Source organism: Lytechinus variegatus, chromosome 1, assembly GCF_018143015.1.
Source record: "Lytechinus variegatus isolate NC3 chromosome 1, Lvar_3.0, whole genome shotgun sequence".
Classification (NCBI taxonomy): domain Eukaryota; kingdom Metazoa; phylum Echinodermata; class Echinoidea; order Temnopleuroida; family Toxopneustidae; genus Lytechinus; species Lytechinus variegatus.
In genome coordinates this window covers 47,657,394-47,801,572 of record NC_054740.1, presented here as the reverse complement: position 1 = coordinate 47,801,572, position 144,179 = coordinate 47,657,394, and the positions used below count along the sequence as shown (strand labels likewise).

At 37.9% G+C, this 144,179-nt stretch overlaps 1 protein-coding gene and 1 long non-coding RNA gene across 2 annotated transcripts; both read right to left on the bottom strand.

Moving 5' to 3' along the window:
• Positions 1–49,736: 49,736 nt before the first annotated feature.
• Positions 49,737–124,445, bottom strand: LOC121415389 (solute carrier organic anion transporter family member 4A1-like). The gene is made up of 12 exons (XM_041608590.1): positions 124,107–124,445; positions 109,722–109,992; positions 80,818–81,307; positions 80,071–80,167; positions 64,085–64,206; positions 63,743–63,898; positions 62,606–62,710; positions 59,976–60,174; positions 58,275–58,431; positions 53,994–54,175; positions 53,490–53,554; positions 49,737–52,979 (listed from the first exon to the last, which is right to left on the bottom strand). Coding segments are annotated over exons 1-12 (2,253 nt in total). The 5' UTR covers positions 124,109–124,445; the 3' UTR covers positions 49,737–52,572.
• A 12,455-nt stretch (positions 124,446–136,900) lies between these two features.
• LOC121406458 lies at positions 136,901–137,934 on the bottom strand. The gene is made up of 3 exons (XR_005968813.1): positions 137,914–137,934; positions 137,411–137,530; positions 136,901–136,934 (listed from the first exon to the last, which is right to left on the bottom strand). It is a non-coding gene; the product is annotated as an uncharacterized LOC121406458 (long non-coding RNA).
• Between the last annotated feature and the right edge of the window lie 6,245 nt (positions 137,935–144,179).

Below are 144,179 nucleotides of genomic sequence, written 5' to 3'. Positions count from 1 at the left end.
GTCGCCAGTCATAGTAGTAGAAGGGGTTCGCCAGTCATAATGGTAGATGAGGGTTGCTAGTCATAATAGTAGATGGGGTTCGCCAGTCATAATGGTAGATGAGGGTTGCTAGTCATAATAGTAGATGAGGTTTGCCAGTCATAATAGTGGATAAGGGTCGCCAGTAATAATAATAGAAGGGGTTTGCCAGTCATAATAGTAGATGGGGTTTGCCAGTCACATTAGTAGATGGGGTTTGCCAGTCATAATAATGGATGAGGGTCGCCAGTCATAATAGTAAAAGGTGTTCGCCAGTCATGATAGTAGTTGAAAGTCGCTAGTCATAATCGTAGAAGTGTTCGCAAGTCATAATAGAAGAAGGGGTTCGCCAGTCATAATAGTGGATGAGGGTCGCCAGTCATAATAGTTGATGAGGTTCGCAAGTCATAATAATAGATGAGGGTCGTTAGTCATAGCAGATGGGGTTCGCCAGTCATAATAGTGGATGAGGGTCGCTATTCATAATAGTAGAAAGGGTTCGCCAGTCATAATGATGGATGAGGTTCGCCAGTCATAATAGTAGAAGGGGTTCGCCAGTCATAATGGTAGATGAGGGTCGCTAGTCATAATAGCAGATGGGGTTCGCCATTCATAATATTACAAAGGGTTTGCCAGTCATAATAGTGGATTAGGGTCGGTAGTCATAATAACAGATGGGGTCCGCCAATAGTGGAAGGGGTTTGCCAGTCATAGTAGTGGATGAGGGTCGCCAATCATAACAGATAGGGTTCGCCAGTCATAATAGTAGATGGGGCTCGCCAGTCATAATAGTGGATAAGGGTCGCCAGTAATAATAATAGAAGGGGTTTGCCAGTAATAATAGTAGATGGGTTTGCCAGTCACATTAGTAGATGGGGTTCACCAGTTATAATAATGGATGAGGGTCGCCGGTCATAATAGTAAAAGGTGTTCGCCAGTCATGATAGTAGTTGAGAGTCGTTAGTTATAATCGTAGAAGTGTTCGCAACTCATAATAGTAGAAGGGGTTCGCCATTCATAATAATGGATGAGGGTCGCCAGTCATAATAGTAGAAGGGGTTCGCCAGTCATAATGGTAGATGAGGGTCGCTAGTCATAATAGCAGATGGGGTTCGCCAGTCATAATAGTGGATGAGGGTCGCTATTCATAATAGTAGAAAGGGTTCGCCAGTCATAATAATGAATGAGAGTCGCCAGTCATAATAGTAGAAAGTGTTCGCCAGTCATAATGATGGATGAGGGTCGCCAGTCATAATGGTAGACGAGGGTCGCTAGTCATAACAGTAGAAAGGGTTCGCTAGTGATAATAATAGAAGGGGTTTGCCAGTAATAATAGTAGATGGGTTTGCCAGTCACATTAGTAGATGGGGTTCACCAGTCATAATAATGGATGAGGGTCGCCGGTCATAATAGTAAAAGGTGTTCGCCAGTCATGATAGTAGTTGAGAGTCGTTAGTCATAATCGTAGAAGTGTTCGCAAGTCATAATAGTAGAAGGGGTTCGCCATTCATAATAATGGATGAGGGTCGCCAGTCATAATAGTAGATGGGGTTCGCCAGTCATAGTAGTATATGACGGTTGCTTGTCATAATAGTAGAAGGGGTTCGCCAGTCATAATAGTGGATGAGGGTCGCTATTCATAATAGTAGAAAGGGTTCGCCAGTCATAATGATGGATGAGGTTCGCCAGTCATAATAGTAGAAGGGGTTCGCCAGTCATAATGGTAGATGAGGGTCGCTAGTCATAATAGCAGATGGGGTTAGCCATTCATAATATTACAAAGGGTTTGCCAGTCATAATAGTGGATTAGGGTCGCTAGTCATAATAACAGATGGGGTTCGCCAATAGTGGAAGGGGTTTGCCAGTCATAGTAGTGGATGAGGGTCGCCAATCATAATAACAGATAGGGTTCGCCAGTCATAATAGTAGATGGGGCTCGCCAGTCATAATAGTGGATAAGGGTCGCCAGTAATAATAATAGAAGGGGTTTGCCAGTAATAATAGTAGATGGGTTTGCCAGTCACATTAGTAGATGGGGTTCACCAGTCATAATAATGGATGAGGGTCGCCGGTCATAATAGTAAAAGGTGTTCGCCAGTCATGATAGTAGTTGAGAGTCGTTAGTCATAATCGTAGAAGTGTTCGCAAGTCATAATAGTAGAAGGGGTTCGCCATTCATAATAATGGATGAGGGTCGCCAGTCATAATAGTAGAAGGGGTTCGCCAGTCATAATGGTAGATGAGGGTCGCTAGTCATAGCAGATGGGGTTCGCCAGTCATAATAGTGGATGAGGGTCGCTATTCATAATAGTAGAAAGGGTTCGCCAGTCATAATAATGAATGAGAGTCGCCAGTCATAATAGTAGAAAGGGTTCGCCAGTCATAATGATGGATGAGGGTCGCCAGTCATAATAGTAGAAGGGGTTCGCCAGTCATAATGGTAGATGAGGGTTGCTAGTCATAATAGTAGATGAGGTTCGCCATTCATAATATTACAAAGGGTTCGCCAGTCATAATAACAGATGAGGGTCGCTAGTCATAATAGTAGATGGGGTTCGCCAGTCATAATAGTAGAAAGGGTTTGCCAGTCATAATAGTGGATGAGGGTCGCCAATCATAATGACAGATAGGATTCGCAAGTCATAATAGTAGAAGGGGTTCGCCAGTCATAATAGTGGATGAGGGTCGCCAGTTATAATAGTTGATGAGGTTCGCCAGTCATAATAATAGATGAGGGTCGCTAGTCATAATAGCAGATTGGGTTCGCCAGTCATAATAGTTGATAAGGGTCGCTATTCATAATAGTAGAAAGGGTTCGCCAGTCATAATAATGGATGAGGGTCGCCAGTCATAATAGTAGAAAGGGTTCGCCAGTCATAATGATGGATGAGGGTCGCCAGTCATATAGTAGAAGGGGTTCGCCAGTCATAATGGTAGATGAGGGTCGCTAGTCATAATAGTAGATGGGGTTCGCCATTCATAATATTACAAAGGGTTCGCCAGTATTAATAGTGGATAAGGGTCGCTAGTCATAATAACAGATGGGGTTCGCCAATAGTGGAAGGGGTTTGCCAGTCATAATAGTGGATGAGGGTCGCCAATCATAATAACAGATAGGGTTCGCCAGTCATAATAGTAGATGGGGCTCGCCAGTCATAAAAGTGGATAAGGGTTGCCAGTAATAATAATAGAAGGGGTTCGACAGACATAGTAGTATATTAGGGTCGCTAGTCCTAATAGTAGAAGGGTTCGCAAGTCATGATAGTTGATGAGGGTCGCCAGTCATAATAACAGATGAGGGTTTGCCAGTTATAATAGTAGATTGGGTTTGCCAGTCATAATAGTGGATGAGGGTCGGTAGTCATAATAACAGATGGGGTCCGCCAATAGTGGAAGGGGTTTGCCAGTCATAGTAGTGGATGAGGGTCGCCAATCATAACAGATAGGGTTCGCCAGTCATAATAGTAGATGGGGCTCGCCAGTCATAATAGTGGATAAGGGTCGCCAGTAATAATAATAGAAGGGGTTTGCCAGTAATAATAGTAGATGGGTTTGCCAGTCACATTAGTAGATGGGGTTCACCAGTTATAATAATGGATGAGGGTCGCCGGTCATAATAGTAAAAGGTGTTCGCCAGTCATGATAGTAGTTGAGAGTCGTTAGTTATAATCGTAGAAGTGTTCGCAACTCATAATAGTAGAAGGGGTTCGCCATTCATAATAATGGATGAGGGTCGCCAGTCATAATAGTAGAAGGGGTTCGCCAGTCATAATGGTAGATGAGGGTCGCTAGTCATAATAGCAGATGGGGTTCGCCAGTCATAATAGTGGATGAGGGTCGCTATTCATAATAGTAGAAAGGGTTCGCCAGTCATAATAATGAATGAGAGTCGCCAGTCATAATAGTAGAAAGTGTTCGCCAGTCATAATGATGGATGAGGGTCGCCAGTCATAATGGTAGACGAGGGTCGCTAGTCATAACAGTAGAAAGGGTTCGCTAGTGATAATAATAGAAGGGGTTTGCCAGTAATAATAGTAGATGGGTTTGCCAGTCACATTAGTAGATGGGGTTCACCAGTCATAATAATGGATGAGGGTCGCCGGTCATAATAGTAAAAGGTGTTCGCCAGTCATGATAGTAGTTGAGAGTCGTTAGTCATAATCGTAGAAGTGTTCGCAAGTCATAATAGTAGAAGGGGTTCGCCATTCATAATAATGGATGAGGGTCGCCAGTCATAATAGTAGATGGGGTTCGCCAGTCATAGTAGTATATGACGGTTGCTTGTCATAATAGTAGAAGGGGTTCGCCAGTCATAATAGTGGATGAGGGTCGCTATTCATAATAGTAGAAAGGATTCGCCAGTCATAATGATGGATGAGGTTCGCCAGTCATAATAGTAGAAGGGGTTCGCCAGTCATAATGGTAGATGAGGGTCGCTAGTCATAATAGCAGATGGGGTTAGCCATTCATAATATTACAAAGGGTTTGCCAGTCATAATAGTGGATTAGGGTCGCTAGTCATAATAACAGATGGGGTTCGCCAATAGTGGAAGGGGTTTGCCAGTCATAGTAGTGGATGAGGGTCGCCAATCATAATAACAGATAGGGTTCGCCAGTCATAATAGTAGATGGGGCTCGCCAGTCATAATAGTGGATAAGGGTCGCCAGTAATAATAATAGAAGGGGTTTGCCAGTAATAATAGTAGATGGGTTTGCCAGTCACATTAGTAGATGGGGTTCACCAGTCATAATAATGGATGAGGGTCGCCGGTCATAATAGTAAAAGGTGTTCGCCAGTCATGATAGTAGTTGAGAGTCGTTAGTCATAATCGTAGAAGTGTTCGCAAGTCATAATAGTAGAAGGGGTTCGCCATTCATAATAATGGATGAGGGTCGCCAGTCATAATAGTAGAAGGGGTTCGCCAGTCATAATGGTAGATGAGGGTCGCTAGTCATAGCAGATGGGGTTCGCCAGTCATAATAGTGGATGAGGGTCGCTATTCATAATAGTAGAAAGGGTTCGCCAGTCATAATAATGAATGAGAGTCGCCAGTCATAATAGTAGAAAGGGTTCGCCAGTCATAATGATGGATGAGGGTCGCCAGTCATAATAGTAGAAGGGGTTCGCCAGTCATAATGGTAGATGAGGGTTGCTAGTCATAATAGTAGATGAGGTTCGCCATTCATAATATTACAAAGGGTTCGCCAGTCATAATAACAGATGAGGGTCGCTAGTCATAATAGTAGATGGGGTTCGCCAGTCATAATAGTAGAAAGGGTTTGCCAGTCATAATAGTGGATGAGGGTCGCCAATCATAATGACAGATAGGATTCGCAAGTCATAATAGTAGAAGGGGTTCGCCAGTCATAATAGTGGATGAGGGTCGCCAGTTATAATAGTTGATGAGGTTCGCCAGTCATAATAATAGATGAGGGTCGCTAGTCATAATAGCAGATTGGGTTCGCCAGTCATAATAGTTGATAAGGGTCGCTATTCATAATAGTAGAAAGGGTTCGCCAGTCATAATAATGGATGAGGGTCGCCAGTCATAATAGTAGAAAGGGTTCGCCAGTCATAATGATGGATGAGGGTCGCCAGTCATATAGTAGAAGGGGTTCGCCAGTCATAATGGTAGATGAGGGTCGCTAGTCATAATAGTAGATGGGGTTCGCCATTCATAATATTACAAAGGGTTCGCCAGTATTAATAGTGGATAAGGGTCGCTAGTCATAATAACAGATGGGGTTCGCCAATAGTGGAAGGGGTTTGCCAGTCATAATAGTGGATGAGGGTCGCCAATCATAATAACAGATAGGGTTCGCCAGTCATAATAGTAGATGGGGCTCGCCAGTCATAAAAGTGGATAAGGGTTGCCAGTAATAATAATAGAAGGGGTTCGACAGACATAGTAGTATATTAGGGTCGCTAGTCCTAATAGTAGAAGGGTTCGCAAGTCATGATAGTTGATGAGGGTCGCCAGTCATAATAACAGATGAGGGTTTGCCAGTTATAATAGTAGATTGGGTTCGCCAGTCATAATAGTGGATGAGGGTCACCACTCATAACGGTAGAATGCCTTCGCTAGTCATAATAGTAGAAAGGGTTCGCCAGTTATAATAGTAGATAGGGTATGCCAGTCATATTAGTAGATGGGGTTCGCCAGTCATAATTATGGATGAGGGTCGCAAGTCATAATGGTAGAATGCCTTCACTAGTCATAATAGTAGAATGGGTTCGCTAGTCATAATCGTAGAAGTGTTCGCAAGTCATAATAGTAGAAGGGGTTCGCCAGTCATAATAGTGGATGAGGGTCGCCAGTCATAATAGTTGATGAGGTTCGCAAGTCATAATAATAGATGAGGTTCGCCAGTCATAATAGTAGAAGGGGTTCGCCAGTCATAATGGTAGATGAGGGTCGCTAGTCATAATAGCAGATGGGGTTCGCCATTCATAATATTACAAAGGGTTTGCCAGTCATAATAGTGGATTAGGGTCGCTAGTCATAATAACAGATGGGGTTCGCCAATAGTGGAAGGGGTTTGCCAGTCATAGTAGTGGATGAGGGTCGCCAATCATAATAACAGATAGGGTTCGCCAGTCATTATAGTAGATGGGGGTCGCCAGTCATAATAGTGGATAAGGGTTGCAGTAATAATAATACAAGGGGTTTGCCAGTAATAATAGTAGATGGGTTTGCCAGTCACATTAGTAGATGGGGTTCGCCAGTCATAATAATGGATGAGGGTCGCCGGTCATAATAGTAAAAGGTGTTCGCCAGTCATGATAGTAGTTGAGAGTCGTTAGTCATAATAGTAGAAGGGGTTCGCCATTCATAATAATGGATGAGGGTCGCCAGTCATAATAGTAGAAGGGGTTCGCCAGTCATAATGGTAGATGAGGGTCGCTAGTCATAATAGCAGATGGGGTTCGCCAGTCATAATAGTGGATGAGGGTCGCTATTCATAATAGTAGAAAGGGTTCGCCAGTCATAATAATGAATGAGAGTCGCCAGTCATAATAGTAGAAAGGGTTCGCCAGTCATAATGATGGATGAGGGTCGCCAGTCATAATAGTAGAAGGGGTTCGCCAGTCATAATGGTAGATGAGGGTTGCTAGTCATAATAGTAGATGAGGTTCGCCATTCATAATATTACAAAGGGTTCGCCAGTCATAATAATAGATGAGGGTCGCTAGTCATAATAGTAGATGGGGTTCGCCAGTCATAATAGTAGAAAGGGTTTGCCAGTCATAATAGTTGATGAGGGTCGCTAGTCATAATAGCAGATGGGGTTCGCCAGTCATAATAGTTGATAAGGGTCGCTATTCATAATATTACAAAGGGTTTGCCAGTCATAATAGTGGATTAGGGTCGCTAGTCATAATAACAGATGGGGTTCGCCAATAGTGGAAGGGGTTTGCCAGTCATAGTAGTGGATGAGGGTCGCCAATCATAATAACAGATAGGGTTCGCCAGTCATAATAGTAGATGGGGGTCGCCAGTCATAATAGTGGATAAGGGTTGCAGTAATAATAATACAAGGGGTTTGCCAGTAATAATAGTAGATGGGTTTGCCAGTCACATTAGTAGATGGGGTTCGCCAGTCATAATAATGGATGAGAGTCGCCGGTCATAATAGTAAAAGGTGTTCGCCAGTCATGATAGTAGTTGAGAGTCGTTAGTCATAATAGTAGAAGGGGTTCGCCATTCATAATAATGGATGAGGGTCGCCAATCATAATGACAGATAGGATTCGCAAGTCATAATAGTAGAAGGGGTTCGCCAGTCATAATAGTGGATGAGGGTCGCCAGTTATAATAGTTGATGAGGGTCGCTAGTCATAATAGCAGATGGGGTTCGCCAGTCATAATAGTTGATAAGGGTCGCTATTCATAATAGTAGAAAGGGTTCGCCAGTCATAATAATGGATGAGGGTCGCCAGTCATAATAGTAGAAAGGGTTCGCCAGTCATAATGATGGATGAGGGTCGCCAGTCATAATAGTAGAAGGGGTTCGCCAGTCATAATGGTAGATGAGGGTCACTAGTCATAATAGTAGATGGGGTTCGCCATTCATAATATTACAAAGGGTTCGCCAGTATTAATAGTGGATAAGGGTCGCTAGTCATAATAACAGATGGGGTTCGCCAATAGTGGAAGGGGTTTGCCAGTCATAATAGTGGATGAGGGTCGCCAATCATAATAACAGATAGGGTTCGCCAGTCATAATAGTAGATGGGGCTCGCCAGTCATAAAAGTGGATAAGGGTCGCCAGTAATAATAATAGAAGGGGTTCGACAGACATAGTAGTATATTAGGGTCGCTAGTCCTAATAGTAGAAGGGTTCGCAAGTCATGATAGTTGATGAGGGTCGCCAGTCATGATAACAGATGAGGGATTGCCAGTTATAATAGTAGATTGGGTTCGCCAGTCATAATAGTGGATGAGGGTCACCACTCATAACGGTAGAATGCCTTCGCTAGTCATAATAGTAGAAAGGGTTCGCCAGTCATAATAGTAGATAGGGTATGCCAGTCATATTAGTAGATGGGGTTCGCCAGTCATAATTATGGATGAGGGTCGCAAGTCATAATGGTAGAATGCCTTCACTAGTCATAATAGTAGAATGGGTTCGCCAGTCATAATAGTAGATGGGGTTTGCCAGTCACATTAGTAGATGGGGTTCGCCAGTCATAATAATGGATGAGGGTCGCCAGTCATAATAGTAAATTGTTTTCGCCAGTCATGATAGTAGTTGCGAGTCGCTAGTCAAAATCGTAGAAGTGTTCGCAAGTCGTAATAGTAGAAGGAGTTCGCCAGTCATAATGGATGAGGGTCGCCAGTCATAATAGTTGATGAGGGTCCCCAGTCATAATAATAGATGAGGGTCGCTAATCATAATTGTAGATGGGGTTTTCCCGTCATTATAGTAGAAGGGGTTCGCCAGTCATAATAGTAGATGAGGGTCGCCAGTCATAATAGAAGAAAGGGTTTGTCAGTCATAATAGTAGATGGGGGTCGATAGTCATAATGGTAGATGAGGTAAATGGTCGATTTTGCATATTGACCTTCAACCCACTACATTCAGCAAATGAATCTAAAATGTTTAGTACATTACAGAAACTGACAGCTGTACCATCGAGAAATAAACCTTTGTCATCCGCATATTAAAGAACTTTGAATTCTTTTACGCCAACATAAATTCCTTTGACAGAGTGTGAATTTCAAATTGAAAACCCAAGAATTTTAGTGCATTACAAAAACCAAATCTTGACTATAACACTCAAAAATGCATTTTGATATAGTATTTTTATTCATTTCATGAAAGATTTGCCAAATTTAAAAAAAGGAAAGAGTTTTAAACAAAAAATCATGAGAAACACCTTCAAAGATTTTTCAAAATCGATTAATAAAATCCTATTCAGGAATGTGTTTCTTTTCCGTATACACAATTAAATCATACAAAATTTTAATATTTTCACCAATAAATCGTCCAGACAAGAATCCTTATTGATTAACATGAATAATATATGGTAATACTTTTTAAAGTCTGTTAGAAATACAACTTGACAAAAGTTTATAAACAACATTCAACAATGAAATTGGTCTCCAATTTTTGTCTCACCTGCGAAGCAGAGTGATACTATAGGCGCCGCTTTTCCGACCGCGGCGGCGGCGTCAACATCAAATCTTAACCTGAGGTTAAGTTTTTGAAATGATGTCATAACTTAGAAAGTATATGGACCTAGTTAATAAAACTTGGCCATAAGGTCAATCAAGTATTACTGAACATCCTATTGGAGTTTCATGTCACATGACCAAGGTCAAAGGTCATTTAGGGTCAATGAACTTGACCGTGTTGGAGGAATCAACATCGAAATCGTTACCTGAGGTTAAGTTCTTGAAATGTCATCATAACTTAGAAAATATATGGACCTAGTTCATGAAACTTGGACATAAGGTTAATCAAGTATCACTGAACATCCTGCATGAGTTTCACGTCACATGACCAAGGTCAAAGGTCATTTAGGGTCAATGAACTTTGGACGAATTGGGGATATCTGTTGAATTCCCATCATAACTTTGAAAGTTTATGGATCTGATTCATGAAACTTGGACATAATAGTAACCAAGCATCACTGAACATTTTGTGCAAGTTTCAGGTCTCATGATTAAGGTCAAAGGTCATTTAGGGTCAATGAACTTTGGCCGAATTGTGGGTATCTGTTGAATTACCATCATAACTTTGAAAGTTTATTGATCTAGTTCATTAAACTTGGACATTAAAGTAATCAAGTATCACTGAACATCCTGTGCGTGTTTCAGGTCACATGACCAAGGTCAAAGGTCAATGAACTTTGGCCGAATTGGGTTATCTGTTGAATTACCATCATAACTTTGAAAGTTTATTGATCTAGTTCATTAAACTTGGACATTAAAGTAATCAAGTATCACTGAACATCCTGTGCGCGTTTCAGGTCACATGACCAAGGTCAAAGGTCAATGAACTTTGGCCGAATTGGGTTATCTGTTGAATTACCATCATAACTTTGAAAGTTTATGGATCTGATTCATGAAACTTCTACATAAGAGTAATCAAGTATCACTGAACATCCTGTGCGAGTTTCAGGTCACATGATCAAGGTCAAAGGTCATGTAAGGTCAATCAACTTTGGCCATGTTGGGTTTTTTTGTTGAATAACCATCATATCTCTGTTAGTTTATTGGTCTAGTTCATAAAAAGTGGACATAAGAGTAACCATGTATCACTAAACATCTTGTGCGAGTTAGAGTAGTTTTCAAAGTCAGCACTGCTGCTATATTGAACTGCGTGATGCAAGTTAGACGGCCAGAGGCATTCCACTTGTTTCTTTTCTCTTCTCTCTTATTACATACAATATAGTCGCTGCTCTCATCTCCATCAACAGCAGGGGCGGATCCAGCGTTGCCAATAGGGGGGGCGGAATTTTTTCAGACATATTTTCCTCGCTCGGCCACTCAAAGATGATTTTTGGTTTCTTTGAAGGGGTAGTCCTAATACATGTAGTTACTTCTTAGCTTTATTCCTATGAACTAGCAGCAATTACCCGTGGCGGCACAGGGGGTAGGAGTCATTTTTCTTTATCAAAGTGTGTGTGGGGGGAGGGAGAGGGGTGACATTCATGTATGTACAGCTAGACTGCCTATTCACACTGAAAGCCGAGCAGTTTATTGATAAAATATATTTAGACAACTGATTCATAGCAGACTTCTCTTTCAATATAGATAGGAGGTTCAATTAAGTTAAGCATCTTGGGTTGATTGGAGGAAGAACTTCAATAATCATTACAGAGTTAAATCCAAATCTAACTATAAAATGGAAAATGTATTAGAACACGGTGTATTCAGTAAGCAGTCAAGAGGCAATTATTGTGATATAGAAATGTTATGATTACATGTATTAGGTCAGAAATAAATATGTAAGTACATTGCACATGTACCTTACAATGTACATTAGACTGCGGTTGTTTGTACTTTTTAAATTAAAGGTTGCTCAGTCATTTATAAGTATGGCAGGATGTCGAAAAGAAGTGAGAGAAAGGGGGGGGGGGGTGATAAAATGAGTGAGACAGAAACAGTGGTTGGAAAAATGAGTCAGAGAGACAGGAAAATGAGAGACAGAGAATGGGAAAAATGAGAGAGAGAGGGGAAAATGAATGACAGAGGGGAAAATGAAAGAGACCCACACGGGGAAAATGAATGAAAGAAAGAGATAGACAGTGTGAAAAATGAATGAGAGAGACAGAGAGTGGGGAAAATGAGAGAGACAGTTGGGAAAATGAATGTGAGAGACAGTGGGAAAATCAGAGAAAGAGATGAAGAGAGAGATAGAGAAATAAAGAATACGAAAGAGCGAGATAGAGAGAGAGACAGAAAAGGTTTTAGATGTTAATTGTGATAAAAAGATAAGATTTGTATGGCTTACATGGGCTTTTTAAATTTTTTTTTTGAGGTTTTAGATATCTTTTTTTTTACTGGTGGATCAAATAGTTATGCATTGAAATAATTGATAAAAATCTTAGAAAGTACACTGTAAATGTATATCTTATGGAATTATTATGTCTTTTAAAAGTTATATGGGCATCTTCACTGATTATAATACAATATCTAATTTCATTCAAATAAATAACAATATTGATACGTGTATGTTAGATAATGTCTTTTTTCATAAAAATATAACACACAATGTATAAAATATAATCATGTTAATTAAAGGCAAGATATGCTACAACAGTATACAGATGAAAAGATCATAATATTTGAGATGGCATGTTATAATGCATAAAAAAGGTCCCGTATGTCTGTTATAGATACACGGTATTATTGGCTGTTGAAGCGATAAACCATTTTTACACTGTTATATACATATCTACATTTTTAATAAACATCTACATATGTACAACAGAGTTTTGTAGAATACATGTCAAACAAAATATGTGTAGCAAAAAAAGAAAAAATGCCAGTGTTGCCAATTTGCAGAAGAAAATCTGATCAAATTTGCATTTAAATAAAAGGGTTAATAGCAAATCTATTTAAGACAATTTTAATTTGGGGTTTTGGAACTTAGCACTGAGTTGATTATCTGACTCAACCAAACAACTTCATCATATGTTGGAATTTAGATTTACTGCGGCATCAATCATTCAATATAAATATTACATTTTACGTCAAAATACTAACCATGCACTGGTGTACAACAGAGCACTGGCACAGTTTGATTTTGGAGCGTTGAGTAGCAGGTAGCCCAATCTGTTAAAATATAGGATTAAATACAAAGGATGTATTAATGAAACTAGGCAAAAACATTAGATGTAGACCCTCACCCCCCAGCAAACCCCCAGTCAATACTTGTTTTCAAAAAGCCAAGTCAAAATAGGGTTAACCTCTTCAGAGATGCCAAGTTCGTGAGATTTTCTGTGAATATGAGTGAGATCACAGACGTTGTGTACAATGTATATGGGGATAGGCTGTGAAAGTTGCGTGAGACGGAGATTTGAGGGGATGAACAAGAGTCCAAAATGCTTGAGTCTCACGCATAATGCATGAGACTTGGTAGCTCTGCCTCTTTGTGACAACTGCCCACATTTTGTACGGTAACCACTGAGGACATCGGCCGATTACCCAATGTTGTTTACGTTTCAGCAGCACGCACACAAGCATATATGCATGCAGCCAGCGCATGAGCAAGTACGTACTTTATACCGTGCTTTGTATTTCGCTGACCCAACAGAGGTAAAAGGGACTGGGAATACTTCGAAGCTATACTCAGGGCTGCGAAAAGGAACGCCAAAAAGTTACGAATTGTAAAAAAACTTTAAATAATGCGACCAAAATACCACAAACAACCCCCCTCATGACAATCTGTGAACAATTTAACCATGTTTAGAAAAAATTCCAGCTCGATTGAGTGGAAAACCACGTAGAAAAGCTGCTTCAAACAAACGGAAGGACACACAAGATTAGCCAAGTTATAGTAAGGATATTAATACATAATATCGTAATATCATTATTAATATAATGTGAGCGTGAAGCACAAGCTATTTTTTCTTGGGAATCTTTTGGAAGTTTGTTTATCTTTTGTAAATGTTGAACATTCTGGGCAATGTTTCTTATTCTGAAAGAGATGTGTATGCAAATGAATTACTACGAACGTGAAGCGCGAGCAGAAATGAACTGATGGGAAAAGTACATGTTAAAGACAGCTTGCAGTTAGCCATGAAGACGTTACATCTTTCAAAAATCAAATAATACAAGCGCGAAGCGCGAGGTGAAATATTTTTTACATATTTTTATAAGGAATGGAAATTCTAAGCACTTTTAGTAGCCCAAACAGAATAGGTATATAACTAAACAATTGATGTGAGCGCGATATTTCGAGATTTAGACTTACTAAACGAGACACTCTATTCAAGTTTTGTAAATCATGAAAAGGATGAGTAAGTGAGGATCTTCCTTACATTAATAATGAAATCGCAGAGCGCGAGTAGAACTTTTTTATATATTGAACTCATTATCGAAAAGGTACTTAGTCATGAAGACGTTGCATATTTCAACAATCAAATAATGCGAGTGCGAACCACAAGCAGAGAAATTGTTAAATTTTAATCAATGTTGTAATTGTGAACAGGATAGGTATATAACTAAACAATATATTGATGCGAACACAAAGCAGAAGCGGAAAAAATCGAGATTTAGACCTAAAAATGGGACACTATATTCATGTTTTGAAATCATGAAAAGAATGAGTAATTTGAAATCTTACTACATTAATATTGCGAGCGCAAAGCGCGAGCAGAAATTTTTAATATACGTTTTGATCTAATAAAAAATGATCTGTTAATGGCTGCTTGCAGTAAGCCTAAAAACGTTATATATTTTAATAAGAATAATATATATCATAAGAAGAATGGAGGGGTCCACTGAAAAGTAAAGCTTGTAGAATGTGGACCCCTCAAAAAATTAGATACAAGGAATATTGAAATATACGTAAAGGAATACATGAAGATAACGAAATTTATATATATATATATATATATTGTAGCCGAACCGACTTTCTCTCCTGACGAGCTGGTTCGTTTCGGCTGCAATATACAACCAGTTGGCGTAAAGTCCGTCTTTTTCACTTCTGTCTCTTTGCTCCTTTTCAGTAACTTATATTAAATTATATCTCATGTATTTCCACATCTCCGTTTTCTCAGTTAGTCCAGTATTCGGTATCTCAGTAATTTCAGTATTTTCAGTATCCTCACTCATCTCAGTATTTTCAGAATCTCCGTAAAGTCAGTATTTTCCGTAATCTCAGTATTTTCTGTATCCTCAGTAAAGTCAGTATTTTTCCGTATTTCGGTAAAGCCGGTAATTTCCGTACTCTCTTCTGGTCAGTACTTCCAACACTTTCGTACTTCTGCTCTTCCGACCATGTATACTGTAGCTCCGTACATCAGAATAACGACAAGTAAGCAAGGCATTCAGTTTGTGTAACTTTACTGAGAAATCATGCTCATCCTGTCATAGCAGGTTCCAATGGAAATCTAACAGAGTTTCGGTCAGAAACCTATTACTGCCAAGCATAGCGCATGGCTCATAATTGAGCATGGGGCTCGATTATGCTCAACGATTCAGGAGGGAGATTGTCAGGCCGTAAAATTTAATCATCTTTTAAAAACAGTTAAAGTCATTACATAAATCTTTTCAACAATAGCTATGGTGATTGTGACTATTATTTATACCCGAACAGTGAAGAACAATTTAAGATAAACATTTGGCATAATCATACAGTTGTAAACATTTTTATTTCTCAGTAAATAGTGCTTAGATACATTTTAAAGAAAATACCGACTATAGATTACAAACGATTATTATTTGTACTGCGCTTTTCCCATTAGGCCCAAAGCGCTTACAATGAATAAGATGTAATATTTTAACTTTCGTCAGGCCTACAAAAAACAGAATGAGATAGAACGAACATAACATAATTTGGTACAATTATCATTTATGTATATATATATATATATAACTTGGGTATAGTGTTACATTTGTTTATAAATCGACGTACCCGTACTGGGCCCGTACCCGACCACAGCATATACCAGCGTGATAGCGAGCGGGCCGTGGGCCGATGCTCGGCCGGAGAGTCAGGCGCAGCATCACCCTACGAACCAGTGGGGCGACTGAGGGTGCAACACTTGCACTCTTGCACAAGAAGCCGCAAAAACACAGTTGTTTGAAAATAGAACATCAATTACCTATCGGATATGCAGTGTCTGAAAACAGGACACACTAAATGTAATGGAAAAGCTAGTAACAAGCAGTAATCTGCAGTTTACCAGCCCTGCTGAATCAACGAAACCGTGTGTTGATGCGGCTTCATTCATTTTTGCTAAGCTTGGATGACGTCATCATGCATGAACAAGCGCTCGTTCGAGCACTATGACAGCGAACGTCAAAATCTCCAAATACGAGTCACAGATTTGGGCAGTGAACGAGAAGGCTCGTCACAGAATACTTCGCGCATGCGCAGTGCTCCCAAAATCCCTTAATCTCGTACGTCCACATGGCTCGTATCAGAAAACGAAAGGTCTCAATTATTGAGGCAAAACCATAGGAGGTATTTTGCTGAGTTTGGAGAACTGCATTTAAGGAGATTTCAAGTCTTTGCAAGATGTGCAGATTTGCATAGACATTCAACAACCATGACATACATGCAGAATAGGTATTGACTAAGTCATTGTGTGAAATTATAAATTTATTCTGTTGTTATGGTTTGCACTACAGAATGGAGATGCTTCATTTAGTATCAGGATTATTAGATAGAACATACAGTCAGATAGCTGCCCTAAACAGATTTCAATGTTGGGGTCAAAATTTTACTTGCCCACATTAATTTTTTTTATACCTTTTTGGGTAAGCAACTTAGCACTTTGATATTTTCACTTGCCTTGGTCAAGTGAGCATGTGGTAGAGTCAAGCCTAAGTGCTCTCAAAGATTGCCAACAGTAATGTTCTAATATTGTTCAGGATAATCAGAGCTTTAACCTAAATTGGCCAAAAAATGAATATAAAAATAAATAAATAAAAACTTCGAAAAAGGAGAATGATAATCAATACTTACTAATTGGAGATTGATGAAAGATTCAAGACTTTGAAGTACGGCACATTCTCTCCCCTTGCGTTTGCCGATTTACTACACTGCGCTATACTTACCTATACCATCTCATCAAATTGCTATTCGTTACCCTGACTCGAATAGCCACCGGTAAAAAACTCCTCGAAAGAGGCTAACTGCAATCAGATAGCCTGGGAAACCCGTCACGGGACGAGACCCATAAAACCCCCTCGCCACATATAAGCTTCCTCTTTCGTTACCGCGACGTCGTTGAGTACACTCGAAACGTTTAGCCACCGCGCAATTTTTTTTATGAATCACGATGTCTGAAGAAATAACTGAAATAAACATTATTTTCCAACCCTAAAGATCTCAATAAAAAGGGGAGATCAACTCGGTCAAGATAAAGCCGAGGGCCATTATCTCGGTCAAGACAAAGCCGAGAAATAGTAACAGCACGATGATAAGGCGGCCAAGTAGATAAAGCCGAAGAATAAGAAGTCTAACACTTATAACCCGGCCAAGACAACGCCGGCTTATGACACTACACAATCAGACACCCAGCCCCTTAGGCGGGAGGTAGACCAGGGTACAGATAAATCGGAAGAGGCTGTTTACACTCCTTCCGATCGGGGTAACTCCTCATCAAAGAGTATAGGGCGGGCAAGAAGAAGCCTCGCGATGACCACTCGTGTTCTATTGACAATCAGGCTCGAGTTAACGACCCACTACAACCCCTATATTTTATAAGAAGCTTCGACTGGCCCGGGATTGTGACCGGTCAGTCCATTCATTGCCAGACCCCGCCGAGACGGGTCATCATCGGTTATCTATAGTACAGTCCACCAGGTTGGTGTATCATCGTACTTGTAGAATTGTGCAGGAGTTCATACAGTGCTGTGGAATTAAGATCTATTCTACGTACATGCGGTCTAAAATAATAATAATTAAGAGAAATTATTAACAATTGTAGTAGTTGGATCTTGGAAGCCTTGCAGGCGATCCTCCCCCATCGGGTGCTGCAATCGACCCATCCCGACCCCTAGCCGCCCGAGACAATGAGCTAATGAAAACTCGACTCATTCTAGACCATAATTCAATGCTCTAGACGTAGAGAGAGGCCTAGATCGCCTCATACAGATCGCGGAGTTGGGGCTAATGATAACTCGCCTCGTACTAGCCGTAGATAATAGGAGTTTTCCATCGTGGGAGAATCTGATTCGGAATTCGATTACCACCGACCCAATTCATTAGAAGAGATTGGGGGCGATTTCCCCCCATCAAATTCTTATACACTGTAAAAAAAAGAAAAGAAAAAAGAAAACGTGATTTTACAGAAAATAAACAGAAGATTATGCAGAAAGCAATAACAGAATCATTCTGTAAATTCATTAAACAGGAACTTTTCTGCAATTCAACAGAACAGACTCTGCTGCAGGAACTTCTTTTATTTTAAGGATAAATTTTCTAACAGTGTAGCAGCTCCTTGCATTCCCTGAAAGCTGCCCAGCAAATGGGATTCGATCGAAGAGATTCACCATTAGGGGTACGAGAGAGTTCTGGCTTACTCAAACGCGATACTCCGACTAGTGGGAACATGCCTTTTAAATACTGCCCTCATCTTCGGGCCGAAAACAGTATACCAGTAGCGTATACGTAGCGAATAATGAGCGAGAGAGAAGTCAATCTTCCGCCTGAACTCGTCCGTCTGCGATCAAGATGGACGTTCCGTATATAGATCCTGCTTTCGGGACGTCCGCTCCCAGATAAGCACGACTCTCGGCTTATACCCATCAGTAAAGAAGTCTCGAACTTTATCGGTTTGCCGCCCAAGACTTTGAGGATTTTTTGTGCATCCCTTCGGCCCCGGACGTTCCTTTCCGACTAGATCGGGCCGTAACCCTCGCCGCGGCACTGGTTACCACTCAGCCGACTATCAGCTTACAGTTGCAGCGCTGGACGTGGCCGCCCGGAGCGGTATGGTTTTCGCGATGTACTAGGGGTATCTGATATCCGCTCGTAGTGAAGCTGAGCGGCTTGGACTGAGTCTCTACCAATGACAAGAACTTATTGCTAGAGTCACAAAATCGCTGATTTCCAGTATGAGCAAGCAGCAATCAACACTGCTATGCACAAGGGCAAGGAGGGCTAAAGACTAGATGCTCTCAAGATGATTGAGAAAGGGGCAGCTACTGAGCTGGACTTCTCATTCTCAATAAGCTTCCTTGCGAAGGTAAGGACTTGTTTATGGACACTTTCAAGAAGTATTGCACAAGTCTTTTTCAGCCAACACCACAGCTGACAAGACATTTTATTAGCTCTCCTCGAGTAGACCTAGTCCGCCAGGCCCTAGTCCAGGGCCAGGCCCAGACCAGAGACCTCCATACGCTAGCTCTAGCTCCATACCCTAGACCTATAATGAACTTAAAGGGTCATCCCCCTCTTCCCTCGCTCTGGTAGCGACGCCAGGAATGAAAGGGGCCGCTGGGAAAGTCATAGGAATCCTCATGGTGGGGGACGGGGCCGCCAGGCGTTCTTTCAATGCACCAAATTCAGGGCCCCCACTCATAACCAGGACTTATGACAATCTAACACTAACCCTTCCCCACAAGCAGTAGGGAGAAGACTATTTCTTTGCCTTTACTTTTCATTATTTGAAATCTGTTCCAAGTCCACAGCAATATGTAATATTGAGGTGTTCTTGTGCAAAAAAAAAAAAAAACTACCCTTTCATATCAGAAGAACATAGAAAGGAGGAAATAGTGGTGATGGATGAGGTTGTCAAAATCATACCAGGCAAATCATACAGGCATAAAGGTAAAACTTGCCAAACTTGGGTTACTTACAAAGTTGCGTTCACTTGTATAGAATGTAGACCTAGTAATATTCTTGATAATTTTGTGGCATCTGAGGTATATATCTACACTATTTTTGGCTTATAAAGCAATGACAGAAGTAACTTGTAGATGTGGTTTATGGAGTGGTCTTTGGATGCTCAGACAGTCTTGAGATCTCAAACCAAGGTCTGAGGGTGGTGAACCCTTAAGAATTGCTGCTATTGTCCATCAGTTTCTACCACACTTGCCACAATGATATCAGCTTCTCCTTGGAAATATTTATGACATAAATCTAATGTGTGTTCCAATGATAAAGATTCCCATACAATCCCAGAATTCTCAATCAGGGATTGTGATTAAGATAATATTTTAATGTTCGTAATAGAAATCTGAGTTTAGAAATATTCCATAATTCTTTTTACCCAATTTATTGTGAGCCCGGCAGCCACTATGCAGCTCCAGACCGATGAGGCTCTATACTCTAAATGTTGAACGCCGAACAGGGTGGTAGCAAATACCCCCCCCCCCACACCTGTTTGTGAGAAGTACTTTCTACCAACTGATCCAACTAACTGGTTCTGAAAGTGTACAAGGGGTGGTCAATTTTTTGCCTACATCAAATTGAAGGCCAATATGGTATCTCATATATTTTGCCTGCAACTTTCATCAGGAATTGGCTAATGATAATAAATCAGTTCTTGTTTAGCACATATCACATTATGTCCTAAGACCTGGATGTTATTACCCTGGGGTTTCGAGGAATAAAGTCCTGCCAGGTACCCATTCATCTCTCTTGGATTGAGTGCTGCGCAATGTGGATAAAAAAAAAAAAAAAAAAATTGCTGAAGGTAATTATGCCTTGACTGGGATATGAGCCCACGACCCTCAGTTACTAAGTTGGAAGACTAATCCACAGGGCCACAACGCTCCACATCATCTGTACGATATTCATTATTATGCAAATGTCATTGGTTTGATCATGAAGCCCTTGTATGATATCAAATAGTCCCTATGGACCTTGCAGCAATCCAACAACTATCAAAAGGGTTGAGCAAGTGCTGTGTAAAGAGGTCTCCATCCAAAATAACTATTTGAAAAGGATAGAAAAGACAATTCTAGATTTGTTAGGGATTCCACCAGAAAGGTTATATCTTATGATATGACAGGTTTGTTCTCAAACCAGGGCCCTGTCTTACAAAGAGTTACGATTGATCCAATCAATCGTCCAATTCATCGTAACCATATTGAAATCCATCAGTGTCATAAAATTTTTTCTACAGGAAATTTGCATAATGTCATTTGTAAACAAGAGAAGCTCATTGAAATTTTAAGAAAACAATGAATGCATGAATATACATCATAATTAGAACACTCATGATTCTAGACTCCAGAGATACTTCAGATGGTGTGGCAGTTTACAAATTGATCCAATTTCTGCCTCTTTAAGTCAGATACTTCAAGTCTAAGACGTAGTTTGCTTCATACACCACGGTGAGACCGGGTCATATTCGTTGGGAGAAGGACAGTGTCCGCTTGATCCCTAGACCTGATTTCCTAGCTAAGAAATAGAAACCCCTAAATCCTGTGATGTTCTTCCAACCATTAGGGGGATATCATGGCTGAATGGATAACCCACTTGACTAGCATCCTTGGAGTCCCAGGTTCAAGTCCTGGGGTGAACAATGTGATTTTACAGTCTCTCGTCAGTTTCCTAAGATAGGCTATGTTGTCCCGTACGTGCCTTAAAGTGGTACATTGATTAAAGTACATTCGCACTTCCCACCAACTGTTCATTAGTTCAATAGAACCTCACAGCCCTGTTAATCCAATTACAATTTCTCGAAGGTTAGTGCAGGGGATCAGGTCAGATGGAGAAAATCGCCATTTTATCAGGATCCTTTAGAGCCCACGATTCATGGGGCATAGCAGCATCTTGGGCACTTTTCAGGATACCTCTTTGGAGGAGATCCTCCAGGCATCCTATTGGACCTATTCAATATCTTGTATCTTATTACTTATTTGATGTAATAGCCAAGACACAGGTTTTGCCTTGGCGGTTCTTGTCTTGTCCTAATTTTTCCTAGGCTATTTCCAGTTGATATATTTCATTAACGTGGTTGATGATTCTTTTCCCTTTATTACAAGAGTAGCTTCTCCAGTTGGGAGACTACTCCATTTTATAGTAAATCAGTTTCTTTATCATTGTTTTGCCTACTTGTCTGGAAAGGGTCTCGTTTCTGCCCCTCCTCCAGTTTTTCCGTGCTATTCTAGCAATTTGATGAGATGGTATAGGTAAGTATAGCGCAGTGTAGTAAATCAGAATGCTCAGTAGTGAGCATATTATTTACTAACAAGCTATACTTACCTATAACTCCCCTCCCGTCCTCCCCAGCAGACCTCGCCCCTCCTTGGCAACGAAAGAGGAGGCTTATATGTGGCGAGGGGGTTTTATGGGTCTCGTCCCGTGACGGGTTTCCCAGGCTATCTGATTGCAGTTAGCCTCTTTCGGGGAGTTTTTTACCGGTGGCTATTCGAGTCAGGGTAACGAATAGCAATTTGATGAGATGGTATAGGTAAGTATAGCTTGTTAGTAAATAATATGCTCACTACTGAGCATTCTGATCAAAATCACAGGAAGTACACTGAAAGCTAAATTTTCTTCAATGTTGACCTGTGCCAATGAAAATTGGGTTTGAGCAAAGAAGTGACCGGTGAAGGAAGGGAAAACAAAATAAGAATGGGAGCAAGGAAAATAGGAAAGAAAGATGAAGGTGAGGAGGAAATTTCAGCATTTTCAAACTAAATGTGGAAGGTAATAAAGGGATTCACCAAGGTAATTTTTGCCAAAGTGTGAATCACCCATTAATATACAACAAAATCATTTTATATTCAAAATGCTTGTTGACCCCTGCTTGTGACCTTAAGCTTGGAATTGGAGGTGACCTTCAAATCTCTGAAGAACATCATCCCTCTTACTTTGACCCATGCTCATCATCACCTTTCACCTTGAGCGAGGTGACCCTCATGTTTGGTAAATGTTAAATAAATTTGCATATAACCATGCTTCCCAAGTTTGATTAAAATCCTTGAGTACAAAGATATTCCAAGTTTTGTCAGTGTTCCCATTTGAAATTCCTGCAATGCATTACTGCTACACAATAATGGTGAACAAGGCTGTGTACAGTATTCACCTGGTAGGTATGTTGAGAGTCAATTATCTCTCTTTAATGGCTTGTGCAACATAATAGTAAAAATACAAGGGGTCTGTGTTCTACATCAGTAATCATTACTCTGAATTGGTGTATGTTACTGTAGAATATCATTTGCTTGTTTTGATGAGGTCCATCAACAATTGCAATTATGTTGGACAGAATTTGGTGTACGTAAGAACACTGATTTCACTATAAATTGGAAGCATTGTTATTTTTACACCTGAAGAGGAAATATTCTCTTTCGCAGTTTTAATGCTAATTGATGCAGCTTTGTAAAAGTCTTCGCACTGCTACTGTAAGCTTGAATTGAGTATAAGACTAAAACTTACCCTGCGACATTTTCTGGTCCACTCCGGCCCCTAGGATCTTTCTATATCCTGGATTAATCTTCACAACTTTGGCCACATTGTGAAAAGGGCTCCAGGAGCTGCATCTTCAATCGTTAAATCAAAGTCTTCATCAATCTGAAAATGAAATAAGTATTAAAAAACTGTATCACACATAATACAATTGCCAGCATACAATGTTTTCATACATCACATTGTCATTAAAGTCATGCTAAATATTGCTCATTAAATTTTTAAAAAAATTAAAACTCATCAGTCTTTGTAACAAAAACCCTAGGTCACATGCACACAGTGCACAAATCAAGTAAAGTCTAGTGAGCTTTGACATTGACCTTTCTATTTCTAACCATTTATCACATCCCTTTAAATATTGATCACTATTGGACTAATTAACCACTGGAGAAACAATACTTAGTATTCGCAAAACTGTCCATGTATGCATTGAACTACAGGCATACATGTACATTGCAAATTTGCAGACAATGCCTGACTGAGATCAGCTACAGTATGCTTTCCAAACTGTAACTTCATGGCTGCGCAATCGATGGGGATTCTTCACCTTGTCACGAACCACGTAACAGCTAATAAAAGTGAATCCCAACTTATACTCAATAGCAAGTTCTGATTGGCCAATACACTTTGCCAAATGTTGCAGATTACAAAAAAGAGAATGAAAAAAAAAACCCTAAATCGGGGGGGGGGGGATAGGTGGGGAAATTAATATCCCCCCAAGGCCCAAGATTGACATTAATGGAAAGAAGACACATCCCAACTTAATCTTTCAAAATCGGATTTCAGAACAACTTTTCCACTAATCATAGAATTATGACAACTAAGATGCAATTGAATTTTTAACGCCATCGTCACCGGGGCAGAACAAGCGATCCTATAATCTTGCACTGTATTCTCAAGCAAGAAAGAATAATTTTTCGAAATTCATAACCGTCCAAAAAATGCTTTGTAAATAGGCCTACATTTAAATTTAAAATGAGTTTTTTTTCATAATGCGAATCCACTGCACTATTGTAGTAATCAAGTTATTTTACCATTCCCAAAAGTTGTAGATATTTGTCAAGAATTTCTGCTGTGCTTGGTCGCAGGTTTCCTCTAGTCCACTCATATCTCGGTACCAAGATTCGTCACATTAACAATAATGTTGTCAGTTGATGAGTTATGTTGCATCCAGGAGGTGTCTTCTTCGTGCTCATCTTCTGCAACATTAAACGGTGATAAACATGAATTAAAGAGCAAGAATAGCAACATTCATTATTACACAAGTTATCTGACTATTCTATAGAGAACTGATGGAATAAGTGGATAAATTGTACAAATTCTCAATAAAAAAATTCCCTTGTGCAGTGTGGCATTTACATGAAGTCAACCTAATACCTGTATCTCAGATTCAAAATTAGTTTCTGATCATTCACAAACTGTACCGTACATAAATCTGCAATAACTCATAGCAAGAATCCCCCCCCCCTTCCTGGAGCTACAATGTAACGTTTAGATCTACTATTTGCATGTAGGCCTGTCCTTGCTAAGCCTAGGCTAAGGACTAGGCTGGCCTATACTAAAGGACTATTGGGCTAGCTAGGGCCTAGGCCAGGATTTAGATCTAGCCTAGGTTTGGACCTAAAGGCCTGGTTACACCGGCCAAGCGTTGTTGGAGCGGTCGTGGAGCGGTAGGGAGAGGGGGTCAAATTTCGCTCACAAAATTGGGGTAAAAATAAAAAACAAAAATTGAAAACAAAATAAAACAATCAAAATCGAAAATGGTGAACGGGAGCAAGCGGCGATTTTTTTTCTCTCTCGCTTTATGTCATGTGCCGATCTCTTCATTGTAGTTGTAGAACTCTTGAACAACCCTTTTGTCTACGGACCTTATACAGGTCCATTCGCCGTGTTTTATATAAATAATTATCAAAGCTTAAACATGTGCTGTTCAAAAAATTATACAGGACCTCTTATACAGCGATATTTTGTACAGCGTTTTTACTGTGTAGCGACCTTCTTCTACAATTATGACTGGCGAACCCCTTCTTCTGTTGTGATTGGCGACCCTCATTTATTATTATGGCTGGCGAACCCCATCTGTTATTATGACAGTCGAACACTTTCTACTATTATAGCGACCCTCATCTACCATTATGACTGGCGAACCCCTTCTATTATGACAGCGACCGTCATCTACCTTTATGACTGGGGAAACACCTATTCTGATTAGCGAACCCCTTCTACTGTTATGACTAGCGACCCTCGTCTACAATTATGACTGGCGAACCCCTTCTTCTATTGTGATCGGCGACCCTCATTTATTATTATGGCTGGCGAACCCCATCTGTTATTATGACAGTCAAACACTTTCTACTATTATAGCAACCCTCATCTACCATTATGACTGGCGAACCCCTTCTACTATTATGACAGTGACCCTCGTCTACCTTTATGACTGGCAAAACACCTTCTACTATTCTGATTAGCAAACCCCTTCTACCATTATGACTAGCGACCCTCATCTGCCCTTATGACTGGCGAACCCTTTCTACTATTATGACAGGCGACTTTTGTCCATTATTATGACTGGCGAACCCTTTCTACTATTATGACTAGCGACACTCATCCACTCTTATGACTGGCAAACCCTTTCTACTATTATGACTGGCGACCCTCATCCACTATTATGACTGGCAAACCCCATCTACTATTATGGCTAGCGACCCTCATCTGCCATTATCACTAGTGAACACTTTCTACTATTATAGCGACCCTCATCTACCATTATGACTGGCGAACCCCTTCTACTATTATGACAGCGACCCTCATCTACCTTTATGACTGGCGAAACACCTTCTACTATTCTGATTAGTGAACCCCTTCTACCGGTATGACTAGCGACCCTCATCTACTATTATGACGGGCAAACCCCTTCTTCTATTATGACTGGCGACCCCCTAATTCTTCTATGATGACTGGCGACCCCCATCTACATGACTGGCGAACCCCTACTACCATTATGACTGGCGAACCCCATCTACCATTATGACTGGTGAACCCCTTCTACTGTTATGACTGGCGACCCTCATCCACTATTATAACTGGCGACCCTCATCCACTATTATGACTGGCGAACCCCTTCTACTATTATGACTAGCGACCCTCATCTACCATTATGACTGGCGAACCCTTTCTACTATTATGACAGGTGACCCTCATCCATTGTTATGACTGGCAAACCCTTTCTACTATTTTGACTAGCGACACTCATCCACTATTATGACTGGCCAACCCTTTCTACTTGTATGAATAGTGACTCTCATCCACTATTATGACTGGTGAACCCCTTCTACTATTATGACAGCGACCCTCATCTACCTTTATGGCTGGCGAAACACCTACTATTCTTATTAGCGAACCCCTTCTACTGTTATGACTAGCGACCCTCGTCTACAATTATGACTGGCGAACCCCTTCTACTATTATGACAGCGACCCTCATCTACCTTTATGACTGGCGAAACACCTGCTATTCTGATTAGCGAACCCCTTCTACCATTATGACTGGCGAACCCTTTCTACTATTATGACCTGCGACCCACATATCTACCATTATGACTTGCGAACCCTTTCTACTATTATGACTGGCGAACCTCATCCATTATTATGAATGGCGAACCCCTTCTACTATTATGACTGGTGACCCTCATCCATTATTATGACTGGCGAACCCTTTCTTCTATTATGACTGGCGACCCTCATCCATTATTATGACTGGCAAACTCTTTTTACTATTATGAATAGCTACCCTCATCCACAATTATGACTGGCGAACCCCTACTACTATTATGACTATCAACCCTTATCTACCATTCTGACAGTCGAACACTTTCTACTATTATAGCGACCCTCATCTACCATTATGACTGGCGAACCCCTTCTACTATTGTGACAGCGACCCTCATCTACCATTATGACTGGCGAACCCCTTCTACTATTATGACTGGCGACCTCATCCACTTTTATGACTGGCGAACCCCATCTACTATTATGACTAGAGACCCTCATCTCCCATTATCACTAGCGAACCCTTTCTACTGTTATGACTAGCGACCCTCTTCTACCATTATGACTGGTGAACCCCTTCTACGATTATGACTGGCGGCCCTCATCCACTATTACGACTGGCGAACCCTTTCTACTATTATTACTGGCAAACCCTTTCTACTATTATGAATAGCGACCCTCATCCATATTATGACTGGCGAACCCCATCTACTATTATGACTTGTGACCCTCATCTACCATTATGACTGGCGAACCCCTTCTACTATTATGATTAGCAACCCTCATCCATTATTATGACTGGCAAACCCTTTCTACTAGTATGACTAGCGACACTCATCCACTATTATGACTGGCGAACCCTTTCTACTTTTATGAATAGCTACCCTCATCCACTATTATGACTGGCGAACCCCTTCTACTATTATGAATGGCGTCCCTCATCTGCCATTATGACTGGCGAACCCCTTCTACTATTATGACTGGCGACCTCATTCACTTTTATTACTGGCGAACCCCATCTACTATTATGACTAGCGACCCTCATCTGCCATTATCACTAGCAAACCCTTTCTACCGTTATGACTAGCGACCTTCTACAATTATGACTGGCGAACCCCTTCTTCTATTGTGATTGGCAACCCTCATTTATTATTATGGCTGGCGAACCCCATTTGTTATGACAGTCGAACACTTTCTACTATAATAGCAACCCTCATCTACCATTATGACTGGCGAACCCCTTCTACTGTTATGACAGCGACCCTCATCTACCTTTATGACTGGCGAAACACCTTCTATTCTGATTAGCGAACTCCTTCTACTATTATGACTAGCAACCCTCGTCTACAATTATGACTGGCGAACCCCTTCTTCTATTGTGATTGGCGACCCTCATTTATTATTATGGCTGGCGAACCCCATCTGCTATTATGACAGTCAGACACTTTCTACTATTATAGCAACCCTCATCTACCATTATGACTGGCGAACCCTTTCTACAATTATGACAGTGACCCTCATCTACCTTTATGACTGGCAAAACACCTTCTACTATTCTGATTAGCAAGCCCCTTCTACCATTATGACTAGCGACCCTCATCTACCCTTATGACTGGCAAACCCTTTCTACTATAATGACGGGCGATCTGCGTCCATTATTTTGACTGGCGAACCCTTTCTACTATTATGACTAGCAACACTCATCCACTCTTATGACTTGCGGACCCTTTCTACTACTATGACTGGCGACCCTCATCCACTATTATGACTGGCGAACCCCATCTACTATTATGGCTAGCGACCCTCATCTGCCATTATCACTAGCTAACACTTTCTACTATTATAGCGACCCTCATCTACCATTATGACTGGCGAACCCCTTCTACTATTATGACAGCGACCCTCATCTACCTTTATGACTGGCGAAACACCTTCTACTATTCTGATTAGCGAACCCCTTCTACCGTTATGACTAGCGACCCTCATCTACTATTATGACGGGCAAACCCCTTCTTCTATTTTGACTGGCGACCCCCTAATTCTTCTATTATGACTGGCGAACCCCTACTACCATTACGACTAGCGAACCCCATCTACCATTATGACTGGTGAACCCCTTCTACTGTTATGACTGGCAACCCTCATCCACTATTATGACTGGCGACCCTCATCCACTATTATGACTGGCCAACCCTTTCTACTTTAATGAATAGCGACTCTCATCCACTATTATGACTGGCGAACCCCTTCTTCTATTATGACTGGCGACCCTCATCCACTATTATGACTGGCCAACCCCTTCTATTATCATGACAGGCGACCCTCATCCATTATTATGACTGGCGAACCCTTTCTATTATGACTGGCCACCTTATCCACTATCATGACTGGCGAACTCCTACTATTCTGACTAGCGACCCTCATCTGCCATTATGACTGGCGAACCCTTTCTACTATTATGACAGGTGACCCTCATCCATTATTATGACTGGCAAACCCTTTCTACTATTATGACTGGCGACCTCATCCACTATTATGACTGGCGAACCCCTTGTACTATTATGACTGGCGACCTCATCCACTATTATGACTGGCGAACCCCTTTTACTATTATGACTGGCGAACCTCATCCACTATTGAGACTGGCGAACCCTTTCTACTATTACGAATAGCGACCCTCATCCACTATTATGACTGGCAAACCCCTTCTACTATTATGACTGGCGACCCTCATCCATTATTATGACTGGCGAACCCTTTCTACTATTATGACTGGAGACCCTCATCCACTATTTTGACTGGCTAACCCCTTCTATTATGACTGGCCACCCTCATCCCCTATTATGACTGGCGACCCTCATGATTAATGTTGCTTCCTCCTTTTTATGACTAGCGACCCTTATTTAGTATTAGGAATACCAACCCTCATTGTTGATTATGACTACTGATCCTCATGATCAATTACCCTTATGGTCCATAATGAATAGCGACCCTCATCTTGCATTATGATAATCGGACCTTATCACTCATGGTCCTTATGACTTGTGACCCCTTTTCCCTATTATGACTAGCGAACTTTCGGGTATAGGGTTTTACACGTTATGACTAGCGGTCTTTATGACCAGTTAGTATTATGACTTATGGTCCTTATCACTGGCGGGAATATCCCGATGGACTTCGGGCACCTGCATGTGATGTTACAGTCTTAGGTCACATGGTAAGGTCAAAGGTCATTTTCAGGTCAACGTTAAAGTTAACGTGCAAGACTCTCTTATGACACCTGCATGTAACTCCGCAACTGTAAGTTGCTTTTCAACCAAACTTGGATGATAGATGGACTTGGGGTACCTGCATGTTTTGCTGCAGTCAGAGGTCACATGATAAAGTCAAAGGTCATTTTCAGGTCAATGTTAAAGCTTACATGCAAGACTCTCTTATGAAACCTAACTCCGCAACTGTAAGTCACTTTTCAACAAAACTTGGATGGTAGACTTAGGCCCCCTGCATGTTATCCTGCAGTCAGAGGTCACATGGTAAGGTCAAAGGTCATTTTCAGGTCAACATAAAAGTTTAACGGCAAGGCTCTAGTATGACAAGTGTTATTCCATCCCAGTCATTTCACAATATAGTTTCGTTACAATTCTGTTGCGTTCCCTCGCAAATCACGTTATTTCTGGTTATTTTCATAAGTGGGCGAAACACAAAAATCGCTTTCGCCTTGTTTTTTTATTTTGACTTGCCTCATTTACAACACCAAATGATGATACTCTATGCCAATGTAAACCTACAAACTTTTTTTTATTTTTCAACCCTTGATAAGTATTTCCCCTTATAAACTATAGATGGAGTTATGTCATGTTTTGCCATTAGCAACATGTTTATTATGTATTATTGATTACTCAGTGGACTATGCTTGCTAAGATTTAGTGATTAATCAATTTAAGATGTTGAAAGTAAGTTCCAGGTATACAGTGTAATACAAAAATGGTGATAATAATAATGATGACAATTATACTGATTATCTACTACATGTACTACTAGGACTGCTACTAATGATAAATGATTCCTTTAGAACTCAGAATAGTAATGCTAGTATTGCTAGTTTTATTCAAAGTTATTTACCACTTTAGAAAGTTGTTTAAAAGTGCCTTACCATTTTTTTTTTAATTGAAATATGTATTGAGGCAGAATACAGTGTATTATGTAGAATAAGAAATAAAGCTTGCATTTCATAAAACTAAGTCTTATTTCTATTCTGAAAATTTCAAGTTAGTCTCAAGTATTTGCTGTTTACATGCTATATATCTTCTACTGTATTCTCATAAATGTTTATGATGAAATTGTTGCTTTAACTTTAATGTTTTCAGTGAAATGTATGAATATACTTAAAATATTAAAATTGATATTTCACCATATTTAGTATTATATGAAATTAAAAAATATATATATCAAATATAAATAGCATGAATACAAGCTCCAGCAATAAATTCTATATATATCAGTGAAGTACATGTGTGATTGCCTTTTTTTCTTAATGTATTGCTATTCTTCAACAGATTTATTTTATTTAATGCAATATTTTTCATAATTTGATTTATGAAAATAGAGGTGGATAAAAATGGGCTATTAGTGCAGTAGAACATCCATCCATAATGCAGAATACACTTCTAACTATCAATTCTCATATTAATAATACATCTACAGGTCTTTCATATTGTAGGGGAAGGCGGGGTAAGTTGAGCATAGGGGCAAGTTGAGCCACCACCCCCAGGCCAATAATGAATGAGTCAGACATATCTCCTCTCTACCCCTTCCTTTAACATGAACAATTTGTAAAGGTCTTTCTAACAATAACTAGGTGATGTACACTAACACAAAACAATGATGAATCAGAACATAAAGAGGCATAGAGTCTCTATACATTGACCAGTCTACATACATTCCTATAGGCTTACATATACAGACCTACTAACTTTACCTGATATGGCCTTGCTAGCCATTAAATCCATTTTTTGCACCACTTGATGACTAAACATATTGATATCAGTGAGACATTGTTTGCTATTGGAGAGTTTGGCCAGGTATTCCATCCACTACTAGGGATGGCCCATGTTATAAGTAATATGGGAAATCCCAAGTAGTGGATGGAATTCCTGGCCAAACTCTCCAATAGCAAACAATATCTCACTGATATCAATATGTTTAGTCATCAAGTGGTGCAAAAAATTGATTTAATGGCTAGCAAGGCCATATCAGCTAAAGTTAGGTCTGTGTCTATGTAAGCCTATATGTAGCCTGGTCAATGTATAGAGCGTCTATGCCTCTTTATGTTCTGATTCATCATTGGTTTGTGTTAGTGTACATCACATACTTAATGTTAGAAAGACCTTTACAAATTGCTCATGTAAAACGAAGGGGATAGAGAGGAGCTTTGAGAACTTTACTGAAGAGAAATAGAGTTGTACCTTCAAGAAGGTATTTAGAAAAAAAGCACAGAGTAAGGTAAGGTATCTAATTGTGCATAACTAAGGAGGGATGGGGGGGGGGTGGCTGTGCACATGTGCTCCAATCTTAGTCTACCCCCCCCCCCCCCTTATAAGCCATGCCATCTATGAAATTTTCTTTCTCTCTTTCTATTTTTTTTCTCTCTTTCTATCTATTTTTTATGTATCTCTTCCTTCTTACATCTGAGAGGCAATAGCACTAGGAAGATTTTGATATAATAGGTCAAATGCAAAATATGTACTAAAGTAGTATGTTCTTATTCTTTTATTGTTTCCTCATTCAATCTCATGTATATCTGGTAATTTTGTTTGAGGCAGTTCTGGTATCCTGATATCTACACAAAATTACATACACCTTTATATTACAATTAATAAGGACCTATTGTCATTACATTCACTGCTGGGCTGTATGCAGGTAGGATATGTATGCATCCATATAGTGAATATGAGTAACACATTAAAATGGGTCATTGCATAGAAACTAGGCATTTTCAGTGCATTTCTTTGTGCTAGTGTGAGTGTACAGAGATAAAAGAATAGCAAAGTAGCTATTCAAAAAAAATAAATTTCATTGGTCATATAATATAAGTAATATGGGACATCCCTAGTAGTGGATGGACTACATTTATAACCGCTACCCGTGATTGATTCTCTGGACTTTTTGGACCATGTTATTCACATGTACCATGATGGATGAACTATTGACTAAGCCTTTACCTCGGATTTGGTTGCTTCTGTTTTTGCAAATACTGGACAGCTTAATTGGTTTTTCATAAATTTTGATGTCATCATGGACACTTGTTTTTTTTTTATTGAAATTTGATCTCATTGATATTATTGTATACTTGATGGCCTTATGTATTTTTGTAAATGTTTTATACTTTTGTTTGTATGGACTACTTGTTTTGGGCTTAGAATGACCCTGCTAATTAAACATTGTTATATGAATATGGTTTTCTTATTCATGTATTGTTGTTTATTTAGTATTTTGTGTAGTGATGTACTACTGCTTGTAGTTATGAGACATGTGTATGATCTTGTATGTAGTGTGATTTTTAACAGATGCTTGCTATGCGTGGGCATGGGTGTGTTTTTATAAATGCTTGTTTTCCCTTAGTTTTTGCTGAAATAAATTTGGGAGTATAAGATTGTTTCATTTATTTGAACTTTATATAGCATGAAAATGACATTGTTGTATGATACATGTATTTTGCATTGATAAGCCTTTATTGTTGTACCCCCCCCCCCCAGTTAATGCCCTTAATTTTGTTTGGTATGGTTAGGATTGCTATGTTTTGCAGCTATATGATGCTAGCTATTTATGCATTGTTTATTGTGAATTGCTTGGACTGTAGTTTAAAATATTTTCCTTTTGGCTGATGGTTTATTGAGAGTGGTCAATTTGTATATTACCCTATCAGTTAATACCTATTTTTATGTCATTTATCAGCTGTCCAATTTAGACTTTTGTCTTATTTCTTATCTGTGTATTTGTTTTTTAACGTTGCAGGTAGGAAATTATTTACAAATGTGTGTATTGCCCTGTTGACACTTGCACGCATTGTGGTTCCCGCATAGTTTGCGCATGGGCACGCACTCATGCGGGCCAATGCGCGAGCTATGCGTGCCAGCTTGCGGATAGGTGCGTGGCAGTGAGTGAAATGCGTGCCAAAATTTTCAACATGTTGAAAATTGTGGCATGCATTACAAATTCGTGAACTGTTCGTGAACTATGCGCAACCTATGCGCAACCTAGTCGTGCCACTGCGTAGCACTTCGTGGCATCGAAATGGAAATTTCGTGGCGCAAAGAATAGTAGGCACACCCCCGGGGTAGTGGCACGCAGTTCACGACAGGGTCGCGCATACTTTGCGCATAGGTCAAGCATACTTCACGCATAATGATATGCGCAAAATTGTGAGTGCAGACCACGTGATCAGTATGAGTCGTCCTGATCAACGAACGTAGAGGGTGTTAACACAAGAACGTTGAATATTTAAATTTGCGCTAGATACGTCACAGAATAGGGTGTCGAGAATATTTGATTAAAGCACATCGGGACAGTGCGTGAACTATGCGCGAACACTGGGTGAACTATGCACAAACAATGTCCAAACATGTCGTGAACTTGTCGGGACATTGCGTGAACTGATATATCCAAGTCGTGCCATAAAGTGTCCCGCATTGGCACGCATCGATGCGGGGCAATGCGGGCACCACAATGCGTGCAAGTGTCAACCGGGCATATGTTTTGGTGATTTCTCCTTATTTATCTGTTTATCATTTTTATATACATATCAAAAGGTGCAGTACATTCATGATTTTATAGTGATTTTATTTTACTTCTATATATGTTACGGCATTTGGTAAATTTTGGACTTATTACTGTAATTATGTTTAGAGATTGATAGGAAGCAGTTTGCATGCCCCTTGTACAGTTTTTATTTCAAGAGTGTGTATAAAGGAAGTGCTTATTCTTTTGATTTTAGTTCATGGTATCGAGACTCTTATATTTTGCCTTGTGCGTTTTACCAACAACATATGCCCGGTTGACACTTGCACGCATTGTGGTGCCGCATTGCCCCGCATTGATGCGTGCCAATGCGGGACACTTTATGGCACGACTAGGCTATATCAGTTCACGCAATGTCCCGACAAGTTCACGACATGTTTGGACATTGTTTGCGCATAGTTCGCGCATAGTTCACCCAGTGTTCGCGCATAGTTCACGCAGTGTTCACGCACTGTCCCGACGTGCTTTCATCAAATATTCTCGACACCCTATTAGTCGATTTGACAGTCTCATAGGCTCAATACACCAACCTAGAAATGTTCTTTCCGATGAAGTTTTTTTCTTGATTCGTGTTCCCAAGGGGTCCTAGAACAAATTCAGCTTGGTTGCCAAAAGTTGCCGTTTGGGCAATTTTGCTAATTTGCATAAATCCAAAATGGCCACCAGATGCCATCTTGAAAACCTAACTTTTGAACCCCTGTCCACAAAATGATGAGTAATGACTCGTTTTAGGGGTTTAGAGATGTGTAGAACTGATTTCTGTAATCATTTTTGCAATATAAAGTCATCTTCAGGTCAAATCCAAGATGGCCGCCATATGCAATCTTGAAAAATTTACTTTTGTTCCCCTTGCCCAAGAATTACGAGTAATACCTCTACTTAGGGGTTTTGGGGTGTGCAGAATCCATTTCTGCTTTCTACTTTGCAATATAATGTCATCTTCAGGTCAAATCAAAGATGGCCGCCATATGACACCATCTTGAAATATCAATTTTTGAACCCTTTGCCCCAGAATCATGCATAATAACTCTATTCATGAGTCATTAGGTATGTTGATTCAATTCATGTAGTTATTTTGCATAAAGGATAATCTTCAGATAAAATCCAAGATGGCCGCCAACCGCCATCTTGAAAAATTACTGTCTGAGGCTTATACGTGTTAGAACTAATTTAAAGGGATTTCAGTAAGATACTCATTTCTTTTATTAATTCTCAAGTTTTTGTCCCAGAATCATGAATAATATCCCTCTTTTCGTGAGTTATTTGGTATGTTTATTCAATTTCTGTTCATAATTTTGCAATGTAGGATCATCTCAAGGTCAAAATAATCCAACATGATCACTAAACGCCATATTAAGAAAAAAAAACTACTTCCGAGACTATTGAACCTTGAAGAAGTGCTGTCCCTAATAAGGTTGTTGTTATGTATTGGAGCTCATGTAAGGGGATTTCAGTGAGAATGATTCATTTCTTTTAATCACTCCATTTTTAGTTCGAGGTCAAGTCATATCTAAGATGGTCAGATGGTTGACAGATTTCGTCATTAACCGCTTACTTTATAATTAAATCATTCAAGGTTTGGGCTATGATTTCAGGAGTTTTGATCCCTTTTTTATTTCTGTGCAACCATACTTTTCCAGTGAAATGACTTTAAAGTATTATTTGAATTAAAAAGTAATTTCTCCGTATTTTTTTAAACAAAAAATGATTTAATAACTTCCTTTATAATTATTATTGGACTTTTCCTCCTGACAAGAGCCAATGACTTGGTCAGCAGGAGTGCACTCTTTAGCCTCCTGCAGAAGATAGGCTCCCCAAGACTGTTCCACCATGTCCACGGTCAGGATTGTTCTCATTCGTGAAATGTTTTACGGAAACGATGTCGCCCCTGCCTCTCAAGAAGTGGGAGTACAAGACCTAGTCATACATAACAGCTGCCTGTCTTGTGCATGTAAGGGGTTTGGACCATCCATCAGACTTTGAGACGGTCAGAAATCCTGATAGACTCAAGACACCGACTGTCCTCCAGATATGTATATCAACGGCACACACTCGTCTGGTTATGGTGGACTTCTCACCTACCTTGGACCGACTATATGTCTCTTGTCCCCTTTCACAGGACAAGCATATAAGCATCAGGATTGTAAAATCTGTCACAGTCATGGCCAAGCTCCTGCACGGAAGTAAGTCCTGGAAAACGTACGCCGACCAAGAAAAGTGGCTAAACACCTTCCATGTCAGCTGCCTCGGACGTATCATGCACGTTAAATGGCAGGACAAAGTGAAAAATACAGAGGCCCTTCAGCGTACGTGCTGGCATCAAAAGCTTATTCTCGCTCCTTAGTCAAAGGCACCTCAGGTGGTTGGGGCATGTTTGCCCCATGAAACCTTGGCGAATCCCTTCTTGGATTCGCCAAGGTAAGGTAAGCTGTGTGATTGGTCTCACCCCATCGATAGATCACACCTCCGTTTTAAAGACACATGCAAATATGACATAAAACTTGCCGGCATAGACACTTACACTTATGAAGGTGTAGATGATAGTCGCCATCCATTCTATGGAGAGCTACTAAGTACAGGGGTCAAGACGTCAGAAAATAATCGGAATGCTAAATTGGCAGACCAAAGGCCTAGGAGGAAGGCTAGGGCAGCATCTCTATATAAACGTGTCTCAGCGCCATCCTCCATCTGTAAAAATTTGCTCTAGAGACTGCCACTCTAGAGTGGAGCTCTATAGACACTCTCGAAAATGTAAGGCCTAGCGCTACACCATCGTCTTTTAAGGCGAACTGATGCCTACCAATCATTGGACACATTGATTTAGAAAAATAATATTGATAAAACACTTTCAAATTGAAATAAGACCCTAAAAGCCTCTTCAGTACAAAGGTATGAATGGACCTTAAAAAAATACACTCGAAATGGATAGCCCAAACCTAAAGAGGATTCATTCTAAGTTGAGTAATTAATGTTGAAATGAACTTGAGAATTAATAAAAGAAATGAGTATTCTTACTGAAATCCCTTTACATTAGTTCTACCACGTATAAGCCTCAGACAGTAATTTTTCAAGATGGCGGTTGGCGGCCATCTTGGATTTTATCTGAAGATTATCCTTTGTGCAAAATAACTACATGAATTGAATCAACATACCTAATGACTCATGAATAGAGTTATTATGCATGATTCTGGGGCAAAGGGTTCAACAATTGATATTTCAAGATGGCGTCATATGGCGGCCATCTTGGATTTGACCTGAAAATGACATTATCTTGCAAAGTAGAAAGCAGAAATGGATTCTGCACACCCCAAAACCCCTAAATAGAGGTATTACTCGTCATTCTGGGGCAAGGGGAACACAAGTCAATTTTTCAAGATTCCATATGGCGGCCATCTTGGATTTGACTTAAAGATGACCTTATATTGCAAAAATGATTACAGAAATCAGTTCTACACATCTCTAAACCCCTAAAACGAGTCATTACTCATCATTTTGTGGACAGGGGTTCAAAAGTTAGGTTTTCAAGATGGCATCTGGCGGCCATTTTGGATTTATGCAAATTAGCAAAATTGCCCAAACGTCAACTTTTGGCAACCAAGCTGAATTTGTTCTAGGACCCCATAGGAACACGAATCAAGAAAAAAACTTCATCGGAAAGAACATTTCTAGGTTCGGAAAATGTCAAATCGACTATATTCTGTGACATCTAGCGCAAATTTAAATATTCAACGTTCTTGTGTTAACACCCTCTACGTTCGTTGATCAGGACGACTCATACTGATCACGTGGTCTGCACTCACAATTTTGCGCATATCATTCGTGAACTATGCGTGAAGTATGCTTGACCTATGCGCAAAGTATGCGCGACCCTGTCGTGAACAAGTGAACTGCGTGCCACTACCCCGGGGGTGTGCCTACCATTCTTTGCGCCACGAAATTTCTATTTCGATGCCACGAAGTGGTACGCAGTGGCACGACTAGGTTGCGCATAGTTCACGAACAGTTCACGAATTTGTAATGCGTGCCACAATTTTCAACATGTTGAAAATTTTGGCACGCATTTCACGCACTGCCACGCACCTATCCGCAAGCTGGCACGCATAGCTCGCGCATTGGCCCGCATGAGTGCGTGCCCATGCGCAAACTATGCGGGAACCATAATGCGTGCAAGTGTCAACAGGGCATTAGGCTGATTTATATGGGTAATGCTTTGCATTGGTGGAAATTGATTTTATTATCAGTTGCTGTATTTATATAGCTTGTTCATTGTTTAAAGAAGTAGGCTTTTATTTGGTTCCCTATTATGTTAAAGGGGAAGTTCACCCTGACTAAAAGTTTATTGTAAAAATAGCAGAAAAAATAATAAGAAATATTGCCGAAGGTTTGAGAAAAATTCATCAAATAATAAAAAAGTTATTAGAATTTCAATTATTTGATTTGTGACGTCATATGCGAGCAGCATTCCTACATAGCGAATGGTAAAAAATCAATAAAAAGTCATTTTCTCAGAAAATTGAAATTGGTTTTCACTGTACCTTTTGTATATCAATATACAAATCACTTCACACCCGATCATGAATAGAAAACAAAATTAAGTCATCAGGAACCACTCAAAATTTGAAATTCATGCATTCTATATTACATAACACACGGGGCAGCTGCTCGTTTATGACGTCACAAATCCAAAACTTTGAACTCTCATAACTTTCTTACTCTTTAACGGATTTTCCTCAAACCTTCACCAATATATTTTACTATTTTTTCTGCTATTTTTACAACAAAGTTTTCTTCAGGGTGAACTTCCCCTTTAAAAAGAAAGAAAAAAGGTTGCAATGGTAAGCTGTTATTTGTTTATGACATGTTGTGTATTTTGATGGGATAATAGGGGATAATAGGTGGAGAAAGTAATTATGGTGCTATTTCAATTTAGTTGTATGTAGTTTATGTTGGTGAACTGGTATGTACTCTGTAGTTGATGATAGTTACAGGTAATTTGTATTAGTGATAAGACAATGATTATTTATAGTGTTCCATGTACTTTGAATTATCAATAAGACTATTATTATTCATGTAGGTGAACTGGTATGTACACTATAGTTGGTATTAGTGTTACAGGCACTTTGAGTAATTGATAAGACAATGATTATTAGCAGAGTCAAAATGTTTACTGTTGAGCATTTTTCCATTTGAATTTAGTGGATTTTATGTGAAGGCCAGTTTTCATCACTGTTACTATTATTGTTTAAATACTTGTATTGTTTTATATTTTAAAAGTTGAGTTGTGTTTTTCATAGCTTAGATGTGATGATATGGTTTAAATTTGATTTTACACTTAACAAGCTATTTGGATGTCAGATGGGTAATTGTAGTAATTTAGAAAGTTAATAGAAGAGAAAGTTAAAGAAGTTAGTAGAGGGAAAGAAAAAGTGGCCACGCCATTGTGGATTGCTGCCCTCTGCCGGGCAGTGTTGTATATGTTACACATGCGAATCGTTATCATCGGCCCTTATCCGGCCAGCTCTGTGTAGAGGTACATTGTCATTAAAATGTGAACCATACAGATTATTGTGATTGACGCCTTTATCATTTAATGGTGATGGGGAATGTATTACGCGCGTGACACCCACAGCGTTCAACGTACGAGTTATGTGTACATCCGGGTACTTTTGCAAATCTAGACTTATCGAGCAATGGCCGACCACGCTCCGCACAATCACAGTCGTTAAGTACGCGCGCCTATGGCGACCCCGCACTCTAGCCTAATTAGTATACATCTCTATGGATCACGCTAGGTTCGCGACCGTTCTATTTAGAGCAAGGGTGACACGGAGGTGGGCATGGTGGGAGGGACACGTACGGCGATTTATTGTTTATTTTCAGCAGGCATTGTTTCTCATGTCATTTTCTTTTCAAGGAATGTGAGATGCAATTCATTAGCTGTCTAATCGCTCTCTGCCTACGTGATTATTTACTGAAGAGTACAAATGTCACCTCTCTTCATCTTTTTCTCATTCAATCTCATCGATACCCGGTGTCGGGTTTCTCTTCCCCTCCCTCGTGGAGAAATGAAATGCGCAAATGTAGCAACGTTCCCCAAATCAGACGGAGGCTCCAATTTGTTTAATCTTTTGACGCGGGTTTTTTTCATCCAATGAGAATCATTTATATATTAAAATGTTCAGAATGAACTGAATGACTTGAATCTATTTCCGGTGGTAAAAAATAGCCCACTCCCGGCAAGAAACCGCCAGATCTAGCGTTCAGTCAAAAAGTTCAATACCACAGAAATTTTGACCAAATTGATGGAAAATGAACAATAAATGACGGTGCGATGGCACAACAAAAAATCGTGATTTTACATCACCATAACGAAGAAGAGTTAAATTTTCTAATGCTTTTTCCGGTGGTGAACTAGGCCAATCGGATCAAAATATGTGGTTGAAAAGAGGGGGGAAATGGCACATTTTTGCGGCTTTTCATGGCGGCGCGCGGTGTGTTTGAAGAGGTTGACGCTTTAGTGTTTGGGTAAAATCCATATGATGCAAAATGCAAAAAGTGTCACAACTTACCCCACCTTCCCCTACTATAAAAAAGACAATACTGTCTACCAAACCTTTAACCTTTTAATTTTCCCACTATATTCTGGCAACAACCAATTTTATTTTCTTAAAACTAGGGTTACACCAAACCTGAATTCTTCCAAATGAATTTGGACCGATTCTGCCCGAATACGGCCTGATTTGGATGGTTTTGAACGTTCCAGAATCCCTCCCTAATTTTCTCGCATTCATGGAGGGAGAACAGAATACTCCCGAAACCACACACATACACATATTCGTATGAATTTGCAGCTGATTCGGTTCCCATGTAACCCTAACTTAAGCAGCAACTTTTGATCCAGAATGGTGAAAGAGTATTAACATATCCTTTGCTTAAAATAAATGTACATGTCTTGATTTCCATCAACACCAAATCCAATCTCATTGTTTTTGCGGAGACCAGGCAAATATCTTTGTCACGTTAGTGTTTTTACAGGCAGAGGTGGATTCCGTATTTAAGGTGGGGGCAGCAAATCTGAAATAATTTTGTGTGGCAGAAAAAAAAAACGTGAAGAAATAAGGTTGATGCCACTGATTAGAATCACATTATTTCTGGATCAGCCTCCCCCTGGATACACCCGTGGTTACCAGACAGGTAACAATGATCAAACAAATAGTACTCAAAATAAGGAATGCAAGACACAAAACTTCTAGAAACACAATGAAATCTACCAATTTTTATTTGTTATACTCTAAATGTGATATATCAATACATTTATTCTCTGTTATTCATACCTGAGAGATACAGACAAACACTGAAAATATAGACTCTTGTTTGACTTTGATACAGAACATTCTCTTTTCATATAAATATAGTATCTAATGTTAATACCAGCAGTATTTGATTTGTTCTTTTTTATTCAAATTTTTCCTTATTTCAATTGTTAAAACAAATTTCTAAGGCAAATTTGTGATTGCGACAGACATTTTTTTTCCCCAACAATTTCTACAGGCACAGGAACCAATGCAAACGCAGCAAATGATGTGCCTCATTTATGAGTGTGATACAAAATGATAACGGTAAAATAATTTTCAAAAATGTTATCAATGAATACTATATTTCTTTTCAAACCATACAAGGTCAACATGTACAGGTAACTCTGCCTTTGTTGACTTTCCAAATATTCCCCTACGAGTCGAAACAATTTTTTTAAACCTGACTATTCAAAACATGTGTTATATAGCTCATCTATTAAGTCAAATTTCTCCTTTTAAAATGGACTAGATTTCTTTGGCCCCAAAAGATTGGACCTACAGTATGTAGAGTTCCCTGTACAATACTGTTATCCCAAAAATCCATTAAGAAAAAAAAAACATATATTTGTGACCTACCACCCCCAAACACAATAACTTGATCAAAATGAATTTTGAGATTTTCAAAGATCTTATAAAATCACATCCTTGGCTATAAAATGATAGACAGTGCATTTCACAAATTCCAAACTGAATATCATCAGTTACTTCTCAGGTGTAAAAAAAAAAAATCCAGTGAGAGCTGGAAAGATTGAGAACGGTTTAGAGATAGTTTGAGGTTCATTCAAGCATAATACATGTATGTACCTAACATACATATTGTGCCATATCGATGCAGCATCAAAGCATGCTAAAAAGTAGTGTTAACTATCCTGCCTTTTTTTTCAAATTCGACAGCACGTTCGAAGAGGAATTATCCTTTAGTCCAGGATAGAAGAGGCATAACGTTGTTTTTTATATATACAATATTTTTTGATGGTTTCTTGTCAATTCGAGGGTGCTGATTACGAATCTGAATGATGCCGCTCGTGTAACCTTGAGCATTTTCTGCAAATTGGCAAAATCCAATATGGCCGCCAAAATATGCAAATTACCCATGAAAATCATAAAATTGTCCGCACATTGGCTGTGAAATGCATGAAATTGTGTGGCAGGAGTGAAATACAATTTAAAAAAATAATTTTTAATAAAATATTTATTTTCCTGATATTCAAAATGGCCGCCATAGGCCATTGTATACACTATCATGTACAATATGAATAGGGAAAACTAATTTTCACAAAAATGAGCACTAAACTGCAAAAAATCGCGATGTATGAACGAAGTAATACATGTAAATCACCATTACTAACGAGATACATAATTTGTAATGTCATATATGGGAAAATTGCAGTATTTTGATATCTAAAATAGCCGCCACTGGCCCAAACAGTATTGCGTACAATTGCAATGGGAGCCAAAAAATTAACAAGAGTGATCACTAAAATGCTTATCATGAAGATTAAACAATTGGAATACTGACTATCAACATAATTATTAACGAAATATATTATCAATATGCTATGTATGTGGTAAATGTTGTATTGTGATATTCAAAATGGCTGCCAAATGCCCTAAAAGTATTATACACAATGAGAAATGGGAGAAAAGAAATCACAAGATTGAGCGCTAAAATGCATATATATGTGATAAATTAACTGGATACTGTCTAAAACGTATTTTCTAACGAAATATATCATTCAGGTTTCAAGTTTGTGTTAAATAATGTATTTCGACTCTCAAAATGGCCGCTCTCGACATTAACCGTATTATGTACAATGCAAAGTGGGAAACCAATATTGACAGAAGTGAGCACCATAAATGCACGTAATAGTGATCTATGAGTAAAATTTTGTCTGAAAGCATCATTTCTATTAAGATATATCATTTATTCTGCCAGTTAGGTGATAAATATGGTTATTTTAAAGTCAAAATGGCCGCTACAGTCCCTTACGGTACTTATACACAATATGAATGGGAACAAATCATTTGAACAGAATTTGGCTTTGCTTGGTCAAATGGTGATGTATGAGTGGAATATTGTCTGAAGACATGATTTATAACAAAATATATAATATCTTATGTAATTTAGGTGATAAATACTGTATTTCAACATTCAAAATGGCTGTCATATGCCCTTTTTGTGAACATCATTTGTCTCCACCCAAATTGTATAATATACGGTAAGTGCTTTTGGTGGCCATTTTCAATTGAAAAATGCAGCATTTTATCACCTTAATTACACAACATTATGATATATCTAGTTAGAAACCATGGTTTTAGACGATAATTCACCTTTACATCACAATTCACAATTATATGCAATATTTAGAGTCAAGTGAAGCCAAATTCTGTCAAAATTATACGTCCCATGTTACAATGTACACAATACTTTTAGGACCTACGGTAGCCATTTTGGATTTCAAAGTACAGCATTTATGGTTACACTTCGTAATTCCGAAGCTTCGTAATTCCGAAGGTTCTTTATTCCGAAGGTTCGTAATTCCGAAACACGTAAATTGCCTATACCTCGATGTTCGTTAATCCGAAAACGAAAAAGGGTTCGTTAATCCGAACATTTGTGGCGTAATTCCGACGATTCGTTATTCCGAAGGTTCGATAATCCGAAAACGAAATAAGGTTTGTTGTTCCGAAGGTTCGTTAATCCGAAAACGAAATAAGGTTCGTTGTTCCGAAGGTTCGTTAATCCGAAAACGAAAAAAGGTTCGTTATTCCGAAGGTTCGTTGATCCGAAAACGAAATAAGGTTCGTTTTTCCGAAGGTTCGTTAATCCGAAAACGAAATAAGGTTCGTTAATCTGAAAACAAAATAAGGTTCGTTTTTCCGAAGGTTCGTTAATCCGAAAACGAAATAAGGTTCGTTAATCCGAAAACAAAATAAGGTTCGTTAATCCGAAAAATGAAAACCTGGAAAGCAGAGGCAGAGGCAAGGGGAGGGGGCGGGGGACACTGTTGCCGTTCAGTTATCATATGAGGATGGGAAGGCAAGGGCGGCCGAACGAATTTTTGTTGGGGGTAAAGCCAAAAAATGAAACTCATACGTCAAAATTGGGACTGTGGTGATATTTTCACCTGAAGATTATCATCTGCTAGAAGTCATTGTCTGTTTGATAGTGATTAAGTAGAGAATAACTTTTTTGAAGTGACTTCTTATTATGGCAAAATGTATATTTAGGCTTTATTTTTCGGGAGAGAATATAATGAGCGAGCGGCTTGGTAAAACAAATTCAAAGGTGAAGTTGTATAACGTTTTTTGTGGTCAGTTATTCTTAAAATGGCATTATTGCGAGGTGTTGCGAGCATGAATCACAAGCTAAACTTTAGGTTATTTCAATAAAGATGAAAATTAGTTTTTAAAAATCCGAGCAGATTTCTGCTGTCATTAAAAAGATGTGCATCTAAATAAAGAATTAACACGAGCGCAAAACGCGAGCTTGAACATACTGACCAGAAAAGGAACCTGTTAAAGAAAGCATTTAGTGACCTCTTTAGGATGCATATTGCACAAATCGAATGAGAGTGCAAAGCGCAAGCTGAAATTTTTCAATATTCCAGCCTGAAAACTTAACTTGTATACTTTAAAAAGAGTATTTTATTTCGAAAAAACATGAAAAACGGCATATTTATTTTGAAAAAGGAACTTTCCCATTTTGGAAAATATTAAAAAATTTCATGCAACGGGCCCCAGGTCAGTATATAAACAAATTACAGCTCGCCCTCGCATTAATTCTTTAGAAAGATACACATCTTTCTCACGATTACCCCGGGGGGCCACTTCCATTCACAAGTGGATACCATGCGCGACCATGGGGTCTCGAAAAGCACCGTAAACACGTAATTTCCATATTCTGAAAATGCACCCCTTAACAAGTATTGGCGTGTGAAACCCTACCCTTAACAAGTATTGGAAACAAAACGATATACTCTTGGCAAATATTCCCTGAAATGAACCCCTAAACAAGTACAGGAATGTTTTATTGTTACGGGTCCTTTGGTCGTCGGCTTTAACTTATTTGGTTTAGTACGACCCCATCTTCTACACCTCGCGCAAATCGGACTCTAAACACGAAGTGTTGGGGCAAAAAGGACATCCTTTATAAAACATTTGAATTTTGTTTTATCATCCCCGCAAATTCGACCCTAAACACGTAATTTTCCTAGCGAAATAGATACCCTTTTTTCATTATTTTTGTGTTTTTGACACCCTTATCACGTTACGTACGTAACGTGCCCTATCGTGAAAAAGACATCCTTTTTACGTGTTTTTTTGGTCGCGCATGGTATCCACTCGTCAATGTAAGTGGCCCCTCCGGGACGATTAAAAAAAATGCTCCGAATGCTCACTTCACGTCTTGTTACATGAAATGTCTACTAGTTTCAGCTTGCGATTCGCGCTTTCAACATCTCACAAGGACCATTATTAGTATTATTTTTATTTTTATTACCAGCAGAAGTCGTTATTAAAAATGACATCCCCTCCAATACAAATCCTATTATCTAGAGGTTGCTCGCACGCTTCCAACACACTTGATCCCCTGCATCTTTAATTAAACCATTTGCTTATAGGCAGCAATTGCTCAGATAAAATCGAAATTGGCCTATGCTTGATCAGGGCGCCATTCTTAATGAAATACATGCTTTGGCCCAAACACACATCATCGATCGTTATTACTATATCATTGCATAATATCGTGTAATCTTGTAATGACAACATCGTTTTTGTTACCAAAATGAATTATTTTCATTTTCGGAAATACGAACCTTATTTAATTTTCGGATTAACGAACCTTATTTCGTTTTCGGATTAACGAACCTTCGGAATTACGAACCTTATTTTGTTTTCGGATTAACGAACCTTCGGAATTACGAACCTTATTTCGTTTTCGGATTAACGAACCTTATTTCGTTTTCGGATTAACGAACCTTCGGAATTACGAACCTTATTTCGTTTTCGGATTAACGAACCTTCGGAAATACGAACCTTCGGAATAACCGAACCTTCGGAATTACGAAGCTTCGGAATTACGAATGTATGCGGCATTTATTACCTCCACCATGTCCACGACCCATTGTGATGTTTTCAGTTAGAAATAATGTTCTAGACAATATCTTTACCCGTACATCACAGTTATATGCATTTTATGATTCTCACTCTTGTGAATATTAGTTTCCCTGTTCGCATGTTACATAATTTATTTAGGCCTTGTAGAGGTTATTTTGAATGTCTAAAAACAGTATTTAATTACCTGTATGGAAGATGAAATGCGATGATTAAAAAAAATGTTTTCAAATAACATTTTACTCATACAACAGGATTATACGGATGTCATAGTCAAGCCAATCCAAATTCTTACAAAATTATACGTCCCAATTTACATTGTAGATAATACTGTTAGGGCCTGTAGGGGCCATTTTGAACTTCATAATACAGTATTTATCTCATGCCTGACAAAAGAAATGATATGTCTTGCTATAAAACATGTTGTCAGACAATATTCTATTCATAGATCACAATTACATGCATTTTATGTTTCTTACTCGTGTGAAAATTAGTTTCCCTTTTCGCATTGTACATGATCAATATAGGGGCTATGGCGGCCATTTTGAATGTCAAAATACAGTATTTACCACATAAATGGCATATTACAATTATGTTTTTAGTCAGTATTCCATTCGTTCATCTTAATAATCTGCATTTTAATGCTCAATCATGTCATTTTTGGCCCCGGCCATTGTCATTGTACATAATACTCTTTGGGCCAGTGACGGCTATTTTAGATACCAAAATATAGCAATGTTCCAATATTTGACATAATAAATAATATATCTCATTAGTAATGATGATTTTCATATATTACTTCGTTCATACATCGCGATTTTTGCAGTTTAGTGCTCATTTTTGTGAAAACTAGTTTTCCCTTTTCATATTGTACATGATAGTGTATACAATGGCCTATGGCAGCCATTTTGAATATCGGGAAAATAAATATTTTGTCAAAAATTATGTTTTAAGATTGTATTTCACTCCTGCCACACAATTTCATGCATTTCACAGTCATTATGAGGACAATTTTATGAGTTTCATGGGTAATTTGCATATTATTGGCGGCCACATTGGATTTTGCCAATTTGCGGAAAATGCTCAGGGTTACACGAGTGGCATCATCCAGATTCGTAATCAGCACCCTCGAATTGACAAGAAACCATCAAAAAATATTGTATATATAAAAAAACAAGGTTTGGTCAATTTTCTATGGGGCCTATCCTGGACTACTTCCACATAAGCAATTTAGCTATTTTTTACTTTATGAAGACAAAATTACTGTTTGTTTTTGTTTTTTAAGAGAAACTTCCCTCTCAACATGACTTGCATATTGGTTTTGGGTTGGCTACATACCTTTACATCTAAAATCATCTTGGGCTAATCTTGATCATAAACTACATACAGAACCTTGCACAATCATGCATGAAATAATGCCTCCAGAGTCAAGTATTAAACACAATGTATGATCACTGTACATACCAATACACTACCTAGTACAGCACAAGGGATGTATAGTATAGGCAACAGAAATACAGGTACCTAGAAAGACTCATCAAAAGTGTATTTGAAATAACAATCACTTTTATTCAGAACCTATTCCATCAAAATGAATTACCTTGAAGCTCCGAAGATATGTCATCTACAAACCTAGGTAAGAGAAAAATAGGCATCTTGGATATCGCTCTAGTAGTGGCAATACTTATGTAATATGTTAAAATATATATTTCATATATTCCATCAGAATCAGATATGAACTGCTTCACAGATATACCATCTACAAATAAATAGGTACAGTTAAACATTCATTAAGGCCACCCAGGGGAAACAGAAAAAGTTTGGGGGCTCCATTTTCAATTTTTTGTAAAATTTCAGGGGCTCCATTTCTATCTTTCAGGGGCTACTTTTTGCATTTCGGGGGCTCTTTTCAAATGCTAAGTTTTTGTACTTTGAGGAATACCTGTTCACTTATTAATGAATTTTAATATTGTATGATTTTTAAAGTGACTGTGAGTTGAACTTGAATATAAACAAATTCAATATCTAATTTCTACTCCATTTATTCCAGTACAATAACCTGTACTCGGCCATGTAATAAAGGCCCACATACCCTAACTTTTCCTGAAAGAGTTCTTTGAAAACAAAGATCTCCACGAAAATTGAATTGCTCTATGGGGAAGTCTAAATTTGGCGAGAATGAACTCATTAAAAACTTGAATATACATGAAAATGAAGAAATCATCAAACTTTATTGGCAGTTTTGAATAATATACCCGAAATGTAAACTCTGTCTGAAACAGAAAATCACCATCAGGGGCCTTTACTGAGTGAATTGTCCCCCAGAGCTCTAGCAGAGAGACAGAGCTCAGACTGGCTAGCTAGTACAAGCGCCAATGCGTACGTATGTGAGCCTCCCGTCGGCCTTGTAAAATAGATGGAGCTTTGTTTGATGATTTATTGTCTAATATTTACCTCACCCCTTAGAAAAAAAAAAGATTGTAAGTTATAATTAGCAAATAAGTTATTTTGGATATTACTAGGCCGTTTTGAAAAGCAAAGCCGAATGACAACTCACCGATGCAAGGTTACTAGACTCTGGGATATATTTCCTGTGTACCCGGTAATTCGAAATATGTTATCACAGAATTGTGATCTGTAGGGGGAAATGTGCACATGGTGGTAGTAATGATGGACCCCTATACATGCAACCATTTCCCGACCGTTTCGGCGTTGGTTTTTTTCTTTTTTCATACCATGTGCATGGAAAAACGTGGTACAGAAAAAAGACGCAACTTCGGAATTTGCATTTCCAAGGCTTGTTCATGATATTGCTTTGAGTGCCGATTTTTTTATTATTTTTAAATGGTAAGCGGAGCTCGAGCATATGGCGCTCGTAGGCCGCTGAATTGTAATCGCTCTGCAATAATTTCGGGGGCGACATTAAGATTTTATGTCGCCCCCCCCCCCCCCCCCGAGCATGATTTTGGGTAATTTCGAGGGCGAGGCATTTCCGGGGCAAATTCGCCCGCCGCCCCCGTGTATTTTTTTTCGCTGCACATGAGACATGTGGCCTTTATAGACAGGTTTATTAAAACATATTATTCCTTTCAATTGGGAGACAGTACTTAAAAGCCACTAAAGACACAGTTCAATAGACAGGTTGGCTGCTAAGACAAATTTGACTGCACATGCAAAAGCTTTAAGGCCTTCATTCATGAATTCTGAAATGTTTTGATTTGGTCATATGATATAAGATGCTGAATCATCTTGGCTATTCTGAAAGAGAAACTTTATTTAATGATGAGCAACCATATCACTTGTGGGTTTATCAAAATTGCATAATGGAGATTTACTATAATCACAGAGTAGCTGCTTTATTTCTTTGTCAAAAGTCAAAGTTACAAAAGATTTTGTGTAATTTCTATTGTGCCGATAATTATGGAACACTTTACCCTAATTCTCCGTAAGAAAGTATAATGTAATCAAGATTGTTAAAGAGAAGCAAAATCACATTAAATGATGCCTTCAGGGCAGAGGTATGCTACATTACTATGGCGATTTGAAAAACATACAAAGTTTACTTGCAGTATTAGCAATCATAGGCCTGGTATCTTGATCGGTAGTTTTCACTCATTAACAAATACACAAGCAGCAATTATGCATGTACATTTAAGGTACAATGATTTTTTTTTTTTTTTTTTTTGGGGGGGGTACAATGGTATGTCTCATTGAGGCCTGTTTGATCATATATAAACACAGAAATCTAAGAAGAATTAGGTTTCGTACACTAAGTGTAGGACACAGTGAAGTCTGCACAGAAAAACACAAATCAAGTAAAAGATATAAATTTGATTACAGATAAAATATGGAGTGAGGGTGAAAAAAGATCGCTCTTGTATTCAATCAAATTATCTTCCCACATTATGTGCTAAGGGTATAGGACTGTGTTAGGGTCACTTCAAAGATCGTTCTTGTATTCAATCAAATTATCATCCCACATTATGTGCTAAAGGAAGGACTGTGTAAGGGTCACTTTCTTACATTTTTGTAATAGGAGTAAAAAACTACATATTACAAAAAATATAAAATCTAAAAATAGGATGTGAGAGCCTGTGCAAACGCAAGATATGAAACATTAATAAAAGGTATTAAAACAAGTACAAGTATAGTATGTACAGTTTTCTGTTTATGATTTAAAATTTGATTTCATAGATGCTTAACAGGATTCGGTGTGACATCCAATCCCCTCCATGGGTGAGTTCACAATGAAATGTTAAAAAGTGACCAATGAATCTAGACCTACAATACAAGTACATTTAAATCACCTAGCTCAAAGAATACAATCAAATTTCCATCTTTCATAATCACACTTTGAATAATAATAACCAATCAAGCCAGTCGACTTCTACTCGAAACAAAAACACACACTCACCCTATTACCAACACACATGTATATAGCAAAATAGAGGATAATCTGATAAAAATGTAAAATCTGTATTCTGAAATTTAGAGATAAAATGGGCAGCTATATTCTTATTCCTGCGATGATGCTGCATTTCCTCATTTGCTGAAAGAAAGACTCAGCAACGCCTCATTGAATAGAGTATCTTTCTTTCACCCTAACACGAAATCTTGCACATCGCACTCCTGCCTATTCGATATTTGTATACCATCTGATTACTGGGGCCCGGCCCCCTACTCAGTGTTATTTAGGGTACGCCTATGCTTGTTCCCTCCCTTTGAAAGCACCCACCTATCGAAGGTCTGCCAAAATTTCGGCTAGGATTTGTCAATATTACAGAAATGCTGCTATTTCCATTTCACAGGGGTAAAAGAAGGGAGCAATTGTCATGTAGATTGGAACAGGGAACAGGGCTTTATATCAGTTAATTAAAAAAAAACTAAAGAAATTGGCCTTTGTTACATTTTACTGTAGCAGCTCCTGGGAAAAATAGTAATTCCCACACAGTTAAAAACAAGAGATAGGCAGTAAGAGTGCGTTTTCAAGGGATGATGAAATAATTGACATATTGCAAATATTAATAATGGCAAAATATTTCAGCAGTAAAAAATGTGGAGCAGCATTAAAAGCTGGTTAATGCAGTCTGTAGTGTTGCTAGCTAGTTCAACGCTTTTGTTCATTATCATGAATTAAAAAAAGAGACACAAGCTGCCAGATTTGATGTGGACAATGAGAGATAAATCTCTGACAAAACACAGATATTCTAATATTGAAATGGTTTACAGGAAAGCACCAGTTTGGGACAAAATTCTACAAGGAATATGTATATATACATATATATATATGATAATAATTTGTTTCAGAAAAGTAGAAATGATTATTTGCTTTGGCTGGTAGCCCTTCAAAGTGAAGGTCACTCATGAGATGGTCCAATTGTCAGTCAAAATCAGGAATACACAATATGCATGGGAATGAGAATCTCATCTCTGGCATACTGGTATTCTAATCAGGGTCCCGTATAAACACAAAGGTTTATAGCGATTAATCATATGCTTGATTTTCACGATTAATACACTGTAGTCAATGCAATTAATCATTGAAAAATTTCTACCATGATTGCTAAGCTTCCTGTTACGGGCCCCAGAGCAGGAAAGATCCTAGATGCCACCCAATGGATCCATCAATGCTCACCAATTACAAATGGGTCAGGAATATGTGCTTGTGGAGAATATGTGAATTAACTACTACCTGGAATCTTCCTCTCTGGCCAAACCGCATTTGTACAACTGTATTCCATCGAGCGGAACGATTTCATCCTGCTGAACGGCCAGGTCTGGTGAAGCTTGACCCATGCCAGCTTCAGGAACCCGTATTGTGCTTTCCAGCGCCGTTGCAACCGCTTCATTGGCCTCGTCCATGGCGCCACCGTTACCGGGTGTAGCGGGACGGTAGAAAAAAAGGGCAAGGCTAAAGAGGGCCACAGCCGTTACTTTCATGATGAGACCAAGACCGAACATCCGCCAAGACAGATTCTCGTCGTTGTATATCCAACAAGCACCCTCTGTGCTTCCTTCACTGCTACAGGTCTGCTGCCATTGCAGGCAAGCTCCATCCATCATGACTCCAACTAGAATGGGGCCTGGGGTAGCACCTGTAGAGACATGGGAGGTGCATGGGAAGTTATTCTTATATTACTACTTACGCACTGCATTTGACATCATTTAGACTCATTACTTTACCATGCAAAGGCAATCTTAATCAAAATTGTTCACAATATAAAAACAAGAAAGATATGAAATAAATATAGTACCATAAATCAAGTTCAAGTTCATTTTTATTCAATTATACATGTAGAAACCACAAAATATACATATAAATCAACATGAAACAATCATATTTCAAGACACAGTGTAATGATAGTCCCCCACATAGAAAAACGTGACAAGAACACACGGTTGCATATGTAGCAGATAATACATTACATGGAAATACAGTTGTATAATTTTTACATAAGTTGCAACATTAAACCATTTCCACTTTTGGTGGTATATTTCAGGTCAACCTTGAAAGATGTAAAACCTGACATTGAGTCACTTTTTTTAATCAAATTTTAGAATTAAATTCCATATTAATGAAAGTGAGAAATTAAAGGAGAACTTACCTAATAGTTTGTTCAAAATAGAGTTGACTCCTAGAGCCATTGGCCTCTGAGAATCTGGAACACATCTGAAAAAATGGTCACATACAAATCATCATAATTTTAAAACCTGTCTAAGGCTCAGGCAATGGGTAGGTAATATGAACCATAAGCATGTAAGATCAAACATTTCAATATTACAAAAACGTTATAGACATTCCATGCATTTGTACCCATTAAAATTTTTCCAGCCATTATGATTTGAAATTCAATCTAGTGCGCTCTCTTAAAAATGCTTATATTTTTATAAATAGTTGGGCACTTATTTTACATATTTAGTGATTGTATATCAGAAAGTTCATGACAAATATTGCATCCTGAAATTTTCACCCTACTGAGAAGGTTGTGATAATACAAAAAAGCAAATATTTGATGGCACCCGATCAAATGGTATTTCAATGAAAATCAGTTAATTAATCTAGTAAAACTTTTATTACATTTGTGCTGTGACTATCACCATCATTTCACCTGAGTAGAGTATTGACCAGTGCTACTCCTGGTAGAAAATGGAAGAACAATAAGAATGCAGCACCAGCAACAAAGATGGGCAGGAGGAAGCAGTCCGATTCACACGGGCCGTGTTGGACCTGGGTTGATGCAGTCAGGTTAGCCGAGATGAAATTCCTCAAGCATTCGCAATCGCCATACGTCTGATACCGGAAGGAAAAAAAAAACAGAGAAAAAAATACCCTCCTATAGTTGAAACATTGTGGGGTTACTATCATTATGAATAATTATCACTAGCTTACCTACGGGGGGGGGGCAGTCTGCCCCCCCCTGACGAGTCACAACCCATGCAAAGGACGTATCTCGGCCCCCCCCTGACGAGCTTAAAAACCTTTTTTGCCCCCCCCCCTGACGAGCTTGAATACCTATTTTGTCCCCCCCCCCCTGACAAGCTTGAATACCTATTTTGCCCCCCCCCCTGACACACTTGATGACCTCCTTTTTTTCTTTCTTTTTTTGCTTGTCAAATTTTTTCTGGTACGGTTGAAGACTTTTTTTTTTTTTTGCTCGTCACATTTTTGGGCAGATGAATTTCGAATTTGACCCCCCTGTGAAAAATCGGTTACAGCCCGATAGACCGCGGGTCCGATAGTCCGCGGTGTGTGAAAAATTATGATCAGGACAATATAGTGAAATCCATGTCATCGAGAGGTCAAAAGGTCATCGATACGAGTCCATGGGGTTCTATAACGATGACCCACAGGACAATCGCCCCCTGACATCTACTTCAAGGAAAATATCTCTATATTTTTATCGTCGGGGACTGTTACCCCCCCCCCCCCGGAAATATGCCCTCTAGACGCCATACGGAGCCTCTAAAATGCCATCGACTTGACGACATGGCGAGATACTTTATCTTGCCATGTCGACTAAATAAGCTATTATGTCCGCATGGCGAGATACGTTATCCTGCCAAGTCAGTCCACTTATAAAAAGTTATATGTCAACATGGCGAGATATTGTATCTTGCCAATTAAGGCTGCGTTTATGCGACCTCGACCCAGAATCATGATTTGAATCTGTTCTCCCTTTTTCTTTGTCTTTCCTTTCCCCCTCTTACTCTCTTTTCTATTATCTTCTTTTCCCATCTTCCTCTCTCTTTTTATTCTCTCCTTTTCCCCTCTCCCAATCTTTTTTGAGCGGGGGGGGGGTGGATGAGGCAGTTCCCCCTCGCCCCCCCCCCACGGATCCGCACCTGATAGAACCCCATGGTCTCGTATCATTTGACCTTTGGACCTCTCGATGACATTTGATATATCTGATCATAATTTTACAAGCACTGCGGACTATCGGACCCGCGGTCTATCGGACCCGCGGTCTAACGGACCCGTGGTCTATCGGACCCGCGGTCTATCGGGATGTCCCCGAAAAATCCTAGGTACGCCACTGATTATTATCATTATTGCTACTATCATTATTATTGACAAATTCTTAAATATTGAGAAGTTTGCTCAAAACCTTCCATTTTCTTCTGAACTTTCTATGTGCCTCAAGCACTCTGCAGAGTAGGTGAGGTACTTTGTAACTTACATTATCATTATTATCATTATTATTATTATCATTCTTATTATTATTATTATCATTACATTACTATTATTATAATAATTATCATTAATATTATTCCTCTAAACAGGATCAAAGTCCATATTTTTTCTTGAATAACTTTGCTCTAACAAAAAGCACCAAGTAATTTCAAGTGCAACTAGGAACTTTACACTACTAATGTCCGAGATTCTTTCTTATCAATCTGGATGTCCCCAAGGTAAGGAGAGATCTTGGTTATGCAGGCTTCCATTCCCTTCTTCACCATTCCTGAGTGACCAATGATGACTGGTGTGACCTCTGCCTTCACGTTCCACATCCTCTCGATCTCAATCCTTAGGTCTTGATACTTGAGTCGTTTGTCTCTTTCCTTTACAGCAATGTTGATATCATGGGGAACAGAGACCTCAATGATATTTACGTTTTTGTCTCTGACGATGATGTCTGGCTTGTTGCAGTTGATGGTTCTATCCGTTAGTATGCCACAGTTCCAATATATGGTGTTGTTATTGATCGTGGTGATTGTTTGTGGCTGATTTTCCCAAACGTGATCGCAAGTCATTTTACCGCGATTCTTCAGTAGTTGCCAATGGATAAGTTTGGCAATATTGTCATGTCTTGTGATGTACTCAGTTCCAGCAAGAGTCGAACATGCTGATACCAAATGCATGATTGTTTTGGTCTCTTTTCCACACATCCTGCAAGTGTTGTCTGTGTCTGTTCTGAGGATACATTTTTTGTAGGCACGGGTCCTCACCACCTGGTCCTGAATAGCATAGATGAACCCTTCAGTTTCACCTTTTAGTCCCGCCGACTTAAAGCCATTGATGGGTATCTTTCTGGTCTACGAACTCCCGATGCGTCTGTTTTTCATGGTGGCCATGAAGTCGCTTGGATTTAAGCTGCTCTTGAAGTTTCTTGTGAAAGGAGCATTTCAGTCTTGCCTTCTCTTTTTCACCGTGGGGTAGTGTCAGTCGATGTTGTGCCAATAAGATAGATGCTTGCTTGTTAATGGAGTATAATGCTTGACTTTTATCATAATTGAGGGATATACTTGTCAGTATATCAGGTGGATTGGATAGGTAGTTCACGAGGTTCGTTGCTTCCATATTCCAGACCAACTCAATTTGTTGTAGACCTCTTCCTCCAAGATCCCGAGGTAGGTACAACCTTTCGATTGCGGCCTTTGGGTGATGTAATCTGTGCATCATTAATTGCTTTCTGGTCATAACATCTAGGCCACATATATCAGCTAGTCTCCAGTTAACAATACCAAACCTGTATCTAAGCACAGGAATGGCTAGAGTGTTGATCACTTCAATCTTATTTTTGGCATTCAGTTCGGATTTGAGAATCAGCCTGAGTCTTCTTTTGTATTCCGATTTTGCCTTCTCCTTCATTGTGTTGTGACTAATGACATCATGCTCAGCTATGCCAAGATATTTATATGTCGGATCATTAGTCAGTTCCTTGATTGATGTTTCCTCATTTTGCACAAACATGTCGCCTGTATTTACCCTCCTTCCTCGTATAAGTGTAACTTTTGCACACTTGTCTATACCGAAAGACATATCGATGTCATCGCTGAAGTGTTTAACTACTGCTATCATCTTGTGAAGTTCATCATCATTTTTGCAAAGAGTTTGATGTCATCCATATATATCAGATGATTTATTGTCGTAGATACATCTTGCCCTTTGTATCTGTAGCCATAACTCGTAGCGTGTAAAAGAGAGCATACTGGATTGAGAGCTAAGCAAAATAAAAGAGGAGATATGGAATCTCCTTGAAATATTCCTCTCTTGATTTGGACCCCCTCCACTGTCATCGAACGGGTGCCTATCATAAGCGAAAGAGTAGTGCTCCATTGTTTCATACCTGCTGAAATGCACTTGACTATGTGTGGATTGATGTGATACATCTCTAGAACCTCCATTATGTCATGATCATCAATGTGTCTTTCGATGTGCATGGCAAGCGTTGATGTCTGCAGCTTATACATAGTATTGAGGCAAGTGATTGGACGATAGTTCTTAGGTTGTTTTGGGTCTTTGCCCTTGTACAGTAGATAGGTCCTTCCAATTGGCAGCCATTTTTCAATAGTCCTGTTCCCTCTGATAATGTCATTGATGATTTTTAGTAGATTTTAATGGGTGCTACCAAACCTATTATTATTATTACCATTATTATTATTCTTTTTATTATTATCAATATTAGTATTGTTATTATTATTATTATTATTATCATTATTATTATCATTATTATCATTATTCTTATCATTATCATTATTATTATTATCCTTTTTATTATTATTATCATTATCTTCGAAAAACACCTGAACGATATTCAACCTCTTCACATTTGGAACATGAAAATGAATATCAAAAAGTAGACATATGGAATATATAATGTAAACTAAGTTTTTAGATATTTGGCTTGCAATAATTACAACAGAGTTTACTAGCTTTTTGTGGCATATTTCACTCATTTATCTAATATCCACTAGAGCTAATCATCTAGAAAAAAATTCACTTTTTGGTATTTTTCTCAGTTTTATGATCATACTTTCTGCAAATAATCCGAAACATGGTGTCCTCCTTCCTTTATCAACTACTTTTCCACAATGATATTCCATACAATTTTATACCATTATTGTATCTTTCCATAAGATAAAAGAAGGCAAATGCTAATATCACTTACCCCATTCCCATAATCCACTTTACATCCAGCATAGCAAGGGTCAAAATACTCGGCAATGCCACCTTCAACGCATACTGGATTGTACTGCTCGGTATTACAAGTACACCCCAAGTTGCATTCATCATCAAGACGTTTATCTTGATGATACTCCATCAGACTATCAAAAAATAGTGGAAGAGAAGATTGAAATCAAAGTTTGTTATTATCTTCAAGTAATGGCTCATATCAAAACATCTTAGAACAGACACACATGTGGATAAGTTCTGATTATAATGAATAAAATCAACTAAAACCAAACTAATGTGACCTCATGTTACTATTAATCATCAGCAAGATGGAAAAAAATTACATATTTTGTTCATCATCAACACTGTCATTTTGAACAGATATTATCCACTTTCCAATATGATCTAACTCTTGCCGTCTACAAACCACCAAACAATTGCTCATAAGGCAACACCATATACCATCCCAATCAAGAAATGCATTATTCTAATAGGCAAAATAACAATGGTGATGGTATCTTCATCAACAAATTTTACATTCAAATTATTCTTGTTACTTTTTCATGAAAATAAAAAGGAAAAAAAATCCCAACAATCTTCATTTTACTATCTCAAGTTCACATTTCAAGTTCATGTTGCACACACACAAATATTTTCCAATGATACCATGACTATCTTTTACAAGTTTTAACCCTAAAGAGACTGGGCTATTTTGACGCCTAAGAAGATCTCGGCCGGCGATCGCGACGAAAATTGGCACACACGTTGCCCATGGCATTATCTACAAAACTATATCATCAAATTCTGCAAAAATCTCATGTCTCATTAATTATGCTAATTTATGCGTAAAATCATAAGTTTGCTCTAATTAATAAAACAATGCCCCTGAAATGCTAATTTTTGTTTCACATACTCTAGATAGGCATCTGATCAAATCTATTTGAAAAAAATTTCAGCATCACATTTATTTTCTTATGTATTCTATTGTTTTCTAAATTTCTTATGTATTTCTTTATTTTTCGACTTTTTGTTTTTATTGTTTTGTCAATGGAAATTATCGGGGACTTTATTTTGACCATAAAAAAGATTAAATTAATTGATTTTAAGCAGTCCAAGGAAAAATAATGGTACATTTATGAATTTTGGCTAAAAACACTATTTGCATTGGATTTGTACACAAATTCACGTTTTTGGGTAATTTTGGGTCTGCATGCACTTACAAAATGTTGCGTAATTTCGGAACCGCGTACCCGGTGGTCACAATTTTGGTCTCACGAGACTTGAAAGTAAAAAGTCAGCGAGCGACGCTGTCAAAAAATTTTGCGCGGCGGATTTATCGCAAAAAATGTTGAGGGGGGGGGGGCTGAATCAGCCCCCCCCCCCCCCCGTCTTTTTAGGGTTAAATGCTTTTGACTAGCATATTTTTTTTCATGACTTAGATTTTGAAATACATCTTTACCTTAATATTTTTGCCTTCATTTTCATACATGGCAATATTAATCCACGGACTCTACTTTTACCTCACATTCAGGAGAAAATCTAAATATTTCATATAATAAAATACAAAGGAAATAGTGAGTGGGTGATGTCATTGGCTCCCTCATTTGCATTTGACCAGGATGTGTCCTTGATTGATAACACCTTAATGACAGGAGTATCATAAAGACTGATGATTTGATGGAAATGTGACACTTACTTGTGTCCATCGTAGGAGGCCGTTACACCTATTACCGGCAGCTGGGGGCAACGCAGGAGCACGGTCCCTAGTAGCACAATGGTCACCAAGCCAGAAACGATAGCAAACGTCAGCATACCACGAACCTTCAAATTGAATTTCTTGGTCAGAATACCACCAAGGAGAACGCCCCCAGATAAACCCGGAAGCATTGCGATACCTGTCCAAATGAAGGATTGTATATTATTATATTTAAGGATTTTATTGAATTGTATCTATTTTTGTCAAATAAAAACAATTACAATGATATATATTTACAATTACAAAGAAAATATCAGTTACAAGACATGTTAGCCCTACTCATCATTGATAACCTAACATTGTTTTACAGAGGGATTCCTTGTTGTAAATATATCAAGCAAGTAATGAAGCAGGAAATGAAAACTACCAATACAATATAATTGCAATAAAGATATTAATTAAAAAAAGCAATTAAGGAAAAAAATTACAATATATACACAACAAGATTAGAGAGTAAATAAGAGATTTGAACTTAAAAATACAGAAATTATGGGATGATGTTTTTAAGGCCTTCTCTAATGTGTCAATATTTTCCAATAGTCTGTTTTGGGTTTGTGTAAAACAAAGTTACAAGAATCATGGAGTAAAACATTATGAATAGATGGTTGAAACATTTAGGACAGTCTAGGGGAAAACATATCACTTATTGATTTATAAACATATATATTTCAAGATATTTCAAGAGAAGCAAGCCAATATAAGGGCAAAGTGGGTTTATTTCAATCTCAGAGGCAAATGGTAGTCTTTAAAATTTACAAATGATCCCAGCTAAATTACTATTTGGTTTTATACAAATTGTGTTTGGAATATATAAGAAATATGATATAAAACTTCAATAAAAGTGCAAGAAATCTTAGAATTTTCATTGAGCCCTGGAGTAATAATCCTAAGGGTAGCTTTGCCAAGCTAAACAATTTGTGTATCCTCGGGGATATGAAATGGAAATATAATGGCTTTGAATCAAACTTGTTATCATTGTCGTACACATCGTACCACAAATATAACAACATTGTTACTTAATACTGGGATAACTGAATTTCCATTTTGATTGTGGGAATGGGTGGTAATAAGAGAGCTGGGGCTCTTTTCAAGCAGACAGTTTTGTTGATGGTAAGTAAGTTGCATGTTCACAAAGAAGCTGCAGCTTTTGCTATTATGCCAAATAGTGAATACTGAACATGCAGAAACCAAAGAAAAGAAGCAGGAAATTTAAAATTGAAATTGAAGCAGAAAAAGCTAAATATTGTTTTATTGAAAATTTGTTCATAAATTCCCCCACACTGTTAGAAAAAATAAAAGAAGTTCCTGCAGCAGAGTCTCGAGAACACCTGTAATCTTACCGAATTGCGTAATCTTACAGGAAATTGGTATTTGATGTATGGAATCTTACAAATTTCCTTGAATAAAACACCCTTTTCCCCTTTTTAAACAGACCTGTTCTGTTAAATTGCAGAAAAATTCTTGTTTTATGAATTTACAGAATGATTATTACGCAATTCGGTAAGATTACAGGTGTTCTCGAGACTCTGCTGCAGGAACTTCTTTTATTTTTTCTAACAGTGCAAAGTGTGCATGAAATCCCTGAATTTCACTTAGGAAAATGCAAAAAAAAAAAACCTTAGGACAAGCTCTGTCGCATCACCCCCTTGATCAGAATTTCTTCAATTTTTTTTAACCCTAAATAGACTGGGCTATTTCGACGCCTAAAAAGACTGGGGGGGCTGATTCAGCCCCCCCCCCCTTATGATCTCGGCCATTGATCGCGCGATCGCGACGAAAATTGGCACACGCGTTACCCATGGCATTATCTACAAAACTATAACATCAAATTCGGCAAAAAATCTCATGTCTTATTAATTATGTTAATTTATGCGTAAAATCATAAGTTTGCTTTAATTAATAAAATAAAGCCCCTGAAATGCTAATTTTTGTTTCACATACTCTAGATAGGCATCTGATCAAATTGATTTTAAAAAATTTCAAAATCAGATTTATTTTCTTATGTATTCTATTGTTTTCTAAATTTCTTATGTATTTCTCTGTTTTTTGACTTTTTGTTTTTTATTGTTTTTTCAATGGAAATTGTCGGGGACTTTATTTTGACATAAACAAGATAAAATTAATTGATTTTAAGCAGTAAAAGGAAAAATAATGAAACATTTATGAATTTTGGCTAAGAACACTATTTGCATTGGATTTGTACACAAATTCACGTTTTTTGAGTAATTTTGGGTCTGCATGCACTTACGAAATGTTGCGTAATTTTGTAACCGCGTACCCGGGGGACAATTTTGGTCTCAAAAGTTGCGCGAGATTTGAAAGTAAAAAGTCAGCGAGCGACGCGGTCAAAAAATTTCGCGCAGCGGATTTATCGCGAAAAATGTGGAGGGGGGGGGCTGAATCAGCCCCCCCAGTCTTTTTAAGGTTAAAGGTGTTTTGCCCCCCCCCCCACCCCATGACAAAAATGTATGTGTATGGCCATGAGGAGATGCATGAAGCATCTTTGCAGTCCGCTCTCTTACTAGTATTGGTTTGGTTGAAATAGAGTGATTGTTTAGTTGTCAACTTACCAATTAGAAAATTTGCTGCACTTGCTGTCTGACGAAACTGATTCTGTGTAAACTTGGGCATGAAGGCTGCACAACCTGAAACAAGCATGGTATCTGCACAGATGCCTGTATTCAAGGCAAGATAATATGATTTGAGCATTTATCACCTGTCTCAACCAATGTACCAAAAGTCTGAGAACCCACCAAATTATGTTGGCAGCAGTGGGATTATTTGGTATGATGAGACTACTGTCCTATGTGATCTGGGCCAGGTCTTACAAAGAGTTGTATTTGATCTTTTCAAGTACAACTATGAAAATCCTTTTGTCATAATTCTTCAAACAGAAAATTTACACAACGTTGTTCTGGAAACAACAAGTACCTCTTGAATTTGTCTAGACAATGATTTATGTATGAGTGAAAATCATAGACATCAATTTGAATAGGTCTACACATTCAAAACATTGCTGGCTTTCCATAGTTATGATTGATCAGATTGAATGCAACTCTTTGCATGAAGCCCAGAATAATTCTTGAATTCTCAATGATCTTACCTATTTACTGTCGAGTTGACAGCAAGGCATTTGAGTGAGCTGATAAAATCATTAGGTCGTGAACCAAACCCTGGTTGTTGAGTCTCATACAAATCCTGGATCTGCCCCTGGCCCCCCACCAACTTATTGAGTCAGCGGTGGGATGGTGGTATGTTGAGAATACTGCCCTATGTGACCAGAATTATTCTTAGAACTCTCTCTGGAGTCTTAACTAATATAGTACACATTACTGTCAGGCTGACAGCAAGGCATTTGAGTGAGATGATGAAATCAGTTGGCCTTGAAAAACAAACCCGAGTTTCACAAATAAATCTTTTATGAAATCTAGATCTACCATAGCCCCCATCAACAAACAAATCATTTTTGAATCCTCAATTGTCTTACCTACGATAATATACATTACTGTTGAGTCGACAGCAAGATATTTAAGTGAGCTGATCGAATCATTTGGTCGTGAACCAAACCCTGGTCGTGAAGTCTCATATATACATGTATATCCCATATGATATCCTGGATCTGCCCCAGGCCCCAGCCAAATTATGGTGGCAGCAGTGGGATACTGCCCTTTGTGACCAAATCATTCTTGAACTCTCAATTGTCTTACCTAAGATAGTACACATTACTGTCGGGTTGACAGCAAGGTATTTGAGTGAGATGATGAAATCAGTTGGTCTTGAACCAAAGCCTGGTCGTTCTGTCTCATGAGCCCCTCCTCGTGCATGAACTTGACTTTCTTTACCCGCTCTTATTCTTGCAGTATCTAAAGCACAGAGTTTGTAGAAATGTATTAATATCTAATCACTTCTGCTCAAGCAATATCCTGGATACTGTTTGTCAAACATCAGCATGCATTAGCTTTATTCTCATTGTTTTGTTTTTTCTTGGTGACTATTAACTTTTCATGATCTCTATAATCATTGCTTTGCTTTTCTGGGTGATGGCCTACCTGGTAATTCTCTCGGGAACAAGCTAAGCGGAATCCCGAAAAGGAAAGCTGGAACTGCAGCTATGACGAAGCCTATCCACCAAGCACCCACCCAGCCGGGATCCGATGTGCTGATATCAGTACTACACAGTGGAACAAGAAAAATTAAAACAAACATATCACAAAGACATCCATCCCTTCACTTTCATCAAAGTATTCAGGAATGCCATTAACTTCCATCTCCATCTCGGAAGATGACGTCTATAAGAAACTAGTGAGTTTGTCAAAATATAAGAGTGCAGGACCAGATGGCATCCACCCATGTGTTTTGAAGGCAACTGCTGTTTCTATTGCAAAGCCCCTTGCCTTGATCTACAATGCATCACTAGAAGAGGGTAAACTACCAAGTGTCTGGAAGGTCAGTCATGTAGTACCTGTGCACAAAAAAGGCAGCAAGGTGGATGTTCGAAATTACAGACCAATCAGTTTGACATCTGTGCCTTGCAAAATCCTAGAATCACTAATTCGGGATGAAATAGTTGGCCACCTTATAGAAAATGATCTTCTGTGTGATGAACAGCATGGCTTTGTTCCTGGACGCTCATGTGTGACACAGCTCTTGACGGTTATGGAGGAATGGACAGTGATGCTGGATGTAGGAAGTCCTATCGATGTAATCTACCTGGATTTCCAAAAAGCTTTCGATAGTGTCCCTCATCTGCGCCTCCTCTCCAAACTTGAGGCTTATGGTATAGGTGGCGAAATCAAAGCCTGGATAACAGACTTTCTCCGAGGAAGACAGCAGAGAGTTAAAGTCAATAATGAATTATCAGACTGGACAAGGGTAAGGAGCGGAGTGCCGCAAGGCAGTATCCTCGGCCCAGCAATGTTTGTACTCTGCATCAATGATCTACCAGACGGCCTTCAGGGGAAAGTCAAGATATATGCCGATGACACGAAACTATATGGCAAAGCCTCCACTAATCAAGACCTCTGTGCTATTCAGGCTGACCTTGATGCACTAGTTGACTGGAGTAATAGATGGCAATTGCACTTTAACTCCCAAAAGTGTAAAGTACTACACATAGGCCCTGGAAATGTCAAACACTCCTACTCACTCGGAGAAGACGTTCTTGAGCATACCGCAGTGGAGAGAGACCTTGGCATACTGGTTGACGAAGATCTCAAATTTCATAACCATGTTGCATATGTTGTCAAAAAAGCCAATGGGATACTTTCATGCATTCGCCGCAGTTTTGAATGTAGAGACAAATCTACAATCCCAAAACTGTACAAAGGACTTGTCAGGCCGATCATTGACTTTGGCAACTCTATATGGTATCCTAGATTTAAGAGTGACAGTAAAGCCATTGAGAAGATACAGAAGAGAGCAACAAAAATGATCTATTCCATCAGACACTGCACATACACAGAGAGATTAAAAGCACTCAATCTTCCTTCTCTTGAGTACCGCAGAAGACGAGGAGATATGATACAGGTGTTCAAAATAATCCATGGATTTGAACGCATTCCAGGTGATACTTTCTTTGAGTATGCAACAGGCAACACAAGAGGGCATAGTCTGAAGCTCTCAAAACCCAGATGCTTGACGAAGATCAGACAAGATGTTTTCAGCCAGCGTATCATAAAAGACTGGAATTCGCTGCCCGAAGAGGTAGTCACTGCTCAGACGGTGAACAGTTTCAAAATAAGGCTAGACAAGGTGTGGGCAGACCAGCGGTACTGCTCACCCTATGATGCATAAATCATACTAATGTTGAGGACGGTGCAGATTTCCATGCTATGACTGCTGAGAAGATACCTACTTACGAGAAGGATGAAGGACTTGAACTGGAAGCACGACTGCTGGGATCATCAGCATTCTTCCAGAATCTCGGATAAAGGTAAAGGTAAAAACATGAATAGAAAGCAGGGCTTGGTAAGAGAAATGGTATTATTTCAATAATAGCTTAATATTCATGTTAGTATTTGGTAAAAGTTTTATTGACAGATAGTACTACACAGTGGTATCAAAAAATGAATTCACAAAATTCACAAAACATGTCTTGAAGGCAGAGCTGGGCAAGAGAAAGTTTTTTTCTTTGCATTACCTTACCATTCAGGTTTTAGAACATGTAATTGATGACAGCTTGATTGTTGGATGAACGTCGTACCTATAAGACATCATGTCCTTGTCTGGATTTAAAAATGGTGCAGCTATATGTATGAAGATTCAAAAGAACTTCTTTCAAACATTTGTAAACAGAATCATTAGCCCTACAATCGTCTATTATCCTGTATGACTTCAGGTATCATTACGCAAAGAAAAACAAGAAGTGATAACACAACTGACTGTAACAGGAATACAAGCTAAAGTGAAGTTAAATCTAAGACATAAAGCAGTTGGAAATCAATTAAATCAATACTTTTCTTTCTGTCACATCTGACATATTTCACATATATATAATACATAGGGTTCGATCATGATGGATGTCTCCTAGGTGACTTCAATGTTGATATGTCACCAAATGTTCATTCTTCAAATCAGATTCACTTGTCATCAATGCTGAATGAGCTTGATCTGATTCAGATGGTATCCTCTCCAACTAGATTGTTGAATGGATCTTCTATTGAGGGATCAATCATCATGATCATCGATCTTGTCTTCACCAACCATCTATACGCTCTCCTGGATGTTAATACGGGGCTTTAGTTTTCTGTGACGTGCCATGTGGACGTACGAGATTAAGGAATTTTGGGAGCACTGTGCATGCGCGAAGTAATCTGTGACGAGCCTTCTCGTTCACTGACCAAATCTGTGACTCGTATTTGAGGGTTTTGACGTTCGGTGTCATAGTGCTCGATCGAGCGCTAGTTCGTACATGATGACGTCATCCCAGCTTGGCAAAATGAATGAAGCCGCATCAACACTCGAGTTTCGTTGATTCCGCAGGGCTGGTAAACTGCAAATTACTGCTTGTTACCAGCTTTTCCATTACATTTAGTGTGTCCTGTTTTCAGACACTACATATCCGATAGGTAATTGATGTTTTATTTCCAAACAACCGTGTTTTTTCGGCTTTTTGCGCAAGAGTGCAAATGTTGCACCCACAGTCGCCCCACTGGTTCGTAGCGTGATGCTACGCCTGATTCTCTGGCCAAGCATCGGCCCACGGCCCGCTCGCTATCACGCTGGTATATGCTGTGGCGTGGTACGGGTACGTCGACTTAAATCGAAACTGTTTTCATCAATGTACGAACGTGATACTGAACGAGCGGTGTCACCACTTCCGGTGAACTAGGAATACGTTGCAGTCGCAGACGTTCACGGGGCTTTAGTTTTCTGTGACGTGCCATGTGGACGTACGGGATTAAGGAATTTTGGGAGCACTGCGCATGCGCGAAGTAATCTGTGACGAGCCTTCTCGTTCACTGACCAAATCTGTGACTCGTATTTGAGGGTTTTGACGTTCGGTGTCATAGTGCTCGAACGAGCGCTAGTTCGTACATGATGACGTCATCCCAGCTTGGCAAAAATGAATGAAGCCGCATCAACACTCGAGTTTCGTTGATTCTGCAGGGCTGGTAAACTGCAAATTACTGCTTGTTACCAGCTTTTCCATTACATTTAGTGTGTCCTGTTTTCAGACACTACATATCCGATAGGTAATTGATGTTTTATTTCCAAACAACCGTGTTTTTTTCGGCTTTTTGCGCAAGAGTGCAAATGTTGCACCCACAGTCGGCCCACTGGTTCGTAGCGTGATGCTACGCCTGATTCTCCGCCAAGCATCGGCCCACGGCCCGCTCGCTATCACGCTGGTATATGCTGTGGCGTGGTACGGGTACGTCGACTTAAATCGAAACTGTTTTCATCAATGTACGAACGTGATACTGAACGAGCGGTGTCACCACTTCCGGTGAACTAGGAATAATTTCGATGACTGCAACGTATTCCTAGTTCACCGGAAGTGGTGACACCGCTCGTTCAGTATCACGTTCGTACATTGATGAAAACAGTTTCGACTTAATCGACGTGTCCGTACTGGGACCGTACCAGACCACAGCATATACCAGCGTGATAGCGAGCGGGCCGTGGGTCGATGCTCGGCCGGAGAGTCAGGCGCAGCATCACCCTACGAACCAGTGGGGCGACTGAGGGTGCAATACTTGCACTCTTGCGCAAAAGCCGCAAAAACACAGTTGTTTGGAAATAGAACATCAATTACCTATCGGATATGTAGTGTCTGAAAACAGGACACAATAAATGTAATGGAAAAGCTGGTAACAAGCAGTAATTTGCAGTTTACTAGCCCTGCGGAATCAACGAAACTCAAGTGTTGATGCGGCTTCATTCATTTTTGCTAAGCTTGGATGACGTCATCATGCACGAACAAGCGCTCGTTCGAGCACTATGACAGCGAACGTCAAAACCTTCAAATACGAGTCACAGATTTGGGCAGTGAACGAGAAGGCTCATCACAGAATACTTCGCGCATGCGCAGTGCTCCCAAAATCCCTTAATCTCGTACGTCCACATGGCTCGTCTCAGAAAACGAAATTCTCAAATACTGCAACGTACTCCTAGTTCACCGGAGTCTGACCACCTGGCAGTAAGTGTTCGCCTACGATCACCGAAGCCAGCTACATGTACGACGCCTTCAGTTCTCCAGTCGTTTCTTCATTTGAAACAGGCAGACTTTGGTCATCTTCAGCATACTCTACACCTATTACAATGGAATTCTCTCTTGGATCCGGCTAACATTGAGGAAAGCTACAAACTATTTCTTGACTTGTTTCATGCTGCCGTCAATGATGTTATACCACGTACCTTAAAAGAAGTCTAAATGTCCACCTTGGATATCAACAGAACTAAAGAAATTTAACGTCCTCTCTCTATTTTGTTTAATGCTTCTCTCCACAGTGGAACTGATCCATTTTCTTGGAAACGGGCCCATGTTGCCCCTGTTTTTAAGACAGGTGAAACATCCGACATTACTAATTACCGACCAGTTGCACTAACATCTGTGTTGTGCCGAGTGCTTGAGAAGATGATCGTGAAGGCTATTGATGATCATGTCGAATCGTTTGGTCTCCTTAATAGATACCAGCATAGTTTTACCAGAGGGAAGAGTTGTGTTATTCAGCTGGTGAATGTGCTCCATAGATGGGCGACTGTAATGGATAAGAGATCCCCACCACGAATCGACACAGTTTTTCTAGACATGTCGAAAGCTTTCGACAAAATGCCTTACAATGCTCTTCTTGCCAAATTATCCCCTCAATTCAACATTCGGGGTAACCTGTGGAGATGGATTTGTTCTTTCCTTTCTAACCGTTATCAGTCTGTTTCCTTCAGGGTTCAACCTCTCCTTGGATTCATGTCACTTCCTGAATTCTGCAAGGGAGTATTTTGGGGCCAAAGGTATTCAATCAATTCATTAATGACATCTCCATTTCTCTTTCTTCTGAAGCAGTTATCTTTGCAGATGGCCTTCTTTTATTTCGTGTTATTTCTTCTGATGTTGACAAAATCATAATGCAAAATGACGTAGATACTTTGATACAGTAGACTGCCAGCAATGGTATGTCTAACTCCTCATTACTTTTCAGGAAACGCATGCATATCTTCATTCTTGTACTTGGGTATTACGATTAGTTCACACTTATCATGGAACACACACATTGAATCAATTGTCTCTAGGTCGAACCGTCTGCTTGGTTTTATCCAAGTTGTTGCATGTGGTGCTTCTACCGATGCCATATTCACATTGTATAAAGCTCTCATCTTGCCAATCATTGAATGTGTCATTCCTGCCTGGCACCTGACGACCTCCTTACGTCAAACCCCCTTTTGGAGAAAGACCGCAGTTCAGATTGCAAACTGCGGTTCTATACCCCATTTTGCGTTTGTAAATCCCAAAAATCATTTCCAAGCCCAGGGGGCCATTTCATAAAGCTGTTTGTAAGTGTTCGTAATTTAACGCAAGACAGGATCATCAGTCGCTCTTAACTTACGAACAGCATTATGAAACACTCGCCTGATCAACCCCGCTTGGCCAGGTAATCCTCGCTGTCTCAATTTCACCTCCACAGGCCAGATTATCCTAAGTACACATTCTGGAGAAATTTTAGCAAGATTTTGTTACTTGTGACTTGGAAATATTTTGCTTGATCTCAGGATCATTTCATCTCAAATTGTGAGTATTGCTACTGTGGTCCCAGACATATATTTTGGAGTCTGCCTGAGTGACAAACCTGAATACTTTGTTTGTTGGTCAACACTTACGACATAAGCATAGATAATATTCCACTCAAAAGGAAAAAAGAAACAAAGTTTTTAGGTGTCACAATAGACGAAAATTTAAATTGGAATGAACATAATTATACGTTGTATAACTACTAACATCTCCAGAAACGTAGGTGTACTTTACAAAATGAAAAACATAATTCCTCATACTACACTCGTTTTACTATACAATTCATTGATATTGCCGTAGATCGTACTGCAATATAGTTTGGGCAACGTGTGCAAAAACTAAAATTAATACAATATACTTATTACAGAAAAATGCAATTCGAATTTGTACTAATTCGCAATATTTATCACACACAAATCCATTTTTCCATAAACCAAAGACTCTATTTTTGACATAAATTCATTTCAAAGCTTACTGCTTATGTTCAAATACGTAAATAACGTGCTCCCACCTTCATTTCACAATTTTTATACTATGAACACATCTATCCATTCATACCCTACGCGGAACTCTTCTAATTTCCATTTAATCAACCCCAAATTGCTTATTGCGCAGAGATCCATAAGACACCATGGTCCTGAATTGTGGAACTCTCTACCAGAATCTATAAAAAAGATCCACGTCTCTTTACTCATTTAAGGCAAACGTTAAATCTATGTTGATATCAGAATATTTCCAGTAAAATTTCTGTGTCGATGTGTCATCATTAAAGCATCATCACCATCATCATCCTCTCCATCGCCTTTATCTTCACCATTTCACCGTCATCTTCATTCTTATCATCTCCATCTTCATTGCTCAAATTACATTACTGCTGTTTTTGTCTCACCTGCGAAGCAAAGTGAGACTATAGGCGCCGCTTTTCCGACGGCGGCGGCGGCGTCAACATCAAATCTTAACCTGAGGTTAAGTTTTTGAAATGACGTCATAACTTAGAAACTATATAGACCTAGTTAATAAAACTTGGCCATAATGTTAATCAAGTATTACTAAACATCCTATTAGAGTTTCATGTCACATGACCAAGGTCAAAGGTCATTTAGGGTCAATGAACTTAGATCATGTTGGAGGAATCAACATCGAAGTCTTAACCTGAGGTTAAGTTTTTGAAATGTCATCATAACTTAGAAAATATATGGACCTAGTTCATGAAACTTGGACATTAGGTTAATTAAGTATCACTGAACATCCTACATGAGTTTCACGTAACTTGGACACAATAGTAATCAAGCATCACTGAAAATTTTGTGCAAGTTTCAGGTCTCATGATTAAGGTCAAAGGTCATTTAGGGTCAATGAACTTTTGCCGAATCGGGGGTATCTGTTGAATTACCATCATAACTTTGAAAGTTTATTGGTCTAGTTCATTAAACTTGGACATTAGAGTAATCAAGTATCACTGAACATCCTGTGCGCGTTTCAGGTCACATGACCAAGGTCAAAGGTCAATGAACTTTGGCCGAATTGGGTGTATCTGTTGAATTACCATCATAACTTTGAAAGTTTATGGATCTGATTCATAAAACTTGTACATAAGAGTAATCAAGTATCACTGAACATCCTGTTCGAGTTTCAGATCACATGATCAAGGTCAAAGGTCATGTAAGGTCAATGAACTTTGGCCATGTTGGGTTTTTTGTTGAATAACCACCATATCTCTGTAAGTTTATTGGTCTAGTTCATAAAAAGTGGACATAAGAGTAACCATGTATCACTGAACATCTTGTGCGAGTTAGAGTAGTATTCAAAGTCAGCACTGCTGCTATATCGAAACGCGTGATGCAGGTGAGACGACCAGAGGCATTCCACTTGTTCATAAAATGTACTGTATATCGATTCTGCTGTATTAATGTATTATATTAATCAATGAGTTTTAACCTGGGGGTTGTCATTTTTTTCAAGCAATCTGCTTATGATGACAATTCTTCTCCTGCAAATTTGTAAATGTTAACTAATTTGGTATGAGATCAGTTTTGTTTGTAATGATAATTTTAGTACATTTAGTTATGATTCATGCCAAAAAAAAAGTTCTCAATATACTATGTTTGTTATGTTATGGAAAATGTGTTACATACGAATGATGTAATTGAAGAAGTAAACAATTAAAATCAAACACTTAACTGCCTCAACTGAGCTATACACATAATGGAATTCATCCTAAACACATTTTGGATGAATTTAGCAGGATTTGTTTGCTTGTGTGTTTGATTTTTTTGCTAGTCTTCTAACCTTAGTCCTATTGCTACTGAGGTTCTACTTCCAGACATAGGTTTTAAAAGGAATAAAGACTACCTGAGTGACAGACCACGAACATTTGTTTGTTGGCCAACACTGAACAGCTTTAATTAGCTGCTTAACTGCTGTAATTAGCTACATACAGAGTTAGTTGTAATCTTTCAAATATGAGATCTCAGAGTCAGAAAAAAGCACCGGAACAACAGACCAAAACACCATCCCAAGTATGTTCTGATCTTAAGTGTAATACATGTAAAACTCTCGTGTCTGCCCTTGTTGGATGTGATTTATGTGACACATGCGTTTGCTGGAAATGCTCACACTTGTCAAAGGCTATGTTTGGTGAAATAGGAAAATTTGAAAATGTTCACTGGTATTGTACCAATTGCTTAACTAAGTTGAAACCTTACTCCTGAATGCTGAGAGAGGACATGACAAGGTAAAGAATCAACAAGAGCAGATAATGAAAATTGAAACTGCAATACTATCTCTTGAGTCTAAGATACACAATGTGCAAACAAGTTGTGAGAAGTTACTGGATAATCAGAGAAATGCGGAAGCTAAGCATGTCACATAAATTGATGCTCAAGCGATTAAATCGCCAAGTAATAAGAGACCTTTGCTATATTCTGAAGTGCTCAAAGAAAGTAACAAGGCTGATCATATGGCACTCCTTGATGCTGACCTTGTGCATGCAGTCATCAAGGATGAGCTATTGATTCAAGATATAGAGGTGAAAAAGGTAGTGAGACTTGGTGGTAGAAATAAAACCCAGGCTGTACAACCAAGGCTACTTCTAGTTGAGGTTGAAGGACCTAGAGATAGAGTATTGACTATGACAATAAATCTACGGCACTCAGAAAGATGGAATAATGTCTACATAGATCCAGATCGAACCCCACAGCAAAGGGTACAGCATAAAGAGCTACGATCTGAACTAAAGAGGAGAAGAGAGGCAGGTGAAAGAAACATAGTGATAAGATTGGACAAGATAATACAATCCCAAAGTAAACCCATGGGAAAAGGTAGACAACAGCATGTTGTACAAGAAACTATAGGACAGGAGAACATCAACATCCAGCCAGATTCCTCTACTGTTGGGAGTGATGGTGCTTGTGGCTTTTGACTATTAAACTCAAAGCGTTAACAACAGTGTAGGAACTTAATGGATAGATATGGAGGAAGAACATATTGGTGAGTATGATTATGAAACTGAAATTGCAAAGGCATCAACCTTTGATACAATCAAAGATACAGAAAACAATTCTTTTTCTGAGGACACAGAATCAGTGAGTAAAACAGAGTCTGAAAATGCAGAAATCGATTTTGATACAGAATCATCTGATGTAGAGACAGATAGTGAGACATTCTCAAAGGATACAGACAATAAGAGCGAAAGAAACTTGGATAATACCAAAATAGACAATGAAGAAGACTCGCATGATACAGAGACAGACAGTGAAAGAGGCTGATATTGATACTGACACAACTCCAAGGTTGAAGCAGCTGAATATACTGTACACCAATAGTGATAATCTTCTCAATAAAATGGATGAACTGTTATTATTAGTTGAAGAACATAAACCGGATATCATATCTGTTTTTGAAAGCCTTCCAAAAAATTGTGCGTTTCAACCAACACCGCAAAACTTTCAGTTAAACAACTTTGTTATCTTTACAAACATTGGAGAAGAACGTGTGCGTGGAATTGTCACATATGTTCATGAAAGCTTTGCAGATGAGGTTAGAGAAGTCAGTTATGCTACAAATTTCACTGAATGTGTTTAGGTCAAGGTGCGACTGAGAGGAAAAGACTCTTTGATATCGCAACCCAACTTCTAGTAGAGATGATGCCAGCTCAGAAAAATTGAACGAACTACTACGAGAAGTCACAAATGGAAATCCCTCTCATCTTCTCGTCATGGGTAACTTCAACTATCCCAATATTAATTGGGGAAATTGGACATCTCATAGTTCTAATGAACAGTTGTTTATAGATTGTCTCAGTGACTGTTTCTTGTATCAACACCTCAATGAGCATACTCGTTATCGCACAGGACAGCAACCAAGTATCCAAGACCTTCTAATTACCAATGATGAAGGAACTATAGATGAAGTATCATACCTACCTGGCCTTGGACATAGTGATCACATGTGCATCCTATTCAATATGAATCTTTACATTGAACCAACAGCTGGTAAAGGAGAACGTATCGTTACCATAAAGGAGACCATCAGGCAATAAACAATGCAATAATGGTTGTGGATTGGGATGAAGAAATGAATCAAATGAATGTAGATAAAGCATGGAATTTCTTCTCATATAGTCTTCAAACTGCCATTCACCAATGTATTCCAAAATCTAAGGGAATTAGATTGAAGAAGAAGAAATTATGGATGACGAGGAAAGCTCTGAAGCAACAGCGTAAGAAATACAAGTCCTGGAAAAGATTTAGAGATGGTGGACAAGCAAATATGATTGACTCCAGAAAATCCAGATGTGAGGCTATCAAACTGCGTAAGATGACAAGAAATCTCAGAAGTTTGAAAATGTCAAGGCAAACCCAAAGGCCTTTTGGAGAAGTATCTGAACAGTTCCCTGAAGTATCGTTCAAAATGTGGAGTGATGCAGAACAATCAAGCAATTACTGCTGAGAGTGATGAAGAAAAGGTAGAATTGTTCAACGCCTTCTTCAGCAGTGTCTTTACAGAAGATGATTTAGAGCAAGTCCCATTGCTAGATCACAGAGGGAACATGTTGTCTGACGTAGAAGTAAGGACAAGCATGGTAAAGAACAAACTCGAAATCCTGAAGACCTGTAAGGCAGCAGGACCTGATAGGTTTCACCCAAAAGTTCTGAAACAGCAGAAACGCTATATGTACCCCTTACACTCATCTTCAGGAAGTCACTGAAAGAGGGTGTCCTCCCACAGGCATGGAAAGATGCCAACATAACACCCATTCACAAAAAAGGTAGCCGCAGTGCTGTAGAGAACTACGGACCAATTACTCTAACTTCAGTCATTTGCAAGATTTGAAATCAATCATACGAGATGCTGTTGTTAAGCACTTTGTTGAGAATGATGTCCTGCATGACTCCCAGCATTGATTTCTACCAAGTAGATCATGTGTCACACAGCTGTTAGAAGTCATGGATCTCTGGACGTCAACTCTTGATGAAGGATACAAAGTGGATGGAATCTATCTCGACTTCAGTAAAGCTTTTGACTCCGTGCCTCACCAGCAGCTCATGAATAAACTTGAGTCATATGGTATTACAGGTTGTATCAAGAATTGGCTACGTAGTTTCCTTTTAAGACGCAGACAGAGAGTTGCCCTTAATGGAAAAGTTTCTCGGTGGCTGCCTCTCCAAAGTGGAATTCCGCAGGGAAGTGTTCTCGGCCCCACCTTCTTTGTGATCTTCATCAATGACCTGCCTGAAGTTGTCGACAGCATTGTCAAGATTTATGCAGATGACACAAAACTATTTCGTGACATCAAGCAAAGGAGTGACTGTGACCGACTTCAGGATGACCTAGATAAGCTGGTGGAGTGGTCAGAGAAATGGTAACTAAATTTCAATGCATCTAAGTGTAAGAATCTACACATAGGAAAGCAGAGCGTACACTTTCAGTACCAGATTGATGACACTGTGCTTGAAAAAGTCACCGAAGAGAGAGACCTAGGAGTCATCATTGACTCTGACTTGAAGTTCCACTCCCATGTTGCAAGTGCCGTACTGAAAGCCAACCGTGTACTTGGTCTGATCAGGCATACTTTCATTTATAGAGATAAAGATACCATTGTTAAATTGTACAAAGCATTGGTGAGACCTATTCTTGAGTATGGAAATGCTATTTGGCACCCAAGTTATGTCTGTGACCTTAAAGCCATTGAAAAAGTTCAGCGACGTGCGACCAAGTTGGTGCCATCATTGAAAGATCGAGACTACAGTAGAAGGCTTCGTTCCTTAACCCTAAAAATACTGGGGGGGGGGCTGATTCAGCCCCCCCCCTCAACATTTTTCGCGATAAATCCGCCGCGCGAAATTTTTTGACCGCGTCGCTCGCTGACTTTTTACTTTCAAGTCTTGCGCAACTTTTGAGACCAAAATTTTGACCCCCGGGTACGCGGTTCCAAAATTACGCAACATTTCGTAAGTGCATGCAGACCCAACATTACTAAAAAACGTGAATTTGTGTACAAATCCAATGCAAATAGTGTTCTTAGCCAATATTCACAAATGCATCATTATTTTTCCTTTTACTGCTTAAAATCAATTAATTTCATCTTTTTTATGGTCAAAATAAAGTCCCCAACAATTTCCATTGAAAAAACAATAAAAAACAAAAAGTCGAAAAACAAAGAAATACATAAGAAATTTAGAAAACAATAGAATACATAAGAAAATAAATGTGATTTTGAAATATTTTTATAATCAATTTGATCAGATGCCTATCTAGAGTATGTGAAACAAAAATTAGCATTTCAGGGGCATTATTTTATTAATTAGAGCAAACTTATGATTTTACGCATAAATTAGCATAATTAATGAGACATGAGATTTTTTGCAGAATTTGATGTTATAGTTTTGTAGATAATGCCATGGGTAACGCGTGTGCCAATTTTCGTCACGATCGCGCGATCGACGGCCGAGATCATAAGGGGGGGGGCTGAATCAGCCCCCCCCCCCCCGTCGAAATAGCCCAGTCTATTTAGGGTTAAAGTTACCTTCCATTCAGTACAGAATGCGAAGAGGGGATATGATACAGACGTACAAGATCATCAATGGCATTAATGATTTGAACAAGGACATGTTCTTTACATCTGCATCAACTCAGACGACATCTATGCAAATTGTATGTGAAGAGAAGCAGACTGGATGCTAGAAAAAATACTTTCAGTGCCAGAGTTGTAAATGACTGGAACTCCTTGCCGGCAGAGATAGTTACTGCATCAACGTTGAACAGATTCAAGTCACAGTTAGACAAGTTTTGGTCTGCAGTGCAATATACTCACCCTTGGGAATAGTAACTCTGGCACAGCACACAGGCACACATGGAGATAGCAACAGTGATAGACCTGGAAACACGACTGCATAAGTAATTGCATTTTTCCAGTAGATCCGGTAATAAAGGTAATAAAGGTAATTATAAGCGTTGAGCCTAGGACGAAATGATAAACAACAGCTGTGCTATTACGTAAGACTTCTCTGCCTGTAGTAGGACCTTCGGAATGAAATTATTGTATTTGATATTTAATCATGTTTTCCAAGGTATATACTAAGAAATTTTAATGTTAGTCCATTTTCAATTTCGAACGAAGAAAATCGACCTCAAAATAAGGAAATTAAGTGAATAAAAATGCAGGGACCGCGCTCGGGCTGTTTTGTTATCTTCGGACCGAGGTCAAGAAACAGGTGTTTTGATACTTAAATTGCTTGCTTGGGGCAGCTAGGGTTTGTCGTACTTGGAGAAGAGAATTGATTGAGGGAAACTGGGGTATAGTGTTCTCAAATGGAGGTTTTCGTCATGCTTATCTTAATCTTGAAAAATTGAAAAGATTCAGCATACAGCAACCCGCTTAGCTTTCAAGCAGAGGCGAAATGCAGTATGATGAAAGACTTCTGGCACTTAAAGGTATGGTCCAGGCTGAAAGTATTTATAGCTTCATAAATAGGGTAGAATTCACTGAGCAAAATTTCATCAAAATTGGATAACAAATAACAAAGTTATTGAATTTTAAAGTTTAGCAATATTTTGTGAAAACAGTCGTCATGAATATTCATTAGGTGGGCTGATGATGTCACATCCCCACTTGTTCTTTTGTATTTTATCATATGAAATTAGGTTTACTCAAATTTTTTCCTCCAAGAACTAGAAAAATTGGATTGACAACTGATTTAGTGCATTGGATATTTATTGCTGCAACTTATTTCACAAGTATGAAATAATGAAAAAATATGATTTTATGTACTAACCTAAGAAAATGGAAAGTGGGATGTGACATCATCAGCCCACCTAATGAATATTCATGACGACTGTTTTCACAAAATATTTGCTGAACTTAAAACTTCAATAACTTTATTATTTGTTATCCGATTTTGATGAATTTTCAGCATTTTGCTCAGTGAATTCTACTCTATGTATCAAGATATAAATATTGTCAGCCTGGACCATTCCTTTAACTGGTCATCACTCACATCTCAAAGGAACTACTTGTTATGCTCATTTGCATGCAAGTGCCTATCAGGTTTATGTGACTGAATCTCTTCTTGAAAACATACTCCACGTCATATGGATGTTCTTTCCTTTCGACATCTTTCCTCTAGGACACAATCCCTCTTCTGCACCCCCTCCGCAAGACTATACCTCTACTGTGGGACACACTACCTAACGACATCAAGGATGCTGCTGTTCTTTCTCCTACTTTCCTTAGGTCTGTAAAGCAAGCAATTCTATTTCCTGATTAGGACTATTATGCTTTTTTACTTTTCCTGCTTAATACAATGATTTTGGTTCTGCCTTGGAGACATTTCTTTTTCATTGTCTCTGCCTCTCTTTCTTTCTCTCTTCTCCTTTTTACTTTGTATAAATCTCTTTCTCTCCTATCAAAATTATGCCATGATACATTGTGCACTTAATGCATGCTTTTCTCTAGATTTTATCTTGTAAATTACCTTAACTATTTTAAGGCTAGCACAGTGATACTCTTATCCTTTCTCTTTATATCCTCGATTCGTTATTCCTATGCTTTTTTATCCCAATTTCCTATCCTGATTAGTTTTATCATGTTATCATGCTTTTTCACTGTACATGTACCGTTATGTTAAGTGGTTATATCCTGAAAATGTTTTCGATATATTAATTTCATTCTACTTTCGACCTCCAACTACCCCCCCCCCCCCCTCCTTCTTTCTTTTTTCCCCCGAACTACCGGTTACACAAGATCTGTTTAATCAAATATATTTGAATTTCCAATTTCTATTGCAAGTTTATTTTGAATGCTCCTTTCATATTACTGTTCAGCACCGTTTGCTTTTTTTTACTATGTTATATTTCTACATTTTTGCAGTGGTATTTAATTTTTTAATCATTTTTTGGCACCCTTTTTAGTATTCCCTTTTTCAACATGCAATATTTTGTGTGGGAGTATTTACATATTTGATTTATGTCTTGGGAGCGGCATGTGTGGGGTTCATCCCTTTGGGCACGAGTGATGAATTTCGCTTTTGTGCCCTCTGACCCACATGCCGTTCCCGCATTTCTTTACACGTTCAGGTACTCTAATTGTTTTTTTCTGATGTAATGTGTATGTACTTTTTTATCAGTAGAATAAATAAAAATAATAATCAAACAATCTCTGTGCCATGAACTAACAAACAACTCACATAAATTGAAATCTGTAATAACTAGAAATCTTTGCCATCACAGTTATGCATATTAATCAGTCTTCGTTGTAGCTTACAATACATCACAGAAAATAAATAAGTGTTTGATTTTTAGTGTTACCTGAACGGATTTGAAAAATTGGTAAATATATTTAGAAAGACACCCATCAACATGTAGCCAGCTGCTGGTCCCAAAGATGCCACAGCCAAAAATATACCTGTGAAAGACACACACAAAAAAAGAAGATACCATACACTAATCCATTATTACCTCATGACTACAACAATGAATTTAACAGGAAAAATGTATTTCTGTCATAATACATAAATATGTTGCAAAATGCAAACCAATTTCTTGTCTTGTAATCATTATTTCTTTAATGACTTGTTATCATTATTTCTATGGTGTCATCATATCACGATTACTAGTCATCTTGATTACCACCATAAATATTACTCTTTTTCTTGTGGTTCTATTTTTAACTATTGTTGTTAAAAAGAGTGTGATTATAAGTTTAGACCAATGGTATATTGATGAAACAAGAAGATGTTGTTGCTGTTCCTATTTCAATCCAATTTCAATTGAAAATATTGCAAAGACATTTGGTCAAAAAAAAAAGATTCGGAAAAAAGAAGAATGATGCACAGGGTTCCTTACAATACAAACAAGTGAAACAACCTTCAAAAGAATTGGTGCACCAATGCCCAAAAGAATTTATCTAATTGTTTCATGAAGAATTTTGTTGGTGATTATCTCTGACTGATTAGCTCTCAGCTAATCAGATATAACCTTATATAAATAAACTGATGTTGGTGAAAATCACTCACAGAATTTCTCAAGAAATGCTCCTCTATAACACTTACTTACCCATGTACAATCCTGTCTGTTCCAAGCACACACTTTCATCCAGCATAGAAACTCCCAAGGTATTCAGTGGAAGCGATCCAATGGCCATTAACGTTTGTCCAGCCATGAAAACGTACATATACTGCGCTAAACTCGACGGCCTCTCATCCATGACATCATCACACGACATCGTGACGTCGCCACCGCCAGCAGCTGGGGCTTCGGCATCCACTCCGCAAGTTGGCGACACCCTCGATGTCGTGTAACGGTAGTTGCCCGTGGTGACGTGCGGGAGGGCGTAGATGAGCGCACCGGCGCCGATGATGATAGATCCAGTCCCAAGCCAGCGCGGCTTGTTGCCACGACCACCCACAAAGGTGACGAAGAGGACGAGGATGATGCTAGTGACGTCGAAACTACTGATTATGATTCCCAGATCTCGACTACGTAGCTGGAAGCGACGTTCGATGGAGGTCAGGGAACTTGTAACGAAGCCAGTAACCAGCATCGCCTGACAAGGAAAAGCCAAATAAAACATTTATAAATTGTAACCATTACATTGGCGCAATGAGCAAAATATTTTGAGGGGCCAGATATGGCGGATGAAGGAACTGTTTAAACCGGGGGGGGGGGCGGCAGTTCCATTGACGAGTGGATACATGCGCGACCATGGGGTCTCGAAAAGCACCCTAAACACGAGACCAAAAGCTTCGGTTCTCTTTTATGTTGGTTGTTCCGCTGAACTATCTTAAAAAAGACATACTCTTTACTTTTTTTAGGGGGGGGGGGTCGCGCATGGTATCCACTCGTCAGAGTAAGTATACCCCCTGTTACACCCACAAATGTAATAATCGCCCACAAATGTAATAACACTTTACCGGCACAAATGTAATAACACTTTACCCACAAATGTAATAAGGCACTTTACCCACAAATGTAATAATTACTTTACCCACAAATGTAATAAATTTGAAGGGATCATTTTGGCGCATCTGTACCAAACTGAAATCCTATATAATACGTTCATACAGCACCCGGTTAATTCAAAAATTATAATATAAGTCCAAAGTCTTTTTTCCAGACCCGGTTGTTTTAAAAAATTATTATAGAAGTCCAAAGTCTTTTTTCAGACCCGGTTGTTTAAAAAATTATAATATAAGTCCAAAGTCTTTTTCCAGACCCGGTTATTTCAAAAATTATAATATAAGTCCAAACTTAGATACGATCATAATGATATTCCAGTGGAATAAAAATGAGAATCGAGCTTAGTCTTTTCTCCAGACACAGTTAATTAAAATTGGTGGAATTAATGCGTTTGTTGTTGTTTTAACTTACACGGCGCGTTTTGTGAATAAATACGCTAAGAGTAAATTGAGAACCCGGGGGGGGGGGGGCACTTCCATTCACGAGTGGATACCATGCGCGACCATGGGGTCTCGAAAAGCACCCTAAACACGTAATTTCCATATTCTGAAAATGCACCCCTTAACAAGTATTGGCGTGGGAAACCCTACCCTTAACAGGTATTGGAAACAAAACGATACTCTTGGCAAATATTCCCTGAAATGAACCCCTAAACAAGTACAGGAATGTTTTATTGTTACGGGTCCTTTGATGTACACTTAAAGATAAATTCCAGTATTGGTAACGATCTCAAAATGACTTTTAACAGAATCGAATATGATGACCACGCAAGTGTCTGTTTGTATGAATTAAAAATATGTGCCAAAGGATTCTGGAAGAAATTGTGTAATTGCCGAGAAATAAGCAAAATAGGCGCGAATTCGGTCACTTCCGTCGGGTCTTTATTCCAGCAATAATGATACACTGTCCCACGTGTGCCTATCTGTGTTGGTGATGTTCAGTGTGAACATTTTTCAGCGTAGATTTCAAGATTTCACAAAGTTCAGTTTATGTCACTGTACCAGATCTAGATCCTCGATGATATACTGACAATTAAGCTTTGTTTTACAGTCTTTCTCATGAAATCAGTGTTTACTGCAACTACTGGAGTTTCTCTTTAACCCTATCTAGGCCGGGGGGGGGCTCGGAGGCACCCCCCCCCCTCAACGAGTCGGGCGATATTGTCGCCGCGCAAATTTGTTTTTTTACCGCGCTGCTCGCTGACTTTTTACTTTCAAGTCTTGCGCAACTTTTGAGACGAAATTTTGCATCACCCAGGTATGCGGTTCTGAAGTTATGCAACGTTATGTAAGTGCATGTCAGACCAAAAATTGCTCAAAAACTTGATTTCGTGTACAAAGTCAATGTAAATTATGTTTTCAAACAAAAAATCATAAATGTATGATTATTTTTAGTTTTGCTGGCCTAAATGTATGTATTTTGTGCTGTTTATGATCTTAGAAGAGTCCCCAATAAATTTCATTGAAAAAAAAAAATGAAAAACGAAAGGTCCAAAAAAACAAATAAATACATAAGAAATTGCAAAAAACAATATAATACATAAGAAATTGATCTGATTTCACATTTTTTTCATGTACACTTGCTAGGAACATAACAAAAATTTTATATGCCAAAAATTAGAACATTTGGAGCTTTATTTATTGAGTTAAAGGAAAAAGTATGACTTCGCATACTAATCACGCATAAATTAGCATAATTACGTTATAACGATTCGCATGAAATAAATTATTATACACTTTTGTAGATTATATCCCAGGCAACCTGCGTGCCAATTTTCGGCGCAATCGCGCGGTCGACGGCCGAGATCTCAAGGGGGGAGCCAGGGAGGCCCCTCTGTTACACCCACAAATGTAATAATCGCCCACAAATGTAATAACGCCCACAAATGTAATTACACTTTACCCACAAATATAATTTCACCCACAAATGTAATAATGCACTTTACCCACAAATGTAATAATTTTTGATCACCCACAAATGTAATAATGACTTTACCCACAAATGTAATAAATTTGAAGGGATTTTTGGCGAATCCGTTCTAAACTAATATCCTATAGTAGTACGTTCATATAGCACAAAAGTGCAAAGACTTAATTTCCAGACCCGGATAATAAGAAAATTATAATATAAGTCCAAAGTCTTTTTTCCAGACACGGTTGTTTCAAAAATTATATTATAATTTAAAAGTCTTTTTTCCAGATCCGGTTGTTTCAAAAATCATATTTAAGTTCAAAGTCTTTTTTCCAGACCCGGTTATTTCAAAAATTATAATATAAGTCCAAACTAAGATACGAGAATGAGTCCAAACTAAGATACGAGAATGATATTCCAGTGGAATAAAAATGAGAATCGAGCTTAGTCTTTTTTCCAGACCCAGTTAATGAAGACTGGTGGAATTAATGTCTGTAGTTGTTTCAACTTATTTGGTGTATTATTGTGAATATATGCGCTAAGAGTAAATTGAGAATCAAGCGTAATCTTTTTTCCAGACCCGGTTAATTCAAAAATTGAAATATAAGTCCAAAGTCTTTTTCTCCAGACCCAGTTGTTAAACAAATGATACGATATGTCCAAAGTCTTTTTCAGCCCCGGGTATTTCAAAATTTATAATATAAGTCCAAACTAAGATACGATAATGATATTCCAGAGGAATAAAAATGAGAATCGAGCTTAGTCTTTTCCCAGACCCAGTTAATGAAGACTGTTGGAATTAATGTCTGTAGTTGTTTCAACTTATTTGGTGTATTATTGTGAATATATGCGCTAAGAGTAAATTGAGAATCAAGCGTAATCTTGACTTGGTTACTTAAAACTAAACCCTACAGTAAGCGTTCATGTAGCACAAAAATGCAAAGTCTCTTCTCTCGACCCGGTTACTTAAAACTAAAAACTAAACCCTATATTAATGCATTCATATAGCGCAAAGACATTTCTCTGGGTCATTTAAAACATTCATCAAATCTTTTAAAAAGACCACACAATCTATTGATGTTGAATAACATGAAAATAAAGTGTACACATTCATCCAGACCAGATTATTTCAAAATAAGAAATGATTGAAAAAAAAAGATCCTCCACTCTTGGTAATGTTGAATTCCATGAAAATATAGCAGTCTTTCCTCCAAACCCAGTTATTCAAAATTATGAATTACATGTACATTTTCAAAACAGAATAAAGACCCCATAATCTTATTAATGCTGGATAACATGGACATAATTGTAGCGTAGTCTTTCAGCCCGACCCAGATTTATTTTTCAAAATTACGCTAATAGTAATAAAAAAAAAGAAAATCAAAATCTAAGACCAAACAATCCTTCAACCTAAGAAATGTTTTAAAACGAAGTTTAGAGCGTTGTCTTTAGTCCAGACTTAATCATTAAAACAAATACGCAAAAAAAATCGAACTTAAGACCCTATCATATTCTTATTCTTGTGGAATAACGCGAGTTTTAAAACGTACTTTCCCAGAACCGGCTATTTAAAAAATGAATTTACAAAACTTCAAATCTAAGACCAATCTTCCAAAGTAACACCCAGTAAAGAAATATGTCTTTACCCCCACACCCAGTTTTTTTAATAATACTAAGACCCCAACAAAACATTGCAATAATGCATGGGTAGGGTAAAGCAAACATCCTTCCTCCAGACTTGGTTATTATTTGAAAAAAAAATGAAATAGTTTTTACAAATATTCTAAAACGATCTGATTACTGTGGAATAACACGAAGACCAATTGTCGAAGATCGAATTTCCTCCAGACACAATTATTTCAAGAATAAAAAATCAATAAAACCCAACCCCCAACAACGAATCTAAGAGCCAACAATCCTCCAAATTAAGACCATGCATGTAGAAAAGCACATGTTTAGAGCGTTGTCTTTATTCCAGACCCAGTCATTTAAAAATTATTCAAACAATCTTAAAAACATAAGACTTTGTCATATTCTTATTCTTGTGGGAATAAGACGAGTATTATGCTTAGACTTTCTTCAAGACCCGGTTATTTAAAAGATAAACAAATATTGGGGAAAAAAATCACAGCTGAGACAATCTTCAAAAATTAAACCCAGTATAAATGCTTGGGCTGAAAGTAATATCTTTACCCCTCACCCAGTTCTCTTAAAAATACAAATTAAGCGAAACATTAATCTTAAAACTTAGACCCCAAAATCTTCGAAACTATAAAACCCTCGTGATATCGCATACTTAATTTGACCAGACCAGCTTATTAAAAAAACAGAACAACAAAACAAACATTTAAAATTAAAGCCCTCTTCCAGCCTAAGATCCTGTAATATATAATGTATTTAAACATTCACTTTTTCTTCCAGGCAAAGAAATTTATAATTCATAAAATCCATCAAAACTTAGAGCCCGGGGAGCATTTCATGAAAGGAGTTGTCTGACATTTAATCCGACAAGTCCCATTTTATCCGACACTAGCCATGGAAGCACTGCATCTTAGCCAATCAACATCAAGGTCGGACATAAATGTTGATGAAATACTCCCACAATCATCTTATTCATGTTGAACAGGCACGAGAATAAGATTGAGTCTTATGAAGATTTCATTTATCTTATATTTGAAAATGACAAGGTCTGGAATAAAGAAAACTCTCAAAACTTTTATTTTTTTAAGGTTATTAGTTTGAAGGATAGTTGGGTTTTAGATTCTGTTGTTCTTTTTTTTTAAATAATTTTTGTTATTTCGAAATAATTGGGTCTGGAGAAAGACTACACCATATTTTCATGCTATTCAATGTTGATAAGATTACAGGGTCTTTAATTGTTTTGTTGTTGGTTGTTGTTGTGTTTTTTATGATTTTTATAACTGGGTCTGAAGCAGGCGCGCCGGAACACTTTCATTTTTTTTTTTTTTTTTTGGGGGGGGCAAAATCCATAAGGGGGCACAATATTTTTGACAGTGTGAGATACCGAAGCGATTGAGCGGGAAAGGCTGTGGGACCCCCCCCCCCCCCGTAAGGACTTTGTGTAAAAATGGAGTATGAAAGTAGCGTTTCTAAGAGCATTCAAACATAAATTTCTTGAGAATTTAACAGTCTTGGAGTTCTTTTTGCTCCTTCTGTTTCCTCCCTTCTGACCCAGACTGGTGTTTCTTCATGATCAGGGTCGCAGTTCCAGCAAATTACGAGCCTTATTGCAAACGAAATTGTTTCAAACCAATGTAATATAGGCCTTTCAAAGACTTTCAGATGACAAACATGACCGTACGCAGCCGGGGGACGCCGATCGAGAGGGCAAAATTCACAAAATTCACCAAAAGTGTACACGAAATCCTTCAATTTTATTCTAGAAGATTTTTAAGCTCCCCCATCACAAACCCCCTCGCTCTTAAGTTTCTTCGAAAATTTTGGTCTTGCAGCCCCACCCACTCCGATTGTTTTTTTTTCTATTTTTGCAAAAGCCAAATGTCCATGAATAACAAAAGCTGGGATGAACCAGAGAACATAGCTGCCATCTCGATCTGATTAGTAACAGGTAATGGGAAGAAGCTTTGGAATCTAAATACATAAGTGCTATATCATATGAGCTGAAATAGTATCAGACAAAACGCCTTACAGTCATGTCAATGAAAAGGAATAGAGGAAAATACGGGGCTGTGAAAATATCTTAAGATTTGTTTTTTATAGTAGAGCAGTACTGTAATGCTTATTTTTTTTCTTTTATATTCTTTATTTACATTTTTATTCATATCTCGGATAATATAAGTCCGGTCAAGAAGACACTTTCAAAGATGATTTTATGACATGTCTAAACATTATCTCAAGTTGCTTTCGAGTGGGATTCACCATTTTCACAAATTATAAATTTTAATCCTCTACACATGATTATTATGCGTGAAATTTTCTGATAACATGTCTATATTGAGTTGAAATGACCTTGGTATTTTCTTTAGGGCACTGACTTGTTAGCACTGTATTAACTCAATTTATATTTAGTTGAAAATGAAATAACTGAAACAAGTTTCTCGAGATGTTATGGTTTCTGGGCTTGACAGCTATGACATAGATTCCATATGTTGCTTGAGTAACTAGTGTTCACACGCGTTAGTGATATCGGGTTCGGTCTGAGCGTTTCTGGGCGACCGCGTGTTTGTTAGACGACACAGCCAGCATCACATAAACCTAATCATTGGTGGCCCACTATCAATTTGCCATTCGCTTTTAGTCTGAAATGTATTCATTAAAGGGTTAAACGTTATCACACTGTAATAAGATGGAAAAGGGGCTTATCAAAGGTATGTTTCACAGAGGAACTATTCGTCAAAAGACGCCAGGCTTAGTATGATAATGTATTTGCCCCGTCAGGGGCAAATTTTTTTTATTTTTGACAATGGGAATGACAATTTTTAGGCAGAAAAGTGCCTTCGTTTGCTTTTGTCCTTAAATAATTTATCATTTTTCTACTTTCAGGGGGGCACATCGGGGGGGGGGGGGGTGGCAAAATCTCGTTTTGCCCCCCCCCCAAAAAAAAAAAAAAAAAAAAAAAATTTCGGGGGTGGCCCTGCCCCCCGCTTCCGGCGCCCTTGGTCTGGAGGAAAGACCACGCTATATTTCCATGTTACTCAACATAAATAGGATCATGGGTCTTTGTTTGCTTTTCTTTTTTTTTATTATTACTAATTTACTATTATTATTCATCATGTGTTATTTAAAAGATCTGGGTCTGGATGAAAGACTATGCTATATTTCCATGTTATTAAACATTAATAACTGATTCCACAGTTTTAAATTACTGGGTCTGGAGAAAAGACTATGGTTGATTCTCATTTTTATTCCACTAGAATATCATTATCGTATGTTAATTTGGACCTATATTATAATTTTTGAAATAAACAGGTCTGGAAAAAAGACTTTGGACTTATATAATATTTTTTTAATCAACTGGGTCTGGAAAAAAGACTTTGGACTTATATAATATTTTTTGAAACAACTGGGTCTGGAAAAAAGATTTTGGACTGATATTGTAATTTTTAATTAACCGGGTCTGGAAAAAAGACTTTGGACTTATATAATAATTTTTGAAACAACCAGGTATGGAAAAAAGACTTTGGACTGATATTATAATTTTTCAATTAACCGGGTCTGGAAAAAAGACTTTGGACTAATATAATAATTTTCTAAGTAACTGGGTCTGGAAAAAAAGACTTTGGACTTATATAATAATTTTTTAATTAACTGGGTCTGGAAAAAAAGACTATGCTTGATTTTCATTTTTATTCCACTGGAATATCATTATTGTATCTTAGTTTGGACATATATTATAATTTTTAAAATAACCGGGTCTGGAAAAAGACTTTGGAATTATATCACAATTTTTTTAAACAACCAGGTCTGGAAAAAAGACTTTGGACTTATACAATAATTTTTTAAGCAACTGGGTCTGGAAAAAAGACTTTGAACTGATATTATAATTTTTGAATTAACTGGGTCTGGAAAAAAGACTTTGGACTGATATTATAATTTTTTAATTAACTGGGTCTGGAAAAAAGACTTTAGACTGATATTATAATTTTTCAATTAACCGGGTCTGGAAAAAAGACTTTGGACTCATATAACAATTAAAAAAAACTGGGTCTGGAAAAAAGTCTTTGGACTTATATACTAGTTTTTGAAACGACCGGGTCTGGAAAAAAGACTTTGGCCTTATCCCCAAGAAAGACTTTGCACTTTTGTGCTATAAGAATGCATTCCTATAGGATTTTGGTTTAGAACGGATTCGTCAAAAATCCCTTCAAATTTATTACATTTGTGGGTAAAGTCATTATAACATTTGTGGGCGATCACAAATTATTACATTTGTGGGTAAAGTGCATTACATTTGTGAGCGAAATTATTACATTCGTGGGTAAAGTGTTATTACATTTGTGGGTAAAGTGTTATTACATTTGTGGGCGTTATTACATTTGTGGGTGTAACAGAGGCCACTTACATTGACGAGTGGATACCATGCGCGACCAAAAAAACACGTTAAAAGGATGTCTTTTTCACGATGGGGCACGTTACGTACGTAACGTGATAAGGGTATCAAAAACACAAAAAATAAGGAAAAAAGGGTATCTATTTTGCTAGGAAAATTACGTGTTTAGGGTCGAATTTCCGGGGATGATAAAACAAAATTAAAATGTTTTATAAAGGATGTCCTTTTTGCCCAAGCACTTCGTGTTTAAAGTCCGATTTGCGCGAGGTGTAGAAGTCGGGTCGTACTAAACAAAATAAGACAAAGCCGACGACTGAAGGACCCGTAACAATAAAACATTCCTGTACTTGTTTAGGGGTTCATTTCAGGGAACATTTGCCAAGAGTATCGTTTTGTTACCAATACTTGTTAAGGGTAAGGTTTCACTCGCCAATACTTGTTAAGGGGTGCATTTTCAGAATATGGAAATTACGTGTTTAGGGTGCTTTTCGAGACCCCATGGTCGCGCATGGTATCCACTCGTGAATGGGAGTGGCCCCCGGGTTACAGTCGCATATTAATGTAAAAAATTTTATAAAAATCGTAACTTCAACCAGTAACAGCTTAACTTATGTTCGTGCATGCCAACAGATCAATATTATATATTCCCTGTGGAAAATCTGGGGAAATATTGTTTGCATTAGTCTGAACAAGGAGCTTGGTCTGAATCAGTAACAAGGCATATCTTGCTTTATGTTCCAAAAACACTAATTTTACATGGATAATAATTTCTACACATCAATTATATCATGACAATGTTATCGAGTAATTGACGCAAATACAAGCGCGTGTTCTTCTTGCAGTATATTATTTATTATTGTGCATTAAAAAGCCCTGACAAAAAAATGTAGAAAGAAAAGGCAGGGATAAGGTACACCGGGGGGGGGGGTTACAGGAATATATTGACCTAAAATTCACATTTGGGGGGCATCCCCCTAATCAAAGGATTATGTACACGACGGGTACATAAAACCTGTTCATAATATCCATTTTAGGGATGACATAAAAGGCCTATCGCAATTTTCTTTTTTGATGTCTTGTGTAATGAATTTGTTGTGATATAAACAACTTGATTAGACTGGATAATTACAGTGCGTATCAATATGCGAGTGAGCGAAGCAAGTGAGACAATTTTCAAGAGTTAGAAGACAACATGATGTCCAAAAACATCTTTGAAGTACGGGAGAAAGTGAAAGCCTGCGACGAGTGAGCGTAGTGAACGAGCCTTGAAAAATAGTCGCTTCAGTCATTTGAAATAAGAGGAAAATGAGATGAATTAATAGCGAAAAGAAACTTTAGAAGAATGGTAATAAGAAACAAATAAATTGTCACATAAAAACGAGGAATGACTCGAGATTTATTCAATGAAAACTATTTTACCCACTGGTTTGAGGTGAGATGAGATTAGAAAAATATTATAAGCCCAGACACAAAAAAAACCGTTGCAATATCACATTAACTCGCAAATGCAAAGGAAACAAAATTTCACTGAAAGGACAGATTTTGAATAATCTTTAAAATTATTTTTAGAGATGATGGAACATTGAAAATTATGAATAAACTTTCATTCAAATTTGATTACGTTATGTTATATAATTCAATTATGAATCTCCTGTAAGTATAATGGATTATGATTGTTTTGTTTTTTTTTCATTTTATTTCAATTGTAAGGATAGTAGTCTTGTAGATTAAAAAGTTTGTGATAACAAATGGTTGTACCAATGATTATTTGAAAATGTTCTAGACAAAACAAGTTCATGATCTCGATGACATCTGATAATTGCTGTCGTTTTTAAATGGCAAACAGCTGGTTAAATCAAGAGGTCATTTCCACAGATTTCACACGGAGGTTACTTCTTAATTTGTAATGACCCTTCTAGGAGGTCTCACTGCCTTTTACATGAATTTCCATCTTCTAGAAGCATTCAGCCTTATTAGTTAGCTATTTATATTTTCTTGTAAAGAACATCTCAATGCAATCAACACATTAGCATATATACCCGTTTTTCAATTGTCTTTTTCAGTGGCAAGGGCCATTTGTCGTTCTTGAAGTCGGTCTTATTTCAATTATACGAAGAGCTTTAATGAACAGCCCCCTGATGAAGGAGGTCACAAGTTTAGTTTACATATACGTCATGTTTTCTATAAATGAAGAGAGCATGCAGATTTACACATTAATGAGAATGTCAATTTATTCAACATTAAAGGGAATGATAAGCAAGATCAGTGCCCTCTAAATTAACAAACCTTCACCTTGTCAGTTTCTCTCTAACTTCGATTTATATTGAGGTAAGTGGCACTATATACGTTCGAAATACAAAATGATTTCATTTATGACTTTATAGAAAGGAAATAAAAGGCAAAAGCGATTTTGTGTCTCGCCCACTTATGAAAATCATCAAAAATATTGTGATTTGCGAGGGCACGCAACAGAATTGTATCAAAACTTCATTGTGAAATGACTGGGATGATAGCACTTGTCATAAGAGCCTTGCACATAAACTTTAATGTTTGACCTTACCATGTGACCTCCGACTGCAGCATAACATGCAGGTCCCCCAAGTCCATCTACCATCCAAGTTTGGTTGAAAAATGACTTACGGTTGCGGAGTTAGGTGTCATAAGGGAGTCTTGCATGTAAACTTTAACGTTGACCTAAAATGACCTTTGACCTTATCATGTGACCTCCGACTGCAGCATAAGACGCAGGTCTCCAAAGTCCATCTACCATCCAAGTTTGGTTGAAAAGTGACTTACGGTTGCGGAGTTAGGTGTCATAAGAGAGTCTTGCATGTAAACCTTAACGTTGACCTGAAAGTGACCTTTGACCTTACCATGTGACCTCCGACTGCAGCATAACATGCAGGTCCCCCAAGTCCATCTACCATCCAAGTTTGGTTGAAAAGCGACTTACGGTTGTAGAGTTATGTGTCATTAGGTTTGTGACGGACGGGCGACATTTGGATCCCTAAGTCTCGCCTTTAGACCCATTTCATCTTGCTGCTAAGCTGATCCGTGGTGACTTCGACACCATTAAACCCCTCATCGTAGACGACCACGTCAACGTGAAAGTGATCCATCTAGTTCGTGACCCTCGCGGCTTTACGAGACAAAAATTGACAAAAGTAATTGGTAATTTTAATTGAAAAAAACCCGGGTAATTATAACTGAAGAAAGTAATTGACCTCAACCCTGTTGCTAAGCCTAATTCCTGAAATCGCAGGCAGACGTAATTACATTTGACTTCACAACATAGAGATATATACTTAATAACGCTAGAGGGCGTACTTCGTCAAATCGCTGTGATTACGCGGAGACCGGCCGCCAATACTCGATAGGTCTTCGCAGCCTGCCATGCGCGTAAAGTACCTATGGGGCATGTACATGGATGAGCATAAAACCGGAACAAAATGATGACATATGAGAGCGAAAGCAAATGGAAAAGCAAAATTGTAAATATTGCACTAGATTAAAGTTGAAATGAACAAAAAATCGAACAAAACTGAAGACAGTCATGCCTATAGGCCCAGTATATGCCAACGATCAAGAGGCTACATCCCCAATATTTTTGCTTGGGTCATAACATTTCGATATAATGATATGACTTCTATTTTCAAATGATTTAGAACTGATGAATTTTGAAAATAGCATGAAGGCCTATATAGGCATATCGTTCTAGCTCCTGATTAATTTGGTATTCAAGTACGTAAAAATGGCCCTATCACAAGTATAATTTCCTAATTACTATGATGCTGATTGCTGACAATTTATTTCTTCACTTGATAATTGTTATAATTTGTTTTCTATATATGTCTACACATATAGAAATCATATATAGAAATGTAGAATATGGCCGAACTCCCTTTTCCCCGTGGGCTTAAACGTCGATGTAACCAACATCACAATAACTCGTGAGTATCATAAAATTACTTTTTATTGATAAAATTTAAAAATGATTTACGCATTGGTCCAGTTAATTGATGATGAAGATTTCCAATGTAGGCAACCATCCAGCATATTGATTACTTTCTTACATGCGATCAATGTAGAAAAGTTCGTTGACAGCAAAATTTGCATATCAAATGCGCGCATTCAGTCGTACAATTTTGCAATGTACAGAAGGCCTAAATGGGGGGGGTTAGGATGTTTACAGTGTATTATTGACTTGCAAACATTTCTAAATTTCAGAGAGTAAACAAATTACAATGTGCAACATAAAACAATTCACTTTGATTTTCTGGAAAGTCGGACATGATTCAACCCGGCTGAAATACTATGCTGATAGGCAAACCAGCTGAAATATTTTATTGATATATTACAGCTGGTGTTTGTGATCCTATAATGATTCCAATGGACCAATACTAAATGAACAAATCAAGGACAGAATACTAGTAATATAAGGAGAGAAAGAAGAAGAAAAAGGAAAAGTATAGGGGAAGAAAAGGGGCGGTTCAGGAGGATATTATAATGTGTATTTTTACTACAATTAAAGAATATTATTACTAAAACTTAGTGTATAAAACCAATTGATAACAATGTCAGACATGAAAGAGATAATTGCAAACTTAATGAACTTATCATATAAAAGCGGTTGCAAAATTGTGAATACAAAACCAAACACATTAAACAATAATATTGACAATAAAACTGACAAATATTGGAATACGATTTTACAAATTGTCCGCTGATGAGTGATCATCCTAATTTATAATCTCAGCTGTATATTCCTTTTTTTTTTTTAATTTTATTTTTTTTTTTTTTTTTTTGTGGATATTCCTTTCTTGAAATTATTGTGTTATTTAATTGTGTCTGTGTCGCTTGAATATTAACTTTATGGCAAAGATTTCCAAAACGTACACTAAACAGATAAATACGCATTTCGCATATTTAGTTTAATTTATTATTTTAAAAGTGATACGTATATACTGAATTTGATTTCCTGTTTTTCTTCTTTTGATTTCAATTGCTAGTCTGTGGACCTGATTTTGATTATTCAGGTTTGTTATTTACATGGATGAACAAAATTATTATATCATTTTATATGGGGGCGCGGAATGGTTTTGGAATTGGTGGGACAGTAAATGTTCATTTTCACTTCAGGGCCTGAGGTGTCCGAATGCGCCCCCTGTATTCTTTTTTTGATCAGTATGTTTAATTGAATTTGCTTGGGTGCTTATGTCACTTTAATTACACTCATGCGCCCCCTAATCAGCGAATTTGAAGACAAAAAAAAATTAGTAACTTAAAGTGAAGCAAATTAAAAAGCAAAAAGTTGGAACAGTAAAAAGTCATTCTCGACATATTTAATTTCATTTTCAGTGCCATATAGGCCGGCAGGTTTTGGAATTTATTAGTTTCCTATGGGAAAAAATCATCACGTAGGCCTACACGTCGTATAAATAGCACAAGATTCAACATCATGCTTACCAAGAACAAGCCATGAGATGCCCTGCATACAGTAATCAAAGATCAAAACCGCTAATTTATACAAATCATTGTACATAAAAGAAAAGCAAGGTACATACAGGTAGGCCTACATGGACATTACAAAATCATATCCAATTTAAACAAATTGGTCAAGAGAACATGGAATCAAAGGACGTGAATGGAGGAAATGTGGGAAAAGGAGGTGCAGTTCAAGGTCGGGAAATCCAGAGAAGATGGGCTAATTCACTGTCTTTTGAATTATTTTTTCAATCTTTCCATTAATGTACGTTGTATATTTTTATCTGATATAAATACATATTGTTATCTATCATTATCTAAAATAGGCATAATAAACAGAGAGGTAAACGCAAAAAAATCATAGTAGAGAATTTCATCCCGAAAAGTCAGGTATAAATGCCAAATTCACAGCCTAATCCCCATGTAATCACACTAATAGTTAATTGAGATGCAATTTGTCATTAATATTTTCGATTGTAATGAGGTTGGATTCTTTTCTTCAAGAAAAAAGGCTGGAGACGGCATCCCTTTTTCAGTGTTACAACGTACGAGCTATGTGTACATACGGGTACTTTTGCAAATCTAGACCTATCGAGCAATGGCCGACCCCGCTCCACGCAATCACAGACGTTTAGTACGCGCGCCTATTGGGACCCCGCACTCTAGATTATTAGTAAACATCTCTATGCTTCACAATCACTGTTTAAAGTCCACCCCAACAAAAACTTGATTTGAATAAAAAGAGAAAAATTCAACAAGCATAACACTGAAAATTTCATCAAAATCGGATGTAAAATAAGAAAGTTATGACATTTCAAAATTTCGCTTCATTTCACAAAAACAGTTATATGAACGAGCCAGCTACATCCAAATGAGAGAGGCGATGATGTCATTCACTCACTATTTCTTTTGTTTTTTATTGTTTGAAATATTTTGATTTTCTCGTCATTGTCATGTGAAATGAAGTTTCATTCCTCCCTGAACACGTGGAATTCCATTATTTTAACATTTTGTGCTTCAGGCAAGGAGGTCCTAATCGTCAAATTCGTAAAAATTGAAATATTGTATAATTCAAACAATAAAAAACAAAAGAAATAGTGAGTGAGTGACATCATCAACTCTCTCGTTTGAATGTAACTGGCTCGTTCATATAACTATTTTGTTAAAAATAAGCGAAACTTTGAAATGTCATAACTTTCTTATTTTACATCCGATTTTGATGAAATCTTCAGCATTGTGCTTGTCTGATTTTTCTCTATTGATTCAAATCACCATTTTTCTGAGGTGGACTTGACCTTTAAGTATAATTTACACCACATATGTAAAGGTCAGGGGAAGATATTGTGAAATACGTAAAATAAAGGGGGAAATCTGAAAATTTGTGTATAAAAGAAATGGAGAGTTATCCACTAAATCAGCCATTTTGAAGCATGTTTGCCAATTCCGACTACATGTACTCATTACACAGCGACGGATTATGATGTCTAATTTGCTAAAAGTAGAACCCCATAGGCGGATCCGAAGGGGGCCGATGCCCCCCCCCCCCTATTGGCGGAGCCAAAAAAAAACGGGGAAAGAAAGAAAAAAGAGAAAGAAGGGAAAGAGAGGAGAAAATAAGAAGGGAAACATAAGAGGAAGAAGACGAGTGAATAAAATAAGATGAGGGGAAGACTTGAAAAATAATTTTTAAAATCTTTCATGTCACCATATAAAATTTTCGCTCGCACTTCGCGCTCACACTGCCTTTTATCTTGCTCAATATGGAGCTTAAAATATCCCAGTTTTGAAGTCAATATACAAAACATATTTCAGATCGGAAATCGAACTTTCATTAGTTTGTTTGATTTACGAATTGTTTTTTTTTTAAATAGTGCTCTGTAACAATTTCTGTTTTATGGTCTGAATATTAACATTTTCTGCTTGCATATAATGACTTTGGAAATATTGTTTGACTGGCGGAATAATTGAGGCTATTTTACTGTTTCAGTTGATAAACTTGATCCCATCATAGTTATCTCCATAAATGGCGATTTATTTTTAAAATGAGCTGGCTACGATGCCCTTCCCTGGTCAGATATGGAATGTCAGATATATATCCTATCTAATGGTAGTAAACATTCGACCCTCTAATTTCATGCTTATTTTCTATGAACTTATCAAGTGCCATTTTAACACACAAGTCTATGGGGAATGTTTTACGCGCGTGGCACCTAGTGAGATCCACGAGTAAACTGTACGACTGAGTGGTTCAAAACGATTACGTAATGGTATACAACTATCAATCGCGGTCTACTCTTTATTATGAAGTCCTTGCTTTCTTCGACACTCGTTTTCTTTATTTCGATGGCTTATTGAAATGGCAGTGTTTTACCTGGCTAACGGGAGAGAATGTTTGCTCTAGGAGAAAGTAAGAAATGTGTTATTCGGGGTCACGGATCGGTCTTAAACAAATAAACACATGGACAATTACCAGTCAACAGTGCATCAAGACAGGGAATTGCTGGCAAAGGCAAGCGTCTTACAGTGTAATGTGCAACATGAAAGTGTAAAGCACGCGAAAATACTTTGTGTTACTTATCACCACCAACCAGTTGCCAGATCTGAAGGAACTACGCTCAAGGTCATTATGAAATAAAAAACCTGGATTAACCTACTACTCTGTGGAATTCTGTTAGCTCTGGTGTACTACACCTTAAACAATGCCAGATTTCTGGAAGAGTATACGAAAACTAGGAACGCTGTGTGGATGTATAAAGGCGAGATACGCGTAAAAACTCATCGCAGTGATTCTGCAGATAATGACAGTGCATTTTCTTCTGTCTGGGAGAATGATACGAAAAGTAATAGTGAATGGAACGACGCATACGAGACCGAAAGTGAAGAGAATAGTACTGTTGGGGCACCTGAAGGAAGACGGGTAGAAAAAAAAACCGAGGGGCGGAATTTCTAGTGGCGTTATTCACAGGACGGTTTCGGTTTCATCCCGTAGCGAACCCGTTGGTCTCACGGGCCTAATTACTAGTGGTAGGCCATAGATATTCATTCGAGCCAACCCATTGCTATTTTTTTTTTATTTTGATATGGCTGATTGACAAAGTGTATGCATATGATTGTCCATCTAACACTGATTCTATTTTTGGTAATTACTGAACTTCCTTTTCCCTAATTGGGAAGAAATATCACCAATTTTGGACTATATTTTGACTGGCGGAAGGATTAGGGCTATTTTGCTGTTTGAGTTGATGAATCTGCTCCCCCCGACGGTGTCTTCAAACACGCCAATTTATTTTTAAAATGAGCCGGTCGAGGGACCCTTTTCTGGTCAGATATGGATTGCCAGATATAAATCCTATCCACTGGTAGTAAACATTCGACCCCCGAATTTCATCCTTATTTTTAATGAATTTTTTTAAAGTGCCAATTTAACACATGAGTCTATGGGGAATGAATTAGGCCTGTGAGACCTATACCTTGACCATAGCCTATTACATGGGGAATTCCTTAGTGGATGAAATAGCTGCCCAACTCTTCAGTAGCAGATTGTTTTTACTAGTAGACGTGTTTCAATCATCAAGAGGTCCAAAAACTGAACTTCATGGCTATACAAGGCTACATAGGGGGTACTACAGGTAACAAGTCGTTATTAGTAACTAACTCTGTGTTTGTGTACCTAGGCTAGGCTGTGTAGGCTGTGCGTGTGTTTGTCACTGGGGCAATTGCTTGCATGTTGTCGTGTACGCGTTTTCGTATACCGACGAGCACGCTGCTGTAAATCGTGTATTGCACCCATCACGAGATAAAGTACACATTAGATAGGCCTTGAATCAATTGCGCTTGTGAAATTGGTTCATGGGGAAGGGAATGAGAAGAGAAAACTTTAGAATTTGGCTGAAGAGTGGTGGATTCAAGAGGGAGGGGGGTAGAGAAAAGCATAGTTAATATGTGGGGGGGCTGAGAATGAGTTCTACTGCTATCTTGTTCAACTTTTAATGACTTCTAGCCAGACTAGCCCCCATCCATTTAGAATACAAGCCATCTAACCCCCTGTCTCTTTCTCTTACACCCTGGCTTGGGCCCTTGTCATAGGAAGATGTGAATGTATAGTATGCTTGTATGTTGATTCTCATTTCCTTTTATTGTTATCTAATTAAACTCATGTGAATCTGGTATTTATATTGTGGACAGATCTTGAATCCAGATATGCACACTATTCATATCTACAATTTGCATTATAGGATTTGGGCCCTACATTGCATCCATTGTTGAGCTACATATAGGCATGTATGATGTGTGTAAATCCATAGGGCACTAGACATTAGGAGTAACATTAGAAATGGTCATTACATAACACATCTGTATATTTCATGCATTTCTTTGTGAGTGTACAGATGTTGAAAAAAAGCCAGGAAGGTAAAAAGAAACCTTCATGTGCCATACAATACAGGTCTCACGGGCCTAATTACTAGTGGTAGGCCATATATATTCATTCGAGCCAACCCATTGCTATTTTTTTTTTTTGATATGGCTGATTGACAAAGTGTATGCATATGATTGTCCATCTAACACTGATTCTATTTTTGGTAATTACTGAACTTCCTTTTCCCTAATTGGGAAGAAATATCACCAATTTTGGACTATATTTTGACTGGCGGAAGGATTAGGGCTATTTTGCTGTTTGAGTTGATGAATCTGCTCCCCCCGACGGTGTCTTCAAACACGCCAATTTATTTTTAAAATGAGCCGGTCGAGGGACCCTTTTCTGGTCAGATATGGATTGCCAGATATAAATCCTATCCACTGGTAGTAAACATTCGACCCCCGAATTTCATCCTTATCTTTAATGAATTTTTTAAAGTGCCAATTTAACACATGAGTCTATGGGGAATGAATTAGGCCTGTGAGACCCGTTGTAATTATCATCCTCGCCCAGTGGAGATTCGGCTCAAGTGTCATCGGTGAGCTCTTCAACCAGAACCCTGGTATTTTCTTTATGTTTGAACCACTATGGGTGGTGGAGAAGATGGTAACACTATGGCGTTTACCTGGGCCATTCGCTCCAGAAACCTATTTCTACCAGACGAAGGTCATGAGGGACTTCGCCAAGTGTGATTTTAGCGATGAATTCATTGGTGTTGTTAACCTGACGAACGACTGGGCAGGAAAGTTGCTCAACCGTGCAATTTGCAAGAGAACAGGTAACGGGTGTAAAATCCCTAATGCAGAGTGGTTGAGTAACGTCTGTAAGAGTTTCGAAGGTCATCTTGCTGCTAAGCTGATCCGTGGTGACTTCGACATCATTAAACCCCTCATCGTAGACGACCACGTCAACGTGAAAGTGATCCATCTAGTTCGTGATCCTCGCGGCTCTGCAGCATCTCGAATAAATTACCTGTATAACATCGCAAAGAACAGAAAGGCCAATCCCAAATACTCTAAAGTCGGTCGCCTGGAGCCGCTCCAACTTTTTAACTTTGATATAATGCACAGCGACTCCATCGTAGGCATGTGTAGATGGTTGCAGGAGACGATAAATACTTCTGCAAAGACATCAGACTGGCTCATTGACCGCTACTATCTGTTGAAGTACGAGGATTTCGCAAATGATCCGATTAGAATAACGGAAGACCTGTACAATTTCGCAGGACTTCAACTCCCGCACAGCGTGAAGAAATGGGTCTCCCAAAACACGCAGGCGAAAAGTAGTGCTCAAGGAACATTCACCATGAAGAAAAAATCAAATCTTACAGCGACACATTGGATGCATGATCTAGGTTATATTGAGATCCAGCAGATCGAAGCTGAATGCTCAGATGTAATGAAAAAAATAGGTTATGAGCTTCATGATAATTTACAGCATTGATTGTAGACTTGTGTAAAATAGTTATTTATTCAATATTTATAAGAAATAATCTATTTCATCAACTTTTCTGTATAAGTGGCTACGAGTATTATGTTGTCGATCTGCTACTGCTGCAGTTTCTAGGATTATGTTACAAACTTCTATATCCCTACAAATAAAAGTAAAAATATTATTAAGATGTAGGCCTATTGATCAGTTCTCTTGTTTGCAAACTAACGCTCATTTAGTGTTCGAGACTCGAGTGACTGGCCAACACCTGGGACCTGCAAGTTGAACTACGTAACTCCTTCTTAAGTCAAACGACACTTTATTTCCAACCAATCAGAAGGCGCAATTAGTACTTCTATTCGATTCTTTGAATTGCTTTTAAGTACAAATTTCTTCATATGGCCCCTGCATACATGCGAATAGAAAATATAAAGATTATTAAAGGTCATCCCAATAAAAGTTGATTTGAATATACGGAGGAAAATCAAACAAAAATAGCGCTGAAAAATTTAGCACAATCGGATAAGAAAATAAGAGCATTTCAAAGCCACGTGGTCTAAGGCGCCCGACTACACGATGAATGTCCGGGATTGATTCCCTGCATGGCATTCATTATCTACATTGCTCTTTTATCTTGCATCAACTAAATGAAAATGATTCATGTATTATTGATACGAACGTGTGTACATGTTAAAAAAAAGAGTCGCTTAATTACGAGCACATCCTGGTTGGTATGGAAATGATGGCATCGATGATGTCACCCACTCACTAATTCTTTTGTATAACATTTTATGATATAATATTCGAATTGAACAATGAAACAAACTTTGATTTCACCCGTAACATATGGAATACATGTGATCCAATAATGGGTCTCCTTATATTGTCACGTCTGCACAATAGGAAATGGTGTTATACAACAAAATAAGAAACTGTTTTGGAAAATTTAAAAAGAAAAATACAAATCTTTGTAGTCGATCGCGACTATATATTTCAGAGTTTTGTTTCATGTTTGAAAATGTTTTCTAAATATTTATCTAACATAGGCTTTGACATATACATTCTTTCAAAAGAGAGTGTTTTTTTAGAAATGAGTACCTTATCGAAAATATTTTTTTTTAGTTTAACCCCTAATGTATTTGAGTACATTGACAGTATGTTGGGCCTAATGCAAAGCAGATCTGGAGCCCTATCACCATGATCATGTATCCCTGAATTCACAGTGTTTAATGACAACCCCCAACAACAAAACCACAAAAGATAAAACAAACATAGAACAAGAGATGTATGTTATTGAAGGTTGGGCGAAAATGCATCACAAGTGGTAAATTCTAAAACTTCTTATCGTAAAAAAATGCCGGTCTCTCAGATGCTCCATCATGTGATTCATGCATCCCTGAATTTATTAAGTAGGTTTTAATAAATTTGGATATAAAACGAGAGAAACGAATTAATGAAGGTGTGGCGATAACCAATTATGAGTCCCAGTTAATCAAAGGACATGTTCACCCCGCAAAAAAAGTTGACTTGAATAAAAAGAGAAAAATCCAAAAAGCATAACGCTAAAAATCTCATCGAAATCGGATGTAAAAAAAGAAATTTAACATTTTAAAGTTTTGCTTAATTTCACAAAACAGTTATATGCACATCCTGGTGGGTATGCAAATGAGGAGACTGATGACGTCATCCACTCACTATTTATTTTTGTATATTATTACACAAAATATGGAATATTCTATTCCATAGAACTATTTTTCTCCTCATTGTCAAGTGAAACGACAATTAATTCCTCCCTGAACATGTGGAATGATCATTGTTTAATACAATATGATTCAATCACGTTGGCCCTAATTGTCAAATCTAAAAAAAAAATTAAATTGTATAATTCAAACAATAAAAAACAAAAGAAATAGTGAGGGACATCATCGACTGTCTCATGTCACTGAATAGTGCATATCACTGTTTTGTAAAGAAAAAGCAAATAACTTTCTTATTTTACATCCGATTATGATAAAAAAAAATTCAGCGTTTGGCTAGTTTGATTTTTCTCTATTAACATTTTTCTGGGGTGGACTTGTCCTTTAACAGCAATGTGTACACTGACTTACGCTGTAGAACATAACGTAGTCGTAAAATCGCTGTCGATTCATGGTAGGACTAGTCAACAATCCATCGAATATGTAAATAATTTCCAAATCTACAATTTATTAACACATGCCTATATGGCCATGCGTTTTAAGTTGGGCCCGCAAATAGGTGGTATCGTTACATTTGCACGACAAGCACAGAAATAATTAATGGTATAAAACTTGAAATTCATGTGCTACATGGGTATATTTGGTATCATATTAAAGGGAATCTTAATATCAATTACTTAAAAGAAAAGGAAATACTTGAGATTACTTCGTTTACTAGTAATTAGCAATTATGTAACATCAATCGGCCATTTTTGCATGGTGGTAGACGAGGGGAGCATGCTGGGGTCTAAGTTTTAAGATTAATGTTTCGCTTAATTTGTATTTTTAAGAGAACTGGGTGAGGGGTAAAGACATTGCTCTAAGCCCAAGCATTTATACTGGGTTTAGTTTTGAAGATTGGTCTTAGCTGTGATTTTTTTTTCAATATTTGTTTATCTTTTAAATAACCGGGTCTTGAAGAAAGACTAAGCATAATACTCGTCTTATTCCACAGGAATAAGAATATGACAAAGTCTTATGTTTTTAAGATTGTATAAATCATTTTTAAATGACTGGGTCTGGAATAAAGACAACGCTCAAAACATGTGCTTTTCTACGTGCATGGTCTTAATTTGGAGGATTGTTGGTTCTTAGATTCGTTGTTGGGGGTTGGGTTTTATTGATTTTTTAATCTTGAAATAATTGTGTCTGGAGGAAAGTCGATCTTCGACAATTGGTCTTCGTGTTATTCCACAGTAATCAGATTACTGGGTCTTCGTTTTAGAATATTTGTAAAAACTATTTCATTTTTTTTCAAATAACGTCTGGAGGAAGAATGTTTGCTTTACCCATTATTGCATGTTTTGTTGGGGTCTTAGTATTACTAAAAAAAACTGGGTGTGGGGTAAAGTCATATTTCTTTATTGGGTGTAACTTTTGAAGATTGGTCTTAGATTTGAAGTTTTGTAAATTCATTTTTTTAAATAGCCGGGTCTGGAGAAAAGAGTACGTTTTAAAACTCGCGTTATTCCACAAGAATAAGAATATGATAGGGTCTTATGTTAGAAGATTTTTTGCGTATTTGTTTTAATGATTAGGTCTGGACTAAAGACAACGCTCTTAACTTCTTTCTAAAACATTTCCTAGGTTGAAGGATTGTTGGTCTTAGATTGTGATTTTTTTTTTATTATTACTATTAGCGTAATTTTGAAAAATAAAACTGGGTCGGGCTGAAAGACTACGCTACATGTATATGTCCATGTTATCCAGCATCGATAAGATTATGGGGTCTTTATACTGTTTTGAAAATGTAGATGTAATTCTTGATTTTGAATAACTGGGTTTGGAGGAAAGACTATGCTATATTTTCATGGAATTCAACATTACCAAGAGTGGAGGATCTTTTTTTTCAATCATTTCTTATTTTGAAATAATCTGGCCTGGATGAATGTCTACACTTTATTTTCATGTTATTCAACATCAATAGATCGTGTGGTCTTTTTTAAAAGATTTGATGAATGTTTTAAATGACCCGGAGAAATGTCTTTGCGCTATATGAATGCATTAATATAGGGTTTAGTTTTTAGTTTTAAGTAACCGGGTCGAGAGAAAAGACTTTGCATTTTTGTGCTACATGAACGCTTACTATAGCAGGGGCGGATCCAGCTTTCGCCAATAGGGGGGGCCGAAAAATATTTTGATCAAAATTTTTCTCGATTGGCCGCTACAATCTGGCTTTTTTGTTGGTTTTTCACGGGGTAATCCTAACTAAAGACTGAAGTTTTAAGTATATGTTAGTTTTTATTGCTATAAACAATATTAGGTATCTCATGTGGTCTTAATATATAATGCGAGCGCGAAGCGCGAGCTAAAAATCTTTGATATTTTATGTCCTTATAGAATTGAAGATTCAGAGCAGTCTTTATAATCATGAACAAAATAATGCGAGCGCGAAGCGCGAGCCGAAATTTTATCATATAGTAACGTGAAAAGTGACTCAATTAGGACTGTTTTTAGTGATTATTGAAGAGGATACAAGTATCACCAAATAAATAATGAGAGTGCGAAGCGCGTGCTCAAAATTTCTGACATTCCGACCTGAAAAAAATGAACAGTCTAAGCGCGTTTTTATTTAAATAAACAAGCTGTGCGTCTCAAACAATTAAATGCGAGCGCGAAGCATGAGCTTAATTTTTTTGATATACTGACATGATAAAGGAGCATTTTGACAAATTTTGGTAAGAATTTCCAAAGAGCATAGGTATCTCACAAATTATACAGTGCGAGCGCGCAGCGCGAGCCGAACTTTTGATACACATTAACAATTTGTGTAAATCAAACAAAATAACAAATGCTTGATGTGCTAGAGAATTGTGTGCAAATTGATAGCAGAACTGGATATATTGTATATATACTGGCTATATATTAGTGTCATTTAACCCTCTTGAATGGGATTCATTACACAGGCAATGCGAGCGCGAAGCGCGAGCGAAAAATTTTATATAAAGTCTATTTTCCAATTCTTCCCCTCACTTTTTTTTTTCCTTTCGGGGTCGGGCCGGTCGTTGCGAGGCTGTAAATTACACATCATGGGTAAAATACCTCTTTCTTACTTTTCTTTAGACCTGTTTTTCGTAGTTTCTATCAAGGTAAAGAGAAAATCTTTTCTGCAGGTTGTCAAAAAATAGGGGGGGGGCCGGGGCCGGCTCGGCCCCCTCCTGGATCCGCGCCTGTATAGGGTTTAGTTTTTAGTTTTAAGTAACCAGGTCAAGATTACGCTTCATTCTCAAATTACTCTTAGCGCATATATTCACAATAATACACCAAATAAGTTGAAACAACTACAGACATTAATTCCACCAGTCTTCATTAACTGGGTCTGGAGAAAAGACTAAGCTCGATTCTCAATTTTATTCCACTGGAATATCATTATCGTATCTTAGTTTGGACTTATATTATAATTTTGGAAATACCCGGGTCTGAAAAAAGAAGGGACATATCGAATAATTTGTTTAACAACTAGGTCTGGAAAAAAGACTTTGGACTTATATTTCAATTTTTGAATTAACCAGGTCTGGAAAAAAGACTACGCTTCATTCTCAATTTACTCTTAGCGCATGTATTCACAATATAAATACACCAAATAAGTTGAAACAACTACAGACATTAATTCCACCAGTCTTCATAAACTGGGTCTGGAGAAAATACTAAGCTCGATTCTCATTTTTATTCCACTGGAATATCATTATTGTATCTTAGTTTGGACTTATATTTCAATATATTGATTAACCGGGTCTGGAAAAAAGACTTTGCACTTTTGTGCTATATGAACGCATTACTATAGGGTTTAGTTTTTAGTTTTAAGTAACCGGGTCTGGAGAAAAGACTACACTTGATTCTCAATTTACTCTTAGCGCATATATCCACAATATAAGCCGTGTAAGTTGAAAGAACAACAAAGACAGTAATTCCACCAGTCTTAATAAACTGGGTCTGGAGAAAAGACTATCATCCATTCTCATTTTTATTCCACTGGAATATCGCTCTCGATTTACTCTTATCGCATATATTCACAATATAAGCCATATAAGTTGAAACAACAACAAAGACAGTAATTCCACCAGTCTTAATTAATTGGGTCTGGAGAAAAGACTAAGCTCGATTCTCATTTTTATTCCATTGGAATATCGTTATCGTATCTTAGTTTAGACTTATATTGTAATTTTTTAATTAACCGGCTCTGGAAAAAAGACTGCACTTTTGTGCTATGGCGCAAATATTCACTACTGAATGACACGCGCCGTATAAGCTAAAACAACAACAACAACATGAAGACATTAGGGTTTTAGTTATTAGTTTTAAGTAACCAGGTCTGGAGAAAAGACTACGTTTGATTCTCGATTTACTCTTATCGCATATATTCACAATATAAGCCATATAAGTTGAAACAACAACAAAGACATTAATTATACCGGTCTCAATTAACTGGGTCTGGAGAAAAGACTATGCTTGATTCTCATTTTTATTCCACTGGAATATCATTATTGTATCTTAGTTTGGACATATATTATAATGTTTAAAATAACCGGGTCTGGAAAGACTTTGGATTTATATCACAATTTTTTTAAACAACCGGGTCTGGAAAAAAGACTTTGGACTTATATAATAATTTTTTTAAACAACCGGGTCTGGAAAAAAGACTTCAGACTTATATAATAGTTTTTGAAACAACCTGGTTTAAAAAAAAGACTTTGGACTTATCTCCAACAAAGACTTTGCACTTTGTGCTATATGAACGCATTACTATAGGATTTTAGTTTAGATGGATTCGACAAAAATTCCTTCAAATTTATTACATTTGTGGGTAAAGTCATTATTACATTTGTGGGCGATCAAAAAATTTTACATTTGTGGGTAAAGTGCATTATTACATTTGTGGGCGAAATTATTACATTTGTGGGTAAAGTGTTATTACATTTGTGGGTAAAGTGTTATTACATTTGTGGGCGAAATTATTACATTTGTGGGTAAAGTGTTATTACATTTGTGGGTAAAGTGTTATTACATTTGTGGGCGTTATTACATTTGTGGGTGCAACAGGGATAAAGATAGATTGCGGGGGGGGGGGCGACCAAAAATGACTTCATTTTGTTCTCATTTGAATGAACGGGCTGTTGAATAAGCTCTTATTCTTTCTTCCCTTATTTTCACTTGCACGGAAAAAAATATACAACGCTGTTTACTATATGAACCTTACAGTAATTGTTTAAACAGTTTTAAAAAGTGTTTAAATCAACAAAGTTTAATTTTCAATATCTAATCTTCAATAAATTAAACATGATTGTTTAAACAGTTAAACAAATACTGTAAGGTTCATATAGTAAACAGCGTTGTATAAAATCTTAAACAGCGTTTTAACTGTGTGGAAAAATCATAGGGGGATCCACCCCATACCCCCCCCCCTCCTGTGGTTAGGGGTGGTTAAAGATTACGACAGGGATGGTGATGGTGGTGTTGATAATGGCACTGGTGACGACAGCGTGGTGGCGATGATCACGACGACAGTGATAGAGAATGACGGTGAGATGGATGGTGACAATGATACTCACGATTATTACGATGACGATAATCCTCGTGATTCTTGTTCTTATGATATTGATGAGCCAAATAAAATTTTGAGAGTGCCATACATGATTATGTTGGCAAAATCAAAGTTGCGAGCGAGCAAAGTTAGCGAGCAAGAATTTTTACCTTTCTACTACAAAAATATGATTGTGTGATAGATTTTGGTATAATATTCAGAAAAAATACATTTCACCCCTTTCCTTTCCGTCTCTTTTTATTTCTTTCGCCTTTTTCTTGATCGTGAAGTCTTTTTGGGGTCCATGACCCCAGCCCACCCCCCCCCCCCATCAGTGATGGTTACCACACTAATTATGGTGATTACAAAGATGCGGTTGACGCTAGAAGGAAACAAATAACTGACCGCACTATCTTGTGATACATGTATTGTATTCAATATAAAAATTGGGGGGAAAAAGAAACCCAAACGATTCGGTTCTAAACAAGAACTACTCTCCCATAAAATTCAAGTGCCAATTGTACATTTTTGCAATTAAGAGCTAATTCTCCCAAACAAAGTCTGTGTCTACACAAAGTAGAATCAGCTCTGTGTTAATTGTCTCCTGTGTTATAAGTTGCTGGTCTTCAAATATACCTTTTGAGATAACTAGTAGTGATAAAGAAGATAAAATGGCCTCTAATTTTATTTGTCTATAGAAACTAATTTTATTTCTTGCAAGGAAAGGTACCTATTTTGCAACTTTGTGACATAACTATTGCGATATGAATGCATTGGGTATTGAATTTTTGTGTTATGATTCAAGTGGGCCTATATTACAAGACTACACTGCTGAGAATGGTGCATTATGGGTAATGAACCTGGCCAGATATGAGTAGTTGGGGACTAGCGGTGGGGTTATTCAGACTGCTCGTTCGTAGGTCCACACAATTTTCTTTTTATCTACATGAAAAATGTACTATATTATTAACTATTTTATTGACTACCATCTAGGGGTATTAATGAAACAATAATAAAACAATTCAACAATGGAGATCTTCCTGGTAAATTACCAGTCTACTGCTAACTCGTCCACTCACCACATGGTTTACTTTCATTTAGTCCATTGTCATTCCATCCATCAACATTTCGTCTAATAACCATTTGGTTCATTAACCATTTTGTCCAATCATCACTTCGTCTAATCACCATTTCATCTATGACCATTTCGTCTCATAACCAGTTGGTCTAATATCTATTTCACTTTCATTCATTTTGCAAAATTTAACACTAAGCCCAATTAGACCACATGGTATATGGACTAAATGGCCATTGGTCCGACCAACTGGTTATTAGACGGAATGGCATTAGAGTAAATGAAAGTAGACCATGTGGTGAGTGGACGAACTGATAGTAGACCAAATGATAGTAGACGAGTTGGCAGTTGGACGAATTGGCATAAGACGAACTGGAAATAAACATCCTCCTTACCTCGATTCCTACCGCTGCAGTCAGGGTAACCAACAGCCATGGTGCTGTATTAAACGACTGAAGCCACTGCGGTCGCCATCCAAAAAGTCCGCAGCGGTACTCCTCGATCACGTCCTCATCCTCAACAGCCATCGCGTCGGACTTCGCCGACGGTTTAACGGCCATCTTCACCGCGGTCGTCGACGTCGGTTCGCCCTTTATGAACTGGATGACGCCGACGGTAGGTTTCGCTGATGCGGTGTTAACGTCAACACCGGCTGGATCCCTTACCCTGTAAATGTGATAAGTTTGATCGTAAGAATTAGAACGAACATAACAAAGCAGAGAAGGTTTGTGTAGAGTTGCCCCGATCCCCCGCCCCGTGTTTTATTGTATTCTGGAAAACACGTTCCATTGTTGACCTTCAGGAAAACGGTTATTTTTAGGGGGTTGGTATAAACGGTTATAGGCGAGATAAATGTCGAACATTTTTTTAACTTCCAATATACATTTCAATATTTAACAATTTTATTACACCCAGTAGTTTAAAAGATGGAATCGAATTGATAAACATTGTGATGCGTATCGAGAGTTCACATTTTTAACCATTCATGAAGGATCCGAAATCTACAGCGTTATGGTGTTCATAAATCATAAATCCACTTTCTTCTCTTAATCAGGCTAATAGTAGGCCTATACATGCCTCTAAGGAAGTAATAGACTAGTAAATACAGTTTCCGAAGTTTGCACCTGTATTTTTTAGTCATATTTAAAATATGAAAACTATTGCTGAAGCGTAGCGATGTGGAATTCCCATCATCGAGATCAGATGAACCAGATATTTCAAAGTTTGCATCGGTTCATAAAAGTAAGAGAAAGGAGAGTGTGAGGTACGTTGCCGAAGAGTCATGGCCTTCCCGATTTAATAATATCACAATGAAAATATTAAATGATATGACTTAACATTACAAAAGTTTCGTATGTTTACAATGTACTATCCATCTTTTACAATATAAACACAGCCATCCGTATTCATGTAATATGATCTTTATGATTAAAATACAAAATTCATCTTATTTCGTATCCTTGAAGAGGAGGATTCAGCAAAATTTCGAATTTATATACCAGTATATCAGCACCCTCGAATTGACGAGAAACCATCAAAAAATATTGTATATATAAAAATACAAGGTTATGCCTCTTCTATCCTGGACTAAATCCAGTTTCAGAAAAACTAAGAGGTTTTACAGGATAGCTTTTAGACTTACTCGACACTCCGTTTTATTGACGATCAGCCATGTATTAAATCTTTTGTTAACTGTGCAAAAGCTTCGGTGGAAAACCGGTGAAAACACGTCTGTTTCATGAAATTATGGAAATAAAAGTATTGTTTCGAAGAAACATAACTCTGTTATTTCTTGACCATTTTCTGCGATTTAGCTATCAAATTAAAGAGCAGATAACTTTTTAGGCATGTGATTTTCTTTTTGAAATTTTGATACCCCTCACCAAATAACTTTTTGGCTTTTTGCTACCCTTCAAATTGTTTTTACTCACTCAATCTTGTATTTTTTACCAGCTAAAAGAAGACATTCTAAACTTTACAATGATAGGTCATATGTCTATTCTATTTGTGATTAAGTTATGATAAATCATCGATAAACCTTGATTTCGTTTTTTGTGAGACGCACTGTATACATGTATAAATATTCACAATGAAAACTTCTCATAACTGTAGCTTTAGTTAAAACTTTAAACTATGAATAATTCTATTCATCTTACACCTGTCTAAAATACTCTTACTTACTTAGTTTATTTTGCACTACTTTTAAAAGATACCCTCTTGCTCGACATTCTGCAGGATATGCTAGTCAGATTTCTTCGTCCTGGGTTGAGAGCCAATGCCATAAAGCCCATAATACAAACCAAATGTTTCCTAGGTAATTGGTTATATACCAGCATGGCGTTTACCAGCAAAACGCTGTCCTGCCGAATTCCTACAGGAGTTACTATAAACAGAAACAACAATTCTTTGGGCACAATTGCCTCTGTTTAAGTGTGTCATCTTTGAACCAGTGTTCTCTTCTGGTAGTTTTTTTTGTGATAATTGAGAAAATGTTCTCTGATCACCTTTGTACCAGCCAAATTAGTGTCGCCACATTGTGACGTTGTGCCATCTAATTATTCATAGACCTTGAACCTTCAAGAGGTTACCTGGAGAGGGTTGTGCTGTGTCAGGTGCTGGCAGAGCTTCAGGCGATATGGTGTGGTGGTATCCTGTGGTGTTCTTGGTGCACTATATACAGTGTGCTAGGTGCAGAGTGCGGGTGTGTCCCCGGAAGCTAGCTACAGAGGTTGAAGATACAGCAGCGTTTGGGAAAGTATTCCAAATACGGATGGCTCTTTGGAACATACTGTACATGTAGATGTTCACTCTACAAAAAGGCTGGGTGTACTTGAGCTGATGTCCAGTGTGTTGTGAACGTTGTGGACGAGAATTGCTGCTTGGTTTAACCTGATGTGACATCTTGATGTAATTTGTGATGCATTTTGTAGAACGTCTCACATTGGCTTTGAAGGCGTCTGTGTATCCCAGTGAAGAGTTGACAACATCGATGTTACACAAAGCAGTTCAATGCACAACTCAGCGATATGCAAATGAGAAAGTCGATGATGTCCATCACTCACCATTTCTTTTGTTTTTTTATTGTTTGAATATACAATATTTCGAGTTTTACAGATTTGACAATAAGGACCAACTTAACTTAACCGTAGACTTTAAAATAATGGTAATTCCACATGTTCAGTGAGAAATAAAACTTTATTTCACTTGACAAGGAGGACAAAATGAGAATATTTCATATAATGAAATACAAAAGAAATAGTGAGTGGGCGACGTCATCAGTCTGCCAATTAGCATACCGACCAGGATGTGCATATAACTGTTTTGTGAAATTAAGCGAAACTTAAAATGTCATTACTTTCTTATTTTACATCCGATTTTGATGAAACTTTCAGTGTTTTTCTTGTTGGATTTTCTCCTTTTTTTTCAAACCAACTTTTTGTTGGGGTGGACGAGTCCTTTAACAACATGAAACTCAACCCGAGTAAATGTGCTGTCATGCACATAAGATTCATGAGAACAAGTCCACCAAATCCCAATGTTGAACTCGAAGGACAGAAAGTATCTGAAGTCCAGTTCATGAAACTACTTGGGGTTTGCATTCAGAATTATTTGAAATGGAAATATCATTTCAATGAGATCACCAAGCGCGCAAGCATGAGGCTTCATAATATGTTACGTATCCTCGAGGGATTCAAACTGCCCCTTGATGATTTGAAGGCAATTTATTCCTCCTATATTCGTCCAGCATTAGAGTACTGTGCACCAGTTTGGCACTCTGGATTTGACGCATCACTGACAGAGAAAACAAATTGGGAGGATACAAAAAACGCGCATTCCGCCCCATGCTTATTGGGCCTGATTACCAAGATTATGACCATGCACAAAAAGTGCTCGACCTATCTACTCATGACAATCGGAGGGAAGGACTATATATAAAGCTTTACAGCTATAAATAAGCTTTCGAGCTTTCGTGGGTCATCCTGTGCAAGCATGTTGTTTTAATGCTACTGTAATAATAATAATAATCCGCTTTTATATAGCGCTTAATCCATCGGAACGACGTTTCTAAGCGCTTTACAGATATATCATTACCCCGGTCATCGGATTCAATCAGTCATTCCCGCACACAATGTGTGCACATCCTCCACTCCCTGGGGAGTATTCCAGTCAGTCGCCTGTATAGATATTATGGTGACTTGCCAAATAAAATCAATCAATCAATCAATCATGAGACTAGCAAAGGGCATGAGTCTTCATTCCGCCCACTTTTACGACTGGCTACCTCCAGCACGTGAGGCGGTCCACAAACGTTTACTACTGAAAGGTCAAGTCCACCCCCAAAAAATGATCATTTGAATAAATAGAGAACATTCCAACGAGCAAAACGCAAAAAAAATTATCAAACTCGGATGTAAAATATAAGAAAGTTTTGATATTTTAAACAGTTTCGCTTATTTTCCACAAAACAGTTACATGCACATCTCAGTGACATGCAAATGAGACAGTCGATGATGTCCATCACTCACTTTTTCTTTTGTTTTTTATTGTTTGAATTATACAATATTTCATTTTTTACAGATTTGACAATAAGGACCAACTTGACTGAATCATATAGTATTAAAACAATGCTAATTCCACATGTTCACGGATGAATCAATCATTGTTGCACTTGACAATGAGGAGAAAATTAGAATATTTCATATTTCATATAATGAAATACACAAAAAATAGTGAGTGGATGACGTCAACAGTATCCTCATGAAATTAAGCAAAACTTTAAAATGTCATAACTTTCTTATTTTACATCCGATTTTGATGAAATTTTCAACGTTATGCTTGTTGAATTTTTTTCTATTTATTCAAATAAACATTTTTCTGGGGTGGACTTGTCCTTTAACAGCAATGTGTACACTGACGTACGCTGAAGAACATAACGTCGTCGTCAGTGGCGTAACTACGGGGGGGGCATGGGGACACGTGCCCCCCCCCCAATCGGCTGGCAAAAAAAAAACGGGGAAAAAGAGAAAAAGAGGGAGAAAGTGAAAGAAACATAGTGGGAAGGAAGAAATTATTGTTAATTATGTTATATTATATCATAATTATGTTATGTTATATTACATAAAAATAAAAAATATATATATAACTTTATGAAACATAATTTGCTCAGGGTCTATGTCTTCATTGTTCCTAATACTCGCATTGTCTGTTTAACGAGATATATAATCCTGTTGTACTAAAACCTCCCGTTTTCAAGTCAATATACACCAAATATATCTCCTCGCACTTTATTGTTTTATGTAGTGACATATCATTTTAAGGTCTTAATATAAAACATGTCCCGTCCGTGCTTACGTTCGCATTAGTGGATTAGTGAGATAATATGTCTGCTCTTCATGATTTCCTAAAATCAGTCCTTAAAATGTCAATTTTTAAATCTGAATATCAAATCATCATTTGGTTAGTGGTCTACGTGAGTTCCTACAAACAAGCCTTAGAATGTCCCTCTTCAGTTGTGAATTTCCAAAATTTTCAGCTCGCGCTCGCAATATTTGACTAGTGAGATGCGTATGATAATCATGACTACAATGATTACAAAAAGTATGTCTTTAGGTGTAATTCTAACAAAATCAGCATGCGCTTGGCACTCGCATTAGATAACTATGGTGAGATATGTGTACTCTTAATGGATTCTTTTAAAAATTGTCCTTAAAATATCCATATTTGGGGTCAATATATACAAAAATTTCAGCTCGCGCTTCGCGCTCGCTTCATTTGGTTAATGAAATACGTAGGGTCGTCGTGAATTCCTACAAAAAAAGCCTTAAAATGTCCCTCTTCAGGTCTGAATTTCCTAAATTTTTAGCTCGCACTTCGCGCTCGCAATATTTGATTAGTGAGATGCGCATTTTATTCATGATTACAATGACAATTGCTTTATGTGTTTGGATGCATATAATTTTAACAAAATCAGCAAGCGCTTGGCACTCGCATTAAAATACTGTGGTGAGATATGTATACTCTTAATAGATTCCTTAAAATGTCTGATTGGGAACAATATATACAAAAATTTCAGCTCGCGCTTCGCGCTCGCATTGTTTGTTTAACGAAACAGGTACATATCATGATTACAAAAATTTGCTTATAATTTCCCCTTTTAGGTCTGAATATAAAAAATTTCAGCTCGCGCTTCGCGCTCGCATTATGTGATCAGTGACATATCCGTTTAATGACACTGTCCTTAAAATATCTCTATTAGGTCAGCATAATTAGCAACTGAGCGCGCTTCGCGCGCTCACTTGGTGACTCAAAATTTTTGCTGGTGCCCCCCAATGCCGTGGGGGTCCACCCGCCAGTCATAAGGACCACTGGTCATAATACCCGCTAGTTATAAGGACCGCTAGTCATAATAGTCATAAGGGTCGCTATTCATAAGGGGCTTTGTTCATAGAGGTCGCAAGTCATAATCAACGATGGGGTTCGCCATTCATAATCAAACAAGAGGGTCGCTAGTCATAATAAAGGAAGAGGGTCGCCAGTCATAAGGAGGAAAAGGGTTCGTTGATCATAAGGGTCGCCATTCATAATAGTGGATGAGGGTCGCCAGTCATAATAGTAGAAGGGGTTCGCCAGTCATAATGGTAGATGAGGGTCGCTATTCATAATAGTAGAAAGGGTTCGCCAATCATAATAATGGATGAGGGTCGCCAGTCATAATAGTAGAAGGGGTTCGCCAGTCATAATGGTAGATGAGGGTCGTTAGTCATAATAGTAGATGGGGTCCGCCAGTCATAATAATGGATGAGGGTCGCCAGTCATAATATTAGAAGGGGTTCGCCAGTCATAATGGCAGATGAGGGTCGCTAGTTATAATAGTAGATGGGGTTCGCCAGTCATAATAATAGATGAGGGTCGCCAGTCATAATGTTAGAAGGGGTTCGCCAGTCATAATGGCAGATGAGGGTCGCTAGTCATAACAGTAGATGGGGTTCGCCAGTCATAATAATAGATGAGGGTCGCCAGTCATAATATTAGAAGGGGTTCGCCAGTCATAATGGCAGATGAGGGTCGCTAGTCATAATAGTAGATGGGGTTCGCCAGTCATAATGGTAGATGAGGGTCGCTATTCATAATAGTAGAAAGGGCTCGCCAGTCATAATAATGGATGAGGGTCGCCAGTCATAATAGTAGAAGGGGTTCGCCAGTCATAATGGTAGATGAGGGTCGTTAGTCATAATAGTAGATGGGGTTCGCCAGTCATAATAATGGATGAGGGTCGCCAGTCATAATAGTAGAAGGGGTTCGCCAGTCATAATGGTAGATGAGGGTCGTTAGTCATAATAGTAGATGGGGTCCGCCAGTCACAATAATGGATGAGGGTCGCCAGTCATAATATTAGAAGGGGTTCGCCAGTCATAATGGCAGATGAGGGTCGCTAGTTATAATAGTAGATGGGGTTCGCCAGTCATAATAATAGATGAGGGTCGCCAGTCATAATATTAGAAGGGGTTCGCCAGTCATAATGGCAGATGAGGGTCGCCAGTCATAATATTAGATGGGGTTCGCCAGTCATAATAATAGATGAGGGTCGCCAGTCATAATAGTAGAAGGGGTTCGCCAGTCATAATAGTGGATGAGGGTCGCTAGTCATAATAGTAGATGGGGTTCGCCAGTCATAATAGTGGATGAGGGTCGCCAGTCATAATATTAAAAGGGGTTCGCCAGTCATAATGGTAGAAGAGGGTCGCTAGTCATAATAGTAGATGGGGTTCGCCAGTCATAATGGTAGATAAGGGTCGCTATTCATAATAGTAGAAACGGTTCGCTAGTCATAATAATGTTTTTTAGTTCCACCATCATTGTCGGTAAATGTCAATTTAACTGTAAACTTTCATCGGTAAATTGTGATTTTTACGCAATGCGACTTTTAGAGCTCTCTGAGCATGGAGTGGGCTGACCAGGGACAGGAAATGGGTAGAGAACAACTTTTAGGTAATATAATTGAAACAATAAAAAATTCGCTCGCGCTACGCGCTCTCATCAATTTTTTTAGTTGGGTAGTACTGGGTACCTAAGATAAATGTCAAGTTTTCAGGTTGAAATATCGAAAATTTTCAGACCGCACTTCGCGCTCGCGTCAATTGATTGATTAGAAACCAATTTGTTCATGGTTACTAAAACTGCTTAGAATATCCAGTTCTTAAGTCGGAATATCAAAAGTTTTAGCTCGCGCTTTGCGCCCGCACGACTGACCCATCTTATAAAACTGCTTAGAATGGATAGTGTCCAGTTAGGAATATCAAATTTTTTAGCTCGCGCTTCGCGCTCGCATAATTCATTAAGGAATATACCCAGGCTATTCATAGTTAAAGGCACAAATGTAACGTTTTAGGTCTAAATTTTTAGAAAATTTCAGCTCGCGCTTCGCGCTCGCATCAATTTATCATTCAGTTAGAAACCAATTTGTTCATAGTTACTAAAAGTGCTTAGAACATCCAATTCTTGAGTTGGAATATCAAAAGTTTTAGCTCGCGATCTGCGACCGCACGACTCTTTAGATACCCATCTTCAGTGGCGTAGACAGGTCCTTAGACCTGGGGGATGATCCCTATTTATATATACATATATATATTATACATATATATATATATATATATATATATATATATAATGTATATATATATATATATATATAATATATATATATATATATATATATATATATATATATATAATTAATATATAAATATAAAGAATGAAGGAGATAACGTACTCGATAAAAACAAAATATCATGGGCCAAAGCAGACGAGTTAAAGATAACATCCCCACTTGGTGTTCTTTGTTCGTCCTCCAACTGTGACGTTGGTGGCCGGTCTTCATCAGTTTCTTGACAACTTTTGAAGAAGGTCGTAATTTTTGACGTTTTCAAACGCTTTGCTTGCGACATGCTTGGACAATTTCACGTCATTACATTGACCGAAATTCACAAGGTTAAATTGAATCTTGTCTAGAAATTAGTCAAATTTCTATCGCGTAAATGCGCGAGATGATTATGATTTTTTGTCAAAGGTCCGACAATGAACACGCTGAGGGTCGAGTTAGGCTTGTTCTGTGATCTTAGACCATTAATCAATCGTATCCATGGATTGATTCAATCTGCCTTCGTGAATTAAGGCATGTCTATATATCAGTATATTGGATGATTCTACCTTCTTTGAAAAGCGCAAAGTACTCTGAAAAAATTAGTGAAATAGCTCACTCTTTAAGGAGTGAATATATGAAAGAGTGAATATTGAGTGAAAAAAACCTCGGATATCACTGAGGCCATCCAAAATTTGCACTTTCATTCCAAAATCATTCATTTACTAATTCGCTCCTTAGAGACTGAAATTTTTCACCTTTCCTTTGCAAAGTAGGGGTTGAGGACATGGCCAGCAGGTAAAAAGGTCAGTGTATGTGTATAGGTAATTTCTTATTAATTCGTTTGAACAGTGTTAATGTGTTATGAAAGCAATTGCTCTGAAAGGGAGTGATTAAGCGACACTTTCTTAAATCTGTAATGAAATATTTTGAACTTATCTCCTTTGCAAATACATAATTATTATAAGGAAATGTACTTGGTGAAACTCTGAATAACGATCCTTAAATGTATATGACGACGCAAGACAGTTGTTATTACTTAAAACTTGCAAGTTGTAAATGCATATAAGATGATTGACTCTGAATAAATGTCCATTTTTGATCATGTTTGTCATTGCTGTACGTTATGATTATTACTGCTATTATTATTGATTGATTTTAACTAGCATTCATTGCTTTATTACTGTATAGTTTTGCGTCTTCCCCCACCTAAAATTCTGGGGGGATGCATCCCCCCGCTATCTACGCCCCTGCCCATCTTGTAAAACTGTTTAGAATGTCTAGTGTCCAGTTAGGAATATCACATTTTTTATTAATGCATTAAGGAAGATACCCATCCTATTCATAGTTAAGTGCATAAAAATGTTTCGTTTTAGGTCTCAATTTTTAGAAAAATTTCAGCTCGCGCTTTGCGTTCGCAACAGTTTTATTTTTATATAATTTTAGCGTAAATTGTTAGGCACATGCAATTGAAAGTAGAGACTTTTGGGGGTGGGACTGTCAAATGTTTTTTAACAAAATGTCCCCCTTGAAAATCCTGGATCTGCCCCCTGCGTTGGATATAGATGAGTACTCTTCGTCGGACGTCAGTAATCGTTACTGATATCTGTCGGGTAAAGGCCAAACTATATCCCTGCTTACACATTTCTTTGGTTATTACCGTCCCCCTTTCTATCCTATGTACCTGATCCCTTCATCCGCCTATCTACATTTTCCAATTTCAATGCCCTCAAACTTCTGACATTCCTGCCAGTGAATGAGTGATTTTCCCCATATTTGATGATAGATCATGTTACTGTGGCATATATTTTCACGTTCATATTTATTTTTTTATGAGTGAATGCAAGCATTTAATTTTGTTTTAACTGTGTACATGGAAATAAAACAAATGCAAATCAATACATGAATACAACTGATTTCAATGTCAAATACCTATTTTATACCTTCTCCAAATGAGCAGAATTGGGAACATAATGTGAACACCTTCAAAGATATAAACATTGCAATAACCACTCGATTAGACATATATCGATCACGATCCAATACATTTCATTTCTGGAATGATATACAAAAAAAATAATAATTTCGACAATAAAGTGCAATCGCCCGATAGCAAATATAAGTAGTAGCAAGATCCCAACTGTTTTATTGGGCACCCCCTGGGTAACCTTTCCCACCTTTAGTGCCACTTCAAGACCTACACATCCAAACTTTTATGGGGGCTGCAAAATGCAGGGTAACGAGGACTACGAGGAGCCCAAATATCCTCGTATTGGTAATTTGATGACCGAATGTACTATTTCTGCAAGTTTCATATCATGTAAAAAGGCTAAATAATAATTGAAAAAAAATGTTTGGTCGCTTCGCTCGCGCGAAAATTAAAAAAACTGTGAAGTTGATTTTGGAGTAATGATTATCAGCCCCCCCCCCCTTGAAAAACTGTGCCTATACCATGTATACGACGTATACGTCCAAGCCTACTACCCTCCCCCCCCCCTTGCTAACTTTAGTCGCTCCCCCCCCCCCCCCTGACGAAATATGCCAGGTACGCCACTGTTTTGAAGTTTTGCTTAATTCACAGATCAGTTATATGCACATCCTGGTGGGTATGCAAATGAGGAGACCGATGACATCATCCACTCACTATTTTGTTTGTATTTTATTATATAAAATAGGGAATATTCTATTTTTCTCCTAATCGTCAAGTGAAACGATTAATACTTCTCTGAGCAAGTGGAATGAACAGCGTGTAATACTATATGATTCAGTCAAGTTGGTCCTTATTGTCACATCTATAAAAAATGAAATATTGTATAATCGAAACAATAAAAAACAAAAGAAATAGTGATTGAGGAACATCATCGACTGTCTCATTTGAGTTGTGCATATCACTATTTTGTGAAAAATAAGCAATAATATAATTATAATCCGCTTTTATATAGCGCTTAATCCCCCGGAACGACGTGTCTAAGCGCTTTACAGCTATATTATTACCCCGGTGATCGGATTCAATCAGCCACTCCCGCACACAATGTGTGCACATCCTCCACTCCCTGGGGAGTATTCCAGTCAGTCGCCTGTGAGGCGCACACAGTACTGGACAAGCTACAATGACTTTCACTGGGTACCCATTTAGCACCTGGGTCGAGAGTGGCAAAGTGTGGATTAACGCCTTGCCAAAGGACGCCAGACCGCGGTAGGATTCGAACACACGACCCTCTGTTTACAAGGCGAGAGTCAGAACCACTACACCACGGCTCCTCCACACAAAACTTCAAAATGTCATAACTTTCTTATTTTACATCTGATTTTGATGAAATTTTCAGCGTTTTGCTCGTTAGATTTTTCTTTATTTATTCAAGTCAACATTTTTCTGGGGTGGACTTGTCATTTAACCTTGGTTAAAACTTCAATGTTGACGACACCCTCGTCGGCGGCGGCGCCTATAGTCTCGCTCTGCTATGCAGGCGAGACAAATATCAGAAAAACAAATGAACGGCACACTTTTTCAGCATAGATTGACATTTACAAAGTAACACTGCAGGGTCTAGTAATTTATAACTGGAAGAAATTAATGTCCCTCACAAAAGAATCATTTTCACGATAAATCTTGATCTGATAATAGAAATGATGACAATAATATTTACATTAATGCCAGGTAATACAATACAATAGTCATCGTAATTGCCCTGAAGATGATAATCGAAACGAAAATATGATTATGATGACAATAACAATTATAATGATTAGTATTAATTAATAATTACTATTCTAATTAAAGGGGAAGTTCACCCTGACAAAAAGTTTATTGTAAACATAGCAGAAAAAATAATGAAAAATATTGCCGAAGGTTTGAGAAAAATTCATCAAATAATAAAGAAGTTATTAGAATTTAAATTATTTGATTTGTGACGTCATATGCGAGCAGCATTCCTACAAAGTGAATGGTAAAAAATAAAGGAAATGTCATTTTCTCAAAAAAATTGAAAATGGATTTCACTGTACCTTTTGTATACCAATAGACAAATTATTTCACACCCAATCATGAATAGAAAACAAACTTAAGTCATCTGGAACCATACAAAATTTGAAATTCATACATTTTATATTACATAACAAATGGGGCAGCTGCTCGTTTATGACGTCACAAATCCAAAACTTTGAACTCTAATAACTTTCTTACTCTTTAACGGATTTCCTCAAACCTTCACCAATATATTTTACTATTTTTTCTGCTATTTTTACAACAAAGTTTTCTTCAGGGTGAACTTCCTCTTTAATAATTAATTATTTTTAGGGTTATAATAATTTAGCAGAAGCAATATGATTTAATTACATCAAGGCAATAATTATGATATTGATGAGAATCGCAAACATCTCAATTGTGATGGTATGAATGATTTATTAGTTTTGTAATTGGCAGTGGAGGGAAGGGAGGGACTGGTAGGTTATGGGTCAACATTTGAAACATACAAGTGGATATTTTTCGTTCAATCTTTTAAATGTTATTTACATCCTCACTTAACGTATAGGTTCGTTTTATCTTAAACAGATAATCTGCTTGAGGGTGGAAAACATACAAGTGAATTATTTTAAGGAGCGAATTAATGATCTTTAAAATACGTTTGTTTTTTTCTTCCCCTAAAGAGTGTGAAATGTCACTTACATCCCATTATAAAAGGGGTGTATTTGAGAAAAATAAAATCAGGAACAGCGATATATAAATCCCAATTATATGAAGTTCGTACCATTCATGTGTCGTACTCGGACTTCTAATACCAAATATGGGCGATATGATACTGCATTCCAGAAATTTACAACTTCCGCCCAAACCATGACAGGGGCGAGACTGTATTCGAAATACATGGCCTCGTAGCCTAGGAGATCGATAGCTAAGTATATAAAGCAGTGCATGTGCAATAATTATGTGCGGGTGATTTTATTTCTCTTTACTCAGTGCAGTATATACACACCAATCTCAGCTCTTTGGCTGTTCTCAAGACTCGAATTCTGGACTTATCATTCATAATTATGGGGATCATGGTTCAGAACAGATCGTTCTCTCTAGCTGACGTCAACGATATACATACAAGTCAAGTGAAACCGAAAGGACTGGCGTTTATGGATGAAGGTAGAGAAAATTAATGACCTGGGTCCTGTAAGACAAATCTTAATCTGAATAGTTGGGTCAGCAATATGTCGTTGGGAGACACATTCACGCTAACTTAGTGAAGAGAGTATATTGCGCAAAGCACAAAGGTTAGCGATTAATCGTACTCTCGATGTCCACGATTGATTGTACATTGTAGTCAATGAAAGAAATCGTAGAAAAATGTTCTACGATCATTGCTAAGCTTTGTGTTACGACCCGGAAAACAAATCGCTGAATATGATACAATATCACCAAGATTACATACAACATTCTGCTTCCGATACACCAATCAATTTCCTAAACAAAAGAGTAAGGTAGATGGGGTGGGGGTCATATACATCATTCACATTTTACATTATAACCAGCAATGATATTCCCCGGTATATAATCAAAGTAATATTCACCATGCTCTACTCTGACAATACACGTGCAGTAGGCCTAAGTGTGCCATTCGCGTGCATGCCTGAAAATTATCGCATCATATTGCTATGTATATACGCAGTCTGGGAAGGAAAAGGCATTCATAGTGTATTGGAAGGAGCGCAGGGAAATTTCATTAGGGAGAAGGTTATCGATGTCTGCGTGCAATTCTCGTACAGGAACGCTGAATAACCACGTTACAAAATTTTTGTGTGTATGTGCATACATACATCATAACCTCCACTCTGTGCACGCTATGCTGCCTTGTGAATATAAAATCTTCATATTGCAAAATTTGAATAGGCCTATGCTAATACAGCTAAATTCGCCTAAGTAGTGAAAGGCTCTGTTTCATTATTTCATTTCGCAGACATTGCAAATCAAGACTTTTATTGGTATTTTGCTTTGATAGTATAGTCATGCCTCATGAGTCATGGCCAGAAGTGTAGTATGACCATGTCATCGAACAAACCATTTGTATATTGAACATACATAATCAAAATTCATTCACTTTCACATTCAAGATGCAAAAACGTAAAAATATTATTACAAAGACTGTATTCAACTCACATTCTTGCGAGCCGAGATTTTCTGGGCCCTTCGGCCGCCTGTAAGGATCATCTGAGATGAATATAGTGTTGCTGCAGATTGCGTGTGTTGTGTATACTTTCCAGAGGATTTGAGTGCGGGAAAACAAATGTGGTGTGTCGATACTCGCTGCTCTAGCTGTGTCATGTCATGGCACCTTCCTACCGATTCGACCATGGACCTATTACTTGATCTGCCCCCCTCTCGCGCTACACCAGACGTCCAGGGCAGTCGGAGGGCACTATATTCGTACCATACCCGTACCTAAAAGAGGTCGGTTTGATATATGACTTTTTGTTAGTAATAAACCACATTGTTCTTATCTGGGTATAGGGTTTGCAAGGGTTGCGAGCCCGGGGGGGGGGCACTCAGTATATAATGCATAGTGGAAAGGAACTACGAACTGGCTTATTAGCTGCAATTTTGGTGAAAAGCGACCGCAGAGCGCTGTCCTACCCCCCCCCCCCCGGGGGGGGGGCACTCAGTATGTAAGGCATAGTGGGTATGTGCCGCGGAGGGTACCCCCATTTTCACACTCAAATTTCCGTTCCAAGGCATAGCATTTTTGTCTTATTGAGAAAAAAAACAAAGAAAGCCGCTCCAAGGCATAACATTTTGTTCTTATCGAGAAAAAAGAAGAAAGAAACCCGCTCCAAAGCTTCGCATATTTTTCGTTACGCCGTTCCGGTCGCATTGATCTGCTGCAATTTTGGTGAAAAGCGGCCGCCGAGCGCTGTCCGACCATCGTCTCTGCGCTAGCGCACCCGGCGGAGGCCGCGCTAGCTGCATCATGCACGCATGCCCGTTCCATAGGGGTGCATACGCACGTATACTCACACACTGGCGATCCGTTCCAAGGACCCCCGTTTTCACAAAATTGTAGTTCCAAAGCCCGTTCCGAGGACCCTCCTTTTTACAATAAGCCCGCTCCAGGGCCCCCGTTTTTTGTCTCGCCCGCGGCACACCCCTACCACTTTTTTGGTCGAGTGCCCCCCCCCCCCGGGGGTTGCGAGAGGTGCCCGCTGGTCAATATCCCGTATTATCACCCGTATCAGACATCTGAGCTGGTCATTTACAAAACCGTATTGCCCTAAATTTCTGAATATCGGGAAGGGTAGGTATATTGTTTGTATTTTCCTCGGTCTCAATGCGCGTATTTACTTTGCATGTAGAGACGACACAAAATATACCTTTGTATTTTCCCTGGTCTCACATCCGGGCTTTTTAGGATGCGTATAAAGAGCTTCATATACGTCATAATAAAGATAACGCTGGATCCGAGCGCTTGCAAGTACGTCATAATGGTAAAGTGCAGAGCCTTGACCGATATTAACATGACACAGTAGAACTCTATTATTAAAAGAAATATCCCCAGTATCATGATTTTTGCTCTAGATATCTGATTTGGATGATAATAAAAATATTGACTAGCTCTTCTTTCGGGGAACATCAAATATATTGCCCTTAAATGACCCATATTGCCCTCGTCTAAAGACTCGGGCCAATATGATTCATTCGCTGGCAATATATTTGATGTTCCCCTCAAGGCTAGTCAATATTATATAAATATATGTAATACTGGATATTGACCAGCGGGCGGCACCTCTCGCAACCCTTGCAAACCCTACATACCGCGCGGGGGTTCAGATTTTGAGAAAAAAAGTGTGGAGGGGTGGGGGTTGGAGCCCGGGGGGCACTCGACCAAAAAAAGTGGGGGTGCCGGTGTGCCGCGGGCGAGACAAAATTAAAACGGGGCCTTGGAGCGGGCTTATTGTAAAAAGGAGGGTCCTCGGAACGGGCTTCAGAACTACAAATATTTGTGAAAACGGGGGTCCTTGAACGGATCGCCAGCGTGTGAGTGGGTATGCATCCCTATGGAAAGGTAATGCGTGCCGATGCAGCAAGCGCGGCCTCCGCCGGATGCGCTCGCACAGACCTTAGGCGATGGTCGGACAGCGCTCTGGGGCACACACCACTAACTATTGTTGTGTTGGGATCGTTTATATCTTAGTTGGGAGCATCAATGACCACGCAGGAACGTTCGATGTACATTTCAATCAAGAAACTTTATCAATAATCAATCTTCAGCAATATTACATGTAGAGTTGAAAAGCATGCCACAACGTACAATGATGTAGATCTTAATTCTGTGATGATCTTCACTTCTCTCTTTCTCGACCCTTGGGTGTACACTCAATATATATTAAAGCTTCTACACAAATTATAATCCAAGGGTTTGGATATAGGACTAGAGGGGTTTAATTATTGGGAAGGGGATGGCAGTTCTTTTGTTCTCTGATTGGGGTTTGTTTGACTATGAACAATAAGGGTTTTAATGGCTTGGATTAAATTAATGAATAAGGGTTCTGAGAAGGGGGTTGAAAAGGATGGTTCTGCGAAGGGGGCATATATACATTATGAAGTCTAGACTGTGTATATGTAGTGATTTATACAATCACTACATTACATCCCCTTTCTTTGGAAAAGTGAGGCTCCCCTCCTTGTGGAAAAAAATTATCAAAGAAAGCAATATCAGAGGAATAGATACACTGGGGTCAATGAACTATATACATTATAAAGTCAATACAAAGAAATAGAAAAAAATATAGAGTATATACAGAAAAATAGGAGAAAAAAAACTATAAGTGAAACATTGACCATTGTTCCGTGTTCTCTTGCGCTCATTCTCTCTCCCAAACAAATACTTCACAACTATATACATGTGCAGTAAATTAATATCAAATAATAAACATAAATCATTCCATAATAATTGTGGTAACGATAGAAATAGACATAATGCTAACCTTACTCAGAAACCAGTGCAGATTTACGCACGTAAAATATAAAAAAATAATCATAATTTGAGCAGACTTCTGCACTTAAAAGACAAAGTTAAAATATAGTGAACTGTAAAAAACTAGAATAACAATGAATTATCAATAACAATAAATGTAGTATATGTTTCAAACACTCTTATTACTAGCCAAGGAAATTCAGCAATGGATAACAAATCTTTTATATAAATGTAATTGAAACAAATCTGGTATCAGGTGGATTGGGGAACAGCTTGTCTGTGTTTAGGGATTGGTTTTTTCTAAGGGTTTGTTCACACTTAAATTTTCAGACAATAGTGATGTTACCAAAGTAGTTTCTATACACTCCACAACAATATAATACAAATCAACCAATATCTGAGCGATGGGCGTCCTCATCATAGGGAAATGTGCTTCTATTTTCACTTCAAATTCCGAAGTATATTTATGTCATAGGATTACGCACCATATATTCTATATGAGTTTCACTCCTAATTTGCTCTGATAATATTTTAATGGTTATTTCAAGTGTATTCAAACTTGATGAATTTCATGCTATACACAAAGCGGCGAAATACTAAAAGAAAATAATAAAAAACAAAATAAAAACGCATTTCTTTACACACAAGGCCTATGTGTAGTCCAGTATCATTCATCACTGGAAAATGCTTTGCTTTACATCTTAATGTTAACCAAATACAGCATCATCATGATTTTGATTGAAATATAAAACATTTTTGTTTTGTATTATCATCTACCTTGATTACATCACACTATTTCCCAATAGACTCGTGTGTTAAAAATGAGATTAGAAAAAAATCGCCAAAAATAAGTCTTAGATATCACATCATCCACACCTTTATCATTTGGTAGTTCATCCAATATCCTTCAAACGCTAAATATATGAAAAGGTGCATGTTTTTCAGCATTTTTTCGAACTACGTACAGGGGCTCAAACCAAGACTACGTGCAAACTTGGTTGCAGTCACAGTGCTCACAGGGTTTATTTGGCAACTAATTAAGTTCCCATAAAACCCAGCATTGACAAATTACTGCTCTCCCATGGGACTGAACAGATCCAGTAGTAATCCCTCTCTATGCCCATATGAAAAAAAAATCAGATATGCACCGTTGATTTTATATGAATATTTTTCCAATCTTTACATCATTTAGGGGATTCCCGACTTCAGAGGGTGCGATTTGCACTGAACTTGGAAAATAAAACATTGGCACAACCTTAGGGTATCATATGCATAATGTTTAAAAAAAATTGTTTCGAGACCCTGTTCTCTTTGGAACAGGGAATAAACATTGTCTCTTCAGGGGTGTAATACATACAGAATACACACAGTTTAAACAGTGCACTTTAAAGAGATAATTTTGCTCAATCCATATTCATGAATTGAAATTAAATGGTGATCCTTGTCTTTGAATTGTCATAAATACATTTCAATAGTACTATTTCATTTTTCTAAGTCATGAGTTATTGAAACTGATAGCACAATTCAGGATCTAAACAATAAAAACAATAGAAATACAAGAAAAATAAGTGTATCATGTGTAATCACATTCAGGGTTTTACAGGAGGCAGATATAATGAGTTGGATATAGAAAGGGATGAGAAATGGAGGAAAGAGGAGAGGGAGGGAGAGAGAGAGGGGGGGTATAGGGGGGGGAGAGCAAAATGACAGAGAATGAGAGCTAAATAAATTGTGATATTCATCATGATCCACAGCAAACAAGAAGGGGACATCAATTTATTGCTATTCAGCATGCATGGTCAGTGTGTAATTAGCACCAATCTGTCACCATATCAAATGTTTCATGTAAACTAGGTGAAGGACATGAAAATACTCAGGGAATCCTTGCTACAAGTATGTTACTGCTGCACTTCTGGGATAAAAAAGGGGGTTGTCTGTAAACTTTATTATAAAAAAATCATGCCATAATTTGTGATTTTTTTTTCTGATTGATTGAGGGGGGATGATTATGACATTATTTCAGATGCACACTAGAAAAGTGTATATTAAAATGCAAGAGGAAATTTCCCCAATCAAACCAAATACAGTAACAATGGGCCCCAAGAAACTATCTGACAAGTAAAAGAAATTCTTTGTACCTGGCCATACAGTGCATGGAACATGCATGGTGCTGAAGTGGGTAGCTTGGTAATCCCAACAGTATTCTAAAGATTAAATATGTATGTCTAACATGAGAGGACTTGGTTGGAGTGTACAATTGTCCTTGATGAGCACGATAACTTCACCAATATGATAAACTTGTCAGTCGCTTTTTCACGACAATCATTCTCAGACCAAAGACATCAGAAGATTCTGTACCACTGATGGTCCCACTGTCGGCCAACGGATTGTTGATGTAGAGAAGCATTCCGTGGTCATCACTGAAGCTTGCCAACAAGCATACACATTTAGCCCTGGCCTGGGAACTGGTGTTCAAACATGGAGTCGATGATTCCTGAAGAAAAGGGGAAAAATAAGAGGAATTGCAGTTATTACCATATTATTCAAGTGCATGAATTGTGAATTTGAATCAACTGCCTGCTTTAAAAAATTTCCAGAGAGATAGTTAAAACAGAATCAGGGAGAAAACAGCTGTACCAAACATCATGACAGGTGGGGCTAGCAAAAAAGAAAAAGGGAGAGGGGACATCTATTGTAAATTTGTTTACAATAGCAATGATATTCCAACTGGAAAGATGTTTCCAAAAGACAGCTGAGAAATGTGGTGAAATCTTAGCCCTTTTGTGTCTGTCATACTGTCTAAAATTTTGACAAAGTTGGAACACAACACTAACAAGTTATAGTCTAGGTCTAGCCTCTATCTAACTTAGGGGGTCTAACGTAATAAGGGGCTGGGCCCAACGTCTAACATTAACAAATAAGTTAGTCCTAACAATTAACAATAAATACGAAATTTGCCTTTAATAATTAATCAAGTACCCAGACGATCATTGCTATCAAATTCGATTTAAAAACCTCAAATTTTACCTTGTCATGTTATTCCATTTAACCTGACTGAAATCCTATCTTTGGAAGATGTTAAAAGAGAATTGCTAACAATAAACTAGATGCTGGCCTGTTTATCACTTTGTTCTACAAACTACATGTATTTATGATTACTACGCGCATGCTAGCCTTGAATTTAAGACCCCAATATAGGCAAGTGCCAAAATTACATACAAAGGCAATGGCAAAACTGGCATTTTTATATTTGTTTGAGTGATTTGAAGAAAAAAGTGCCTAGTTAGCTGTCAATTGGGTTTTCCAGATAGAACAACATGACAGGCATTTATTCAGTGTGTTTGCTCCCCTTCTTTTCAATCGGTTTCCCTTCCAGCAGCAATTACATCCAACTAGCCCTTTATACTGCACATCACTTGTTCAGGGCACACACCACTAACTATTTCCCCATAGACTCATGTGTTAAAAATGAGATTTGAAAAAAATCGCCAAAATAAGTCTTAGAAATCACATCATCCACACCTTTATCATTTGGTAGTTCATCCAATATCCTTCAAACGCTAAATATATGAAAAGGTGCATGTTTTTCAGCATTTTTTCGAACTATAGGGGCTCAAAACAAGACTACGTGCAAACTTGGTTGCAGTCACAGTGCTCACAGGGTTTCTTGGGCAACTAATTAAGTTCCCATAAAACCCAGCATTGACAAATTACTGCTCTCCCATGGGACTGAACAGATCCAGTAGTAATCCCTCTCTATGCCCATATGAAAAAAATTGTTCAGATATGCACCGTTGATTTTATATGAATATTTTTCCAACCATTACATCATTTTGGGGATTCCCGAAATTGCCGGATCCTATTAGTGGTGTGCGTCCTCTGCGGCCGCTTTTCAACAAAATGGCAACTAATTGTAGCAGATCAATGCGATCAGAACGGCGTAACGAAAAATATGCGAAGCTTTGGAGCTGATTATTTCTTCTTTTTTCTCGATAAGAAGAAAATGCAACGCTTTGGAGCGGCTTTCTTTGTTCTTTTTCTCAATAAGACAAAAATGCTATGCCTTGAACGGAAATTTGAGTGTGAAAATGGGGGTACCCTCCGCGGCACATACCCACTATGCCTTACATACTGAGTGCCCCCCCCCCCCGGGGGGGGGGGGTAGGACAGCGCTCTGCGGTCGCTTTTCACCAAAATTGCAGCTAATAAGCCAGTTCGTAGTTCCTTTCTGCGCATGATCAAAAGATTCTACGCATGAACAGGAGAAGGTCATTTGTACTAAAGTGACATGTTGCTTTAAAATCTAATGAGATAAGCACCAACTTTGATGTCTTGATTATTCATATATTCTTTTGAATTGTCGTTTTCATTTACATCGACAAAAAACAACAATGCTTCCACAAACGACTGGTATTTCACAGTTTGTCAAGTACACTGTCATGACTGTGCAACATGCTAAGATTTGCATTCAAAGTAGGAATGCAACAAATACCTTCATTAAGTGTTTAATGGTGTGCTATTCTAGTCACCTGGTCTATTCAATTTCTTCATCCTGCTATGTAAGGCAAGCTTACGTAATATCTTGCTTTGAAATCTGCCTATCATGATAAAAATAAATGAAAGGTCATTTGACCAAAATTGCCCATGAAGTAACTACGAACTGGTCTACTGTAGTGCAGATCAATGCGATCGGAACAGCGTAACGAAAAATATGCGAAGCTAATTTGGAGCGGATTTCTTTCTTCTTTTTTTCTCGATAAGAAGAAAATGCTATGCTTTGGAGCGGCTTTCTTTGTTCTTTTTCTCAATAGACAAAAATGCTATGCCTTGGAACGGAAATTTGAGTGTGAAAATGGGGGTCCCCTCCGCTTCACATACCCACTATGCCTTATATACTGAGTGTCCCCCCCCCCCGGGGGGGGGGGTTGGAGGTAGTCGAGCATTCCGGTCGGCGAATATTTTTTCTTTACATGTAATGGAAACGCTATGGTATATGAATTATTCATAAGTTGAGCTATAAAACTGAAGAGCGCAGGCGCATGGACTTTAAATAGTTCTATAGCTTCATCAATTTGTACATGAACGAATGAACGAGCACACTCTTTACATAAATGAATGGTCTCCATACACTCTCGCCGCTTGCGAATTTTTAAACCGTAGGATGGCCACTGAAGAATCATGAATTATTCATGAGCGATTCGCTTCGCAATCCGCCTCCCTCAATACACTAGTCTAGTCCAGGATAAAAGAGGCATAACCGTGTTTTTTTATATATATACAATATTTTTTTATGGTTTCTTGTCGATTCGAGGGGGCTGATTACGAATCTGAATGATGCCACTCGTGTAACCTTGAGCATTTTCCGCAAATTGGCAAATCCGATATGGCCGCCAAAATATGCAAATTACCCATGAAAATCATAAAATTGTCCGCACATTGGCTGTGAAATGCATGAAATTGTTTGGCAGGAGTGAAATACAATCTTAAAAAATAATTTTTAAGAAAATATTTATTTTCCCGATATTCAAAATGGCCGCCATAGGCCATTGTATACACTATCATGTACAATATGAATAGGGAAAAATAATTTTCACAAAAATGAGCACTAAACTGCAAAATATCGCGATGTGTGAACGAAGTAATATATGTAAATCACCATTACTAACGAGATACATAATTTGTAATGTCATATATGGGAAAATCGCAGTATTTTGATATCTAAAATAGCCGCCACTGGCCCAAACAGTATTGCGTACAATTGCAATGGGAGCCAAAAAATTCTCAAGTGTGATCACTAAAATGCTTATTATGAAGATTAAACAACTGGAATACTGACTACAAACATAATTATGAACTAAATATATTATCAATATGCTATGTATGTGGTAAATGTTGTATTCTGATATTCAAAATGGCTGCCAAATGCCCTAAAAGTATTATACACAATGAGAAATAGGAGAAAAGAAACACAAGATTGAGAGCTACAATATATAAGTGATAAATTAACTTGATACTGTCTAAAAATTTATTCTCTAACGAAATATATCATTCAGGTTTCAAGTTTGTGTTAAATACTGTATTTCGACTTTCAAAATGGCTGCCATCGACATTAACCGTATTATGTACAATGCAAAGTGGGAAACCAATATTGAGAGGAGTGAGCACCATAAATGCACGTAATAGTGAGCTATGAGTAAAATATTGTCTGAAAGCATCATTTCAATTAAGATATATCATTTATTCTGCCAGTTAGATGATAAATACGGTTATTTTAAAGTCAAAATGGCCGCTACAGTCCCTTACGGTATTATACACAATATGAATGGGAACAAATCATTTGAACAGAATTTGGCTTTGCTTGGTCAAATGGTGATGTATGAGTGGAATATTGTCTGAAAACATGATTTATAACAAAATATATAACATCTTATGTAATTTAGGTGATAAATACTGTATTTCAACATTCAAAATGGCTGTCATATGCCCTTTTTGTGAAGATTTGTCTCCACCCAAATTGTATATATATACACGATAAGTGCCTTTGGTGGCCATTTTCACATATCGAATTCTATAGGACACTAACTGCGCGTGCTTTCCGCGCGTGTCTACCACTCTATGGAAATACCATTGGAAATTTCATGTTTTGTTAACAATTTTGTCATTCCTGAAAAAAGTTCCCACTTTTATCCATAGTTCCAATGATATAATGTTGATGATATCATATTATTTCCATTAAATAATTGAAATTTTTGCAAAGATGTTAATTACATTCGCGTTTTGGGGTCAAAAACATCCCTTTCATATCAAAAATAGGATGAAACTCAACGTAAAATCCTACTTTATGTCACCACAAACGATTTACCACTCGTTCCAATTTCGCTTGATGGTATCGTACATCTTAGTTCCCATGAGTCATTGTGCAGTTTTTTCTAAGCTTTACGATGATGTAAGAATAATGTTCATTGGTCAAACTTTGCGTTCGCGTTTTAGCTTTAAATAAACATGTGTCAGACCACAAGCCAATGGCAAAAGTTGTCATATTCGGGCCGGGCGCGTACTGTACCTAATATGCAGTGCAGCAGGCAGGGGCCACGGCCCCCGTGCCCTAGCGTATAGCCAGGCCCCCGAAGCTACCGCCATTTTGTTTAATCTATTAGAAGCTTAAATAAGCCCTCATTAATATTAATTTCGTATGATGCTCCCTCGTCAACTGTGGTTTTGTACGTGTATTAGACAATACGCACATCAGCGCAATGACAAAGGTCAACTTGGAAAATTCATTAATGTATTCATTTTGTTACGCGCTCGTGACGCGAAGGATGCAGCGAATCAAGAAAGCGCAAATCTGAGATGATACGTTGCGCTTCATAAAGTATCGATATCACAAGCGATATTACTTAAAAACAAAACAATGTTTGTATTGCGTCTTATATGCCTATGCTAATTCTAAAAGGGAAGATGAAAAGAGTAGATCTAATCAAGTCGCAAATAGGTAAAAAGGTCTCTAGTGCTATTGCCATCCTTAAATTCAGACATACCAGCAATATTAGTTTTTAACAAATGTAAAGAATCTCGACTCTAAATAGCCGGCAGAGGCCGCGGAAATATCAAAGGGAGCTGTTGTACTGACCCAAAAGTTTTTTTTTTCTTTTTTATCTGGGGGGGGGGGGTAGGGGTGGGTGCAAATCGTGGATATTACAATGATGGTATTCATTTTCACTGGTTGAGTATGAATACTGAAAAAAAAAATTTCACCACTAAAAGAGTCATTTCTGGTTACAAATTTCGAGAAGCAAAAAAAAAATATTCATGGATTCCCGTGCCTGCTCTCTTCTGGCGTCCGTTTCATAATGAATTACACTGAGCTATTTAAACATCGCTATTATTGTGATATCCGTGGGAACCTTGATAATGATTGGTATTCGTAGTTAGCTTGTAAACGGGCCCCAGTTTATCATATTCAATATGTTTCCTGTCCCCTTTATTCTTCAGCATTTCTTACTGTTTTTTTTTTCATTTAATCCTTTTCCCACTCATGTTCTTTTGTGCCGCCTTTCTCCTACATATGAAGAGCTCACCTTTAAAAGGGGGTTAGGTCCATTTTTAATCAAATTTGATTTTTATGTCTTAATATATTTTTAGTAGCTCTATAAGATGATACCATCGAAAAGTGGAAATTCCCATTAAAAAAAAGTGAACTAAAAAAAAGAAAATTCACTTTTTTTCAAAAGGGGTTAAGTCCATACATAATTTTTCTGGAAAAAAATATCTTAAAAAATATGAAGATAAGTAGATTTCTTTTATACCGAATTTTAATCATGAAAATTCATTTTCACATAAGAATATTGCAATATGGGAGAATAAAAAGAATGATTTTCTTGGGAGTGGCCCTAGCCCCTTTTGCAACTTAACTCTTCATATATTTCCTTCTTCTTTTCCCTTTTGTTATCTGTCAGATCTCCTGGTTTCCAAAAAATCTCGTCTTATTTGTCTTCCACCTCTTTTGTTCATACTTCCAACATCAGCTCTCTTACCACCCCCTCTAAATTAAATCTTTGTATGTGCCTCTCCATTTCTTCTCAACTCTTTTCAACAAACTTCTCATCACTCTTTCCCTCTCTCGATCTTCGTCTCATTTTGAATTTTGCCAATTCCAAATCCCTTTCATTTTAGCTCTGTACAAATACTATATGAACACAAATGAAAGACATGAAGGAATTCTCTAGTTAGTGGTGAATTTTATTAATTATTCAGAAATAAATCTCATTATCAGAGGATTAAGCTTTACCTCTTTCTTATAAGCGTATGTTAATACTTTGAACCAAAAAGATTTTTTTTTGTATGCTGGGGGGGGGCACAATTCCCCCTACTTATTTGAAGCACTGAAAAGTGCCTTTTTTATGCAAAAAAATTGCCCCCTCACGAACGTGTTCTGTGTCCTTCACCTGATGAGAACCTGTTTTAGGTGTTACCAATTAGTGCTCTTCCTTATATGCAATTTTTTACTCAAAAATGCCCCCCACGTGTTCTGTGTCCTTCCATCTGAGGGCCCGTTTCATGTGTTACAAAGTGCCCCCTCGCCTTCTTGAAAGTGCCCTTTCTTGAATCACTGCCCCCTTTTACCCAAGAAAAGTGCCCTTAAGAACTTGTTCTGTGCCCCTTTCACCTGAGAAGGATCTGTTTTATGGTCACGATGACGAGTGCCCTTTGAAGCAAGAAAACAATATTTTCAATTCTATAATATACTTCTGAAGGAAATCCTTTGTGCATTAAGTTTAATAATTCACGTGAGTGGAGTATATAAGCAGTTTCGTACAGATGGAGGGGGGGAAGGGGGGCTTGAAGGAGTCTCGCCCATAGGCGGCGGAATTAAGTGGGGGATAGGGGGACATGTCCCCCCTAAATTTTTTGTTGAGAATCTTTTGCTCGTCAATTTTTTTCCTACGTCCCCCCTAAATTCAGGTAGACCCCCCCCCCCTTAAAATAGTTGTGGGCCCCCCCAAAAAATTGTGGTTGACAACCTTTTTTTGCTGGAAATTTTTGTGGTCCTTTCTAAGATTTAGGTGGATAAATTTAGGTGGACCCCCCTAATTTTTTTGCCTTCCGCCGCCAATGCTCTTGCCCCCCCCCAAAAAAAAAAAAAATCACGACCAAGAAAAAAAAGGGTGAAATATATCGTTTTGTCGAAATATATCACTAAATTGGATATTTGTTTTTTAAATGTCGAAATTTTGCTCGCTCGCAACTTTTTAAAAATTTCACATAAAACAGCATTTTCCCTGTGAGCCACCCCCCCCCCCCCCCCACTTTCAACTTCAATCCGCTGCTCCTATTTGTATGTTTATAGCTTCTCTTTTTGCAACCAGTTAGTGAAAATCAATAAGAAATTTCATACGTCATGAATTTGGGTTGTGATAATATTTTTTTTTTTTAATTTCCATCTTCATCACGTGGTTCCTAAGTCTTCAATGTTGAGTTGTTGGATTTCTTGAATGAAAACATCTGTTACACCAGTCCTGCAGATTGAAAAATAGAGAAAGAAAATCAATTAACTTAAATTGTCATGATTTATAAAACATAAATGTTTTAAGAAAAGTGAGACTATGCATACATATGTTTCTTCAACACATAACATAGGATATCTTACTTCTACTAATTATAAACTTGTACTTCTATAAAGCATATCACTTAAACCTGTTCTATGCAGTTTACATACCACTCTCCGTTCTAACGGTACTCTTTGAAAAAATGTCAGAGATTTCTCGTAAATATGAATATATAAATGAACATATGTAAATTATATGAATAGTCAGAATTAAAGTTGGTATGTTTTGTTGCACAGAATATTTTGATCTGTAATTAAAAACGACCTGCACTAACTATAATCTAAAAACAAAATTGAAATGGGTTTTTCTAAGGCAGATCTATTTGTTGCCAAAAAAAAGGTGAACAACCTCCATTATAACAAATAATCACTAACTAACTCACTCACTCATATAACTGCTGTAGTTTGTATTTCTCTTTGTGATCCAGGCACTGTTCTATTAAGCCTACTTCACCAATTATTTATCATCAACAATCACCTCCATGGAAATTGTCAAACTGCATCATCCTATTAGACAAAATGTAAAACAAAAAAAATCGTAAATCTACAAATATGAATATCACACTAAAGAATGAATAAAATGAATTTTATAAAATATAACTAATGAAAAATAAATATTGCTTTGTTTATAAACAAGTAGGAAATGAAAAGGCAATTTAATTACTAGTAGATCAAGGACATGACCTTATTTTATAAATTTGCCCAAGGTACATTACTTTTGACATTGGTTCTACTTTAGACTCGAGAGCCTGTATATTTAAGAAGTGTATATTCAGTACAGATCCTACCTCTTTGTGGCTCAGGTTATTTTTATTTAATGTAAACATGGTTAACATTCAATGCATGTAATGTATCTGTAATTTTGAATGGGTATAGTTTAACTTTCATACCTGGATGAGAATCTGCACTTATGATCATCATCTTGAACCATATAGGTAGACCTCTATACTGTTTTTCTTGTTCTTCAAACTCAACCTGTTTGTGAAATAAAGACAGTACAATAATAAGAAGTGATCTTTTTCATGGCCGTATGTATAGGGGAGGGATTTGGGTAAGAGCTGAAATGTGAAAACCTTCATAAAAAAAGAATTGCATGTCATCCTTCAATTTTATTTTAGAAAATGCACGAAACGGCCCTAGGTAATATTGGTCACTTCTGTCCCTCGCTTTCTGAATTTTAGATTTTTTTTTTTTAGTTTCTCTAAATTTTTTCACATGTCTGCCCCCCCCCAAAAAAAAAAAACATCTGCATCTTTTTATTTCCGAATCTTATTTCATTTGACTTTAACATAATTTCATCTCATGCACTAGATCTATTTGTAAGAAAGTATAGATCTAGTCCAAGACTCAGAGCTGTGCAGCGTTCGCGTATCTAAAATGCTCGTAGGTCTAGATCTAGATAACGATGGACTCTCAATCTATCTAGACTAGACTTAGAAAGTAAAGCTTTTGTTCTAAACCCAGATCTAGGCTATATGGGTTGGATGTCTGACTCTGACTTTTATTCCTGGCTGAAACTTTAGTTTAAACTTCATTGACATTATTGACCAAGAGTAGATCTAGATCTAGTCCTTGGTCCACTGACACTGACAGTCATACTCGTACATGTAAATGGAGTCGTTTAGGCCCAGACCTAGATCATAAGCCCTGGGGCCGGGGTAAGTGTCACTCGCAGGTAGGGAAAGTGGAAGTTAGATGACTAGATTTAAATTAGGTTGGCCTAGAATTAGAAAGCATCGATGAATACAAGTAAAGTAAGTCTAAAATAATAAGAAACAACACTAGATCCTCTGTTAACCAAGTTAGAAATTAGATCTAACGTTAGGCCTATCTAGATCTAGGTCCTAGTCTATTGATAATAAGACAAACATGAAGAGCAGCGTGTTATTTCTTAGACAGGAATAACCGTCGTTTCTGGGGATTTATTCAACAATTTCGGACATTTTACTAGATCTATTCGTGAGTGAGCCAACGCAGTTCAGCGGAACAACCAAAATAGAGAGACTGAAACTTTTGGTCTAGTTATTTCTAAGGCAGAGTCTAACTATATTTATAAATAACAATAGGCCTAAGTTAAAATGGGTGGGGGCTAAATGCAGAAGCCTGAAGTTATGCAAAATAAATTTGATATCTGAAACTGAAAAGTGAAAGTGAAGATTAACACAATGACAGGCAATTTATCTTCATATCATCCACACTCCACTTCACAGTTTATTCCTGACTGGGTCTCGATCTACTGAAGATAGATGCAGATCTCCGTCTAGATCTACGTTACAGTGTACAATAAGTAGCAGTGGCGTAGACAGGTCCTTAGACCTGGGGGATGATCCCTATTTATATATACATATATATATTAATATATATATATACATATATGTACATAAGTATATATATATATATAATATATAATGTATATATATATATATATATATATATATAATTAATATATAAATATAAAGAATGAAGGAGATAACGTACTCGATAAAAACAAAATATCATGGGCCAAAGCAGACGAGTTAAAGATAACATCCCCACTTGGTGTTCTTTGTTCGTCCTCCAACTGTGACGTTGATGGCCGGTCTTCATCAGTTTCTTGACAACTTTTGAAGAAGGTCGTAATTTTTGACGTTTTCAAACGCTTTGCTTGCGACATGCTTGGACAATTTCACGTCATTACATTGACCGAAATTCACAAGGTTAAATTGAATCTTGTCTAGAAATTAGTCAAATTTTTATCGCGTAAATGCGCGAGATGATTATGGTTTTTTGTCAAAGGTCCGACAATGAACACGCTGAGGGTCGAGTTAGGCTTGTTCTGTGATCTTAGACCATTAATCAAATGTATCCATGGATTGATTCAATCTGCCTTCGTGAATTAAGGCATGTCTATATATTGGATGATTCTACCTTCTTTGAAAAGCGCAAAGTACTCTGAAAAAATTAGTGAAATAGTTCACTCTTTAAGGAGTGAATATATGAAAGAGTGATTATTGATTGAAAAAAAACCTTGGATATCACTGAGGCCATCCAAAATTTGCACTTTCATTCCAAAATCATTCATTTACTAATTCGCTCCTTAGAGACTGAAATTTTTCACCTTTCCTTTGCAAAGTAGCGGTTGAGGACATGGCCAGCAGGTAAAAAGGTCAGTGTATGTGTATAGGTAATTTCTTACTAATTCGTTTGAACAGTGTTAATGTGTTATGAAAGCAATTGCTCTGAAAGGGAGTGATTAAGCGACACTTTCTTAAATCTGTAATGAAATATTTTGAACTTATCTCCCTTGCAAATACATCTTATTATAAGGAAATGTACTTGGTGAAACTCTGAATAACGATCCTTAAATGTATATGACGACGCAAGACAGTTGTTATTACTTAAAACTTGCAAGTTGTAAATGCATATAAGATGATTGACTCTGAATAAATGTCCATTTTTGATCATGTTTGTCATTGCTGTACGTTATGATTATTACTGCTATTATTATTGATTGATTTTAACTAGCATTCATTGCTTTATTACTGTATAGTTTTGCGTCTTCCCCCACAGAAACCTGGGGGGATGATTGTACACACCATCCCCCCCCACCTAAAATTCTGGGGGGATGCATCCCCCCCCATCCCCCCCCCCGCTATCTACGCCCCTGATAAGTAGCTTCATTCTTCTTGTTTTAATCAATCAATCTCGATGCCCGATCGGCTAGGAGCCCGTACAAAATACATGTGGTTAACACAGCGGCATAACCGCAACACTACCAGCAACATACAGGCGGCACTGGGCGACGATGACAATCTAACTTCAATTTCAAAGACCAAATTTTGCATTCCTTTAACAGAAGAATGATAGCAAACTCTCTAATTTGGTAGAAAAATAACCTAAGATCACAAAATACAGTGTGAAATTTGTAAATAGTCCACTGAATTTGTGGTTATAAATACGTACTCACCTGAGTGTTCGTACCGTATATGGGCACTAGTATTCAACCCGGCATAATTCAAAGATTTTGAAATATTCCTGAAAATATTTAGAAATAGGGAATTTATCTTAATTTCATACCTTCGTTATTTCCAGGGTAGTCTGTTGTCAGTATTTTCTTTATCAATCTGTCGACTGTATGTGCGGAGAATCGAATTAAGCGATGGCCTTTTGCACTGAATTCCACTAGTATCAGGCGCGGATCCAGGAGGGGGCCGAGCAGGCCCCGCCCCCCCCCCCTAATTTTTGACAACCTGCAGAAAAAGTGTACTCTTATCTTGATAGAAACTACGAAAAGCAGGAAGAAAAGTAAAAAAAGAGCTATTATACTCATGATGTGTAATTTACAGCCTCGTTACGGCCGGCCCGACCCCGAAAGGATACAAGAAAAAGATGAGGGGAAGAATTGGAAAATAGACTTTATTTAAAACATTTCGCTCGCGCATCGCGCTCGCATTGCCTGTGTAAAGAATACCATTCAAGAGGATTAAATGGAACTTTATATATCCAGTTCTGAAATCAATTTGCACACAATATTTTAGCTCACACATCAAGCTTTCATTTTTTTTTTTTGATTTACACAAATTGTTATATCAAAATTTTCAGCTCGCGCTGCGCCCTCGCATTGTTTTATTTGTGAGATACCTATCCTCTTTGGGAAATATTTCCAAAATTTGTCAAAATGCTCCTTTATCACGTCAGTATATAAAAAAATTAAGCTCGTGCTTCGCGCTTGCATTTAATTATTGTTTGAGACACACAAGCTTGTTCTTTAATTTTAAATAAAAATGCGCTTCGACCGTCCAGTTTTCAGGTCGGAATATCACTCTTATTATTTAATTGGTGATACTTGTATCCTCTTCATTAATCACTAAAAACAGTCCTAATTGAGTCCCTTAATTTTCACGTTACTGTAATAAAATTTCGGCTCGCGCATCGGGCTCGCATTTTTAGTTGGATACTTATCTTTGTTCATGACTATAAAAACTGCTCAGAATCTTCAGTACTAAGGACATAAAATATCAAAGAATTTTTTGCTCGCGCTTCGCGCTGTTAGTTTATATTAAGACCACATGAGATACCTTGTCTTGTTTATAACAATAAAAACTAACATATACTTAAGACTTCACTCTTTAATTAGGACTACCCCCTGAAAAACCAACAAAAAATAGAATTATGGCGGCCAATCGAGAAAAATGTTGCTTAAAATATTTTTCGCCCCCCCCCCCATTGGCATTTGGCGAAAGCTGGATCCGCCCCTGAGTATTCAACCTAGTGAGGATAGATAGCAAATCTCATAAGGGTTTAGGTTGCTAAATTAGATCTAGATCTATGTAAGTCTCTGGCTTAGATTAATTCTCTGTTTGGTCTCATCTCAAATGGTGTATAGTCGGATGGGACAAGGGCAGATTGAGAGACAGGGCCATCTTCAGAGGCGTCGATCCTGGGGGGGCAGGGGGGGCGATCGCCCCACCAATTATATAGTTAATCATTATATAGTTAATCATTTTTGTCTGGAATTATCTTTTTAGTAATCTTTATTTACAATTTATGCCAAAAATGTTAACATATTATGTTTATTATGTTATGAAAAATGTATTATACAAATGTTATGGATGCAGAAGAAAACAATAAATCAAATCAAATCAATGAAAATATTGGGGGGGGGGCAAACATATCATTTTGCCCCCCCCCCAATAATTCCGGATGTGGCCAAAAAAAAAACAAGATTGTAATGCAGCAAGCGAGAATGAGATACACAACTAGTTCTTTATTTAAAATCGTGCTCGAAATGCCTGCTTTTCTGATTGGAATATAAAAATTTTCAGCTCGCGCTTCGCGCTCGCATCATTTATGTAGCAAAAACCCAAACTTCTCATGATTAAATAGGTGAATGCAAATGTCCCATTTTCACTTTAAAGCCTCAAAAGAACTCCTGCTTCGATTTGCATTCATCATTTCCTGGATAGGCCTATATATCTTGTTCTTTATCGAAAACGTCCATTAAACTGTCACTTTTTTCAGATCGAAAAATCAAATTTTCAGCTCGCGCTTCGCGCTCGCATCTATTGTTCTTTTAGATACCAATCTTAATCATTGGTACCAAAAATGCTTAGAATATCAAGCTTTCAGGTTAGAATATAAAGAAATTTTAGCTCACTCTCGCCACTCGTACTATCTGTGTAATGAGATATGTATCCTCCTCATGAGTTACTACAAACAGTTCTAAACAGGCACGCTTTTTCTGCCAGTATACTATAAAAAAAATCAGCTCGCGCTTCGCGCTCGCATTAATTTGTTGGTGAGATACGACGTGTCTGTGTCTCATGAGTCACATATATATATAAATATATATGTATATATATATATACATATATATATATATATATATAATATATATATATATATATATATATACATATATATATATATAATATATATATATATATATATATATAAATATATATATATATATATATATATATGTATATATATATATATATATGTGTGTGTGTGTATGTGTGTGCGTGTGTGTGTGCGCTTGTGTATTATGTGGGTGTCTTGTACGATCCAGCGCCTTTGGAACGTTAATGATTTTGCCCCCCCCCCCAATCTGAAAAATGGATCGACGCCACTGCGGTCATCAATTCAATTCAATTTTCAATTCAATTATTTATTTTCCACTTTCAATTTCATATTTACAATTATAATTCAATTGACATAGTAACATATTACAATCACATTTGAAGTACATACAAAAAAATAAATTACATTCTAAAATTACAATAGACAATCATCAGATCGAGATATATAAATATTACAGTGTACATGTATGTTTGCTCTCTTCATAGTTTCTCATATATCTTTCTTGGGCAAATGTTGGTCCTGAAAAGGACCACCCAATCTTGACGTTTTGACAAGTGTGTTCTTGTCGTCCTACTCATGCCTTGTTTACTGAAAGCCCTCAGACAGCAAGTTTTGTATGTGCTAGTCTTTACGTGGAGCCACACTTAGAACAAGTTTTATTCGATCTGTGCCTGAAGACTAATGCGGCCAAGACACTTCCTCACCCATCCAATGCCACATAAAGTTCATATTGGCATTACAATGTATTTGCTTAATAAAACAACCTCTTAACAACTATCTAAATTATCTTTACATGTATGCTAAATATGAAATA

What these genes read in the sequence shown, in the direction of transcription:
- LOC121415389 (XM_041608590.1), bottom strand. An exon ending in GTTCCCGAGAGAATTACCAG is followed by an intron (nt 63,899 to 64,084) that starts GTAGGCCATCAC and finishes TCTGTGCTTTAG; the next exon opens with ATACTGCAAGAATAAGAGCG. An exon ending in TGCAGCAAATTTTCTAATTG is followed by an intron (nt 60,175 to 62,605) that starts GTAAGTTGACAA and finishes TCATTTGGACAG; the next exon opens with GTATCGCAATGCTTCCGGGT.